The sequence below is a fragment of the Platichthys flesus genome, chromosome 21, assembly GCF_949316205.1.
Source record: "Platichthys flesus chromosome 21, fPlaFle2.1, whole genome shotgun sequence".
NCBI classification, from domain to species: Eukaryota; Metazoa; Chordata; class Actinopteri; order Pleuronectiformes; family Pleuronectidae; genus Platichthys; species Platichthys flesus.
In genome coordinates, this window is record NC_084965.1 from 9,832,604 (window position 1) to 9,954,976 (window position 122,373).

A 122,373-nucleotide genomic window follows, 5' to 3' on the forward strand; every position below is an offset into this window, starting at 1 on the left:
TAGAAACATTCGTGCATGGATATGGCAGTATATGTGTTAGAGAGATATGTCCAAGAAAAAAATGTGTGTTTTTGTCCTCTTGCTAAATTGTCTTCACTGCCACGTTATACATGTCAATTGAATATGGGGTCAAATTAAATATTGTAAAATAAATATTCAGAATTTGTACCAGAGTATTTTTTCCAATGCCCCAGAGCTTATGTGTGTGTTACAGGTAAATTACTGCGTTCAAATTTGTCAAATTTGCTGATATAGATAAATATGAAAAAATGATTCTAGAATGAACCACTTCATAGAATAATAATTTATTCTATGCTATTGTAATTTTTTTATATAAATATGTAATATTCTAAATTGTTTGCCTCTGGTAAATATGTCACTTGATTTCAATAATTTTTTCTTCAGACAAACAAGCATTTGAATTTATCAGATTGAATTACTTAACGTACAGTTGAAGAGTTAAAAATTATAACGAAACATCACATTTTATTTGTTGCACGTGTTTTGCGTTTAAAAACAAATCTGCAAACAAATGTTTGCAGTTGAGTTAAAAGGAACATCTCCAGCCTCTGTTACTTGGTGGAAAAAGCAGGATCAAGTGGCGCGGCACTAAAAGTATAGAGCTCTAGTAAATGTTCTCGATTACTTTTTGCCACTGTACTGTGTGTGGGTCTGTGTGTGTCTGTGTGTGTAGTGAAAGAACACACAGGCCCCTGACTCAAGTCCAAACTAAGTTCCACGAATAAAAAAGTTGAGCAAACCTTGTTCAGGGGGTTTAATCTGCACAAGTTTCCTGCATATAAATTAAAAGTTGCAAGTAGACACACACACTGTCCTGCATGTTGTCGCTCTTTGTCTCTCACTTTCTGTCTCTCACACACACATACACACACACACACACACACACACACACACACTCTGCTAACACAGGAGACAGTTGTTGCTGGCCGCCCCAATGCCTGTCATGGCTGTCAGGCCAAATCCCATGAATTATGGCTCTTCCAGATGTAAGAGATTTCTAAGCTGCCTCCAACGGCCTGCGGTCTGTGGTGAGAGAGAGATAGAAAGAGAGAAAGAGAAAGAGAGAAGAACACAGAAAGAGGTGGAGAGAAAGAGAGATTTGGGTTTATGCAGTGTCATCCAAAAAATCCACCTTTCTTTCTTTCTCCCTCATCTTGTATTATCTTTCCGTGCTCTATCAGTAAATAACAAACTTTTCTTCAAACTTTCTTCCAATTACACGTAGACTACACTATTATTTCAGGTATGAAACATTTGAAATTTCTCATCAACGTGTGTCTGAGAAAGAGGGACTACCTAACACACTCACTGTCCTTTTATTTTTTCCAAAGAAAGGGAACTGGGAATTGGATACTTCTGTGTGAAAATTTTGTGGGGGGGGGGGGGGGGGGAATGAAATCGGGACACGCTCCACATTTCTTTGATTACCTGTTGGTGTTTTTGGAAGTCATGGATCCAAGTGGAAAAGTGAATATATCAATCGTTAATTGATTATCACCCAAAAAAATGGATCACGCATTTCTCAAAAAACAACCAGTTGCTGGTGGACTATCGACACATCCTGTCTCACCGATGCATTACTTTAATTTTCCCCATTCGCCCGTCAGCACTTAAAATTCACCCCCCATCGTTCTTTTACTTTGTTCGTCCCGCTCTCACTTTTTCTCTCATTAGTACTTCGTAACCAGACAGTTTATTTGAAATTATGAAAGCATTACACCCTCTGATGTAGCCGTTTAAAAATCAATAGCTGAAACCCGAGCCGCCTCACTTAAGCCCTCTCCTATGGCAAAGGGGATGTCTCTTTCTCCCTCTCTCTTAAATGGTAATTTCATTTGCAGTCACTAAGACCTCGCCGATAATTACCGATGCCCTGAGAGAGAGAGAGAGAGAGAGAGAGAGAGAGAGGGGAGCGACGGAAGACAGGAGAGGGGGGGAAGAGGAGAGATGGATCAAGTAAGGAGAGTGGATGCCAGTCATTAGAAAAGCTTTCCCCTCTCCCGGCTTTGATCAGAGTTAAGAACACATTGCCTTCGCTCTATCGCTCCCTGACACCGAACCCCTGAAAAGAAAGGATGGAGCGCAGGTGGGGGGGGGGGGGGGGGGGCAAAAAAAAAGAAAAAGTGAGTGAGTAAGAGATCGACAAAAAAAAAAAAGAAAAAAGCAATCCCTGAAGTCTTAAATAACAGGCCTTAATTTTGACATTGAACCCTCTCTATTCTTGGGTTACACCGGGGCCGTCCATTTTCAGAGCGCTCCCATCATCCATTTCTCCCCCCCCCCCCTTCCACTTCTTCATCTCTGAAATGAACTAATCAGAAAAAGGAATAAGAAGTGTCCTGTAGGATCCATTTCTCTAGAAGCATATGGCAATGATTGATGGGGGACAACTTTGACTTTCCCGGGTCATCCTCCCCGCACACATCTGGGAGCACGCAATAATTTTCTTAATTTTAGACCCCCGTCCTTTTTTCTCCTGCTTCTTCTTTTCTCTCTCTCTCACTCAGAGATCTCACTTTGGTAAGCAAAGAGAGCACATCCCTCCTCTTTCTCTCTCAAGGCTAACACAACCAGTCATTTCTGGCTGGAATAAAGGTAGCTTAGTGGTTGCCAGATGTTTATAAGGACTGTTGGGGCAATCCCCTTGTTTTTTTTTTAAGTTTTTTTTTTTACGGCTCCCATGATTTTTGTGTCTTGCTTAAAACAGCCTTAAGAAGTACTTCTGTCACATAGCCCCGGTAACCGGATTTACCATATGTGTAATGCTGGTTGATATTTCATCATGACAAATACTGTAAAAGAGCCACAAGGAATATGAGTTACCTGCGTTTATCGCTTTCTGAATGGAGTTCAGTCTGAAGGCTGCTTCTTTCTCACAGAAAAAGCAGCACTTCCTGGAATCTATGCATCCGACAAATTCAAGTTCAGACGATAAAAAACCAACATATTTTGGCTCACATGTTTTTCTGTTGTCTTTTTGTTATTGTTTATTGCGCCAATAATTCAAAGCTGAATGACATAAAGTATAATTCAGAAGTTATAATTTTTTCGGTGTGTTACGAGAGACTGGGGTGGGGTGGGGGGGGAAGACAGTCGTCTCCTCCGCAGCAACTGGACCTTGTTAGCTGTGCATCGGAACCGTCTCTCCGACTTCGGGTTTACAATAACAGAGAGGAACTTCGACCACTAAACGCTTTCGGGAAAACCCGCCCGCACGACCCCCCCCCCCCCTCCGCCCTCCCGCCCTCCCGCACGCCCTCCCTCTGCCATGCGATGATCCCACCTCTGAAATATTCAGCACCATTAACATTCCGATGGGTATCATCCCCCCTTTCAGACACAATTCGCTGTGCTCCCCAGACCTGTGGGCCAGAGCAGGGAGAGGCCCGGAGCAGATGCTATCTGTTCCCATTCTTCACGAGACGTCTCCTCCTGCAAACCCACACCTATAGGCGTCATGTTTGGTGCAGAGGAAACTGTGTGCTGATCGGTGACAGGATGCTTTTTTTTTTTAAACTGAGACAAATCAATATGATTCGTTTTTAATGTAAAGCATAATCGCTGGAGAATGAAGCTGTTGAGATATCTGAATTTGGTTCCATTGAAAAACCTTCCGAACACTCAATCGCATTGCATTTGGTTCTAATTGTATTTTTCCCTTTAATTTTTCTGCTCAGAAAACCCAACGACTTAAATGAGCATTAAGAACTTCCATCAGTGTTTGATCGTAATTGCTAATGATGCGACAACGTGGCTAAATTGTTTTGCCAATCAAACCCTGTGTTCTCTCCCACACTTACAGCTGCTTTCATGTTGTCGAGCCTCGCAGTTGTAATGCCTATGATTAGCTAGGTGTCTGCTGCGTGTGTTTGTGTGTGTGTGTGTGAGTGAGAGAGAACACTACACTTTGAGTACAATTAGCCAGGCATTTAGGCATCTTAATTGGCGACATTCGATCCCGGGCACTCGCTGATGAACCACTTAGCAGCAGACTTATGGATTAGCACCTGACACAGCTCTCTCTTCTCAGATGTAAGGAACAGGTCAGGAATTAGTGCTCTTAACGCCGCCTTACAAATGAAGACAGCGGTATCGACCGGGACGGAGAGAACTACTTTTCTCTCACTCTTCGCTTTGGCTGAGTTCTCCCCTCGCCGCCTCGCTCGCCCCGTATCGTCTCACTTCACGTGCTCTCTCTCCTCTTATCGAATGAAACAGGCTTTTTTTTTTTTTTTTTTTTCGACAAACGCTGCTCCGCTCTCTCTCTCGCGGACAATTTCAAGCCGCCATGTTGGCAGCGGGCCACTCACATTTGGCCGTGACAGTTTTTGGCGTTTTGTTGTCATGGCGCTGGAGCTGTCTCAGTTGTCTGGGTAACATGGGCCGGGGGGTCGGGGGGGGGGCCTCGTTGATGTCATGTGAAGGCGGGACCGCTCGGGAGAGCAGGAAGTCCTTGCCAAAAAGAAGATAGATAGAGCGCCACCGGTGTTGGGGATGCCATGTTGCATTCAATCAGGTTTTGCGCACTCCGACGCAGACGCACACACTTTGTGCGGATGTGCGTGCAGTCGTGCGTTCAAAGACACAATCGTGCTTGTGAACAGGTCGCCCTGCATGCAGTGATCGTCAACAAAACAGATGCAACGCGAGTGCACCCACTCGTCTTCCTCTATCTTCGTCTCTTTTCCGCTCCTCTTCATACTGGCCCCTGTTCAAGTAGCCGGTTCAGCAGCACCCGCCCCACCCTGTGTAGGTGTGTCACATCGAAGCCACAATCTCCCCTCCCCGGGTCACTGTCATGTGCCCAGACCTACTGAGCAGAGGACCTTTAAACAGGAGAGACAGCACATGTCCCTTAGATTAACGTGTCCCCGACGTCACATGCCTGTGCCGGCACACGTCACTTCTTGTCTGGAGGAGCCTGTCGAGGTTCATTAGAAAACGCCAAGATTTTTAACAAACACAGATATATCTTTTTTCCAAAGGTAGGCGAAAGTCTCTGGCATGCATGAAATGTGTTTTCAATGAATACGGGGGAAATATATTTGATCTCATGTCGTATATGGTGTCAAGTAAAAAGCTGGTAGTGTTTTTTTTTAAGTAATAAAAGTAGGCCTACCTTTATGATATTATTTTCTTCCTCAGATCAGAAATACATATTCTCGGCCTTGCGTCATTATTATTCAACACAAAACACATATTCTAACCAACAAAGCAACTCCGGGCCGAGGCAAGGGCCAGTCGGTATTTCAAACACCCCTGAGATTCCAGATATTCTAATACCGTGGGACCTCCTCTCATATTTATTGTGGGAATCAGAATTTATGATGAGTAAATTGGGCTTCTTCATCTGTGTGCCGGGGGGTTGCAACATGCGGCCGAGATGGCTTGACTTATTGATTACAGGGAGCAGTATGCCCCATTTCAAAGGGAAGGAGAGCCCCCGCCACGCAACTTCTGAGAATTAATTTGCCCGGCATGGGCCTTCATGAGAAACACATGTCTGTGCACACACGCACACACACACACACACACACACACACACACACACACACACAAATGCAGGCATAGACACAAACACGCACACAAAAAAAACCAAAGCCTGCAGGTAAAAAAACAAAATCACACAAAAAACAGCTACATAGGCATGCAGCCCCCTCCAACCAAACAACCCTCTGTCCCCCCCCCCACACACACACACACAAATATATATGTTGGTCTTATAAATGTATATAAATAACAAGACTCGGCCGTCTATTAATATTATATTATCGTACCGATGATTTCATGGCATATGCTGGCATAGTTCATGAACACACACACACACACACTGAGGCTTTTCAAACTGTCTCCTTCTAACTGCCAATAAATTACACGTAAAGTATATGTCTTTGTTATTTTTATTTTCTCAATTCTATTTTCATGAAAACAATAGATTTTGTGTAGCTTATGCGTAATATTCAACTTTAAAGCTACATTAGTACTTTGTCTTAAAAAGTATTCTTTTTTTATCGTAACATATTTTAGTTTTTGGCAATTTTTTTGGGTGAAATAGAAAATAGAGAAGGGAAAAAGAAGAACGCCAAGTCCTGTGCTTTAAATTGATATTGGAAATCTGTTTTTTTGGTGACCCCTGTACTGTAACTGCACTGGAAACAAATATGAGTCAGACACAGGCCCGTCCAAAGTGCTTTTTCAGGCCACTGATAGTTCAACCACAGCTGAACTATCAGTGGCTCATCCCTGGCATTGTCCACTGGATCGCCCTCTGTACTCAGACACCGGCTCCTATTTCACCAGCAGCACCCGCGCTAATTTATCATCATAGTCCTGACAGACTACACATCTGTGTGTGAACGGATTGGGCGAGCGAGGAGGGAGGTGAAAATGGGACAACAGGGAGGAGGGGCGGGGGGGGGGGGGGGGGGTATGGTAGCAAGGTAGATGTGGATGGCTCTCTCGGCGAGGCTGTTTAAGGGTCACATTTTGTTTGAAGGGCCCCGTCCTACCCCTTCGCTCGACCTGTCTCTATCCCCCCGACGCCCCCTGCCGTAACACACACTGTCAGCTAACCCCCCCCCCCCCCCCCCCTCGGCAACTGGGCAGCTCATTGTCTTGGACTATCTTATGTTACAGGCCATATACTGCAGGTGTGATATAGGAAAGCGTTGGAGAGCTCAGGGAGTGAATTGAGAGGGTGAACCGGTGGAGGTTCACGTTGCCACGTAGAGCTGCAGCCTCACGGGCTGCGACACTTCTCTTTTCTTTTTCTTAATATTTATAAGTTGTCTGACACCGCTTGGTTTTATGAGCGTGGCCGAGCTGGAGTTCTCCTGATGAGCTGGATGGGCAGATAGGTGATTATAAGGACTCAGAGCAGATGGGGAAACACACACACACGCACACATACACGCGTCCTGTGTTCACATATGCTCATATTCATACAGTATTTGTGTGTGGCTGTGCATACATGCATGCATACGCGTCGAGACAGCAGGTGTGCGCATACACTCGTCTTCATGTGTGTGTTCAAGCAAGCATATCTGTTTACTTTCCCTCTCCAAAAACCCACTCACATTAGAATGCAGGAGACAGGACACATCTCCCTGCTCTGTGAGCCGCTAGACAGCTCAGTCAGAATATTTTAGAGTACACACATAATACACGCCCCCGTACACACACACACACACACACACACACACACACACACAAACACACACACACACACACACACACACACACACACGCCTCCCTGGGGTACCCCATATGTGGCACCTGGGGAGTGCAAAATGGAACTTTTTAAAAGCCAAAAACACTTCTCCTGAACAAACTAGTCTCACTTAATAATACCACACCCGTGTTTCTCTCTCCTCTCTGGCGACAGGCCATCATTATCTACAAGGGCTGGGCGGATGCTTTTTAGGGATAAGGGTTGCGGCGGTTGTTTCGTGTATCTGAAAGCCTCGCTACGTGACAGACGGCAAACGCACAATAAACTATTTGGGATCCGCGCATCATACAAATTTCGGTATGGAAATGAAAAAAGGAAGGAGTTGGAGAATTGTGGATTGGGCGTGAAGGCGCTCGGCAGACGCTCCTCCCGAGGTGTTTGATTGACTGCGTTGCTTATTTTGTGACCTGGAGTACATGCTGCAATACTTTGATGTGCGTTACATTTGGGTATCAAGAAAATCGATGTTGTCGAGCTTCTTTTTTTCTGTCTTTCTTTTTTTTTTTACTGCAGGAGAACAGCTAGGACCTTTTTTTTTTTTCTTCTTTTGGTGAGGTAAATTAAGTAATGCACGCACACACGCAAACACACACACACACACACACACACACACACACACACACACACACACACACAAGGATTCCAGGCACACAAGCAATGTGTATAATGACAAACACGCATGCACCTTCTGCTCTTATGAAGATAAATATAGCAAGGGCTAGATTTTCACCCGCATTCACTGAACGGGACATGCACATTCATCTTGGCTGGATTTGGTGTTTTTGTGTGTGTGTGTGTGTGTGTGTGTTTGTGTGTGTGTGTGTGTGTGTGCGTGTGTGACGAGGGGACGCATATTGGGGATACAGCAGCAAGGAGGGTGCTTTTCAATGTATGGAAATGTATGTGCATTTTTAAAGTAGGGGGGCTAAATTTATTTCTCTTCCCCCTCATGCACCCCTCGCCCCTTCCTCTCTCCCTCTCTCTCTCTCTCTCTCCACACCTCATTCCCAAAGCTGATAGACCTATGGATGCATGATAGATGGAGAGAGAGGGAGAGAGAGGGAGAGATGAAGGGGGGGGGTCTCTGCATGGATGCTTACATGCATGCATGGATGTAGCTATACCCACTCCCGCTATCCTCTCAAACACATGCTAAAAAGTCACACACACCCACACAAACACACACACACATGCATACAGACACACACCTCTGAATGCAGGATTCATGCGCATACCAAACGTAATCCATAGTTTTACATAATGGGGAGGAGGAACGAGGGGACGCGAGCCGGCTCCTGTAGCCGGGTGATAAAGATAATATGAATCATCTGACTCTTTCTCTTTCTCTCTGTATGTATACACATTCACCTAGGGAGATGCTGATATGCTATAGGGGAAGATAATGAGATATGGAGAAGGTCTGCCCTGATCGGCAAGAACACATGTGGGTCATATGTGTGCTTTGTGCAATTTTCACAATGCATAAGTATTATGGTTCACGGTGGATGCGGAGATTTAAGGAAATTGCTCCAAGTGCAAGTCATATGTGCCGGAGAATGGTAAAAGCTACTGCACCATTTGCACACATTGCGTAAAAAGGCAATTTTGTTGGCAATGCACAAATTGAGCGCATTGTTTTGATGTGCGACTGATGGATTTTCTGCACATTTGTATAATCGTGTGTAGTGTATATACTGGGGAGTTTGTTTGTCACTGGAATTCAGTAAGCTGGGAAAAAAGAAAAAGAAAGTACTGCGATGCACTCTACATACAAACAAAAAAAGAAGAGTTACTGTTAATTATTCAGGGGAAGTTAATTTTTTGGAATATAATTAAAGGCATTTAACCATCAGGGACAGCGTGAGATCAAAGATGTATATTTGATGTCATGCAGATAGCATTTTTAAATTAGCAAACCCTCTTAACTTTCATAATTATCTTTGGTGCGAGAACTGAGGCAAGAAGTTCTTTTGTGTTAATTCTGGGCCTGAAATAGTCTCTCAAGAATTAGATGAAAATTAATTAGGAATAATTGCAGAGAGACATGCAGATTGCATTTACAATGCAAATAAATCTTAGCGGAGCAGAACTAAAGTTTCTTCTTTTCCAGTGTTATTCAGTAAAAATATATCCAGGGATTTTTATTTTTTTCTTATACAAATACATAAACTTTACATGTCATTTTAAGGCTATTTTTACAATTTGAACGCAGACTCTGGCAGGAAGCTGTGTTGACTGAGGGTCTGCTTGAACTACACAAACGTATTGCTTCGTCCTTATTTCATTGCACAACATGACAATATTTTCCTTTCTTATTTCTGTAAAAGGGTTCATGTTTGTGGATATGTCTGTCACAACCAGTGCCCCCCCCCCCCCACCCCCCTTCTCCCCATGTTTCTGCTGAAGCTGACACACACGCAGTAATGTCCAGATATATCAAGAAAGAAAAATAGAAAGAGGGAGTGATGTAGGGTGTGTGTGTGTGTGAGTGTGTGTGTTTGTGTGTGTTTGTGTGTGTGTGTGTGTGTACGTGTGTTTGTGTGTGTTTGTGTGTGTGTGTGTGTGTGTGTGTGTGTGTGTGTGTGTGTGTGTGTGTGTGTGTGTGTGTGTGTGTGTGTGTGTGTGTGTTTGTGTGTGTGTGTGTGTGTGTGTGTGTGTGTGTGTGTGTGAGAGAGAGAGAAGAGGGAGGGAGGGAGGGAGGAAAGGAGGGACAGAGGTTGAATTTTATCTCTCAGTATCAGCCGCCCCAACGAAAAAAATAGAATTGTTTCCTCCATATTAGGAATCAAAGCTAAGCCCGGTGTTATTGTGGCCACCATTTTGACTGCGGCTGACAGACCTTGAAGGAGCAGGTGCACCAGGACGAGTGCGTAGGTGTCATTTCATTTTATTTATCCTTTGTTTTTTACACGTCAAAACGCGCGTCCCTGAATTCTTCTCCTCCAAAAGTGTTTTTGCATATGTGTGTGTTTGCGGTATACGCTCATTTATGTATGCGTGTCTCTCCAAGTGAGAAGCACGTGCGTGTCCGTGTGTGTGGCCGGTGCACGAGTGTGGACGCCTGCAGGTGTCCGTGCCTCGTGCATTTATAGACCCAGGGAACTGTTGACCTCACCCAGAAGCCACAACCACCCCGTGTGTTTGTAGGGGACCCTTGAACCTGACCACGGAGGGAGTGGGGTGATGGAACTGGAGCTGATGCCTAAAGCGAAACCTTGTGATGGACAACTTATAGTGTGTGTGTGTGTCAGTGTGCTTCTGTCAGAGTGTGTGTGTGTTTGTGTTTTTTAGGGGGTGTGAAAGGTTTAGATTTTACAGGGGAAGGTCCCCTGTGTGCCTATGGGCTTGTGTTGATGTGTCTTACAGATCTGTTCTTTTATTGGTTTTATTTTTGAAGAAAAAAAACACCTTCATTAAACGAGACAAAGAAAATGCTCTTAATTGTAAATTTAATTGAAGTTTAATTAAATTTGATCTGCTAGTTGTTTTAAGTTGGTTGAATGTTGTCACAACAAAACAGTATACTGTGGTTTAAAATGCTGGGTTCACATCAGCAACATGTGTGTGTTAAGATATGCAGAATGTGTGTCCATGCATACACAACGTGTGTGTGCATTACAGTTCATGTTTATATGATTTTTGCATGTAGCCCTGGAGGGTCCTTTAAATATGCACTGATTTGATACAGAAAATAAACAAACACTTTAAAAACATAATTGATAGTTTGAACCCCAGGTTAATTAAATAAACGACTAAACTCCTAAAAACCGCTGCGAAGTACGACACAAACATAAAATGAATATGTGCTATTGTGTGTGTGTGTGTTTTTGATCAAAATAAATAACTATTTAAAGGGCCACGTCAAATGAGATGGGGAAAGATTGAGAGGAAAGAAAAGGGAAAGTTTAAGAGAAGTCAACATACTGGGAAGGAGGAAGAAAAAAGAGTGGAAGATGGAGAGGAGAAAAGTTAATGTAAAGAGAGAGAGAGGGGAGAGGGAAGAGGAGTTGGAAAAAACAGGTTTGGGAGGAGGTGAAGAAGAAGAGGAACAGACGGAGATGGGAGGGAGAAGAGGTGGGGGTGTGAGGGGGTTGGAAGAGGTCAGGGAGCGTTGCGTCTTTCTGCGAGAAAAAAATGGATGTGTGAGTGTGTGTGAGTGTGTGTGCGTGTGTGTGTGTGTGTGTGTGTGTGTGTGTGTGTGTGTGTGTGTGTGTGTGTGTCCTAATTGTGAGTAGAAGGTGAGGGGTGAGGTCCAGGCATGCTTCTCGCAAAAACAGCAGATAGAGATGGACAGTCAGAGGCGGTGCTGCTCTGTGTGTGTGTGTGTGTGTGTGTGTGTACATGTGCAAACGAATATGAATGTGTGTCTCTGCTCCCCCTCCATGTGTGTGTGTGTGTATGTGCGTGTGTGTGTGCGTGTGTGTTTTAATAGCCACAGTCAGAGAGCCTCTGTCAGACGGTCAGCTAATTGGCCATCTTACAAGTACAGCGGAGGCTGCTCGCAAATTGGCAAAAAGGGCAACCGGCTTCAATCTGATACCAAACTCCTTTCTGTCACGATGCTGTCCATTAGACAACAGCTTAAGTCAGGGAAATGGAACAAAAAATAAAGAAAAACAGAATACAAAACAGGGGGGAGATAGTGGCGTAATTGTGCTTCAGAGACCCGCGTTGTTGTGCTCGACCTGTGTGTAGTGAGACAGCGGGAATCATGCCAGATTAAGTGTAAATTTTGGTGGAAGCGTTGCCAACTCATTGGGCTTGTGTGGTTTATTTTTTGGGGGGGTATTGTTTTGTGTGCTTGCGTATGCCTGTGTGTTCCCCTGCTGCAGCAGCCTCATGTATTTTAATCCCATGTAAAGTCCCAACTGGGTTCCAATTAGGAACAGGTTTCCTAACGCCCTGAGGGGAAACTGATAATTATGCTGTTGACTGTGGTTGTGACTTAAAGTGTTTATGTGTGTGCGGTTTCGGGGGGGAGGGGGGGGGCGGGGGGACCGGAGTATGATATTCTTTCTGTATCGTTTACAGTGCTGACGTCGTTAGCTGTTATGAAATGATTCTCCATAATTAGACACAACACAAGAGTTTCAAATCCTCTTATCTGGGTTGTTTATCATGAGCGCTGACTTTAAAAACACACACACTTGTATATCATGTTGCACGCCGAGGCCAAGCTTGGAGGCACAACAGCCTAATTTAGATGAGTGTAATGGTTCCTGAGCCGTTTTTGGGGCCTTGTCCATTAAGCATAGGTTGAAGTGTGTGTGTGGCTGTGTGTGTGTGTGTATGTCTGTGTGTTTGTGTGTGTGTGGACTGTACAGTGCTAGCTCCAATTTGTTCACCTTTCCCCAATGTCGGCACTGCTCTACCAGTTGATTCTTCATAATTGGTCGTGATGCGTCGATTCAAATCCTCTTATCTCACTTGTTTACTCTGTTTTCTCTGTTTTTAAAATCAAAGCAGGAAGCGGCAGCAGCCATTTTCATACAAATGCTCGGATAATGAGTCGCACGTGTAAGTAAGTGTAAGTGCTGGCTGCGGCCTGATGCTCTCAGAAAACTCCCCTGTCTGCCGTCTCACCTTGAAAACCGAGCGTGACGCTGCCGCGGCCGACGGCGCACCTCTCACATCTGAAACCTAAATGTTGAAAAATGTCCCCTCGGGTAAAATGGATGACCCGCCATCAGACCCCCCCCTCCCCCCCCCCCCCCCCACCAGTGTAAACACACAGGTTTTTTATATTTTTGCAAGGCTGAGCCGACAAGACGGCTAAGACAATGTTGAGATTTCTGCGTGTGGTACATTCAGCAAATTGCCATCGCAGCGGAAAAAAGAAAAAAAAAGCAGCCCCCCCCCCGCGTTTATTTTCAGCACTCCAGTGGTTTGGGAATGTCGGGGCCCTCCTCACTGTGTATTCATGAACTCTTATTGTGGTTGCCACCATATTTCCATATCATGTTGGCCCCGAAGAACGCCTCACCGAAGGGGAACAGAGCACCAGATATTTACAGCGTTTTTCTTAATCCGTGCAGATGGCCATGCTGGGGTATGCATACTGTAAACTGTTGTAGACGTATTCATATCGGACAAGATTCTAGGACGGGGGGGGGGACATGGTGTTTAAAATCCAACTCCAATTTACAAATCGCAGATAATTCCACAGTCCCCTCTGAAGATTTTTGCATAGGGAGTGCAGGGTTGAGAGGGGCACAAGGAATCTTTTGAGACTGCAAAACAGCATAATTGTTTTGCTATCCAATCGGGTGTTATACTACACATAATATATGGTTATTTCATACAGCCTCCAGACTGCCAAGATGTTTTCAATTTGGCACAGCCCTGCGATCATGATATCACAGAGGGAAAAGAGAGAGAGAGCGAGAGAGAGAGCTTCCAGTCTGGGATGGCCAGAGCAGTGAGAGGGCGATCATTTCACTAAACTCAAAGGCTTTTTTTTTTTTCTCCCCCTCTCTCCCTCTCTCTCCCTCTCTGGGACGAATAATTCCACAGTTGCTGAGGCACTGAAAAAGCAATCTGCGGAATACCCCAGGGTCATGTCTGTGGCCGGATGATTTGTGTGAAATGTCATACATTAAATATAAGTTTAACATTCAGCCCGGTGCACTGTAAAACTGCCCTGTCGTTGCCACAGTCCGCCATTTCCCTCCGCGAGGGGAGGGTTCGGGTTCAGGAAAGCGGTCACAAAGGAGTTGGACACACAAATACGCACGCAGACGCCAGCACACACACACTCGCACACACTCACACACACACACACACATGCACACCACCCCCTGTGTCTGCCCAATCTTAGTGGGAGTAGGAGGGAGGGGGGCACGGACGGCAGAGAGTTGAGGCCATTCGATCCACAGCTGCATTTCATTTACGAATGCATAAGCACTAACTTTTTTCAAAATATATATATATATATATATATATTCTTTTTTTCTTCTTTTTTTTCAACCTCATCTTATATTTTTTTCCCAGGGTGCTTTTGGGCCAGAGAGGCATTGAGAAAAAAAGTGCTAGAGGAGGGGGGAGACAGACAGACAGACAGACAGACAGACGGACGGACAGAGAGACGGACAGTTTGTCTAGAGGCAGGTGTTGGATCCGCGTCCGGGCTGAGATGAGAAAGTAAGGGAGGAGGTGAGGAAGGAAAAAAGGCTTGTAACTAATTCATAAAGTTTCCGGAAAATAGCAGCCACTGAGAGAGAGAGAGAGACAGAGAGACAGAGACGCAAGAGAGACAGAGGGAAAAAGGTGTCTCCAGGGACTTCAGTGAAGCAGTCATCCCAGAGAGAGAGAGAGACAGAGATTCTGTCCATCCTAGCAGATGAGAAAGAAATGACAGAGAGGGTACAAAGGATGTCATCCCGCAGATGGACAATTGATGAGTTTTCTCCCTTTTCTCTTTGTCTTCCTCTGTTTACCTTCTTTTTTTTTTATCCTCCTCGTGGCTTGTTTGTTTGCGCCGAGTCTGTGCCTCTGGAAAGTTTTTGTTTGAATGACTACAATAAGATCATGTGTTTGATGTGCAAAAGTGTGTGTGTGTGTGTGGGGGGGGGGGGGGGGGGGGGACGTTGTGGATATTTCAGAAATTCATTGAAGATGGCCAACTTTGGTGGTGATCAAAGGGCAAACAGGGATGTCTCGAGTACAGAAAGTCTAAAACACGTTATCGGGCCGTGATTAAGCCGTGCCAGACTCAGGTGGATATTGTTCATGAATGTAATTATGTTCCTCTTTGCGTTTGCAAAAACAGCTCTTATCTGCCCGGCACAGTTCAATTTGGTTTTCGCCCCGGTGGTGTTTGACAACATTTGCATCTAAAAAAAAAAAAAAAATCCATGCCCCCTTTTTCTACAAATTCTTCTTCTTATTGCCATGAAAGGGCTTACCACCAGATTTATCAATTTCACCTTGAAGGTGTTGTACTCGCCGGTGCATTTGTAAGCAAGTCGGGACTCTTTGAAGACAAACAAGCTATCGTACAATCTGCAGCCCCCCCCCCCTTTTCCTTTACTCTTCACCTCCCTTTCCACTCCCCACTTCAAAGCGGAGGGGCTGAGATGAAGGTTTGGAAAGAAATGGAAAACAAATTGTTCATTTGTATCTGGGAGGAGACCAGACACTTGAGCAAATTCTCTCCGCAGCAAAGTTCTTAAGGTGGAGTGAGAAAAGAGCCCGAAAGAGTCGAGGCCCGGGCAATTTGCCGTTTTTAAAAAATTCTCACCCAGACAATCAAATGTGTAGATGAGAGTGCGGCTGGTCAACGATCCCCTTCAAGAAAAACCTACCCACTTATTATACGCGTCGGACTGGAGCTGAAATTCGAATACCCGCGTCTGCAGGTAAAATGTGAATTGATGTGTTAAGAAATGTCAATATAATGAAGGTTACTTTCAAGTCAAGTTTATTAAATCAACATGTAAACTATAGTGAAATAAAAACTGAACCAGCGAATGGCCAACAAAAGTAAACTGGAGAATCGTTTTAACGCTCAAATCTCATCCCGTGAAAAAACTTTCTTTGCGTTCGGTCTGAACACACCACAAGTCACGATGTTTATCGAGTGTTCATGGACCCGAGTGCTACACAATGATTTATTATCATCAGATTGTAGTAATCACCAACAAGGTGCACTTGTACATGCATTAATCACCAAACTGTAAACCCTCTTCTCACATTCATCTCCATATTTTATATAGAAGAAAATGGGCATGTAGCTTTGATCGTGAAGAATAAAATCATGGTGCTTGATTGGAAAAAATAGAGAAGCTTTGATGGACCGTATGGAATCAAGTAGCGTCCGTATATTAAATAACACGAGAGAAATTGAGATAACATGCAAATATCTCTGCTCTGCTCCCAGAGGTGACTCTGGAACCCACAATTCAAACGATGAAGAAGAAACTGCTGCACACTTTGAGTTACCTCTGCACCAGTCTATCACGTCAGGGTTTGACTGATGAGATGAAGGTTTTGCGTGGCCCAACAAAACCATAACCGCCACTTCATAGTTTTCCCAGCCTCCATTCAAGCCCCAGTGCACGGTACCTGGGGAATTAATACCAAGATCCTTTGGTGTTGTTGAAGCAGGGATGGAAGACCTGCGTCAGTGCCATACTTCACGCGGAGCTGTATTTAGTATGACGGTGTCTGTACATACATTACACCCAAGTCCATATAGTGGCTAGGGATGAAGAAGGGCCGCCATACCTTGAGGGTACATCACTGTAATTCATATAGGTGAGAAAATGGGTTGATGGTAGAAGGCCAGACTGGGGCTTCTTGGCCATTATCCATAGGCAGGCAAATCAAGCCAGCAAATCAGGAACAATGGAGCCCTCAAAGAGCAGAGTGGGGATCAAAGCAGCGCTAACTGGCCATTGCAATCCAATTGAAATGTTCACTTTGCATCTCTCCAAAGGTAATGGATGTGTAGAGTGGGAGGTGAAAAGAAAAGGGACTGCCCGCTCACATTTGACGTAGAATTATGGAAGGTAGGACGAGAAGAAAGGGGGGGGAAATGCGTGTGACAGGCCTGGCCGTCTCAAGTCATCTACTGTAGAAGCTTCATAATGTCCCTTGGTTATTTTGACTTTGAATTTGCGAAGTCCCATTTCCCCCCCCCCCCCCCCCCCACTCCCTTTCTTCCCTTCCTTTGAACCTTCCAATGGTAACATTATGATGATATATGAGATGCTGTACTGCGGCCCTTGTGCATGTGGAGTAGGATTGAGGCAGGCTATTTCTTAAAGTGTCCTCTCTCTCTCTCTCATTCCCCCTGTGTCTCTCACTCCGTCTCTACCCCCCCCCCTCTCCCCCCTCGTTGTCTCCCCCATCACTTTCTCTCCCTCCGTCTCTCCATCTCTCCATTTGAATGTGTTGATCACCTGGGGAGATGCTGCATTAATGCTGACGCCCAGTAAAAAGCACAATCTCCTCTCTTTATTTATCTGCACTAAAATTCCTCCCGATCTTTCCAGCACATTTCACTCAATCACGCAACTCAGGCCATTCCATTAGCCACACAGGGGCGTTTTACCCCATTGAGCACAACATGCCCCACACTTCTATGAATATAGATTCCCCTAAATTATGTATAATGGGAGTGCTCGGATTTTAGCATTTTTGCTAAGAGGGTCTGAGGGTGTATGAGTTGTTTCGGCTGCTTTTTAAGTGCATCTTAAAATTCACATGTCTGTGCGAGGAATCTGGGTTTGTTGTGCACGTGCGTGATCATCTGAAGTTATTAATAGGTCAGGGCAGAGTTCATTATGCGGAGGTATGTCACGATGGGGTTCTTCTGCAGCTTAGTCCCTGGACCTTCGGAAGAAAATCTGCATTTTGAAAACAATTCCTGTCGGGACATAGACACAGGGGATGGTGTGATGATTGTTTATTGTTTGTTTTTTGGTTAATTTTAATGCAATGTCTGTTCTAGACCTGCCTGTTTGGAATGGACTCTTTTCTTGCCCTTTGTTAATGCTCTGCAGCTATTTCTGAATTATTCCTCGTCATTAGTGAGTTCTCCTCAAACAGCTCTACTCTCACTTATTTATTGTGTGCAGAGCTTTTCATAAACAGTCTATGGTGCAAAGGGAAGTTTGAAAACATTGTGTTCCCACCTGGTTAATCTGCAATGAAGATTTTATAGTCAATGTGTTTCATCACAGGAAAATGTATTTGCTCTATTACTGTCCACATGTGTTTCTCATGTATTTACTATACATATAACTTTGAATGATTTACTTTTTTCATACATTTTTTCTCGGCTATTTGTAACCGACCCAATCTTCAGACCTTAACTTTTCAAAATAAAAGCTCTGAAATTCCGTCCGATATAAAGAATTGCAGCGACAAGCAATCACTGGGCCTTTTCTTTGAAGACAAACTGCTAAATGGTGTTACCGTGACGGAGATCGGCACCCCGGACTCCCGTGGATGTCTGTGTCAGTCCGATAAAATTATCGAAATGATCAAAAATGGCCACTGCTGTAGTTTATCTAAGGAGGTAGAGGAAGACACAGTCAACTCGGCCCACAGACTGAGGACACACTGCCCCATCCCCACTGACTTGAAGGTGCTGTTTGCCTGTTTACTCACATTTTATTAAAAAATGTATTGCGTGTCCAAACCAAACCAAATCCAACACTCCACTTCCGTGGGCCTTTTATAAACAATACAGACGCCAAGTTTGAAGCCGTTGAGAAATATGCGTTTCACAGACAGACAGACAGACAGAAAGACAGACAGACGTTTGTATCCCAAGTAAGCAGCAGAATCGGGGTTAGTCCAAGAATCCTGAATTTGATCTCTTGCTGTGCTGAACATTTTCTGCTCAGAGTGTGAGCCGGGTGACTAATTGCATGGTGAGTAATTTTAATTCACATTTTGGCAGTTGGTGTCCATGCTGCTCGGCGGGGGGTGGTGGGGGGGGGGACACACACAGACGAGCGATATCAACAAACAGGCCAGCAGTTCTATAATCAGAACAAAATCAACATCCTCATTACTGACTCCGAGCTGCTGCCGACATCAAACCCGGCTTCAAAACTCTTTCCCCTTGTTTCCGGGGAGAGATTATGTTTAGTGTCAGGCTCGACACATCAACTTTTTTTTTTTTTTTTTAATAGTATGCTCACCAGAATGCTAACAAGCTATGCGGGGGGGGATAGAGTTATAGACGTTTTATATTTTGGCTGATCTTTTTATGTAGCACTGTAATAATGTCGTAACATCTCACTTAAGTCAGAAACCTTAGGGAGTTTTGTAAGTAAAAACATGCCAGGGTGTAGTAATTATTTCATGGTATGTGGACAGGAAACTGTAAGCATGTAATATTGTATATTCCAAATAAAAAGACCACAGAGTTTTTTTAACTCTGTGTTCTTAAACTTTGCTGAACAATGTTTCTCTTTTTTCTTATATGAGTATATCTGCAAAATTTGTATCAGCTGTTTTCAGTTGCTTATGCATCTTCTTCAAAGTAACGGTTGTATATTTTGGACAAAGACACTTTTTTTCTCCTGGCAATGATTGTTTTAGAGATTAGGACCTTTGTTGGACGGAAGTATTAACCATACATTTTCCGTAGGAGTGGAAATAGCCTCAAATTATACAAATAAAATGAGTTATTTCTCGGCACATGACGCATTCCCTCCTCAAAGTTTTTTTGAAATCTCAGGTTTTTTATTTTTTTCCGTAATACTACCTACCAACAAACCTACAAACAAACAAACACACAAACAGATGGCAGGAGGAGAAATCATAACCTCCTTGGCGGGGCGAACAATAAGTAGCCCATGTTTGTGTTGTCCTCTTCTGTTGGCTGCAGCACTGCTGGTTTTCGCGTTTGCTTGCTTGCCAAACTGTGATTACATAGCAGTGGCAGCTATGTCGTACACTGTGTGCCTTTTGACCCGCACCGAGATACAGTGTTTGAAGCTTTTAGGTGTATGTGCCTGTGGTTTTTGCTGCTGCAGGGCATCTGTTACAGCTTCACTATAGTGGTAGACAACCCTCAAAAGTGTATTTGGTGTATTTCATGGCTCTTCTACTGTAAACACTGGAGAGGTGCGAAAGCTCCTCATCCATCCGTCCCTACTGCCAGAAGCACTGATTAAGCTGAGCACCAATCAGAATGCCCGAACCAACCGATAAGAAGCATCGGAAATGGACATCAACCACTCAGCTGTCATGTTTAATCATGGCAGAACGCTCCATAACATGTTCTATAATATCACATGGGCGTGCCTTTTATTTGCCTGTGGCGTAGCTTGGCAGCAGAACATAAAGGCCAATAGGTTGAAGGTTTTCAGGGCCTTCTGCATGTTTCATGAACTTCGCACCCATGACACCCATTAGGAATTATGCGGGCGGAAATTCAAGCATATCCGTCTCAAAAAGATTTGGGGCCGCTAACGGGAGCAGTGGCAGAACCAAGACAGGAGCCAGAGAGGCTGTGGGAGCCTGATTTAGGTTGAGCTGGGTCCCTGATGCTCGCTGTCCCCGATGTTAGGAGGTAATGGAGGTTTTGCCCCCCGGAGGAAAGACGACTGGTCGGGTCACCGTGCCCTTCAGCTCATGACACGTCACGGATGTAACAGAAACATGCAAAGAGCCTACACACACCATGGCAACTGAATCTGTGTACTGCATGTGTTTGTGTGTGTGTGTGTGTGTGTGTGTGTGTGTCTGCACGTGTGCGTGTATTGATCCGACATATTGTCTGAACTGCGTTATTGACATAACTGTTTTCTCGAACATCTAATCGCTTCTATCTCAGCTGTACTATTATAACGAATTTAGAAACACTTGTTAGTTTCACTTAAGAAATTGTCGGCTGAGGGAAATTTATTGCCGCGATTCAGATGGATTGCTTTCATAAAACCTGATGCTGCATGGAGGGAGCCAAATATAGTAAGTGTTCCAGTAACTGTATGATGCCTCAGCACACACAAACAAACACACACACACACACACACACATGCACACCCCTACCCAGAGCAACCCACCCGCGCTCGCAAATAAACATACGACACAATACTTTCACATACAGACGCGAGCGCACCTACCAGCACTTGTTATCGATCTACAGCTTAGCTCATGCCAGCAGGTAGTCCAAGTCAGTGGTTATTCTGAGGAATTACTTTCAGGAGCCGCACACATGCACACGCACACAGTACATGATTGTTTCCAGTGGCTAAATCTACACAATTTGTGCACAGCCAACTCTTAAGACACCATCACCACCTCTTCACAGATCAAGCGCTGCGTTTGTCAATATCATGCACACACACACACACGCACACACGCACAAACACACACACACGCACAAACACTCACAAACACTTGCAGCCTTATAACTGAGCCGTGTTTAATGTCACAAGAGGGTCAGGTTGAGTACTGTTGGATAGTTAGAACAGAAATCCTTTCATTCCTCCTCGTCCGTCCCTCCTGTCTCCAAATATTGCTTTTCTTCCTCTGCCCTGTCATCGTCATGCTTTTTGAATTCTCTTTACAGTCGATAACACAGTTTGGAGTGTAAAGGGAAAGGGATTAGAGGCATTGTGTGTCATTGCGTGTAAGCGTGTATGAATGACTTGTGTGCTCGTGGGCACGTGTCGTGTTTTTGTTGTGATCCCAAATGGCCCGGGCCCTGAGCCCCCCCCCCCCCCCCCCCTCCGTTTCGTTGGATCTAATTTGAAAACAAGTAAGAGGAACACAAAGTTCACTCTGTAAAAACCAATGTTTGCTACAATGGAATGTTTCTCATTAAAGTCAATCAGCCAGTAGACAACAAAAGAACCTTTCACTGACGAATATGAAGTGAAAATAAAAAACAGGGCACCGCTTTCTGCTGGCACCGCTCGCCCCGTAATATGTTATGTGTGCAGCCTCCTTCTCCTCTCCCAAAATCCGCCTCTCTCTCTCTCTCCCTCTCTCCCTCTCTCTCTCTCTCTCTCTCCCTCTCTCCCTCTCTCTCTCTCTCTCCCTCTCCTTCTCCCTCTCCCGCTCTCATTTGAAACAGATCGAATTAAGATGTTCAAGGAATTTACTTTTTTCTGGTCTTCTGAAGGGTCATAAGTCTAATGTAATTATAGCACATAGCTGTGGCAAAGGGGAACACATGCCAGGAGATGATATGAACATACAAGCTGTAAACTGTTGCTGTTTTACGACTGAATCAATATCCTTAACTAAGGCTTGTAAAGTTTCCCAGTTCGAGACTTTATTTAGGCTTACCTCTGCCTGACCTCCGTAGGCTCCGCTCCGACTTGCCCGGCATGAGAGCAGCGGGAGGCCTTGCATAAGAACTGGCATTACGCACTGTATACTGCAGATGAAGTTGCCCCGATGTGCTGAATTTAATTGTTATGTTTATCCTGATTTTGTTTCTTGATATGTTTAGAGAGTTATAAATATACGTGTGTGTCTAAAATATAAAACAGCAAGTAAGTCAGGCATTTGGGATTTATCAGGCTACAAATTGGCTTCGCGCAAAAGAATGAAATGAAATGGATTCAGAATAAAACAAGTAATCTGATTTGTGAGGCGGTTTTTTCATGCTGTCCCCTACGAGTCTATAAAAAGCCTCCTTAAAGTAAATAGACTGAATGTATAACCAGTTTTTAATTTGTGTATTTCACAAAACTGAGTGGACCAAGATGGCATACTGGCCGATGAGTCTGGTAGCCTTGTTAGTGAGCTAATCTGTTAGCATGTTTACTGCTAGATGAACACTACTCGCCATGTGTGATGCCATCTACAGAACTATCCTATAGACCAGTGGTTCCCAATTTGAGAGATGGCCGAAGATTTCCGGCAAAACCCAAGAGCCATTGTGTTCCTTTGAATCCGAACCAGACCCAAGCCACAGTTTTTCCCTGAAAACAGGCGAGTGCAGTGTAAGAGGTCACGCAGACAGACCAACAAATGTGACCCGACCTGACCTGAAACTGAATGTAATTTCAAAAATGCTGTCTGACAGGTCCGGACAGGCCTGGATCGGGCAGCCCCACTCAAGTTGGGACCCACCACCCAGCGGAAGGGTTGTAAGATGATTTCCAGAAATCAAATAAAAAAATAAATAAAAAAAAACCCGCTTTCCCATTTTTCTTTGTCTCCACTTGACCCCTTGAGGTGAGTGCTACAGACTAGCGTAATCTGAAGGTCGATTAACATCACCACAGGAAACAGTGACCGATGCCTTTGATTCGATTCCAAGATGCCGCTCGAGTTCTGGATCTCAGTCGAGAGGGAATATAAACACAGTCGTCTCAGTCTCCCATGGCTGCTAAGTGAAAAATAAATAAAAACAGGTTATGACTAAACTTGTAAAGTGATTTTGTCCAAAGTTAAAGCTAGAACTCCGAACAAAGTACCAAAACTTTTCATTACGTTAGTCATGAATTTTAGCCAGTTGTAGTAGTAGCCAATGAAAGAGTGGGCTGCTAATTACACAAACACACAACATGTAAGAGCAGGAGACTCACATCATCTGTGAGTCTGCTGCTCCTACATGTTGTGTGTTTACTCAGTACTACAGTTTGTACACTAAGGATACTTTTACTATATTAATTTGTTCTCAGATTTATTACATTACAATAAAAAAAAAAGATATAATGTCTGGCTTTTGTGTTGGATATCGGGGGTTGTGAGTTCCCAGCATTGGTTATTTGGAGTTAGATGCCTGAAAACTTCAGGGACCTCATGTTATAGACCACGGTTTACTTTTTATTTTTTTAAACTGTTACAAACGGAGACATTTCAGTTGGAAGTCATTATCGAAAATGATGTTTGTCTGTTGTGCTGTAACCTCTGTGTTATTTGATATTCCTCCTCACAGACAGTATGAGACCCACAACACTGAAGAAGTTTTGGAGGGGGAAAGCTGTGCTATCTAATTTGTCATTAAAAGATTAAGTTTATATTGAAGGGATTCCTTTGCGTGGGTAAGGTTTGGTTGTATGAATCTTTTGATGAGATGTTGCTTGCTACAAATCTTAAATTAGCTCCTCTCATGATGTTAATATTGCAAATACATTGTTTGAATCAGAGGTATTGTATTAAATGGGGTTTGCATCTCTCGGGCTTTGCTTACGCACGGCTGAAAAAAGGGACGGACCTCCCTGTGTACGTCGCCATGTTTCTTCTCCAAGTTTACTACGGTCTCTCTCTCTCTCTCTCTCTCTCTCTCTCTTTCTCTCTCCCCCCCCCCCCTTTCCCTTACCCCATCCCTCACTCTGTCACATCTTTCCTTCTGCGGCTCTGGCCTCATCCGTCACCCCTGCGGCTAAACAACACTGACAAAACACGGCAACGCGCCTCTCAGTGATCTCAAAGAAATCTAACTTTTTTTTGGTTAAATACTCAGATTATAGTTCGAACGGTGGCTTTTGTTCTATAATCATTTTGCCCTTCTCCACCTCCCACTTCCTATAGCCCACTTGACTCCGGTGTTACCTGCCCAACTGAGCAATTTTGTGCCTTGAGATCTCGTTCTGATATTTAGCGCCTGCTGAGGCCAGCTGCAAGTCTTTCTCCAGCCAAGACAAAAAAAAACATAGAGCAAAACAAAAAAGGGAAAAAATTTACAATAATTATAATAATCAGCACATTGACTAACCAACGAAACGTGTGCGTGTGTGTGCGTGATTGTGTGTGTGTGTGTAGGAGGATGGATGTGGCAGTGTGAGCACGCTCGCTGTGGTATTTGCTCGATTGGTAATCAGCCAAACACGCTACAAGCCTCCTGCTGTGATTTGCCCCCCGGTGTGTCGTCAGTCTAAACGCCTGTGAGTAAGTCAGTGTTTCTCTTTGCAAATGTGTGCATGTATTTATTTTGTGCATATCCAGTATGTAAGTGTGCTTGTGTCAATGTGTGTGCATGGGACTGTGTCTGTGCATCAGTGTACTGTATGTCCATATTTGTGTGTGTGTGTGTGTGTCTGAGGATTTATTTTTTGTTTCCTGATCCTTCCTGCTTTTCGGTGGTATAGTCAGACTGAGGTTTGCACCTTGTGTGTGTTTATGTGTGTGTGTGTGTATGTGGGGAGGGGGGGGGGTCTTACATGCTGTGAGACAGTGTTTTCGCCGGATGGGAATACAACTCCTAGGACATTTAATCTAGGGGGAATTTCACGCTAGTTACTGCTTGTCATCAAATGTTTCTAGCGTAAAGTACTGCAGCGATCTTTATTGGCGGATGTTCGGGACAAATTCACTGTCAGACCCCCGAGTGCCCCGCTGCCCTCCAGACAGACGGAAAGTGTGTGTGTGTGCAAGTGTGTGCGCGCGAAGGAGAGAGAGAGAGAGACAGAACAAGAGAGAGAGAGGAAGACACTAACCATTTAGAAGAAGTTTGTTGCATCAGTTATGATGCTTTATAGTTGAGACAAATTATCCCGAATTGTGTGTATTTAAGTGTGTGAGAGTTTAAGGGCAATTCCAAACTTTATAATTCAAAGACTCGGAGACATGGAAGCTTATTCTCCACAGACACACACACACACACACATACACACACACACACGGATCTGATCCCTAGCTTAGGGAGAGGCCGATCCAGTATATCTACAGTCGTATGTGTTCACTTAGCAAGCCACAGCTGCTAGCACCATTACTATGGTTTCCTGTGTGTGAACGTCTCGCTGTCTATCTGCCCCCTCAACACACACTCACACACACACACACACACACACACAAACACATCTGAGGGCCCTGTCCAAATGGGTTTTAGCAGGACACATATTTTACACCCGTCTGAGTCGCTCTGATGTTCAGGTGCTTCGCTGTAAATGCATATCACAGCCTGAAAAAGAAAAAAGGAAAGCCGCGTTCCCCTGCCCCCCTTCTCAAAAAAACAAAAGGAGGAACTCCTGACCTCAACTTTAGACGTTCCGAACAAAGAAAGGTGCTTTTTTGCGTGTCTGCATTAAAGGAAGCGCTCAGCGAAAAAACAAAGGACACATTTGTTTAATAGAATAATCATTTCACATCGGAGCCTTAATGTTTCGACAGGCTGCTCAATCAGTTGTTTTTTGAGGACATCGCAAATGGCAGGCTGTCTCTGAAATGCGTTTGCTTGTTTTACCTGACCCACTTTTCCTTTACTGTGTGCGTGCATGTGTGTGACTGTGTGTGTGTGTGTGTGTCTGTGTGCCTGCTCTGTCCCTCTTTGCTCAGAAGGTTGTAAATGTAATCTTAGACACATGTTACTTCAGCTGATGTTTTTCAGATTGATGTCAGTTGCGATTAGCATATCTCCTGCCAAGACACAGGAGTGCTCTTTAGAGTCTGGCCTAACACACATGCATACACACACACACACACACACACACACACACACGTACACATACATAAACCGTTGGGTAAACATAGCTCAGCTGCCATTTTGAATGATTGCACGATGATTATTTGATCCAGTGATTTATTTTGAACCCGGCCTGTAAGTAAACTGAGGTAAGAAAGGGTAAGAAATCTGACTGACAAGCCTCAAAACAAAATTCTACCCCAGGACTAGTCTCCTGACACTCCTTTCCCAGCAGCATATTATTACATCCTGCCCCCCTCCCCCCCCCCACACACACACACAAAAAAAAAGCAACACAAATTCGAAGACTCCCTTGCTTCCAACTTTAATGTCACCCCCGTCTGTTTCTTGAAAATTCCGTCTGCAAAGTGCAGCGGCGTAAATGCAGCTGTGACCAACACGCACTCCACGCCGAACGCGCCGTTTCATTCACATTCATCTTGGGCCTGGGAGCCGGGGAGAATTCCTCCTCCGATGTTAAAGGCAGTGGGGGGAACATGTGCAAAAAACGAATTTCTCATCCATCTCCGGGGAGAGCGAGCGATACAGGGATTCAGAACACACCCTTCAGACAATGAAGGGGGGGGGGGGGGGGGGGGTCTCATTTTCTCTTCTCCTCTCTGTCTCTCTCTTTCTCTCCCCTCTGGCCCGTGTCTCTCTCCACACCTCCCTGACCCCGCATCCCCTCCACCTGAGAGCATAAGTGTGGCACCAACACGGGGGGTGGGGGTGAGGAGACGGAGGGAGAGTCGGATAAAAGTAGTTAAAAGAAGGGGCGAGAGGGTGCGGAGGGTGGGGCGGGGGGGTTGGGATGGGGGGGGGGGGGTGAAGAAATAACAGGAGAGTGGAGACTGACCAAATACTCGGCGACAGGGCGAGGGAGGAAGACGGATGCGGGGAGAGGAGGTGGGGAGAGGGCCGATGAGAATATATATGCGGTGGCCAGTGTTGTGAGACAAGGCAGGTTGCTGTCACTTTAAAAATGACTGTAATAAAAGTGACCGTCGGAAGATGGATCTGGTGATTTTGGCTTGCTAATCAGTCATCTGTGAAGAGGACCACAGCCCAGATTCAGCGGCAGCCATGACACCTCCTGATTGATGCCTGTGCCTGCTAAAAAAAAAATACGAAAATGGGGCCCATTAACCGTCCTCCTATTAAACTGGGTGAAATGGCAAAAAAAAAAAAAAAAAAAAGGTGATCTTTCCTCTCCCTCTGCTGTTCTTTTCTTTCTTTTATTTTAAAACCACCTATTCTTACTTTTCAAATCTACAGGTATAGGTAGCCTGCTGGTTGGCATCACCGCCATGGAAGGGATGTTAATGAGCGAGGCCTACTGGTCGTGTGCCTGCGCCTACTTCACCTGGACGAGTGCAGTCTTCACACTCAAACCAGTGGATCGATAGAACCAATAGATCCTTAAACTCACACAGTGGTCGATGCCTCGGCTGCAGCCTGCACCACCACGTCTTGTTAACTATGCAAATGGGGCCCGCACCGCGCCTGGTATCTGAAAAGAAATGTACGACTTCCGAGCACCTCTGTTCGCCTCATGACATCCGTCAGGGGAAAAAAAATAATAATAATGACCCCGCAGCTGAATCTCATATCTCCTCATCTCTCCTTCTCTCTCTTACACACATGCACGCACGCACACACACACACACACACACACACACACACACAAAGATTGCCTGCAATAATAATAACCCCACAGACGACAGCTTCAGCCCCCTCCCTCCCCTCTCCCCTCACCTCACCACCGCCATCCCCCCCCCCACATACAATCAAACAAAGCCTCTCTCTTACCTTGCGCATGACCAATCCTTCCATCTCTCCCTCTTTCTTTTTTCTCCCTCTCTCTCTCTCTCTCTCTCTCTCTCTCTCTCTCTCTGTTTCCTCCACCATCCTAACTGTGCATACTCTGTGCAGAAACCCAACCACACACTAACAGCAACACCTTGCACTCTCCCCCGTCCATCCCACAGCCCTACAGCGCGGCACTCGCACCCCCCCCCCCCAATAAATTCATCCCAGGTCTGCCGTTTTCCCATCTATCCCTTTTTCCTTTGCCCTGGTCTTCTCCTTTTCTATCTCCCCCTTCTCTCTCTCTCTCTCTCTCTCTCTCTCTCTCTCTGCCTCTCTCTCTCTCTCCCTCTCTCTCTGCCTCTCTGTCTTTCCCTCTCCCCTCGCTCCTGGCTGGTGCTGGTGAAATATCAGGGCAAACGGATTCCAGCTTTTTTCTCTGGCTCAGAGGGGTTGTTCTGTGCGATTTGGCCCTGGGGTGCATTTCAGCGCTTCTGATGTGAGAGAGGGGCGAGAGAGAGAGGGAGAGGGAAGAGAGACAGACAGACAGAGAGAGAGAGAGAGAGAGAGAGAGAGAGAGCGAGAGAGAGAGAGAGAGAGAGAGAGAGAGAGAGAGAGAGAGAGAGAGGGCAATGGAGGGAAAGAGAAAGGATGTGTGTGAGGGGGAGAGAGAGAGAGAGAGAGAGGAGACACTGCAAGGGTTTATCCCTTCTTTCTTAGGGGCAGTCAGCGGTTTTGACAGGCTTTTGAACCAGCAACTCAAGGTGTGTATGTGCGCTTCGTAACTTACGAGGGCCTCGAGGTGATCTCCATACATAATCAGGACAATCCACCTCCATGACAGGTGCGCGGCCATCTTGGAATCTCACAGAGCCGGTGGACTTGAGCTCAGTGTCCGTGTGCTGATTTACACACAGAAGAGACGGAACAACTGCAGACCAACCCAACTGTTTCATTGCTTAAAATACATTTACGAGACGCCAACTAGAAAAATAACATATTTTCTCCCCCCCACTTAATATATTGATATAAACAATACTGCCTGTTTTTATTTTATTTAATTAAAAAATTCCACTAAGCTCTTACAGGACACCTATATACAAATATATCTGCATTATAGAATCAAAGAGTTATCATCACCTTTGCTGGACAAAAATAATTGCATATTCACCGGGGAATAATTGACAGAATATTTTATTTTTCCGTTTTTTATTTCAAAAATCTGAAAATGTGTAAGGTAATTTTCATCTCGCTCATAGATCAAAAATATATATTTTTTTCTAAGCACTAAATTTAGCAGTATAATTTATTTCCAGCACTCAGTTACCTTCTCTTTTGTTTGTCCATGCACGTGTGTCATTTGCACAACTTCATCCGCATATGTGTTTATGTTTCATAATCTCACATCTCACTGTGGGGCCTTCTAAAAGGATTTGTCATTCTCAGCTCAGCTGGGCTGATTGTGAATTAAATGTATTTTTAGGCACCTTTTTTTTTTTTCCTCCATCCCTTTGTGAACTCGGTTAGAATTGAGGTCAGGACTCACAAACACACACACAGACACACACGCACACGCACACACCATCTCAGAAAGAGACACATAGCTTTCAGAACAAATCACTGTTGAACTACCCTGTGTGGAATGATTCTGACATTTTGTTTGGGAGAAATAGCATTTAATTGAAGGGAGGGGCGATACGGCTGGCAGTTATGCAACCAAGGGAGAATGTCTACATTTCAACCCAAATTGAAAACATAACAGAGTTTTTGTTTGTGTGTGTGTGTGTGTGTGTGTGTGTGTGTGTGTGTGTGTGTGTGTGTGTGTGTGTGTGTGTGTGTGTGTGTGTGTGTGTGTTTAGAGGGCTTGCTTGCACCATTTCCCTGTTATCCACAGTTTGCTTGCTCGTTTGATTGTGAATTAGCTCAAGTTATGTGGTTTATTCCATAAAAACAATATTGACTTGGCGTTACAACACAATGTCATTTCTGTCTTACTCAAATCTGAAATCTGTTCTGTGTGATCAGACTAAATTTGCAGAGGAAAATATTCATGTTCATATTTATTAAAAGTCAAGCTCTTTCTTCACATAATCACATTTTTGTTATTTCATTTTCTTATATAAAAAAAAAGTAACAGAATCTGATGCATGGTTAATGATGAAAAACTGCTAATTAATTAATTTCAACGTTTAATGTCAAGAGAATAGAAAGGATTCAATAATTTAAACTCTGAGCTTATTTTCCCTGTAATAATAATAAATACAAATTTTAAATCAGATCTATTTTGTAAAGACACAGTCAGGTCAGAGGTCACACTCACCTTTAAAACACAGAAGTCTGGACGTGTGAGAGATGCTGTGGTTTGCTCAATGACACTTCGGCGCGGTTGACGCTCGCAATGGCTGCTTGAACTCCGGTCATCCGGTGTATTAATGGTCACTCGGAAAGGAGGTTGAAGAGCCCTCGTAAGGACTCTTCTAATGCAGTGATGAAGCCAACAAGCATCTTTCAGGGTCACCGCACACCTCAGAAAATGACGCCTCTCCCTCTCTCCCTCTCTGCCCTTCTCTTTCTTTATTCCCTCTTTCGCTCCGAGCATTGCCAATTTGTCTGGGCCCCGTCCGCTAATCCGTGCGCATTTGCGCATTGGTCATTGCACCTCCGGTTGACTTGGCCGGCTTGATAGATGACGGCGTCCAAGCAGGAGACAGACTGACTGTACAAGCACCCAGCTGACAGCAGTGTGGGGTGGTCACTCTTTGCTTTGTAAAGAGCTGCAACACACATAATGTGCAGCTGCAGAGAAACGAATTTCCATATCTCCTTTTTTTGTCTGAATGTTAAACAATTACTTAGTAAAACAATAAGCCATTCATTTTTTTACCAAGCCAAAGGAGTTGAATTATTCAAAATGATTTTGTAGCCTAATTTAAAGTAGAACATTTAGCACTAGTGTGGATTGAAATGAGGAGGAATTATTTAAAATGTCCCCATTTTTTGCAGAGGGAAAAGACACTTATCTGTGAGAATTTAGCAGCAGCATCACAAAGGCCTTCTAACAGAGGAGTGGACAATGGTGATTTTACTGTTAAATAACAAGAAACATATTAGTTTTTGAGCAGAAGCCCAACATCGACTACCAAATCCTCCTCCCCCCCCCTTGATGTCGAGATGTCAATCTGTTGCCATTGAACTGACCGCGCTCGTCGCTGACCGCATTATTGGCCGTGTTGGGATGGCCCACTGAGTATCAGAGGGGAAGGAAAGAGGGGAATGAGGGGGGGCATGGATGGATGGATGATGGGGTGGGAAGGTGGAGGGGCGACGGCCCCCTAGAGAGAGGAGGAGTGGGGGGCTCCTGGAGATCTAAAAGGACCTCTCGGACCACTAAATTGACATGTTGGAGCTGCGGGTTTGTCATGAGGAAAGCACTTAACTAAGCCATGTGACAACATATGGAGTAGCAGTCTTACTTTCATGAGGCCATTAAAGAGCCGGCCTTGTCTAATTTCAAATCACTTTTTCATTGATTTTAATTTGACTTATATAACGCTGTCGAATAACAGATAGTTATTATTATCATTACTATTGATTCTCGGCAATTTTGCATTTCAAATTTCAAAATGAAAACCGTAAAGTAAATGCTATTTTCTCTCCTGCACCTCTCAATATTTCAACATGCAAATTGTAGGTACATTTCTAAATTGGAATGAGTGAAATGATCTGGATTTTGTCATGAATATGTCTCCTCCTCTTCACCAGTGAGCACACAGGTGCCAGTGTTGCTCTGAGCAGCTTTACAGGTCTATAAGTGCATGTGTATCTAAGTGGTAATCAATAGAATTTGGCGTTGAGGCCCGGCCTGTGTGGATGTGTGTTGGTGCGCGTCACTCCGAGGCGTTTTGGGACTTCTTTTATATCCCAGCGTCCATATAGGGAGACACACAGTGGACGCGTGTCTATTAAAGAGGGATCAACAATGGAGGGGGAAAAAAAGGAGAGATCGGGAGGAGCACAGGGCCAAGTGGAGGAGGGCAGGAGGGCGAGGGGACACTGAATGGAGACAGCGGTGGTGTTGGCAGTGCAGTGTGCATGGGGAGCAAGGGCTATGTGTGTGTGTGTGCGTGCGTGCGTTGGTGCCCGAGTGTGTGCATGCACTTGTGGTCGGGTCGCCCCCCCCCCCCCCCCCTCACTCCTTCTGCTTGTTGTCCCACATGCTTCCCACAACACTTGTTCTTCCTCGGGAGTAGATGTGGCGCCGGGTCTGCGCCCTATCCGCCCTCGTGTGCATGGGGAGAAGACTTTAGGGGGTGGCGTGGAACGCTCTTTATCAAATAAACCGAGTGGCACCGGCGGCTGCAAGGACCCCACCGCCCTGCCCACCCACCCCTCCGTCCATCCCATGTCTCCTAATCCCCCCCCACCACCCACACACACACACACACACACACACACAATTCCACCCCACCTCTTCTTCCCCATGCATGCGGCTCGAGAGCCCGAGCAGCTGTGGTTCCATGTAAATTTTACATGATTGGCACCTCCTTATTTTACCTCTACTCCCCCCCACCCCCTTCCATTCCCCTTATTTCTTACCCCCCCTCCCCAAACCCACACACATACACAGAAACACAGACACACACACACACACACACACCGCCTCCTCCTCCTCTTCCTCCCCCCTTCCATATCATGTTGCATATAATGCACGGTTTATGTAATTGTTCCATCTCGACAGTGCGCACTGGCTATCATGTCCTTCCTTTCCGAATTTGCATACCTGATTATATGGTGTCCCCTGCAAGTGCTTGATTGTTGCAGTGGGCTGGTGGTGGTGGTGGTGGTGGTGGTGAGGGAAGTGAGGGGCTGCTGGTTATGTGAGGCTGAAACGTGATATTCGGAGGCGGAGGGAGGGAGGGAGGGCGTCGGAGGGGGGGGGGGGGGGGGGGTCGCTGAAGCGGTTCCCCTTGACCCTTGAAAGGCAACGTAATCCCGTGTGGCCCCGTTTGATTAGGGGCTCCCTTTTTTTTTTTCCTTCTTCTTCTAACCCCCCCCCCCCCCCCCCACACACACCCCCTGTCTTAATTGTTGTCATCGGGAGCTGCACTATCACCGTGCATCTGGAAGCACTTTGACATCTGAAGTCAGTGGGGTTCTCCAAAAAGTAAAGAGGAGGTCGGAGTGGGTCGGGGTTTGGGAGGGGGGGGTTGGGGGGGGGGGGCTCAGGAATCCTCATAGGTCCGTAGAGGCCACGCAGGGGGTCCCCACCACCACCACCAACACTACCCACCCCTCAACAAAGACGAGGAGTTCTTGTTTCATTAGCCTTTCATTAAAATACATGTAAGTCTTTCACCTGGTGCCACACTCAGCCTGGATTTGTAATACATGTATAAATCATTTATTAATAACAACAATAATACAGCTTATACTGGGGGGGTCTAACATGCAAATAAAGGGAGGGGGGGGGGCTTATTGGCACAAGGTGTGTCTGTTTGGGGTCCTTGATATGAAAATGTTGGAGCAGCCCTGATCTAAGTGACTGAGGCAAAGAGCTGCATTGACAGTCTTAGTTTTTTTTTTTATCCCAAGCACTACATGCACTCCTTTTTTTTCTTTCTCTCTCTCTCTCTCTCTCTTTCTCTTCTGACACCCCCTCCCCACATCCCCCTCCCTCGCTTTCTCTTTAAAAGGGAGCGGAAGAGTAGGCTGATACCGGTCTCATGTTTCCTATGGATTTTCGTTTATATAATCGATCGAAATGTCCCAATACATCGATTTCGGGTTCAGTGTTTTACAGACAAGCGTTTATGGCTCTCGATTTTACGTTAGGGATGATTCCAGTCGCGGGGGGGGGGGGGGGCATCGACGCGCCAGGGGAAGTCAGCTGTTGATTTGTAAATAAACGGGCGTAAACAAACAAATACGTACCAGATGTTTCATGTATATACAAAATATATATACATATATGAATGTGAAAAAGCCTTGTTGGGGAGGGAGGGGGAGCCTAAGAAAGAGGGAAGAGGGGGGGGGGCAAAAAAGACAATACTGTGCCGCTTCTCCCCTTAATCAAATAAAGTGGTGTAAAAAACACACACACACACAAAAACATTTCCTTCCCTCTGAATTTCTCCTTGAATTATATGCCATCACCAGTGTGTGTGATTGCGGAATATTAAATTAAAGTGGGATAAGTCCGCACCGAGGCGGGCTGCGTCCAATCCGCAACTCATTTCCCCTGTTGTAGCACCGCATCACTGCGCTCCTCTCTTTTCAATGACAATGTGCCAAATCTGGGCATTTTGAAAAACACTTTCCATATGCTATTATCGGATCGCTACTGAGCAAGAGAAAGACAGAAAAGAAGAAAAACGGAATGCTTTATACCAAAGGTACCGACTCTCCATTTTTATCTCTCTTCTCCTCCATTGGCTTTGTGCACTTTATGCTTTTTTTTCGGTGGGATTTAAAAGAGATAAGAGGAGGTGAATTTGAAGTTTTTATAACGATTGCATATTTATGGAGCGTTGCTGGGGCGCTTTAGGGCTGAGTGTGAAAACGTCGATAGAGTTTATGTGGAGCATCTACATGTAAAAAAATGTTAGTTCTTTATTTTTGCTTCATTTTCTCCTTTGATGGTTTGAGAGTAAAATGTGTCTGTGTTGTATTTTCTGCCAGCAAATATGTGGAAGGGACGTTTTTTAGACGTTAATTTCGCTGGAATCACCGACATAATTCTGCCTTGATTTTTTAAATGCATTTAATTGATTTTTACAACTCTGCACTTTAATTTAACACAAGTGACAGCTTGCAAGTTGTTTTACGTTCCGAGATTTTATTTGTCAGAATTTGACTTTGAGTTTCTTCTGCTACAAATACACGTTTTAAATACTGGGCATATTTGGAAGAAATATTTTAACGTGCGTTTATTTCTATTTGGCTTAATTATTCTGCAAAGAATCCTTGTGTATGTGGAGCTGCGCTTACAGCTGGTTATTGGATGTTTTAATGGGCCTTTATGGAGCTTGTTTGTGTGTCTGTGTCGGTGTGTGTTCGCTGTAGCAGAGTTGGCCAGTGGGTCACTGTGGCAGGTTGCGGGTCAGAGCTGTGTGCTTTTTCTTTTTTTGGCGTGTTTCTGTGCGTCTCCCGATGGGGCACAGGGGTCAGCCAAGCAACCCCATGAGGGCGCCGGCGCGTCGGACAAACAAGGTGGAAGTCTGTGCGCACGTCCAGGTGACCGCTTGTAGTAAACACCGGGACGGGCTGCACGACCGACAAGATCACTCCTTTAAGAATATACACAGCACAGAGAATCTAACGGACCCATCAAGTCAGCTTTCCAGTTCGACTTCATCGAATATATAGACGCACCAACAATGGTGGCATCCCCTGGTGTGTCACGCCAATATGGTAATCTCTCCAGACGATTCCAAGTTATTGATCTACTGAAGTGACACAAGATCACTATGAGTGTTCAGCACCTTTCATACTGTCAATAGACGCATTGGAAAAATAACACAAACACGTATAATGTTCGATAATTGCTCTGTTGTTTTTAAGAGTTTTAATTTGTGCCAGCCCCTCCTGGACTGGTGCCACCGTGAAATATAGTCCTATTTGCATTAGATCACACAAATACTCGCACACTCGAACGCACACGCACAGACATATAGACAACACAAGCAGGACACACACACACGCACGCACACACATACACACACACACACACACAGTCAGACACACACAGACAGCGGAGTTTACAGATAAAAATCTATAATTAATTGAGGATGCCGCTGATATGGAAATGGGACGAAATGTTAGTTAACGCGGTCCATTGTGGAGCGGCTCTCCGGAGAAAGAGCATCGTCTGCGGGGAAGGAGGGAGGGTGGAGACCGGGGGAGGGGGGGGGGGGGGGATTTACAAAACGCAGGAGGTTACGATAAGACGCATCCTGTATCACTTCTCTAAATCCGCTTTAGTCTTGAGCGTTTTCACTGAAATCGAATAAAATCACAAACGAAAGTTTGCAGAAAAATAGTCGCCGGCGCGCACAATTTGGACCGTTAGAATAAAGTGGGAATAAGTACATCCTTTCAAAGACAGGGAAACGCTCGAGTAAAAAAATAGAGTGAAAAGGCACGATGGGCTGTGTCTATAAAAGTCCTCCGTTTGGCTGTCTTAAGAGAAATAGGTCCACTTCCGCGCAGCTGGGAGAAGCCTCGACGCAAGCCACGGTGCGACTTATGGTTATTTTGCGCGTCCGCCTCAGCACCGGACAGAGTGGACTCTCAAAGCCGTCTGTGCGCGACGCCTCCCAAGGCTGACAGGCTAGGAAAACCCCCCTGGAGGACAGGGAGGCAGCTGCAGCAGTAGCGGCAGCAGCAGGAGCCCTGGATCCGGGTGAAAAGTGACGCCTCTGCTGCTCACCCCGACCCACCCACCCCCTTGTGTCAGAGACCTCTCTAAACCCAGAATAAACAGCCGCGGGTCGGGTCGGGCTCGGATCTCTTGGCTTCTTAAGGATCCAGTGGGTACGGGGCGCAGTCCAGTCAATGTGGCTGCAGAAGTAGACCTAGTAGTTCACTTGCCAGCAGCAGCCTTATAATCACATCCCAAGCCCCGGCTCATGCAGTTCAATTCACCCCCAGCTTCGATTTTTTTCCATGAAGGCGAACAAGATCTCTTGATTTTCTCCCCCGATTGAGACTGTGCAAAGTCTTCCTCTTGTCCAAAAGCCACTATTCAAAAAAAAAAAAAACACAACACAAGGGGGGGAAACACACACTGCTTTGAGAGGGTATAGGGCCAACACAACGATGCACTTCCTAAAAGGACACTAAATGTAAACGCCACTGAATGGAGCTTTGAATAGAGTGGGGGGATTTTTTTTGATGTGACCTTGTATTGGATTTTTGCAGTTTGGCTCTATTGAACCCACACGGGGCCTCGGCGGTCCCGAAAGGGCACTGATGGCTTTCCAACATGTGGCGGATTATACTCTGATGTTTCGTGGCTCTGATTTTTTTTTTTTGGGGGGGGGGGCTTGGATGTTTACATTGACCATATGTGCCAGCAGAGCAGTGTCCTCACCTGCATCAAGAGCAAGGAAGGGCAATATAGACAGGCAGAGACAGTCCGACCCGTGCGTAAATTCATCACGTTTGTGAATGCGCAATTACGCTTTTTCTACGTAAATATTGTTATTCCTATAAAATATATTCTACATAATGCTTGCAGGCCCGTGTTTGTCGTGGCACATCACAGTATTGTATTTTTTTACGCACATCTTTGATATATAAAAAGTTCCTCATTGATCCATTCATGAATACTTCCACACCTCACACAGAAAGTCACACAAGTATTTTATTTTATAGTCCAACATATCCCCAAATCCACAAACACCGCTCATTTGGCGCATCTGCGGGAAAAGCTAAATTCACCTACAATGTCACGATCAATAAAATCAAATAGACGCATCAGAAGCAGGATCTGTAAATATGAGAAAATATTTATTTCATATTTGTCAGATCCAAGATAAATGAAAAGTGTGTTAACTCGGTGCCTTCCAAGCTGCGGCTCAAAAATATCCCCGTGCAAAAACTTGTTCATTTTTATTTTTTTATTATTATTATTATTATAGAGAAATATGACTTCCAAGCACTTGAGAGTAATCTTCGCTGCAGCCTGTTCGCTGTGCAGGAAGCGCTCGTCCATTGTTCTACATGTGATTTGGCCTCTGCAGAGAGAAACCGAACAAAAAGGTCTCTCTCCGCTGCGCGCACGGACCCATGCCTCCGCCAGGCCTGCGTGTGCGCGTCATTTGCAATGTGGAGACTGTTGATCAACTCACTAATTACACTTCTCTCCTCTCTCTCTCTCTCTCCCCCCTCTCTCTCTTTCTCTCCCTCCCTCTCCGTCTCTCTTTTGCTCCCTCCCTCTCTCTCTCTCTCTCTCCTATTCGCCCTCTCTCTCTCTCTGTGTCTCTCTACCCATTCCCAGAGTGCATATCGGGAAATAGACACACAAAGACATGCGCACTCAACTTAATCAGCCATTTTTTTTAAACAGGGGCTAAAACGATAATAATTAGCAGAATAAAGACATATCGGATTTTCATTTCCTTTCCTCCGTTTCCCCGACCCCTCGTCCACAAGAGAAACTGCGAGGCAGCCGGTCGACACGTCGCTCCGCCGCCGCCGGATCCAAACCAAAATAAGGGATAGCTCTGAGACCGCTTGACATCTGTGGTTTTTACCCCCTCTTCCCAATACAAAGTTGGAGGATTATTGTAATTTTACCTGTTTTCTTCCACGTTTTTGATTGCCCGATCACGCAAGCCGCTGGATGTGACTGTTTTGTAAAACCCCGAGAGCAGAGACGAGAAGCGGAGGTGACGGCTTTGGAGAGAGAGAGAGAGAGGGGGGAAGAAAGTAAGTTTTTTTTTCCCGTTCCTTTTCCTTTAACTTTTATTGAGTGACTTTGGGCTGTGTGTGTTAAATTCAGGGGGCTCGGGTATCGATTGTCTATCCCGCCCCGTGGATCTCCCGACACCGGGGCTGCTCGGATAACAGGTGCTGGCCGCTTTTAGTCCCAGAATAAAGGCGGATATCGTGATGTTGGAGTGCAACTCCGGCGCTTCGGTAAAACAAGGGGGCTCTGACAGGATCGGAGGCGTTCTCCCTCACGCGCACTGTCCGCGGGATCCCACGTCCAGACCTGCCGCTTCCCGGAGAACTTTCCACCGCTGGCACTGAGGTCGAGCCGCGGCCACCTCGCACCCGATCGCTCGCGGTAGACACACCGAGGCGTGGAGCGTTTCCTCCCCCCGTTTGGTGGCTTTGCGGTGCGGATATGGTCTCTCTTTCGCAGGAGCCCGATCCCTCGGACATGTCCGCTTCCGAGCTTCCACGCTCGGGGCTGGACGTCCGCCCCCCGTGCCAGACCCCCGCAACCGCCACACCATTGATTTCGAAGCGATCTTATGGACGCACCGCAGCGATCCGAGCCAGTGTTTTTAACCCATGTGGTTTCGCGCACCTTCCAGGCATTCACGGTCCAAAGTGGCACGATCAGTCCTCCGCCACGATCCCCCCCCTTCCCTTCCGCCTGGGATCCTTCGCCTTCTGTCTTTTCAAAACCACTCTCTGTTTACCACGTTTTATTAGAGGATCGCGACCAAAAGAGAAACAGACACTCGCCGATCCCCGGTCCCACACGTCTTTACCTGCTGCGCTCATTTAGAAAGAAAGTAGTCGCACTTTTACCGAGGCGTGGGTGGCTGCGTCGTCCGGAAGGGAGAGCGATCGCTGGGGCTACCGATAGCATGGCGAGTCCCTGTAGAGCCAAACAACTCCCTGAGTTACTTCCCCCCCCCCCCATGTTTCATCCTCTGCACCGGCATCCGAAGCACCAGAGTGTGTCTTAAAACAAAACTCACACTTTCATCATTTCATCAGTTCACTGGTGTTCGACGCGTTTTGAAATCCCTTCCATCCACATAGTCTACAACTTCCATTTCCATCCTCGGTCCCCCATGCATCCGAGCGTCGGCTCACCGGGTTCTAATTCCCTGGTATAAAATGTTTCTTAAATCCCAGAGATCTGTGGTGGAGACATCTCCTCTAAGTGGCCGGTGGCTCTTGTTTTTGGGTCATTTGTTGGAACCGGAGCGCAGACACGGGGGCTCTCCGGTGGGGTTTTTTACGCACTGTATTGTGGCTGTGTTTTTTGTTTTGTTTTTTTGTGAGGAAGGTAGACTTGGCTCGGTTTGGGACGCGACAGTGACAGGGGGTGGGGGGGGACATCGATCGCACGGGAGGAAAAAAAAACATCAGGGCCAAGGGGCCAGTCTGTCTCCAGCTCGGGGACAGGCTCTGTATAGTGAGTGTGTGTGCCTGGAGGGACACTATACGCTCCCGATGAACGGTGCGCCAATATAGGATCGAGCTTTTTATAGGACTGTCTCCATTTGTACGCGGCTCTCGGGCTTTTTACGTGGATTTCGGAACGTGTTTACCAGCGAGAAAAGACGCTTTTAAAGCAGCCTTTCCCCCCCAATGTGTCCCCATTTTAAATGTTTGTGGATTATGGAATGCGTTCACGATTTTTAAATATGACACAGAATGCACATTTATTTTTGAATCCAAAAAACGGGATTTTCTGTATTATAACACCGAGCAATGACAATAACACCTTTAATAACATGATTGGTTTTTATTCGAATAATAATGAGAATACATATCTTATTGTTTTTGTTTTTATTATTGTTGTTTTGCGAGAACACGTTAGATTGATGTTTCAAATTTCAAATTTCCTAAATTAAATACAAACACACTTTTATTTTTCAGCAAATTAAATGTTAGATTAAATCAGATAATTTTTATAGTTTCACAAACTGGTGTATTTTTGGACTGCATGGATCTCATCTCTGGTCCGAGGAATTTAATTACATTTGCATAGAATCCCTCATTTCATTTAAAAAATACAGCTGAGGCCTAATAATAATTATAATAAAAAAAATGAAATTAATAAAAAAAAAAATCATAAATGTGAAATAACGAGAGGAGATGATCCGGTGTATTTGCAGTCTATTTCATCAGTTAATGATGGTATTGTCTCACTCTGCAAATGAGGGAATTTTTTTGAGGTTTACGTTTGCAGAAGCCCAGGCCCCTCTTGTTTTTGTTTTTCTGCTCGCTTTGTGTCTTTAGCTCTTTCAAAGGCTGTGTGTGTGTATCTGCATGTTAGTTAAGCAGCTTGCAACATTAATTTCTATCCGTGGCGGTCGAGGGGAGGAATACAAAAAAAACATATATAGTGTGAGAGATGGGTGAGATAGCCCTGGGAGGACAATAGCTGTTGGCTTGAAAATGCCTCTTGATTATTAAAAGCTAATGCATTTTCAGCATTGCAGCCTTCATTAAGGGTGCGGATGGAGGGGGGGGGGGGGGGGATATGAGAGGGATGAGAGGCTACTGGGAGGAGGAGAGGATGGGAGAGGGAGAGAGGGAGAAAGAGAGAGAGAGAGAGGGAGACAGGGGCTGAGTCTGTCCTATAACTCCTGGGCCCAAGACACATGCAGCCAGAAGATTGGCTCGGGCCTCTCCTAGGGGTCGACAATGTGTCATTTCCACCCGGCTAGATTGCCCTCTGCCTATCTGATATTAATGTGCAAATCAATATTTCAAGGATTAAATTTCCCTTCTTCATTTTTTATGGTTTCTACCTCAATAAGTCTCCCGTCTAATAGAGGAGGCTGGATGATTTAGAAGCCTTTGCTGCAGAAAGAGAGCGGGAGACAGAAAGAAATAGAGAGGAGCTTTGCAACAAGGCTATCGCTGCATTTTAATGTTCTTCCTCGTGGATTCCCCCCCCATAGGCCCTCGGTAAGGAGGCCTATATCGCTGCCTTACAGTGTAAAGACAGCCAATTTGGCTAAAAAGGCAGAAAGGGAAAATATGAGTCCGGTTGAATACTTAAGACGCTGTGGTAATCCGAGTAGCAGGTATTAGAGAACAGGAGCCCCCCTCCTCCCCTTCCTCCAAGACACACACACTCATCCCGAGCTACATCCAAACCTGCATTACCAGCCGTCATGCTCGAGCGAACAGTGTAGCTTACCGCACGCTGGACTGCTATAACAATATATTTTTTCCCTTCCTCCTTTTTTCTCCTCCGCTTTTCTGCCTTTTCTGCATAGAAGCCCGTTTGACGTCCACCGAGGAGATTTACTCTCAGGCGCAATAACATCTGGCGTATGTGTGTTATAGAAATGAATCACTCTGACACAATGACCTGTGTATGATTATTGGGGAGCGTATTACCATAGTCATAATGCTGCATCTCATTGAAAGTCAACTAAATGAGCTTGGACCCTTTGACTCCCCATAGACCTTCATTAAGGGACATTGCGCACACACGCGCGGGCGTCTGTCTGCCAGTAGGTGTGTGTCTGTGGGCCTGTGTGTTTATTTAATCCTCCTTCCTGTACCATCTGGTGCGTGTGTGTGCGTATGCGTGTGTGCGTATGCGTGTCCAGCAGCAGCACGGTGTGAACCCCCCACCCCCCCCCCACCCCCCTCGCCAGTCAGCCACCAATTTTTTTCATTCCCCATTCAGGCCGTGCAGCAGAACTGAGTAGACTGTTTTAACATGCTCTTGATAGGGACAGTGTCAGCGAGTGAAAACAAGACGACAGAGGGAGAGAGAGACAGAGGAAGAGGCACAAAAGATCTGTAATTGTAGCACGACCGCTTGGCTTCCTCCCTGATTCACGGCCATTACAATGTGAAAAGCACAACCGCCTGTCCTCCATTATTAAAACGGCAGGCCTACACACACTCTCACATCCAAACACGCATACTCACTGGGGGGAACCGTGTAGATCTTTTTTTTTTTGTCTCTTATTTGCGGCTCAAAAATAACTGCTATCATTCCGGTCACGGGATTTAAGGAGATTCAATATTAAAGCTAATATCCAGCGTTTTTTTTCCCAGCGTTGTAAAATCATAAATTCTTCATTTTGACGATTCCAAGCTGTGCCATGTGTAGATACAATCCCAGCCACCGTTTGTGTTTGACTCTGACGGACCGAGTTGTCTTTCTCCTTCGCACTTCTTCTCAAGATTTTTCATAGATGGTGTTTTATGCAACATGTATTATGCAACCGTTCGAAGCATGTCGTTTTTTGATGCAAAGAGCTACCTAACAGCTGGATTTTCAGGAGATCAAGGTTCGATATTCTCTTGGTTATGAAGTGTGTGTGTGTGTGTGTGTGTGTGTGTGTGTGTGTGTGTGTGTGTGTGTGTGTGTGTGTGTGTGTGTGTGTGTGTGTGTGTGTGTGTGTGTGTGTGTGTGTGTGTGTGTGTGTGTGTGTGTGTGTGTGTGTGTGGTGTCTGCGAGACAGAGCGAGGGGTGACAGCCAGCAGTAGTAGTAGTGTCAGGGTCTTCTGGCTCAGGGAGGCCTGTAGGGGGAGAAGCTAAGAAGTCCACAGCAGCTCGGCATTATGTCTCAAAGAGGGGGGGGGCTTCCTGTGTCAGCCCTGGGGCACCACCGCTAACACACACTTTCTCTCCATCACACACACACTGTGCGAGAGGCGGAGGAGGGTTAAAGACTTGGAACGAGATCAAGCCCCTCCGCAGCTCCCGGGGTGGGAGCTTGTGAATATGCGAGTTTTAGTGTAATTAGCACTTAATTATATTAACATATGCAAATTGTCAGGCGGAGAGCTTGTACCGCCGGTGGGTATCGGCTGAGATACAAGTGACTCTATTGTACCGCCACGGCAGAACAGAGAATAATGGGTGTGTGTAAGGCAACCAGCCAGCCTGCCAGCCAGCCAGTCCACCCCCCTTGCGAGCACATAACCAGCTAAGTCGCGGTCCGGCCGCTTTGCCAAATTTCATTAGTCGCCATGACGACTTGGCTAATTGTGCTGACTAATGTCCCCTGATCTGTTGTCAGTCAAGATGGGTGTGTGTCCCCGTGCCCCCGAAACAAGAGAGGGGGCAGAGAGCGAGAGAGAGAGAGAGAGAGAGAGAGAGAGAGAGAGGCGCGACTTTCCTGAACCCAACTCCTACAAACACACGTTCTGCTTCTACAAGCATTTGCATATTCAAAAACACCCTGCCGTCTTTCCTCGTCCGTCTCGGCGTGCGTTTGCATGTGCACACCTGCACCGGCAAGGTCATGCGCATGTGGCGGCAACATGTCAGAGGGCAGGGCGAGGGTCCAGTTTTCGTGTCGAGTCTCGGTGTGTGTGTGTGTGTGTCACATGTGCACCACACTGCTGCCTGTGAAGCATGACTAGGACTGCGAGGCTGCTATGGCCCCTGTGTCGCGACATGGCTGAATTTGTTTTTGATTATTGTACATGAACCGGGACTCTGGCAATGAAAAGCCCGGGCCTGAACAACAGGGACAAGGAGTTCCACCCTTTGAAAAGCGGCAACCCTTTTCAAACCGTCCCAAAATTATGTAATTTCAACACATCTTTAGAGTTACCCCCGACCAAGCAGTAGGACTTCTTTTTGTCTGGGGGGGGGGGGGGGGGGGGGATCTATTAGATGTTGTGTGCCTCCCGCTAGCCAAAGGTGGATAGACATTGGGCCTAGTTGGTGCTACTAGTACTTGCATGCTAATCCTGTTTTTTGACAGGAACGTAAACTGATATAATTGCTTTTCAGTGGCAGGAATGGCGGTTTATACAAGTGTGAAAGCACGGGGAAGGGGATTAGCATTATTTTGCATAATGCTGGGCAGGCGCTGAATGGGGCATTGAACGCTTGACTGGGTGACAGAGATGAAAGAGAGATGAAATGCTTCACCCCTCTTCTTCTTTTTCTTTTTTTTTCCTGCCTCCCTCCCTCTCCATCTCTCCCCTCTGTCTCCGGCCGCTGTGGCTGCCGGAGAGGGACTGTGTTTTCCGGAGAGCAGCCCCGGAAACGGCAGGGCCCCCGTGTTTCTCGCTGTTTGTTCTGGTGCCAGCAGATGGAAGGTGTCATGTGAGGCAATATGTATGATAATAGAGTAACCGCGGTAAACTCCGGGCTTCCTAAGCCTCCATGTATATACTAAACTGCATCCCTAAAGCACTGGAGTGTGCAATTATGTCGTGGATGGATGTGGCTCAGGTAGCTTTTACATGGAAGGAAGGGAGCGGCTTTCGTGGATCAAATCAAACTACACTGTTCTTACATTTTCCTTTATTGAGATGTTTACCCAGGATTTGGTCGGATATCGTCGGCAGGTGTGTTTTATGTGGATGCCTGGGTGTGTGTGTGTGTATGTGTGTGTGTTTGTGCGTGTGCGGGCTGTGGTAGTCATAGGCGGGGGCACGCGGGTGGTGACGCAGCTTAAAAACGCCGCTGTGACTTCCATATGACCCAAATCGACTTTGTGCGTAATTTATGATCAACCGTCATTATTGCTATTGCATCTGGTGTATGGAAATGATCCCGGGTTGAGGGAGGGACGTGAGGTTGGGTGGTGGAGAACACGAACGCCACAAAGGCTGCTGTGGCCTGTTTTTGTTGTCTCTCATTGGACAGGATCCTCTTTCTTTGACCTTTTGCACGCCTTCCCTTCCCTTTCATATGCTAATGCCGGGCCAGGGCCGAGGAGGAAACACGCCGGAGCTGAGTGCAGGAGGACAAAGACTCCTCTCTCTTTCTCTGCCTCCTTTCCACGCCATATCTCCTCTTTTCTTGCCTCTTCCCCTCTCAAGCAAACTTGACAGACTTTGGCGTGAAAGGAAGTGAGTGCTCAGTGGATAGGAAAGGTGGGGACGGCATTGTGGCCGTGACCCGGCGCCACCTGTGAGGATCAAGTGCACTGCAGCGATCCCCGGCCATGTTTATGTGGACACATTTTTTGAGTGGCCCTTGTAGTGGGTATTGCGGATCGGTAATCGTTTGAGCCGCGCCGCCGGTAGTGCTGTAGCTCAGGCCAAGTCAGTTGAGGAGTGATTTGTTGCTTTTCCAGTGGCGCTAGTCGAGTTGTCATAGCCGGGTCTATATTTCTCCTCGGCCTGCCTACTCTATCTTCTAACAACCAGTAAAGCGCTGTCTCTGGTGGGGTAAAAGGATCCTAATATAGTTACTACAAGTCTCCCCCAGCATAATGCTCCAGCGCTCCACTGAGGAGCATGACGTGGTTTTGAGGCTCTTTTGGCTCTGTTATGGGAAGGGGGCATGTTATCTGTAGGAAATGTAATTTTTGTCCTCATTGAAATCATTCATTATTGAGCTTGGTTATCTAAATGTTTTTGTTGCTGTTGGTCCAGCGCCAGTTAGGATTGCGTTACCCCCTCACTCTCTCTCTCTCTTTCTCTCTCTCTCTCTCTCTCATGTCTATGTCTGTCTCTTTCTCTCTCTCTCTCTCTCTCCCTCTCATCTTGCCAGGCCTTCATCGGTCTCTTAAGGGAAAATAGAAAAGAGGGGGATTTTTCTCTTCCCTCTGTGCTCTGTCCCGTTCTCAGGCTCTCGTGCCTATTTTGCATCAGCCGCCTCGTACAGGATATTAGCCGCAGAAGAAAAAAAAAAAAAAAAAAACACGGGGTCAGGGTATTTCATTTAGAATAATATGTTTATTCTTTTCAATTTCAAAGTGGAAATGGAGGGAAAGAGCGGGGGGGGGGGGGTTCTGTCGGGAGGGGAAAGAACAGTCAGGGCCGTGTGTTAGGGGACTCTGTCTGTTTGATCCGAGGTCCTGTTGGTTCTGGGGGTGGCTGAGATTCCCAGGTTCAGGTCAGATTAAACAAAAACCCGAGGCCCTCCCTACTTCACTCAGACTGTCTCACGGATTTGCTCGATGTGCGTGTGTGGATGTTGTTTTTTCCTTTTGACAGACATGGCAGACAGGGGAGTTAATAGTGAGCAGCGGTAGGGGAATTTGAATGCAACGCTCACCCTCCTCCTCCTCCTCCTCCTCCTCCTCCTCCTCCTCCTCGCTGATATCTCTGCACCTTTGCTTCATTACTGTACATTTCCGCCACTGCTCATTTCACCCCCCCGCGAATCAGTTTAGACTCGACAGCGCCGTTACCTTTCAGACTGTGACATTTGTTTGTCCTCTGTGTTTCTCGATTCACTCGCTGTGAAGGACACCATGCTCGGCCCTGCAGCTCCGTGCGATTGCCTCAAAGTCCTCATCTTACATATTCAACAAAGAATTCAGCAGCCTTCTGTCTCAGGAAAAAGGTTTGTCCCTCCTGTACTTACCAAGTAGCAGAGGAAAAAAAACGGCCCTTACTAAAGGTTATATGCCACATTTTTATCGATTGCTCTCCGGGGTATTTTCATAGCTGTAAAAGCTGGTGAGGCTAAAAACAAAAAGCGGCAATGAAATAACAACTTCCCGGCTACCTGATGCAAACAGAAGTTAAAAAAGACGAGCTCAGGCTAAACAAGGGGGAGGGGGGAGTTAATGAATGACTAAGATTCTCCAGGTTTGAGAAAAGATACACCACAATAGCACAAGACGTCTCATGACAAATGATGCATTCTCTCCCTTGTTGGCCAAAGACAAAGGCGGGGATTGAAAAGGCTGAGAACCCAGTCATAGGACATATGCCCATAGAGAGAGCTCAAGGGAAAAAAATGGAGAAATAATAGATTGATTCTGTGTACGTGCAGAAATGATCGAATAAAATGTTCCGTCTGCATCCGATCACCTTTACCTCTACTCCCCGGCTCATTCACATTATTCTGTATGTGTGTCGACGTCTGCGAGCGCCTCTGTATGCATGCATATCGCATGTGTGCGACATGATTGGCGTGTGGTATTCCTGAAGGCAATAGCATGTGGATATCAAGGCCATTGGCAGGGTTCGTTAGGGAATAAGTGGATAATTAATTATGCATGAGTTGTGGGCATAAGCAAACAGTGTAATGAGAGATGAGACGGATTTACCAAAGAATTTAACTCCAGTTGCACGAAGAGACCTTCTCAATTGTTTTTTATATTATTATTTTTATTATTATTATTATTTTTATGAACTATATTCATTTGACCTAATGGACGGCATGTGTCTCAAACAGAAATACAGATATTACTATAGTTGCAGGTAACATATACGTGTACGGTATTACCAAACAAAATACTCCCTATTTTTCCGACGTAGTTCCCAGTCTGATCTAATATAGTCAAAAAGAAAAGTATGTGTTCCCTCAACTCCCCTGAGGAGACTCCAGCTAACACTATCCCTCTCCAACCCTGCCTTCTTCTGGCCTGGCACCAGTCGTGGAATAATCTTTAATTATTTGCTTTTTTAAAAGAAGAAAAAACGAAAATAAGACTACTTTTTTTTCTTCTTTTCCCGTGACAGTGAAGAAGAAGAGCAGAGCAGGCGCAGGAATGTTCTTGTATATGAAATTGTAGGTATTAACAGGGCTGGTTTGTCAGTGGTTTTTCGCTGATGTATCAGCTCCCTGCCCCTAGACTAAATAAAGAAGGGGAGTTTCTGCTGTGTTTCATCCCCGCTGAGATGAGCAGATATAGGGAGGCTATGGAGGGAATTGTTAAAAAAGCAAAGTATGGCGGAGGAACGGAGCTCTGCCCTAACGCAGTGCTTAAACAAGTGTCACGATGTGGTGATGGATGGTTCACTGGCCTTTGTGGCTTATTGGAGAGACACTCACTCTCATACCAGGTTTTTATTAAAATAGAACACAGTGCATTAGCTTTGCCCTTTCCCGGCTATATATTACACATAATTAAAGAGAAATATACATATGTCTTTTTGAGCGTGACTTTGCTTCACGGTAAGCAGAAACAGTGTGTGCATGTGTGTGTGTGTGTGAGAGATACTGCTGACTCTGGTCTTCAGCTGCCTCGTCACTGACCCCCCCACGGTCCCTCGGTTGCCCCATTAAATGCATTGTAACAAACACACACACACTGAAAGAAGCTTGAATTTTATTTTTGGGGATCAGTTTTTTATGCTTCACATTCGATTTCAGTATTTATTTAAAAGTCATAGCGTTTTTTTCTAACAGTAATGGTTCCATTTCATCCCGGTTCCCTCTTTGCAGCCTGCCTGGCCCCGGATTTCCATGACATGTCTTTCTTTCCCCTTTTTCGATAAAGGAATATTGTGGTGCTAATCTAAAACCACACTAATTACATCTGACAGTTGTTTGTTTGTAGTGAAATCCAATTAAAATGTACACTTTTCAACTCCATTGCTCGTTTTTCTTCTCCCTCTCCCCCCACAGCCCTGCCGCCATTCTCTCTTTTCTTTTTTTTTTTGGGTCTCCCCCTTCCCTCCCACGGTAACCAGAAAAGAGCCTATGATGGCATAAATAACAACTGTGCTTTCCTTGTGGTTTTTGTGAGAAGAGGGCAAACTCACAACAGCTGTCAGAAAAGGGGGTTTGTTTGAAAAGCAAAGGGCTTTGGTCTAAAGTTCATTTGGAGACCTCTCTAATTAAATAGAGAGCCAAAAGCTTAAGTTAATTAGTAATTCCCTGGGTCCAGAAATTAGACCTGTCACGAGTGTTCGAGCTCTCGGGGAAAAAAGCCCACAAAAGGTATGTGTGCATTCGTGTTTTCGTATGTTGTATTTTTTCTCCGCAAAACTCTCATGCCCTCCCATCTCTGTAAACAAGTGTTTCCCGAAATGTGTGTTTTTATCCGCACTTTGTCTTACGCAAGGCCCCGCACATTCCCCCCCCACCCCTCGAAAACACCCGAGACATTAATGGCCTGTTTGTGGCGTGTCACAGAAGTGCTCGGGAGATGTTTAAGCGAGAGGCACATAGCTTGTGGCGTCAGTCAGGATACCTGCCCTATGATTATGTTTATGAAGATAATGACAGGGCTGGGGTCGCGCTGAGTACTGTCTTTAGAAAACAGTTGGGGTTTGAACTTTAAACTTTATTGTTACCCCTGGAAAAAAGAACGGGAAGGTTCCACTCGCCATGTCCGAGAAAACGTCTTCGCGATTAACAAGGTGTCTCTGTCTTCTCTGACTTGACTCACTGTAAAAGCAGATGTTCTGTTCTCTTCTCTTCTCTTCTCTTCTCTTCTCTTCTCTTCTCTTCTCTTCTCTTCTCTTCTAAGAACAGGTTACGCAAAGCTGACATTGACACAATTGAGAGACACGATGTCCCTACTTGTTCAGACCACGTTACAGCAATAATAAGCAGTTGAAGACGCTGCTGTGAAACGAGGCATCGACTCTTCACTTTGAAAAGCACTATCCACTCGCTGCGCCGCGGGCCGGTTTTTCGGTCAACTGATACTGATAGGCGTCTTTCACCAAATAGGGCAGCATTTGTGACATTTTTCCCCCACTCTCCTAAAAAGGAATGAACTTTTGGCAGAACGTAGCGGGAGTTGCTACATTAGTTTGCAATGCCTCATATTAGGTTCCCAAATATCATCGGGACTTAACTGCTCTTGCAAAACTGATTTCAAGCGCTGGAAAAGTGCTTCATGTTAATAATTTCAGGCCGCTGAGCCCGTGACCAGGAAAAGTATTTTAGGGCTCTGTCGTTGCTGTTTAGTTTTTTTGGGAGTCTTAAAATAAGTCACACGTACAAGTTGTTTCACAAGCAGCAGTGTTATCTTAACATAAAATAAGCAAAGGATCCAAGGCTGGATGTGGTTGATACAGCATAACCAGCCGTTTATATTTGCCAGGTGGATGTGAAACGTCTGCGTCAGAGACTGCTCCCTGTGTCTGTCTGTTGAGTGTGTGCTATCCTTGACTGACGTGGACAGTGTTTGCTTAACCTCTTCTGCGCTGCACTACCACGGCCTTGTCAATTTAAGTGTGTGTGTGTGTGTGTGTGTGTGTGTGTGTGTGTGTGTGAGAGGGGGAGAGAGAGGGTGAAGGAGAGAGTCCAGCAATGGTAGCTTTCATTTTTCACTTCCCCAGCAGATTTTTTTGCCAAACAAACCTGCTGAGAGGCAGAGTGAGAGATATCGAGGGGTCTGAATCAACACAAGCCAGAGATATTTATCATGTCGTTTTCTTGGACTGGTCTATGATGGTGGGCATCTGCACACTCAATAGAGAAAACATACATTTTTGAGTTTTCAAATCAGCAAGGAATCCTGGCTCTAACCGAGCTACTACCTTTCTACCTTTTGTACAGTGTGGAATAAAAGGCACGACATTCCCGTTTTAACAGGCTGTGTGAAAGGGGCTTATAGTATTGCGGATATTCGGTTGTGTGTGTATGTGTGTGTGTGTGTGTGCACAGTCCCATGCTTTTTGCCCCATCCGACAGATAAGGTTGTGGTTTATGTAACAGCTAAGCCCTTTCATATTGTGTATGTTGTACCTTACAAGAGCATGATGCGCAGGCTAGATTAATATTTATTTAGCGCAGGCAAATCAAGGATTAAGCAGTCATCATTTTAGCACTAATCCACGTCTCCGGTGAGATGCAGAGACAAAGAGAGGCAGATTACTAAACACATAACACCGCAAAACCACAATTAGTTGGTGACTCGCTCTCCCCAACCGGGCAGAAAAAGGGACCGACAGGAGATTGGCAAATGTGCACAAACACGCAAAGTTGCATTTAAATTTACTTGCTCTCACAACCCATTGTCGTCGCTGTTTGTCGACCTCTCTCCGACTTTTCACCAGCCGTTCTCACCCTCCTTCCTTCAAAAGAATCCCTCTTTGAAATTAGCGGTGGTTTGTCTGATTCACTCATCTGACGTAAATGTGTCTCATGATCTTTCCACTGTCCGAACACACATGCGCACACACGCACACACACACTCACAGACACACACAGGCTGACTGACACACATGCATGAGCAATGAATACTTCTTTCTTAGCTCCAACCACGTGGGAGAGGGACAGTTTGCTTATACTGTATGAGTCTATGTCTGTGTGCGTGTGTGTGTGTGTGTGTCTGTGTGTTTGTGTGTGTGTGTTATGAGAGTTACTTGGGAGTCTGTAAATAAAATTACATTCTTTGCTAATTGAGTTAAACTGCTTTGCTGGAGATGTGGCAAAAAAAAAAGATGAAAGCTCCCAGTGTATGTTTTGTGTTTGTGTGCCGCAAGTGTGTGTGTGTGTGTGTGTGTGTGAAGTTGAGTGCGTAGGGTGGTAATCCAGTTAGCTCTTAGCGCTCTAAAGTGGTAACCGAGGATACCGTGTGTGCATCGCCGTAGTAAGGTATAACGTTAAGCATAGGCAGAACCAAATTTGGAAAAACAATGAACAAAGAGATGAAGCTGAAACAAAGAAAAAAGAGTGTGAGTGTGTGTGTGTTTGAGTGTGTGTGTGACTTTGTTCGTCGGAGTGTGTGTGGTGTGTAGGAGGGCACCCCTCACATGGGGAGCAACAACAAGGAAACAGCAAAGGGGCCAAATAGAGCACTGGAGGAACTGTTGCAGTGTAGCAAGAGGGGGTGGGGGGGCTGATATGAGAAAGGGAGGGTGGTGGTGGTGGTGGGGAAGGGGGGGGGGGGGGGGTCCAAAACCAGATGTGAGGGCGATTGAGAGAGAATAAAAAAGAGAGATAAATAAAAATAAAATAATGAACAGACGTGTCATGCTGCGATAGAGAAAGACAGGCAGAAGCTCAGAGAGAGAGAGAGAATGCCATCCTCAGTTCCCCTTTGCCCTCCTTCCTCTCTCTCTCACCCGGCCACTGAATGCTAATGGCTTTTTCTGCTTCACCCCCCTCCACACACACACACACACACACAAATAGGCGCACATATACCCCCCCCCCCCCTCCCCCCCCCTCCAATCCCCCCCCTCCAATCCCTCCCCATGGACACTGCGGCATTGTTTGTGGCAGTGCTTCTATTCTTTCAAACTTAATTACCTTCTTGCCTTTTGTGGCGTCAGGGGCTGGAAGTTTTGCTCCGTGGCGCTGGAGGTCGTCACACATTCTTTTGGCGGTGCATTCCCTTAATCTTGAGGGTGGAGGTGGAGGTGGAGGGCGAGGGGGTGGGGGGGGGGGGGTAAAGAGACAGAGGAGAAGAGTCTGGAGACTAGAGCTTTTACCAGGGCGTGCTTCGAAGGTGGTTATAGTACACCGCCACCACCGCCCGCGCCCCCCCCCTGTGCACGTGTGCACGGTCATAATAGTCGGGGCATAGGCTGCCCTTTGTTTGTGCGGTTCATTTCCAATCAACCCTAATTAACTAGAGAGTGTTTCCAGATTGCCGGCAAAAGAAAAATCCCCCTTTTTTTTCACTCCCATTGGTCTTTGCTGTTTTGAGTTCGAGGAAGCGGAGGAAGGAAAAAAAAAAAACTGGAGGCATTAGCTATGTAGATTGGCTTTGCCTTTGATGCTGGAAAAATCTTTAGCAGGGGCAGTAAGTGGTGACTACGACCCGGCAGTGTCTGACTGTTTATTTTCATGTTTCAGTTTGAGTTTAGTTTGAAATATTGCCTCTTCAGAGGCGTGAGACTTGTGCATATATTTAGACTGGACTGTGTAAGCACAAAGTCCATTTGTAAAAACGTTAAATCCAGTCAAAGTTGTCTTTAATCCATTAAACTTTGTCTCCATGAAGCCATACAAGCAGTGGATAAACACTGGCATTGACTTTGGACCCACATCCAAAGAATCATAATGAAAAGCTGCTTAATGGAAATAGATGTAACTTGTGCTCTGTATATGCTTAATAGGATATTTTTTAGTGGACTATCGCTCATGAGAGATTTTTTCCCCCCAACAGCCTGGTTGAAGTTAGGCTACGGTGAAATCTGATCCTAAATCAGATTTCAGGACTCATCAGTGGAGTGATACGACACCGACAGAGAGGGGGAAAAAGACAAACATGACCTGTGGGTCCACAATTCACTCATGCGGTCAACAAGTTTGTTTGTGTTTGCTTGACTAGCTTTGCTTCCCATTACACTGTCATCTCACATTTTGCTGCTTATATAGTCTATGTTACTGAGATATATATAATTTTTTCAAACAATGGACTATCAGCTATGGGACCTTGGGGCGGTTGGGTGTAATGTTACCTGAGCAACCAATGAGACCAATTAACTTGTCATCAACTTGAGGGATAGAACCTGCATACCTGCACCAGGAGAGGAGAAAAAGGCCACTTCCATCCTCTACATTTCTGCTCATTATCCTCGTTCCCCCTCTTCCTCTAAATCCCTCCATTCTTCTGCCTCCTTCCCTGCAAACCAAGATCATTGCTCATGTAGGCGTAATTTTGATTTTGATTCGCTAAAAGGCATTTTTTTCCGAGACGGTAATTTGTCGAACAAGATTCCTGTGCTAAATGGAGTGGCGCTTGCTTTAGGTGTCTGGGCTGCACCTTGCAATAATGATAAGGTGTCTCTGTGGTAATGAAGGCCTGTGCTCGCGAGGGAGAGGACAGGCGGACAGGAAAGGGTGTGGGGACATGTGGAAGATCTCCTACATATAAAGTCTAATATTACACCTCCGGGCAAGAAAAAACAAGGGCTGCGTGAAAACTTATGGTGAGGTACAGAAGACACAGAAACAGTTGATCATGCACCTATCCTCTCTTGCCTTCTCCTTTCTGCCATTTTCCTCCTGTCCTCTCTTTTAAGACTTTAAACCGAACGCATTAGGCCCTATTCTTTAATTCTGTGCATGTGCCTGTGCACGCATGCATCAGCGCTCCTTGCTCCTCCATCGCCCGCTCGCATTGTGAAGAGGGAGATAGTTCCCTCTTCCTCCATCCACTTTGTTTTTCTCATCCCTCCATTTCTGCATGGCAACAAATAAACAGGTCTAATTAGACCGGAGTAGGCCTATTCATGGCCCTGACAGTGGGAGATGGATGCAGGGGCTTTCACAGCGTCCTTCGCCTTTGTCTTTGGCTAACGCTTGGTGACATTTTGATAGAAGATTTGGTGTAAGACTGAGGGGCCACATGCAGAGAGAGGGATGACCTTCGAGGAGACCTCGAGGGGTGGACATATAGCCCTGTCTTCTGACTTTGTTGTTTGACTTTGCCAAGCTCTACGGGTCACCTTTAAGATTCAGCCTGGATTTAATTTCCCCGCCTATTACATACGCTCACATGTGTGTGTGAGGGAACATCTCAGAACTCAAGATGACCACGTCCCAAAGCACAGATCTGCCTAATTCCAGTGTTTACAGATGTTATAAATATTCACAGCGGCATTAACGGCGCTGTCTGCCCTTGCGTTAAAATGTCGGACAGTTAGCAACGGCGAATTGGAACTCAGCAGATTCCCCGTGTAAACAAAGACGACAGTGTGGCGACATTGCAATTACAGGTTTGGCATTTAACAGGCTGCGACTCTGGGTAATGTGCGATAGTCTTGACAGGAGGACAAAAGCAGGACGAAGACTAACTCACATTCGTGGGAGCTCAGCAGCACAGGCCTGCACTGTGGACACTTTTTTATGCCTCACGAGCACATTTGTTTGGAGTCATCCGGCTTCGAAACATTGACATGGCGCTCCTGACAAATGTAGTTTTAACCTGTGTGGTGGTTTTCCCGCAACACATTTGTCCACACTCTGACTTTTTATAGGATGCAACAACTTCTACCTGCGTGCTTTGAGAGAGAGAGAGAGAGAGGAAAAGTGGAAAGACGAGAAAAAAAAAGAAGGAGAAAAGCGGAGAAATCCCCTGCTTTTGACTGCCTCTCTGTCTCTGGGGGAGCTATGGAAAAGCAGATGGAGGGATATGGAAGAGAGAGAGAGAGTTGAGGGAAGAGAAGAGGAGGAGGGGGGGGGGGCAACAGGCCAAGGAGTCTCTCAGCCCCTCTCTCTCCCATCAGAACTTGCAGTGTCCAAAGCAGGCATTCCTGGGCTATTATTTGCCTCTCACTGAATCTGAGCTGCCACTTTAATTACCTTAGTGTGTGTTTGTGTGTGTGTGTCTGTCTGTGTGTGTGTTTGTGTGTCTGTGAGAGAGATTGAGAGAGCCTGTGTGCATGTGCATGCGTGTGAAAGCAAAGGGGACATGCTTAATTAAAAAACAGAGGTGGGAGCGGCTCTGGCCATTTCTTTTGTTCTTCTGTTACAAGAAGGGGAACTGTTTCCGCGGTGTGGAGAAACCGGGGCTTTATTCTTAGTTTCTCACTCTCCCTTTATGTATCCGTCCATCTATCGCTCTCTCTCCGGTGGAAGTAGCCTGGTTGGTTAGCAGAGCAAAGGAAACCAGTGGGGGACACAGAGAGCGAGAGGGAGAGCGAGAGAGGTTTCTGAGCGAGCGGTAACATGATCCGCCTTAAAAGAAGCAATAGTGGGCACCGCTGCTGTGAAAGGTGCGAAGCCCGGGGAACAGAGCAAAATGAAAAAGAAGCAAGCCGTATAATCTTTCCACCCATTTACTCTCGAGACGAAAATGTCACGTAATCAGCTTTCACAGAGCTCATTACAAGTTTATTATTTAGATCTGCGCAAATCTAACAATCTCGCTCCCTCCGAGCTCAGGAAGGCAGACGAGGGAAAAAATCCACTTGATTGCAAGACCAGACATCGTATTGTAATACTCCTCCGGACGGCCATGCTAAATTGACACATGCTGAATGGATCAGGATTGCAAATGCGAAGAACTTTGGGAAACATTAAGCACAGGTCACATGTTGTTACCCACTTTGTGTGCCAGTGTTCTGTCGGTGTAGCAGCAGAATTACTGGGTTGAATAAGAACCAGAGGTAACAAATTAATGGACGCGTTATTGCGTTATCGTTGGCAGGCGGCGCCGCGTGTAAACAGCTGCTAACCTGTTAGCATTAGGGGCGATATATCAGTGCCAAGTGCTTAACACGTTGGCTTATCCATAAGACATAATTCCATACTTAAGGTGTTCGGAGATGCATAATTCATAAAGTGCGGTGTTTTATGTCCGAGCCACAATTCAAAGGGGTTGCTCCCCAAATGAAATAAGCAGTCGAGTGACACCACTGACAAGTAGTAAATCCTGTCGTATGCATCGCATTAGCTCTAAAAACCGCTGCTTCTGAACAGTTTTACACTCAATCACGTTTAACACAAGCCACGGTGAGAGGGACGCCGGTGGTAAAATAAAAACTAAATGTATATGTTTCGTCGGCAGGGGCAGGCCCCGCCGTGTTGTTTTGGTGCAGAGCGTAATGAATGAATTATGGTGGAAGAAAAGGAACTGAGAGAGTGGTAATTTGAGTGGAGCCCTTTATTTTATCTTCTTTTTTCTCCCCCCCGCGCAGCCAAATTAATCTTGTTTTATTCTGCTGCCATATAACAGCAGTGCAGCTAAAGATGAAGATATACGTTTATGGAGAATCTGTGTCTGTTTATGCCGTGCGTTCCTATGGCGTGACGCACGCTTGGCCTGCTTCCGCCCCTCGCCTGCTCAGAATGCAGAGCTAATTGCCATTAATGTCTTTGCGAGTGTGACTCAACATGCAGACAGGTGTGCAGCGTGGGCCCCTATAGGTGTCTTCATGTTTTAAGTGTAGGCCCTATAGGTATCTATGTGTGTCAGGTGGTGTTTACTGCATTTACAGACAGGTATATTAGTATATTAAACACAAAAATGTAACGATTTTCAAGATAGAATACGTTTTGACAGACAATTTACACTCCAAGTAGTAAACACCATTGATTTAAATACTTTTGAAATGTTGAATATTTTACTAATGTTTAAACTAGATCAATGTTTTACCCCCAACTTTCCAAAGTTATGCTCAGATGACTATTTTGTATTGATACACACAGGCTGCAAAGATAAGCAGAAAAATTCATTTTCTGCTCCTTCTGAATTTTTCTTTAATCTCGCAGATAGAGACACAGAAGCGGAGTGAGACACGGAAAGGAGGGTGGGGGAGGGAAGCATAATTTCTCTCTTTTAATCTATCACTAGTCCCCATGGAATCATCTCCGGGATATGTCAGATTAGACCTGATTATAGCGCGTGCACACACACACATGCACCCACAAACATACTCACACACATTTGATTTCCTACCTCACGCTTTTATTGTCCCTCCCACTGGCTTTGTTTAGCCCCTGGATTGATGCGGATTAATCCTCTAATTGCTTTGTAGCTTGGTTGTGATGGCGAGGGAGTGTAGGAAGAGAGAGAGAGAATTAAGCAGCAGGTGGATTGGGTTAAAGGTTAACATGGCTCTTTAAAGCTTTCTTTTAATGCCAGCTCATTTACACGCAAGTATCTGAAAGGCGCTGGTACTGTATCAAGTGGAGAGACCCTGCCACGCACAACTCGGTTTCATTTGTGGCGTTTCGCTGAGTAAGAAGGCGTTATCCTCCGAGTAGTAATGAAGATTCCATTCTCAATCTTTTAGTCTCTTTATCTTTATATCCAGATGTGGTTGTGTCGCTGTTGTTTCTACTTGCTCTCATGATGAGAAATTAAGCCTGAGATTACAAAATGACATGATTTCGGGGTGCCCTGTGTTTGTGGGTTTAGGAGACTCCTGCTCTACGTTCTGCGCGAAAGTGTGTTTGTGTGCGCCTTTCCATTTGTGCCTTGTTGTGAAAAGCCAGGAGATTGGAGTAGTGAGGGGTTGAGAGATGGGCAGCCGCCCAGGATTGATAACATCTCACTGGTATTCCAAACATCATTCCTCATGGAAGCTTGTTCTCTCTCTCTCTCTCTCTCTCTCTCTCTCTCTCTCTCTCTCTCTCTCTCTCTCTCTCTCTCTCTCTCTCTCTCTCTCTCTCTCTCTCTTTCCTGTTATGCTCCTGCATGAAGAAAAACATATGGATGAAATATTCTTTAATTTCCCGATGTATTCCTGTGTGAGATCCTCCCCTCCGATATTTCCCCAGCGGGCAGCATTCTGCATTTCCACATGTTCAAGCGCAGTCGTGCACTTAGCAGAATGGCAATATTCAGTCTCGTACTTCCCTTTGTCCGCACAGAGACAGTCATACCTTCGGGGCATTAATAGGTTAATAGGTGCTGCCTAATTAGCAACTCCTGACTGGTAAGAACATGCCAAGACCGATTTAGCCAGTGATTGAGGACTCCTCAAACTCTACTCTCCTCTTAAAGGCAGACACTAACCTTTCTGCCTATGTGGTTTTTTGATGGACTAATCTGCGTTATTCTTGTCAAAACTGTCCCTTTGATGGTCTGCAGAGCCAGTATGTTCCAGCCTGAAATCAGCATCTTATATCAGAGCATACCTGAGACACAAAAGATGCAAATCTGCCATCAGAATAGCTTTCAGTGATATGACGATCAAAGAGTCTGTTTAACAGAAAATTGGGTTATTCCTATAAACGTAACTACTGCCAGCTGCCATGGGAGCTGCTTCATTCATTTATACCTTATTTCCCTTGTGTCCAAGCCCTGGTTCATAAGGTCAATAGAAGACCAAACCTCTTTTTTAAGAATGGGATTTTTTTTGGAAGTGGTTGTTACAAACTATCTCAATCTGTCACGTGTAAGACATATATTCAATTGGGAACATTTTGGTTCTCCACTTTTGCTCCTGGTGCTAGGTTATTGTATTTACAGTGGTAAGCAGTGTAGAGGTAGACATCTGTCGTGTTTTGTTCCATCTAACCTCCAACTGAGGAGCTTTTGGTGTGTACGATCCAGAGTGGATTGGATTAGTATTGAAGGAGGAAGTGTCTTCCAAAACATTTGCCACGATCGTTCCCGACAGCATTCAAGACACTGCCAAATTACTGGAGTTGATTTGTGTGGATATTCTGCAGGGGGAACAAATTCATGTGGCCCTGATAAACATTCTCTCAGTGGGATAATAACTCATACTTGAGGAAAACACAAACATATGCTCTTTGGACTGGTTAAACTAACCAATGATGACTGCTTCCAGTGTTAAAATCAGCACCCTCTGCTTTAAGAATCAATCTTATCTGAATGAGACCATGAATGTAATTGAAACTGAGAATGAACGATGTGTGAGTTGGAATTAAATACAATAAAGTAGTTGGTGTTTTAGATGTAGCCTAAGATATATGATGTTAAACCACATTAACTAAATCTGTCGTCCTTTCTCTATTTCTGTTTTCCCCCGACTCAGGTCCCTGTTAGGCTGGATGAGATGAGATCCCTATGTAGTGGTCGTCATGGCAACTTGTGACTCTCCCCCTATGGTGTCGTCACGGCAGCAGGAACATGGTGGCCAGAGGTTGGACGCTGCTGCCGAGGACAACTCCCTCATGGCCATGGAGACCAGTGACAGCAACAACGCCAACAACAACAACCAATCATCACCTGCTGCCATTAGAGAGCCGGAGAATGGCCTTGGACAGCCTGTGGTGACCCCGCTGTCCACTGCTACCCCCACCACTGTCAGTGCAACCACCGACCCTCTAACTGAACAGAGTCGGAGAGAAAGCTTTACTACCAGTAACAAAGGGAGTGTTGCTGGGACTTTACCAGGAGTAGGAGGAGGAGCAGTTTTGGGTTCGGACTGTTCTGCCCCAGCCACATCTCCCGTGGCGCCGGCAAAGGAGATCCCCTGCAACGAATGTTCTAATTCCTTCTCCAGTTTACAAAAATACATGGAGCACCACTGCCCCAATGCCCGTCTGCCTACCCTCGGAGGTCACGAGGAGGGTGAGGAAGTTGAAGAGATGGTAGGGGATGAGAGTGAAGATGAAGGAGAGCGTGAGGTGGGTGGTGCAGAAATGGGGGAAATGAACAGTGAGGTGGAAATGGAAGAGGATAGCGATGTGGAGAATCTGTGTGGTGATATCATCTACCAGCCCGATGGCTCTGCCTTCATCCTGGAGGACTCCAAAGAGCAGTGTGGCAACCAGGGGGGACTCTCTGGGTCTCTCCAATTCAGGGGCCTGCTGTCCCCCCAAACCTTCCCCAGTGTCCAGGCCTGCAGTGGCCAGAGTGGCCTGAGCCCAGGGGGGGAGCGGTTGGAGCAGCCCGCTGCACCCATGTCCTTCTACCCCCAGATCATAAACACCTTCCACATCGCCTCATCCCTGGGGCCTAAATCCCTAGTCGCTGACCACCCCTCCTTCCCAAATACCTCAGCTGGAGGGCTGGTGGGCGCTGGTCCCATGTTGCACAGTTTCCGTGTCTATGACCTCCGCCACAAGAATGACAAAGACTATCTTACAGCGGATGGTGCAGCCAAAAACTCCTGTGTGTCCAAAGATGTCCCTAACAATGTGGACTTGTCCAAGTTTGAGGGCTGCGTTGCTGATGGGCGGCGGAAGCCTGTGCTGATGTGTTTCCTGTGCAAGCTGTCTTTTGGCTACAGCCGTTCCTTCGTGACACACGCTGTCCATGACCACCGTATGACCCTGAATGATCAGGAGCAGAAACTGCTGAGCAACAAGCATGTCTCTGCCATCATCCAGGGCATCGGCAAGGACAAAGAACCTCTTATAAGCTTTCTGGAACCAAAAAAATCCCCCAACTCTGTGCTACCCCACTTTCCTACACCTGCCAACTTCCTAGGGCCAGACACGGGGCTCCGTGGATTGTGGAATGCTTTCCACAGTAGTGGGGAGAATGCAGATTCCCTTCAGGCAGGATTTGCCTTCCTGAAGGGCAGTGCCAGCAGCTCCTCCAATGACCAAATCCCCCGAACCCAAACCATGCCAAAGGCTGAGACCAACCCAAACCTCGGGGGAGGGGCTGGTGCCCACAGAACCTCCAGCGGGAGTTCTGCTGCTGCTGCCACTGCTGGTAACCTGGAAGGTCGGAACTCTGATAGTGACTGCAAAGGCCACGTAAGGGACACATGCACTTTGCAACCCAATGGGCCGGACCTGAGCCAGTACTCGCTTATCAAGCGGGAGCCCGGTGTAGTTGGAGGAGACAGCTCAGAGCAGGATGAGGATGCTTACTCCAATGGTGGTGGAGTAGATATGGAGGCAGATGAGGAGGAGGAGCAGGCCATGAACATGGCCATGACAGGCCAGCGGGCCGACAGCACCAGTAGCAAAGATTTCCCTCTCTTAAACCAAAGTATTTCCCCCCTTTCCAACAGTGTGCTAAAGTATAATAGTGACAGCAAAGGCCCTGCCTCAACCTCCTCTTCCTCCCTGCCTGTGTGTGAGAAGCTAGAGATGGAGAAGAGCCGCCTATCCACTGCCCTGGCAGCTGCCAGAGAGCGGGAGAGCAGCAACGATTCAACCAGTGAAACCCTGGCAGGACGTGATGGATCATCGCCGTCCTCCCACCCCCTTGACATGATGATGTTGCGCAGAGATGATGAGAGTCCAGGGCCTCTGTATCAACACACAGGAAATCCAAGTACGCCTGGAACTCCAGGGACGCCTGGTACCCCTGGTCCAGGTGAAGGATCACCTGGTAGTGGGGTGGAGTGCCCAAAGTGTGACACAGTCTTGGGATCTTCACGGTCACTGGGAGGGCATATGACGATGATGCATTCACGCAACTCCTGCAAGACGCTGAAGTGTCCCAAGTGTAACTGGCACTACAAGTACCAGCAGACGCTGGACGCTCACATGAAGGAGAAACATCCAGAGTCCGGTGGATCGTGTGCGTACTGCCGCACAGGACAGCCTCATCCTCGTTTAGCTCGGGGAGAAAGCTATACCTGTGGATACAAGCCTTTCCGCTGCGAGGTCTGTCCATCAAGTTTTTTTATCTTTATGGATTTTTGTATTCCCTTTACATTTTATTTTCCTAATATTTTTTTTAGGTTTGATTTTATAAGCTACCTTGTATTTGATGTTACCTAAGGTTTTGTTCGACATGTTAATAGAAAATATGTATTGTAATCTTAGCAAAACAATGCCATTTGTTTTTGGAGCCAATTTGAGTCACAGGCACCTGGCCAGTAATGGTAATCACTTCAACAGGACATCTTTGCTTGATTGGAAATTTGATGTCAAGTCAGAAAAGGAGAAATTCAATATGTTTGTCTTTCTCTTTGTGTCAACAGCTTTCCGGTCAAAAATCTGAATTGTGATACTTAGTCATGTATGGTATTTGTTCAAAATGCACATCACATTTATCATGCATCACTGTATTAATTCTTACCCTCTAGGTATGCAACTACTCAACCACCACCAAAGGCAACCTTAGCATCCACATGCAGTCGGACAAGCATCTGAACAATGTCCAAACGCTCCAGAATGGTGGCACTGAGACTCCATACACCCACAGCCATCCCAACCCTGTGCCCAGTGCCAGCCTTGGCGGAGGCTGCGGTGTACCCTCGCCATCCAAACCCAAACAGAAGCCCACTTGGCGCTGCGAGGTAATGAAACAAACAGAGAATGTGACAGCAACATACCAGTTTGCTTGTTGCACTGTCCACACAATGAGCCAGTTATACCACTCTGTGTCACTGGGTCTATTATTTTTCTTGGTCATTATGAAACGGATTTTCTCACACATTCTAGCATTATCCACAAGTATTGCAGAAACCCGAAGAAATTTCACGATTATGGATGCATTACTTAAATGCCTACATTAGTGTTATTTTGTGGACTAGATATTAAGATTTTGTTGATCTCCGCTGTTATTTGTAGTATTATATGAAAGTATATTATAGATTAACTATAGTTTTAATATAATTGTAGTTATTCCTTATATTTGAATTTTAAGTTAAATATAATGCTGTGATGTTGATAATAAACTAGTTCAGATGATCTTCAACAATTAATTCACGCCACCTTGTTCCGATAGGTGTGCGACTATGAGACCAATGTGGCCAGGAACCTGCGGATCCATATGACCAGTGAGAAACACATGCACAACATGATGCTGCTGCAGCAGAACATGAAGCAGATCCAGCACAGCCTCCATCTGGGCCTGGCCCCGGCCGAGGCAGAGCTCTACCAGTACTACCTGGCTCAGAACATGGGCCTGGCAGGAGTGAAGCTGGAGAGCCCAGCCGGCAGCAGTGGCCCAGATGCCCAGATGATGATTAACCCATTCCAGCTAGACCCGGCGACCGCGGCTGCTCTTGGATCAGGTCTCGGTAAGTGACACTGTGGCTTGAATGAAACACAAGGATGCATATGTCAGACACGTTTTACATACCCAAGGTGTGACAAAGAACTAAATAGGGTCCTTTAAAACATTTTTTGCCCTCAAGCTTTTTTCTTTTTTTTTCTTTTCTTGTGCTCATCTTTCACTTAGTCTCTTTTATCTCTTTCATCTCATGTATCTGGGTATTGTTTTTTATCTTTTTGCCTTTTCTTCATCGCTCTCCATTTTTCTCCCTGCCCTCTCACCTTCTCCTTCCCGGTGCCCATCCTTTTTGCCTTGCCTCCCCCCGCTGCACCCTCGCTGTCTCTTTCTCTTTCCCTCTTATCTCCTCTCTCATATTGTCCCTCTGTCATTGTCTCCTTTCTTTGACCCCTCTCACTGATTAAAAAATGATTATGAGACGCCACATGAGAATTATTCTTAATCTTTCAATTGTAATTTTCTTAAGTCAGCTTAATCCCCCCTCCCCCCCTCCATACACACCCCACCCTACCTTCACTCACCCTGGAGAGAGCACACACGTACACACACACACACACACACACTCTCTCTCACACACAGCAGGAAGCGGATTCCCGTAGGAGTAAGGGAGATTTAACAATGACCCTGCAGTGTTACACACCCACTCCCTCCTCTAGTGTGGAGGTCACAGCCCAGCCAGCAGATGTACTCGCAGTGAATTACACTCATAACACACAGCTCCCCATAGTGAGTGCAGTTGTACATAGGTTTAGATGGTGTGAGCAGAATATTTACACAGTGTATTCAAATACTCACACACACACGCACAAAATGCATGCATGGATTAAGTTTACATACGTATATGCAAAGACACTATGTCAGATGTGCATCACATTTGGTGGACACGATTTGCATTCATGTTCTGGACCCAAAATACAAACATAGAAATTGTTGTTACTAGCTGCGTTCAAAATAAAAAAAATAAAAAAAATGAATATGTAGCTGTTAAATCCTCTGTTCTCCAAACACTGACATTTTATCCAGAAAAAAAGACATGACGAGCTCCTGGTGACTTGCACACAGAGACAATGAAGGGATCAAACGAAAGAGTTAATTACACTTGTATGAATAGCAGATCCGGTGGGTGGGTGGGGAGGAGAAAAGAGAGAAAACGTGTGTAATGCATTGATCAGCTTTCTCAAATCTGCGCGTCAATGGGAGAAAAGCCTGGAGCCCTGAAACCGATGTCCCAGCATCGCTGAGAGCAGTAATTAAAGCTACCTGATGAGCGAGTTAGCAAGTTGAAAAGGATGATTGTAATTGATCCCGATTCAATCCTATTAGGGTTTTTTATAGACAAGACTTTGTAAGGAGCGCTAGCCCTCTGTGCGGCTTTATTTTATCAAATCCTTTTGTGTGAGGGAGGCCTGCATGGAAGACTCACTTTTCTCTCCACACTTAATTTCATTTAATAAAAAGAGCCTTTTCTCTTTCTCTCCGTCCTTTATCCCTCCACATGCATGTGAGCCTCTCATTTTCACCAGAGCTTTGTCTTTCTGTCATAGCTCTTTGTTTTTATGTACCACTCGTCCTGCTGTGCATACCGTCGGCTTTTCTGGGTGACATGTTATCCCTCTGTGCTTCCATGTGTGTAACTCTACTTGAGGCTCTACCATTTAAACTCCTCTCTGTCTCCCTTTTTCCTTCCACTGTCTAACATGATTTTTTATTTTCTCCGCAGTGAATAGCGACCTGTCAGCTGAGCTGCGTCTTGCCAGTGGTCAACTGATGGCAGACGACCTGTCCCTGGTGTCCTCAGGCGGATTGGGGGGCATGTCCTCGTCGGACCCCTCCCTGTCCTCGCTGTCGCCGCCCATCAACGACCCCTCGCTGCGCCTCTACCAGTGCGCCGTGTGCAACTGCTACTCCACGGACAGCCTGGAGGGCCTGAACGCCCACGTCAGCGCCGAGCGCTCCTTGCCCGAAGAGGAGTGGCGCTGCGTGGTGGGCGACGTCTACCAGTGCAAGCTCTGCAGCTACAACACGCAGCTCAAGGCCAACTTTCAGCTCCACTGCAAGACAGACAAGCACATGCAGAAGCACCAGCTGGTGGCCCACATCAAGGAGGGAGGCAAAGCCAACCAGTGGAGATTAAAGTGTGTGGCCATTGGCAACCCGGTGCACCTCAAGTGCAACGCCTGTGACTACTACAGCAACAGCGTGGATAAACTGAGGCTACATGCCACCAACCAGAGGCATGAGGCAGCCATCCGCCTCTACAAGGTAAAGAAAAACACGTATACCGTTTGTGAGTGTTCTGCAGAAACATTACTCCTCTCGATTGTTGATAAAAAAAACTACATGGGAGGAAGAAAATCTCAAGATTTCCTGAGGTTAAATAGTTTTTGCAGGACACTGACATCATATTGATACCACACAATGAAGTTCTTCCAGTTGTATACATCTGATGGGAGCACCACTCATATTTCGTTCGGATCCAGAAAGATGATACGTGTTTGTGTTTACAAAGAATTTGCCCCCAACCTCTTAACCACAGCCTCACATGGATTAACAACAAAAAAGTTCCCATGAAAATGGAACGAAAGAGATGGGGGGGGGGGGGGAGGTCACCGTACCCAGGATGGTGATTTCATCAGCTATGGGTAAATTATCTGCCTGTGACCGGCCGGCAGTACTGTCACCATTAATTATACAGAAGTCACGTAGTGTCAGACAGATTCAGATGTTTCGCAGTTTTGATTTTCTTCAGCTGCTTGTTATTCAAGCTGTAAATAATTCTGGAATAATTCAAGAATTTGTTTTCAGGATAAGGGTGCGGACGCGTATTAACAACTTTTGTGTGGGAACGGTTGTACAATGAAAGTCGATCCTACCACATTCTATACATATAACTTTTGATATGTCATGCTGAGGTGAGGCACAGATGCACACAGGCAATATTCTTTAAAACGGATGTTTCCACACACCCGCACATTCTTTACATTATCAGTCATGTACACAGAGGTACAGCACTCCTTGTTTTTTAGGCCGCTAGCTCAACATATTCTTTTCCCTTGGTCGTGAATGGGGCAAGGTTTCCACACCAGTTGCCCATCGGAGCGGCGAACCAACACACGTGTCTCTCACTTAACTAATTAAACTCTTCACACTCGGAGAAATATACCGTTTCCTGCGGAGAAATCCCAACACAGCCGATATTTGGCATCTCCCTTTCCTCCCATATATTGAAGGTGATTTAGTTTGTCAGACGTCTCCTTCAGCTTAATAGGATGCTGTTACATTTCCGAGGCCTTGACCTACAGGACAGGATCAAGTGCATTACATTAATGAGGATTTCTTTACTACTGTATGCAACATTTGGCTGTGGTAGGTGTTTGTGACTGTGTGTGTGTGTGTGTGTGTGTGTGTCTGTATGCCTCAGACGTAGAAAGACAGGAAATAGAAAAGATACGCTGAAACTATATTCAATTTAAAATATATATTGATATATTAAATGTGTATTATATTAAAGATATTCAGCTGTATTTGACAAAAGGCTGACGCAAGACAGGATGAGATGCAACAAAGATTCTGGACGGAATGTGAATCAGCTAAATTTAATTTACCAAAAGATTCTTATTCTTTACAGTTCCACTAGACTTTATTCAATTATTTGTGGGGCCTGCGTTGCACACTAACATTTGAGGAACTGGATTTATTTGGAAATCTGTGACTGATTCTTATGGTTCCAAGGCTTGCCTGGATTAAGCATGCTGGCATTCTTAGGGTTATTTAAAACAGTCGTAGTTGACTTAAACAGGATGTACATATTGACACAGGATTGGCCGACGGTCTGGCAGAGGCTGAACTTGGCATCGGATGAGTTGGAGATGTCTGTCCTAAGGGATTGTTTGCTAATTGCATTGAAATGTGGTACATCTCTAAATTCTTAACAAAAAAAGTGTATACATCCTCGACTTTGGCCGACATTAGCTGAACCCTAAACCATAGGACTAACTCGATTAGTAGGACCTTCTCAGGGGTGTGTGTGTGTGTGTGTGTGTGTTTGTGTGTGTGATGCTTTTCAGAGTTTTGAGACACTCCTGGCAGTTGTTTAAGTTGATTTAACATGACGCCATAGCCAAATAGGTTACCACGGCTGCGCTGCACATCGGACGTCATGCAAAGGAGGCTATTTATATCAGCCGCGATTCTGTGTGCAAACCCGAGAAGCACAATCAACAGTGCAGAAATGAAAGAGAGCGGTTTGTACAAGAAAAGAAGGGAGTGTCCTCCGCAAGCACCAGTTTAGACAAGGCAAGCAAGGGTCATCCCAGTGCCCCCTCTGTGCACCCGTACACCCCTGTACGTCATCTACCCACCCACCTACCCCACGGGCCTCAACAAATCTGTTCCACAGATGACGCTTTTAATGCCTCTGGCAGAAATCCCACTATTTTACCCTTGGACATGTGGTAGTAAAGCAAGACAGAGAGGGGGGGGGGGGGAAAGCGTTGAGCAGCGGAGCGTCGAGCAAGAGGAAAAAAAAAGTAATTTCTTTATTTGACCAGAAAAACACCTCTCCTTTTATGTATTGGCAGAGGTGAAAAGCACATGGGGATGGAGGTAGCTTGGCGAGGGCGCATAAAAGATCCAAGTGTTGACGACTTTACCATCTGGTTTTTTGGAAACACAGAATATCTTTATGGCATGGGAAACCATTTGAAGATACAAACAAAAAGCATATTCAGGAGATTTTATGGCTGCTTTGTAGCAGCACTGCAGTACTTCTGAGGGGAATTGAGAGTTTAAAAGAGAGGGTTTTTTTTCTTTTCCAGACTTTGAAACAGCACAAGGAAAAATGACATTAGCAGCACATGCACATCAAGTCATATGGTGTCCAGGGCACAACAGGTGGCACAGGAAGTTGAGCCCTTATATGGAATAAGCGGACATCAGCGATTTGTGGGGTTTTGGAGAGGAGCGGCAGGGGATCTGATTGGTCCCTTGTTTGGTTTTAATGAGAATACTTCCACACAGGGTGCTTTTCCAGTTAGTTGCGAGTGAAACGTCTGTATCGAGCCTCGCTTTAGTATTATCACAGCTGTCAAACGCTGTAAATGACATGATGGAATATGTCTCAGCGTTTGTCTGCGAGCGGCCTGCGAAAGTTAAGTCTGCGTTAAATGGCGTCGAGGAACGGCGTGTCCGTAGCTGGCCGAGCTCGTGTTTAGCTTAGCATCGAACGTGATGATGTATGGCTTCGTTATGATTTTTAATAACAAACACTGGCCTTAATACACATGGAGACGGGAGTAAATCTGTCAGTGCCATTCTGTCAGTGCTGCGGGGCTAAGTAGGGGGTTGAGTTTGTAGCGAGCATGTGTGTGTGTGTGCGTGTGTGTCCACTGAGCTTTGAGGTTGAGAACTGGGCTGTGCTTGCCCCTGGGTCATTAGGAGTTGAGAATGTTCATGGTCAATGTGGCATGGTCAAGGACCACACACACACACACACACACAAACACACACGTATACACAGTGTGTCTCACAGGCGCACCTGTTTCTCAGATGGCTGTCCGAATAAATCTTAAACTGTCTCCAGCCACATCCACCCCACCCATGTCTGTCTGTTCCGCTTTCCATCATAATTCAAGCAGAAATGGACGTCCGGGGTCCACTGGACATTTCCATATCTCTGTTTTTCTTTCCCTTTTTTTGTATTAGTATTATTTTCCCCCTTCCTTCCCTTCCCCTCCCCTCCCCACGCCTCTTTGAACTCCTAGTCTCATAAAATGCTAAACTTTTTATGATAGCGATGGAGCAGAGATGACATTTAGATGGAGGCTTTTTGTTAGTGGGACACACAAAGAAAAGGAACAGAGTGTTTCATTCCCCCTGTGTCTTCCCGATGATGTCTCACACTCTTTCACTCCGTCTGTCCTATACCCACTGTCTTTGTTTAGTCTCCGACTCTCTCTTTCTCTTATCCTCTCTCTCAGTCTCTCTCTCTCTCTCGCTCTCTTTCTGCCATTTCCCCTGGGGAGCCACAGATAGGCCATCTCATTACCCATGATCCTCGTGGTAACACCGTGGCAGAGAGTCGAGGGGTGGGTGGGTGTGGTGGTGGTGGGGTTAAAGTGACGGGAAGAGGGAGGGATGGAAGTAAAAGAAGAAAAGAAGGAGAGGAGGAGAGGAGACTGGATTTCTTGATGCTTCAGAGGAAGTCCTCTCTTTTCTTATTTTCATCGCCTCCTTTGTATTTTTCTTTCTATCTTTTTTTCTCTCCATCATCCAAGAGACATTGTGTTTTTTTTCTTCCAATCTTCTACCCCCCCGCCCCCTCCCTCGCTCCCTCACATTTTATTCTCCTCCATCTCCTGCAGATGGAGATGGCTGTGCTTATGCATCTGTGATATTAAGTCTGCCGCTGTGCCTTGGCTATTAGCAAGGGTCAACCCTGCCCACTCTCATTTGAAAATCAAATGGCCCTATATATATGCAGCCCAAATTATTGGACTGTCATTTGGACTCGTGTGATGGGAAAATGGACAGGAGATTGACTCCAATAGATTTGCATAAAAAGCCATTGTGCTGGTCGCCCGGAATAGAAAAATAAGAGAGTGGATCTGCTTCGAATGCACGGCGCCATTTATGAGGCGCTCGCATTGAAATGCATATGTGCGCACGGAGGGTGTAGCATCACATACATTCACCGGCGACATGCACACGCACGATCTCACCCTCTCGCCGACAGTAACTGCCCATGTGATCAGGTTACCGTTTTCCACTTCAGCCTGTGTCCGCTCGTTTGCGACCCGCGTCTTTCTCACGTATTCTTCGGAGAGGGATGTCCGGAAACACTTCGCACCAGATGCTACCTGACTGCGAGATACAGATTTTCATGTTCCCGTCATGGAGACGAATGATGCCGCCAAGAGTTCACTTCCATGTTTTTCCCAGCGAGGGTTGTCAGTCGGTCTCTCTTTTCATTTTTCACTTCTACAAGTTGCTCACATTCTCATTCTCATTCTCTCTCTCTCTCTCTCTCTCTTTCTCTCTCTCTCTCTCTCTTTCCACTCTTTCTCTTTCTCTCTCTCTTTCTTTCTAGGAGGCAAAAAGACGGCAGTTAGTAGATTATTCAAATCGTCTCCTCTTTCACCTGCGTGCAGATTACAATGGAAATCTTTCAGAGGTCTGGGGAAACGGGGGGGCGGAGGGTAGCGACTAATGAAAGCATAAAAGCAACTGTGTGTTTCTGTGTGTGTGTGTGTGTGTGTGTGTGTGTGTGTGTGTGTGTTTGTGTCTTGCTGTTGCTTTGTGTGTGTGTGACAGAGAATGGACAGACTTCCCCACCCTCCCCTTTCTTCCTAATAATCCTCATAGATATTAATAAGAGTTTCGCCCATTCTTCCTCCAACGCCTTAACCAGATGGTCGGCATAGCATTAGCGTATGTGTGTGTGTGAGTGTCCAGCTTTGGTCCAACTCCTGACTGACACTCATATGTGATGTTTAATTACCCTAGCCAGCCTCCCCCCTCTCCCCCTCTCCATATACCTCTCGACTGTCCGGTGAATTAGTTAAGGGACTGAAACAGACTGTCGCTCCCTTTTTCTCCCCCCAAGGTGTATTTTTTTTCTTTTTTACTGTGTTTAAGAAATAGACACAAGGACAGTGCTGGTTTTCTCATATTAATAGCCAGATGTGATCCTCTTCATAATCACCTCCCACCCCTTTTCTGGACTGTGGGTTATTTGGGCCGGGCCTGGGCCAAGCCATTTGTCCATGTGCAGGGGACTGTGAAGCAGATCGGGCCTGACAGGTATGGGAACGATAGCAGAAAGGAGGGGAGTGGAGGAGGGGGTCAGTGTCTTCCAGACCCCCACAAGGAAGGGGAACATCCCTGGGAAGTGGGAACAAAGGAACAAACAGGAGTTTGTCTTTTTTTTGGTCTTTTTCTCCCCCCTCGGCTCACGTGAACCCTCCACTCACACTTGTTATATTTCTATACCTTCCCAAATACACGCTTCTCTCCTCCTCCTCCCATACTTACGCCCCAACCCCCCCCCCCCCACACACACACTCCTCCTCCTCCCCGGCCCCTTATTTCCTCTCGCTCCTTGATCATCTCGTCGAGACGAAGATACAAAGAGTTTTCAAACCCACCAAAAACAAAGTAATAATCAAGAAGGCGCGTGATCTCAGATATGATCTCTGTGGGCGCGTCGCCTCCACTTTTGATGCCTTGATTTGATCAGAGCCACCTCAGACGGATCACATGGCGGCAGAATCAGATAAATCTCATCATGTAAGTTCATTAGCTTTACTTTTGAAATCACCTGACATTAAAACGCCTAATTCGTACAAAGGCTGTCAAAAATCTTTCGTAGCCCGCGCTTGTGTCAGTTAGGGACAAAGTTATAAGTAGGTTCTCTTTTATCTTGAAATAGTGAAATGTTACGTCAGCGCTCGGAAGGTATTTAGATAGCACGATCACACTTTCCCCCCCTCTCATGAATCTATCAGGATATTGATATGGACAAAGTTGAGCTGAAATACTCCTCAACGCCTTTCCAAATCAATAATCAATCGATTGGAGGTAATTGTGCCTTCCTTGGAACAGTCCCAAGTCTCTCTCTTTCTCTCTCTCTCTCTCTTCCTCACACTCTCTCTGTCATTATCAGCATGTGGCTCAGTATTCGGCATTTCAGCATTCCAGCTGTAATTGATTTTAACCATTAGGTGCTCAGTGAATAGATAAGTAGTGGGAGATATTCGATTATACGGTGAACGAGAGAGAGAGAGAGAGAGAGAGAGAGAGAGAGGAGGGAAGGACGGAGGGAGAGGGATGGAGGGATGTTGTTGGAGGGCTGGGAGACGGAGGAGCTGACCTGTCCCGCTGTCTATCCGTCTCTACCACTGGCCTTCCAACCTCGCAGCGGCACAATACTGCTGACCTCCTGCGAGTTCAAGCAGCTTAGTTTCTGTGAGGTAATCCTTAATGCTTTGAAATAGACCTGATAGAAAGCCCACTTACTTGTTCGGGATTAATGTGGGTTGGGTTGGGAGGGGATCGGGGGGGGGGGGATCCCGGAGTTTTCGGCACATTTAGTTAAATTAACCCGTTGGGAAACGGCGCGATTCAACGTTAATCGTGGACTTAGAACCCGCTGCGGGGGACGAGGACGGGGCTGTTTTATATTTTCAAAGCGTGCTCCGGTGCCATCGGCAGATAGACGGAAGACTTGCGTCGAACATCCCCGGTTTAAAAGCCGCCGACGCCAAGCATTAACACCGCCTCCCCCTTTTGTTTATGTGTAGATTTACTTTGCTGGTGGCCGAAAGCAGGATTATTCCTTTCAGCGGTTGCCCATCCCCTACAGAGGAGGCCATTTTGAATGTTAGTGCGGGGGGGGGGGGGGGGGGGGGGTATTGCCGTCCCACTGTTTCCTAAAGATATAAGTCTGATTTTCTCTCTTTTCTTTAACTCAGTGCTTTTTTCGTCTTTTTCCTTTTTCTGCCAGGAGTGTAGCTTCGGACTAGGGGTAGATGGGAGGGAGCGAGAGGGAGGGGGTGTGGTGGGGGGGGAACAAAGGCAAACATTTGAGTAATCTTCAAAGAGCTCATTGGTATGTTGAGTGGACGCTGGTATGCGGACCGCGGCTGAGGCTTTTTCAGAGGAAAACAATGTTCTTCCTTTAGACGGCCTGCGCAAACACTACCAGCCGAGGCAACTCTGCACCGGAGCTGCCACCGCTATCAGCTAAACCCCCCCCACCCCCCACCCCCCACCCCACCTACCCATGTCTCATGCAGAAAATGTTGGGGTCCTGCGTGTTGCCGGAACTGAACAGTCCCGGGTTGTTTTTTCGTTTGACACCAAGACTTAACGTGACGTGTCCGAAAACTGTTATCTGTGTGTGTGTGTGTGTGTGTGTGTGATACAGAACCAACTGTTTGAGTTGTGATATGGAGAGATGAGAGCAGACAGAAAGACAGGCGCACAAACCCAAAAACCTTCTACCCCTCTATCAAGAAAATAGGGAGGGGATTAAGTGTGCCATCTTGTAGGTCAACTGAGAGGCATTTGATTTGATGCAAAACGGCGCAGCTGAAGAGGCGCTTGCATTATGCACTGCCTGGCCGAGGTACCACTCCAGCGTACACACAAACACTTACGCACACAACAAGCCACATTGTTCGATCGCTTCCTGAGTATAAGGCCTCCACCTCACCTTTTGTTCCATCGAGTGTGGGTTCTGTAACGCTGGACAGTCATATATATCGTGATTAAAGTGAGGTCTAGATAAACGTATGCGCCACTGAAGACAAACGGCAGTGGGATACAGCTCTTGAGAGAAAGAAGCAGTCTGCCATTTTGTGACAGTTTCAAAATGAACTCCCTTTGTCCAGTAATCACCAGCCATTTTCTCACGAGGATCCACCCCAGGGATAATTTCTCCCATTTCACTGTCATTAGCAGGGCCTGGTATTAGGCTTGTGTTTTGTTCCCTGTACCTTTTGTTTTGCTCTAAGTGAAACCATGCGACAGGGTAGGGGCTAACTGGAAAACAATACTCCCCTTCACAGGCTCAGGAATGTGTAATTAGTGATTTGAACCCGACTATGCTTGTCTAGCTTCTTCCCTATCATTCTCTCCCTCTCTTTCTGTCTCTTGTTCTTTTGTTCTCTCTTGTCAGAGTCTCTTCTTCGCCTCTCCAGCTATCAGTTAGTTCCTCTCACTCTAAGTTTCCGTCGTTCCTTTTGTCTAACTCTCGCTAATAGACATTTTCTTCATTACGAACAGAGGAAGGAAGAAAAACCAACTTGGCAAAAATTTGCTTCTCCTTCCAGGCACCAAAATTATTTTCCCTTTCAGTTTTAGTTCAGTATAACAACATCGCTGCAGTGCAAACCTCTTTGATGGCACCAGCCAACAAGCTCCAGCCCGCTTTTTTATTTCTGTTTTTCTCTTTCTCTCCTGTCGATTAGGCCTTGCCTTCATTTCCCCAAAAGCATCTTTGCATATTGGGAAAAAAATGGGAAATGACGAGATACCCAAAAGCATGCTATTCGCATTTCGGTGATCTTGAGCAAAGCATTTTATGATTTGTCTCATGGTGAGTCGATGGTAAAGATAACCTCAGCGGCAAGATGTTCTAAGGAAATAGGGAGGTCTGGTCAGTCTCACCTGGCGGCAATGGAGACAAGCGGGGGCTTTTAGCCCCTAATGGGCTAAGGTCAGGATGGCTAATAGGGAGTAAGTGGCTGAGCCATGCTGTCTAAATCTAATGCTAATGTAAATACTGATCCATTTTCATGGGGGGTGGAGGTGAACTGGCTTTCAAGACAGCTAACACACAAAAACACATGCACTGATAAGTCAGTAAGATCTGTTCTGGTGTCTCTGTCTCCTTGTATCTGTTATTCCCTGCTTCTGGGTCAGTAAATAATATATTTGATGACCGTTCCAAGAAACGCAAGAAAGGTAGTCCTCCGTGTTCATTGGCTAAAACCAGGAGGAATACATCATGTTGTAAATCAGCAGGGTTGTTTTCTTCCTTGTTTCTTTGCACTTGTATGCATAAGTCATCATTGTGTGTGTTTGTGTGTGTGTGTGTGTGTGTGTGTGTGTGTATGTATGTGTGTGTGTGTGTGGGGGGGGGGGGGTGGGGGTGTTTGTGAGTGGAGTGTGTTCCTCGGCAAGATAGAGAGTAAGAGCGAGAGACCAAACTGATTTTTTCCAAGAGGGGGGCCACAGGTCAGGAAGCTGTGAACTTCAGGTTGACCTTTGCCCCATACGTCAGACAAACTTACGTCAGTGGTACAAATGTGTGTGTGTGTGTGTTTGCACATTTTTGTGTCTGTGTGTAGGAGTCAGGGAAATGGAAGGCAGGACTATTACTGTAACTGGACTTTATTAAAATGATTTTCCAAGCTCTCACAAAGCCCCATCACTATTACCTCCTTTTCTTTTTAGACTGCTGACAAATAAAAAAAGAGGAATAGAGAAGAAACAGGGAGAAAAAAAGAGGGAAAGAACAAGTTGACGGGAGAAAGAGAGAAAGGAGAGAGAGGCGGCAGAACGCTAGTATAAAAGACTCATTGTGATAATTCATTTATTTGGCTTGGCAGCCATTATGCGATGGATGCTTATTATTATTGGGTGACCTGAGCTAAGTTCGCCAACAGGCCCTGCACCTCATGGACAGGCCCCAGAGCAGTGATCACATGTGACTGGCAGCAGGCAGGGCCGAGAGAAACGGGATAGGTAATTTATCTCGAGGAAATATTTGTCTTTGCATTTATGAAACCGAGAGCCTTGTAAAGAGAGGAAAGACGATCACTTGCGATGGATTTCGGGGGGGATTTCTTCTTTTCTGGGGTGGTTTTGTGTCTCCAGCATCTTTAGATCACACACATCGTGGCCTTGAGAAGGGTACGGTTATTTTTCCCCCAGCAGACATTTTGACTTGTCATGGTAGGAAAAGCACAGGTGTTACTGCGGTTCAAGTGTCCCAGTTAGACAATAAGACAGTGTGACAGCGAGCCAGCATGCAAAATACCAGGGCCCTGTACCTGAAGCAGCTAAATGGAACTCAGCCATCATTCATTTTTATAATTTACACCTGTGCTTTTCCTACTGTGACATGTCAAAATGTCTGCCGCGGAAATAAAATAAAACCCCGTCCTCCTCTGTGTGTCTGTTTGTGCCGTGTGCACTCAGCAGTTTTTCTATGTCTATTTGCATACTTGGTTCTGTGCATGTGCAGCACCGACTCCGCTCCGTGCACACTATGCATCCGTCGCTCTCTTCATCTGTGGCAGCACATCCTATACCTGGGCCCCTCAGCATCTCTCCCTTTCGACGGTGCACTCTGCCAGAGCAATCCATTGGCAGTGATCTTGCGTTACATCTATGTCTTGAGGGCTGAGCGGCGGTTAGCAGTAACATGTGTTAGGGAGGTGGTAGCACCGATGGAATTCTACACTTGGCAGCCTTCCAGCGATGGTATGTGTTTAAAATACTTTCAAGGAACAAAACACGCTTTTGTTGCTCACCGGGCCAAGTGGGGCTGGTTTTGTCTCCGATGGCACCCAGGGGCCCGGGGGACAGCACCGGAAGCGGGTGACGCTCCAAAACAAAAAAGAAGAAGGTATTCCCGACAACAATGCTCTCTGCTTCCGCTAACAAAAACACTGATGAAAGCAGATAAAGAGTTTTTTTTTTCCATTCTGCGGTGTGTGGGGTGCACATTTGTATGTATGCACATACTCTCAGTGGACACAAACAGGAACATACTGATTCTTTAAGTGTATAAAACGAGTACACACACAAACCAGACACACACATACTGGTTGTTAAAGGCATAGCTGCAGTGGCGGAGGGGTTCTTATTTTCAGTACATGTTCATTAGCTGCCTGGTTTTTTCGCTTAATGACAGGAAAGAGTCATGTTTACACCAAATACCCTAATTTGTCATTTGGTTTATGGAGGAAAACACGACCCCGCTGCTGTGCTGCTGCTCTCGAAATATTTGTGTCCTTTTACCACAGGCACAGTCTCAGTCGCAAGAATGATTGAAATTATAGACAGACACGAAAGCACACTTGTGAGGGAAGATGAACAAAAATTGGGAGTCAAAATTACCGATGCAAAAACACACACGTATGCAGTAAGAAGAATAAAACATTGAAATTATACCCACACCCACCCCTGCATACACACACACACACACACACACACACACACACACACACACACTCCAGGCTTGCTTTCACGTTCATGTACATGCGGCGAAAGATAAAAGAAGTTTTGAGAAGATGTCTTTCGCCTCGCCTTATTAAGAATTCAGTTAATGAGGCAGCTTTGTCACCACAGATAGAACAAATGAATGTGAGACAGCAGTGCTGCTTTATTCCCCACAAACCCGGGGAGCGAGCGGAGGGGAGGATGTGCGCGTTTGTGTTTATGGGTGAGTGAGAAAGGTGTTTTGTAAACATCTCATTCTGCATAATGAATGCAGTCCTCTGTCATCCTCACCCCCAAACACACACACAAACACACACACACACACACATTCATGCCCACAAACACAACAACAGCAGCAGCAGCAGGAAACAGCTACACAAGGGAGCCCCCCCTTACCTGTCAAATTGACTCTCCTCCCCTCTCCTCGGTTCAAGTCCCAGTGTGTGTGTGTGTGTGTGTGTGTGTGTTTGACAGGTAAACAGGAAGTCCTCACTGTCGTGATTTGCATGCCATGTGTTGGGGTGGGTGTGTATGCACCTCCCACACCATCCAGGGACGTCTGTGCCATGTTTAGGTCTACCCAGGGAGCGCTCTTTAGTTGATTTTGATTGGCCCACAGGGAGCGTTAGCTTATTTGGTTGTTTGCCAAACACTAATCCCTAACAATTAACCACCAGGCACTCTGGAGAGGTGCCATATTGACAGGGATGTGCCCCCCCCCCAACCCTCATTCTGCAAGCAGGCAGACACTCGTATGACACGAACGTATGTGCGGCGCATATACACGCACACAAATCAGCAGAGGCATAAATTACATGCACATTTCGAGCAGACACACACAGGCGCAAACCCAGGAGCAGGAACAGTGTGTTTGTGTGTTTGAATATGCATTACACAGCCCACGCCTGGCAGGAGTCAAAGTGCTCCTTTAAAAGTTCATAAATCATGGATGTTCTGGCCTGTGATCACCAGACCGCCTGCATTTCAGGCCTGCGGAGTGCCAGAGAGCGACAGACAGCCTCTAGTTTAGGTCTTAAACAAACCCTCTGGAATGTGCTGATGGGGGGAGAATTAATATTAGGTCTAAACCTATCTGGCAGCCCGTTTCAACCCCAAGTATATCATTCAGGCTGCTCTTAGCTGAAGCCTCATATCATAAAAACAAATAGAAGCCCCTAAGTTGGGACATTAAAGGATGTGTGTTTTAGTCCACCAGTGATTAAGATGATTTTTTAAAGATTTTGATCCAACATAATTACCTTTAATGTCCATTAGGATTCACTGGAAACTATGTGTGATGGTGTTTGGTTACGAAAACATGTTTTTGCCACATTTCCAGTGAGCTTTTCTGAAGGTTGTAGCTGAAGAGGAGAAAGGCCTTGTTTGAATACTAGTTTTTCATTCATTTCTAAGCACTCTTAGAAGTCTTAGGGAGTCCAGACACATATGATTCGAGTGGAAAAAAAACAAATCCCATACACCAGAGAAAAATAGACTTGTTTTTTACATTATATGATTGATAGCCGAACAAATGACTCTGGGGATGTTTATAAGTTTGGTATAGGGGATTTTGTGTTTGGTGTATACAGCATATGGCATCTTTACTGAAGGCCATTGTGAAAGATTATTGGAAACATTTCAAAACCCTATTGTATGAAAAGTATCAAGGAAACTCTCAATTCACAAAAGTTTACATTTGAATGAAAAGTCGCAACCTCAAGCCGTATTGTGTTAACATGTTTGCGTGCACGGAGCGCATGTTTGCTTCCACGAGGACACGTGTGTGGTTTCCACAGTAAGGGAAGGAGAGGAAGAAAGAAAAGCAGCAAAGAGAGAGAGGGAGAAGGAGCGAGGGAGGCCTCCTTTCACAGAGAAACAAAGATAGCTGTAATTAATGGCCCTGAGCCCCGGCCTAGGCAAGCTTTCTTCTGACAACTCTGACTTAATTAAAACTTAAGACTTCTGAAAGGGCCTCTGACTGTGAGGGGACGTCCCACCGTCTCGTGAGAAAAAGCTCGTAAGGTTTCCGACAAAAGAAGGAGAGAGGGAGAGACGGGGGAGAAAAGATGTGTTAGCGGCTGTAGCTATGTTGCTAATCCCTGTTTGTCAAAGGAGGAAGAGGGAGAGGGGGGGAATAAGAACTCACACACCTGCAGCTAACTGTGCACCCCCCCCCAGCACACACACTTTTGCGACCCCTCTCTTCCTGCTCCATATAACATGATGCAACAATGCTCAGGAGAAAATATCCCCTTGCTCAATTTTATGTGCTTCAGGAATGAAACATCTTCCTATAGGGGCCATGAGAGACCTTGTAGGGTTAGCACGCACAAACACAAACACACACACACACACACACACACGCAAGCACCCATGCATGCACACCATTTTGTATATTACTTCATGCTCGGAACCCTGCACCTGTTTCTCACATGGCCGTATGAATAAATCTTAACAAAGCATAAACTAACCTCGGTGAGCCACCTCTGTGTCTCTGTCCTTTTGCCTCGCTCGCTTTTTCCTCCCTGTGTCTTTCTCTCTCCCCCCCCCCCCTCCCTCCCTCCATCCCTCCCTCTTCTCCCTTCACAGAGGATCAGATAATAAAAGCTTGGCCTGGTCTTTTGTTTTTGTGCATTGTTCATTAGCCCGGCAGCAACAACAGAGGCACACTTGATATGCTTGGCTTGACTGGGTGTATGGGAGTAGGGCAAGGTGGGATGAGGGGAGGGGGGGGGGGGTGGCGGTGTGGGTGCGCGTGTGTGTGCGCGCACACGCACGGGGCAGGGCGAGAGGTAGGGGGTAGCTTTGCATGGCTGCAATGCCATTAAAGAGGCAACTGGAAATTAAGGGCTTGCAACTGACAGCACACCATTGAATGAAAAATCCCCGCAGCTGCCAACAAAGAGGCGGGGGGGATGGGGCTGGGGGGGGGGGGTTGGAAGCCGGACAATGTGCACGTTAAAGACAAAAAAAAAAAAGGAAAAAAAAGTGCTCCGAGCTCAACCCCTCGTCTGACTTTTTGTGTGTTTTTAATCCTCACGTCACCTTAAACGTATCCAGTTAATTTGCGGTGTGCGGCGTGTAGGGCCGAAACCAAACGCCACTACTTAAAGCTGCATCTGTTGCTGAGCTAGTCGAGTTCCTTCTGTTTGAAATCCACAAGTTGGTCCAGAGGATCTGTGCTTTACGTCCGGCTGTTAGTGTTTCAGGAACCTGTCCTTCCTTTTCTAGGAAACACATCTTATAGAACATATGGGCCGAATGTTGCTGGCTTGTTTGAAGGTGGAGAATTTACATTTTTTTGGGGGGGGGAGGGCATTGTATTTTGGGAACCAAGGTGGAGTTGAAGTAAGGACTTTACAGCCACGAAACACAAAGACTACCAACAGGATTCTCGGACAAGCCTCACTTGTTATATTGAAGATTGAGGTTCAGATATTTAACGGCTTCACCATCTTCTTCGAGTGACCACCGTGTAACATCTGCTCTCTCCTCTGCTCCACAGCACTTGCAGAAGCTGGACGGCGCCTACAGCCCCGAGCTGTGCCTCTACTACTGCGCGCTGTGCGACTACTCCACCAAGGCCCGCCTCAACCTGGTGCAGCACAGCCGCTCGGCTCGCCACCAGCAGAACGAAGGACTGAGGAAACTCCAGCTGCACCAGCAAGGCCTGGGCGGGGACGACGATGGACTAAGCCTGCACGAGGTGTTCCATGTCAAGGAGTGCCTCTCCAGCCAAGGTCGGTGTTTCTTTAATCGGATCTGTCTGTTTGCTCGAGCTGTTGTGACTTGAGCTATTTTTGGGGGGGGCCTGTGTTAATGCTCCACATGTCCTTTACTCTTTTTTTTTTATTTTTTTGTCATCTGACTTTATTTTGCTTGTGTTTCTGTTTTAAAAAAATGTCTGATCTCCGCTAAACGTTGTTGTCAGTTATATAGCGGTCACTTTTTTCTTGATTTGAAGTCAGATCCGTCTTTTCCCTTCACTCCTCCCATCTCTTCCCCCTGTTTTTCTTGCACCACTCCCTCGTCACTCTGTCAAACCTCACTCCCTCCCACCCTATCTCTCCCTCCCTCTCTCCCTGCCTCCCTCCTTTGGCCTTCACATCCAGATCACGTCTTTCGATACAGGCCCGTCCGTTCCTCCTAATCTCTCCAAAATGAGCATACTGTTCCTATTAGGCTGCCGCGTTTATATCTGCAACACACACACACACACACACACACACACACACACACACACACACACACTGTCCCGTGCACAGGAACATCCAAGGCAGGCAGTCAGCTTATGAAATTTCACCTTGGGAGGATCTCATAGTCAAAAGGCCTGTACACACATGTTACTCTCTCTCTCCCTCTCGCACACACACACACACACACACACACACACATGCACTTACACACACGTATGCTACGGCTACACAGTCTCTCCCTGGAGTGAGCTTTCATTTCCTTTCTCATGACCAAAGCAATTTGGCTTTCATTTAAGAGTCTCCGTCCTGCCAGCAGCTAATAAGTGTAACAGAACTGTAAAACATTCAGAAAAAAAAAAGGAAAAAAGATTAATCGTTTTTCTTTGAGTGGGGGGTGCACGGTTGGTGGAGGGGGGTTGCAGGGCGTTAGGGGAGGGGGCCGCTCTGTAATTTAAACCAGAAGACGGGGAGAGAGAGAGAGAGAGAGAGAGAGAGTCAGGGTCCATTATTTAGTCATCCCTATGTTAATGCTGCCGGGAGAAAATGAGTGCTTAACTTGTTTTTGCTTTGCTTGACCTGGAGGAGCGGGTGGTGGGGTTGGGAGCGGTGGGAGGGTAACACATTTTGATTAGCATTCCGGCATAGCATTAGTCCATGCATCCATCTGTGTGTGTGTGTGTGTGTGTGTGTGTTTGTGTGTGTGTGTGTTTCTGCATGAATCCCTGCTCCCTAAAGTGTCCTGTTTATACTGTACATGTACTCCCAGAGCAGATGGGGGCCCGGCGCTCAGAAGCACATGTGATTCCAAAAGCACATGCACACACACGCACACACACACCCACACACACACACACGAGCAGGAGACACACTCCCAGTCCTGAAATGGAGACTGTTGCCGGTGTGCGTTTGGTTTTAATTACACATGGATCAAAGTTTCGGTGAGAATTGGGGTGCAGCAGAAGCAGAAGAAAAGCATGCTTAGATAAATCATTACCCACACACCCCCTCACCCCCAGCCACACACACACACACACCGACACCCACACACACTTTCCTCTCCTTCTCTTGCTCTCTTTTTGTGTCATCCCCTCTTCTTTTTGCTCCACTTATTCCATCTCCACCTCGATGCTGCTCCGGTCCGAGACACAAACCCAGCTCCTACCCTCTTTTATTTTTCGTTCTTCTCTCTCGAACCAGTGGGCGAAAAACCAGGTTTTAAAACTGTCAAAACCAATACACACCCGCCGCACCTATTCCAAATGTTCCACTCTTTAAAAAACACACCACGTTTGTTGCTCGGCCTCGTTTTTTTAAACCTCAGCTTTGATGCCACACGGGTGAGTTTCCATGAGGAAGCGAGCGCACGGCTAAAGTGGGCGACGTCCGAAATGTTAATCCACTTTTTTTCTTTTTGGATGCCCTCCTTTTGCCCACGCTGTATAAAACCAGTATTCTTTCACAAGGTACGCGGTGAGAGGGTTCAAAGCCGTGTCCTTTGCGGACCGTGCGCGTTTGGCAGGTGGAGACGGAGAAACTCTGAAAGTCAACGTCGTAAATACAGGTTGCAGTCCAGGTCTGTGGTCGGCACTCAGAGAGAACATGTTTTTTGTGTTTCAGAACGCACAACAACGCGCTATCGTTGCGTGCTAGGTTGCGTTATTCAGAAGAAAGGCTGTATTAAAGCTGTTTTGGCCCCTATGTAGTGATAGATGATGGGAATGTTTTCACCGATGGAAAAAGGCTCCATAGTAGGCAACATTTGCAAGGCGGCGTCGGGTTTAAGGAGCCTCTGTTTGTGTGTGTGTGTGTGTGTGTGCGTGCATGTATGCGTGTGCTGTTAGTTTTCTGGGGCTGCAACTCCTGACTCGAGCACTTTCTGTTCATTAGAGACCGGTATGAAAAAGATTAATTTAAGTGCTGACCGGTATCTTTCTCTTAAAGCCTGGGACCTGGCGCCGGGCCAGATAATTATAGGCCCATTTGGGAATAAGAGTTCTAATGCTCTGGACTTTATGTACATGTGAATGGCTTTCATTAAACAATTCTGATGCTGATTTTTATGGCCTAATTAAGGATATGGTGTTGCATAGACACACCGCGAGGGTATAGGTGTTTTTGAACAAAGACAGGGGTACACAAACAACACTTCCTCTGGACTGCGTTGTGTGCGTGTTGACGTGTGTGTGTGAACAGCAGAAACTTGTAACCATGATCTTTCTGCGGCGTCTCGCGTAGACAAAAAGCCCTCTGTGCACACACGGCTCAGATGAACCGTCTCCCTCTCTGTGTACAATTAGAAGTGTTGAAGAAAATTGAGTTGTGTTTTTTTTCTTCCGTTTCTCGAGTTTGCGTCAGAAGAGCACACATAAATGAATTGCCTCTCAACATGGAGGACTCGGAGGCCATTTTGCTTTGAGGGTCATCCAAAAGTTGTTAGAGGAATTAGACTTTTGCTTTTCTGTTTTTTTTCGTGTGCCCTTCTCTGCTCCGTAATGAAGTTACACCCTGAGTAGAGCTGCTTTGTACAATTCAAGCAGCAAATAGAAGAAAAAAATAACAAGTTTGTGCGTCATCGATTGTATAATTTGAAAAATTTGTTTGGCAGGAATTTTTGAAGACATTAACAGTCTGAAGTTTAGTTGTTGGAGTGATTTATCTCTCTCTCTCTGTCTCTCTCTCTCTGTATCTCTCTCTGTATCTCTCTCTCTCTCTCTCTCTCTCTCTCTCTCTCTCTCTCTCTCTCTCTGTTGCTGCTTGTGTCTCAAGCATTTGACCGTTTGTTTAGCCCTGCGAGGAGGTGTGTGTGTGTGTGTGTTTGTGCCTGAGTGCATTTTTTTCTCTGTGCCCATTAGCCCCTGTGCTCCATCATGTGTAAAGCTCCTCATAAGCCAGACCAGGCAGAAACACTAGGGCCTTTTCTGCATACTTTACTTTCTGTCATTTTTTTTTTTTTTTTTTTCCTCTCTCCCTCTTTCATTCCCTCCGTCCCTCACAAAAAGGAAAAGGGAGATGGGATCTTATGGAGGTAATTATTTCTGAGAGCCCAGCCTGTCATCCATCCCTCCAGCCCCCTCCACCACCACCACCACCACCACCCACACATCTCCATCCCTCTGAACACCCCCACCGCTACCAACGAACATGCATTAAAGAGGGCGGGAGAAGACCCTCTTTGTCTGAGTCCCCCTTTTAAACAAAAGACCTCTTCTGACTTAGAGAGACCAATAACACTTTTATCATGTGCATATGTGTATGTGTATGTGTGTGTGTGTGTGTGTGAGTGTGTGAGTGTGTGTGTGTGTGTGTGTGTGTGTGTGTGCGTGTGTGTGTGTGTGTGTGTGTGCATCCAGAGCCTTTTGTTTTCTCTGAGTGATAAGGCTCTGGGACATTTTTTCCCTGGTCCTGGTCGAATTAGTGTAGCAGTGCTAACCATTTACATAGCAGCTTAAGGCTAAAAACTGAGACTAATGGGCACTTATCATCCCTATATATGCTTGTGTATGCGCGTGTGCGTGTCCAACAGGAAGTAATGGAAGAAATGGACAGAAAGCAAGTGTGCCATCTTGTTTCAAGGTCCACTGACATTCCTTGTTTCCAAATTTACCCGACCCCAAAACCCTGAGACGCATAAAGACAAGCGTTCGGTTCCCCATGTGGGAACGGGCTTCGCTTTTCATCCAAAAAGAGAATTTTGATGTGATGACACCATGGCCTCTTTTATGAGGCATTAGGTTCTCCCTCCTCCCTCACTTTTACTCCTTCATCTCTCTCTCCGTTTCTCTTCATCATTTTTTTTATCCTCTGGGTGGTGGCGATGGTTTTCTGCCATTCCAGCGGTTCTCCTCTCCTCCTCCTCCATTTTTTTTTTTTCCCGGAGAAGGTCCCTCCTCAGACAGAAGTCTATTTCCAGGGTTTGTCTCAGTAATTTGTGGCCATTACATAAACATTCACGGATGGCCGGAGGAGTGAGGGAAAGGATGCGTGTTGCACAAAGAGTTGATAACAGAGTTAGGACAGTGGCGGTCATTTTCAATACAGGATGCAGTAGGTGAGAGCAGCTGACTGGCTCATCAAAAGACAGCATTGTCCGTCTTTAGATAAGATTTCTGAGCTTTAATAGGGTAACATACAGTTAACAAATAATTTCTGAACTTTTCCTTCCTCATGATCCTGTGAACCAGGAAGTCCCTGAAACCCATTGCTCGCGTTATAAAAACTTGGGAATGTCATTTTATGTGCCGAGCATGAGTGAGAGGCAGTTCCTGGAGGAAAAGAAACTATTCTTACGAGAGTGATGTGATCTTTATCCGAGAGGAGTTTTCCTGAACTATGTCATTCTTTTTATTGCTCTGCAATTAGTTGGAGACAATACGCTGCATTTTAAATCATTTGTCAAATCAAAATAAGACACATGCATATATGTGTATTATTATATTTTCGGCAAGTAGCAATTTACCCCCAAATTTCCCAAAACCATATTCTCTATGGCTGAGCGTAAAAGATGTGGTCATTTTTTGAATAATTCCATCCAAGCAAATTATAATTACTTTGCGGTCTGTGTGTGCACATAGAAAAAAAGAGGGCAGCCGGCTGACTTGTGCCTCTGAGAAAGAAAAAAAAAAGAGAGCCTTGTTCACCATAAACTATTTTTGAAATGGTGTGTCGGGGCGGTATATGGGCTCAGGCCGATTGTTTTTCTTTGAGTTGAGCAGCTCTTCGGTGGAGGGGTATTACCCGGGCTAAATTGTTCCCTCATGTTTTCCGCCAAGGTTCTGTGCCCACCGCACTGACAGTTATAATTTGCAGAAATTGCGCTGATTATCTGAATTAGCATACCTGACCAATGCCACGTTAGTCTTATTTACAATACAAAGCCTCGGGGCTCTGAGGACGCATAGCAAATATGACTCTGGCCCTTTGAAGCGGGGAGCTGGCGTCTCGGGGCCAGGACGTCTCTCACAATCGGTGATATCACAAAGCGCTCCGGGCCCCGCGCCATATGGAAAGTCCTGCAGAGGGAAGTGGTGAATGCGAAGGGCCATATTGAAATCGCAGCATTATCCCATGTTTTACCTTCCCCTCTTTCTATGTCCATATACATTTTTTTCACCTCTCAGCTCTTGTCCCCCTATCTTGTTTCTTTCCTTTTTTTTTTGTTTCTCTCCTGCCTCGCCCCCCCCCCTCCTTCCCCCCTGCCTTCTTTATTTTTCCTCCTCTCCCTCACCTCCATTCTTTTCTCCCCCTCGATACCCCCATACACCCAGTGTCCATTGACTCTTAACCACAGATGGACGAAACAAAGGGTCATGTCACATAGCATTAAGACAAACAATCCGCTGATGGGAGGAGGGTGGTGTGGAGCCGGAGCCGCGGTAACCAGGCAATGTGCTCGCCGGGCCCAAGCAGCCGCTAATCTCGGGACTGCGATGATACAATTCACAGATGGACATTTAAGGCAGCCTGTATGCACAAGCACACACACACACACACACACACACACATACACACACACACACACACACACACACACAAAGAGGAGGTTAAAAAAAAGCCGAAACATTACGCCAGGATATATTCAGGTAGAGTTGTTCCCTCCATTTCCTCCACTTCTTCCTCTCTCTCCTCTCCGTTTCCTTTACTTCATCTATCAATAGGAGGTTTGCAATTGATAGCAGCTATTGATTACCTATAGCTAAGGCTAATCGTCACTGCCCGGAGGAAGCTTTGCAGCTCCAGCAGCTGTCAGTGGCTTGTTCTCCGTGTGTGTGTGTGTGTGTGTGTGTGTGTGCGACCCACCAGCAGTTCTGTGACGACAAATTGCCAAAAAAAAAAACAAGACAGCAAGTGTACAGAAAATTGAATTAATGCTGTTTCTGGCTTCTCCTTCCAGAATGAGGGAAACGTATGTTTTGTCAGCACAGAGAGACATGCGAAGTTTTCACCTCTCCACCTTTAGTGAACAAGACCCATCTCCCTCTCTCGTTCTCTCTCACTCTCTCTCCCCTTTTTCTTCATCTCCCTAATAGGAAATTTGAGCACACTGTGCGAGATTAAAGCAGAGAATCAGTGCCTTGTGAGCAATCATTTCCAGACAAATCTCTTTCATCCCCCCCCCCGCCCTCCACTCCTCTCCTCACCCCCGAAACCCCCTACATACCCCTCCTTCCCCCTCGTTCTGCTCTCGTTCGTTCCCTCTCTCTCTCTCTCTCTCTCTCTCTCTCTCTCTCTCTCTCTCCAACCTCCTAATGCTAACAGGGGGTCCCGTGTCATGACATCCCCCCCCTTTTATTTTTTTGCTTTTATCATGTCCTAATAACGTTCTGAAAATAGAGAGAGAGAGAAAGAAAGAGGAATGTGACAGAGAGAGGGAAAGAGGATGTTGGGAGGGTGGTGGGGGGGGGGGGGGTGCCACAAGAAATGGATAGACTGATAAAAATCCATTGAATGAGCTCGGGTCTTGATTTGTGCTTTGATGTGGATGTCTTTGTGCAAATTATACAAATATGCCTGCTGCTTTAGTCATCACCAAGCACTTCACAAGATGCCATCTGCCTTTGACATTTCTTTGGGAGAAAAAAAAAATTGGTTGACAAGTTCATTCAGGTGCATAAAGACATGCATTTTGTGACATTTTGGACGGATATATATATATATATATATAAATCGTGTAGCCTGCACCGAGCCAGTAAGTACAACAGAAAACAAAGACAATTTCTGCTGTTTCTGCTTGGTCGGGTCCACAAGCGGCTTTACCCATGATGCCGCATATAGAGGGCTAATGGGCAAGGATACACACACACACACACACACACACACACACACACACACACACACACACACACACACACACACACACACACACACCTTGGCCAGGCCTTTGTTTCAAAAGCAGGTTAATGGAGAGTGAGGAAGAGGAGCGTTGCAATTTTCTGCTCTTTAGGCGGCAGAGATTTCTCTCCAGTGTAAGAGAGACCAGACTCTCAGCGTAATAGCCATTTTACACCCTCATCACCCCTTTGCACACAAAAACACACTCAAACTCTCTCACACACACACACACACACACACACACACACACCCACACGTGCGCACAAAACATGAACTCACACTCGCCAGGAACATGTGGGAGTGTAATAGGCATTCTATGGTGTGTATTGCCGGTCCCCAGAGTGCCAGTAAGTGTTAGACATGCATGGAGTCGGCAATGAGACAATCAGCATGCTGAAATTGAAACCTTGTCTGGAGTCGCACAGGAGAGAGGGGGTAGGTCGGTTGGTGGTGGGGTGTTTAGGAGAGGAGAGGAGCATGGAGGAGATTAAATAAAAAAATAAAAGAAAAGAGCAGAGGAGCGGCACAGATGGCAGGAGAGAAGAGGATGAGGAAGTGGAATACGGAGAGATGGAGGGAGAGGAAATAGGAAGTGATGTTTGTTTAATTGCCTCATAAGCGATGACACAGATAATTATGTCTCAAAAAGAGATGTTCCTCTCAGGCAGGGCCGATGAGCAGCTGTATCTGTCCGTGTGTGTTTGTGTGTCTGTCGCCCCGTCTCTCCCTCTATCCTCCCCATCAACTGTCCCCTCCAGCCGCATCAAGTACAGGACACCATTAAAGCATTGCGGTTTGTGTCATATCAGATCATTCAGCTTAATTAACAGAAACACACGCAAAAAACACACACACACACTCACAAACACAGGCACGCTCGTCATTTGGAATCATTTTAATTACTCTGTAGCATCCTTATTTTTAATATCTCCGCTTCACATACCTGGGGATATGAAGACGAGGGCGCGTTCACCTATATATCCCCGCGCCGTGCGTTTTCTTGCAGGCGTGTGTGTCCATGTGTGTGTAAGCGATGCTCCCTTGACTTCATATCTAATTGTCTTTTTTAATGACAATGCTCCGCTGTGCGCCGGCTGTATGTAATGAGTCAGGGTGTGTCAAAGTGCAGGCCTGAGCTGTCTGCTTGAGTTAAGCTCCCTCCGTCTACTGTAGGAGCCTCCAGCGGGCGCCGACACACACTCGCGCACGCACATGTTGCACACACACACCCGGAGAGACAGTATCAATGTGGGAGTTCCTGTATCTGACACGAGATTAAGAGGGGCAAGTGGAGGAGCACCGAACGACTGCCCTGTTGCATTTGCAAGAAGGGAGAAAGGACCATCCTGTCACACACACACCCGTGTACGCACACACAGACACACACACACACACACACACACACACACACACACACACATGCAGGCATCCTGTGCTGTAAGTGAGCAGTAGCCTCCCTTGCATTATTCACAGTGGCCGAGTGATCGAAGCCTGGTTCAATAGCACTAAAGCGGCGCATGCTGGAGAGATTTGTCTTACAAAACCTTGACACACACACACACACACACACACACAGGCGCACATATGCTCTCACACACATTGATTTTTGGTGGTGGGAATCTCCCAGGCTTTGGACGAAAGGCAGCGACGTGAGAGGGGTTTCTCCCCCCGTCAGAGCAACCCCCAGACAGATGTACACATGCACACCAGCTCTCTGGTTCTTAACCTTTTCTTTCTCTCTCTCTCTCTCTCTCTCTCAATCTCATTCACACACACACACACACACAGAAGTACCCAGTGCGTAAGCAAATAGTGTAAGTACATCTTTAATTCTCTCAAAATGAGATTCGATGATGATGATGAGGTCAGGAGATAGCGCGAATAAGAAAATGAAAGAAAAACTTGGAGACGGGAGATGAAGGATCTGCCTCTTAGATCTGATGGGGTTTCATTTACAGTAAGATGAGCTGATGGGAAAATTAAAAGCAAGAGACAGAAAAAAGTCTGACTGATATTTCCTTTTTTGCTGACTGATCTTTTCCTGCATTTTACCATGAGGGCGCTTTTTGCAAGCAAAGCAGTAAAAAATCTCACATTGCCTAATATATCATATCTTTCCACTGTAGTGTGTGTGTGTGTGTGTGTGTGTGTTTTTCACACGGGCATGTTCAATTTGAAGCCTTCACTTGATTTGAATGGCGATTTTTCTTACACATCCGTCACTTCATCGAGTTTTTCCTATTTTCTTCGGAGCGGCACAAGCAGCCTAACACACACTACCCCCTCTGGCATTTTTGACATATTAACGTGTATCGACAAGCCGGCACTCAGCTGCCTGTAAACACTGACGCAAACATTCACACACCTCTGTCCCCCGAAGACATGTGATCAACCAGACCCAATCCCTTGTAATCATCTGGAACCCGCACACACATAGAGCCCCCTTTCAATCCCGGGTAATGGTTTGGGGCAGGGGGCTGAAGCGGGGGGCTTCTTTCCCTTAGCCCCAGTGTCTTAAGCTGCCATTGATTAAATGTTAACTGATATACTCAGCCCTGGCAATCTTGTTAGAGCTGGAGCAGGCAGGCAGCTAGACAGACAGTTTAGGACCCGCGTCCTCCTGATCAATAGCACAGATAAAGATTTCATCCATCAATGAGCTCCCAAAACAAAAGGTATCTGATACCTGATTGGGCCCGTGGGGAACACACAAACACCCACACCCACGTGTACACATATGTATTTGAACAGGAACACAAATTACCACATGGGGCTGAGGTTCATGAAGAGATGACAAACACACAAACAACACCAATCACAAGTAAATGCAGTGGGATATAAAAATAAGTAATAATAGCTTAAATAAACACACACACACACATATATATGAATTTGGACTTGAACACACACAGGGAACCATATGGGCTGAGGCAGAGGTGGAGATGAAAAACACACAAATAGCAAGTAAATAGAATGGGATATAAAAATGTTAGCTTTAATAATCTAACACCCACACACACAAATGTTTCTGTCCAGAATGATATCTCCAACAACCGTCAATCAGTTCCACACCTAATGGTGGAATAACAACACACACACACACACACACACACACATTCTGTATTCAGTGTCAAGAATGCAGATAAGGCACCCCCCCCCCCCCCCCCCCCCCGCTCTTAACACATCCTGTGTTAGTTCACTTACATATGCGTTTGTGTGCATGCAAGTGTAAGTGCGTCTTTCCTCACTGGCATGCGTGCGCTTCCTCACACACACGTGCACTGAGAATCCTCGGAACGCGCCAAACAGCACCGCAAACAACCGGCCTGGATCAATGTCTTGGTGACCACCACTGTTAAAGTGCATCAATAACGTGTCCCTGTCTCCGTCCCGGGGTATTGTCACAGGGCAGTTTGAAAGTCCGAGCCTCGCCGCAATTAAGACCTAATTATAAATCAATGGGAGAAGTCATTTGAATATAGATTTTTCCTCCTTTCCTCAAATTGTTAACATATTCCCCCCCCACCATGTCGATGCTTTTCTCCTTTTTGTTACAACTTTAAGTCGAATCAATACTTCCCTTTACAGTCGTCGGAGAAGTGCTTTGGCATAATTGGGGCTAAAAAACCCACAAAGGAATATCTTGATGGAGATCGATGCTCGGAGGGTAAAAAAATGTCACAGCCCCTTAAATTCTGATAGCTTTTCAGATACACTTGACGCTGCGCCGCTCTTAAAACAGTCGTCACATTGTCTTTTCTTGGATTTGGGCGACATTTGTCATCACAATCCCCCGAAAAAGCATTTCCGCATCATTCCGCACTCCCCTCCTCAAACAAAAAAACATCAATGCAGCCCGGTAACATGCATCTCATTCGATTAAGCGATATCCTCGCTGGTTTATTTTTCCCGCTCGGCCATTTTTAGGGGCTGTGAGATTTCCAAGTGGCGTGTCAGGGGCCGGGAGTCTAATGCATGGAAACATGGAGCTTTCTGTTTTCTGACGGCTAGCAGAGATAAGGTAGAGATATGGCTCTTGCACCGGCTCAAATCTAAAACAGATCCTGCTGGGAGGGTTGGAGGGGGAGAGTTAAGAAAGTGAGGGGAAGGAGACGGAGGAGGAGGGAGGAGGAGGAGGAGGCGGGAGGGCAGGAGGTAGCAAGAAAAGGGAAAATGGTCAATCCTCTAAGTGTCTGGCGGTGTCTCTCTTTCTTTCCCTCTTTCTCTCACTTGTTCTCTCCCCCACTCTCCCCCAGTAATCTGATTTATTCGAAGCATATGTGTGCTGCTCTGTCTTTGTCTGCTTCTATTAGGGCCAGTGGGGGCCCATATGACATTGTTTAGCCAGTAATGAAATGGACATTTTTTGCATGTTTTTGAGAAAGTCAGAGGAAAGCCAACACTCCTTATTTGTAACCGCCTGCGAATACCGTCTCCACGGCAGTTGCCCCCCCCCCCCGATCCGTGCAGTCATGTGTGCGCCTGTTGCACGTGAGCACACGCGCCTGGGTGTTGCAGGTTCCATGTGGCGTCTCATTTTCTCTATGATTCTGAGCAACCTAATGAATATTTGGGTCTTGAAGATATTTCTTGTCGTCTTCCGTGACTCCGTTCTAAGAGTCCCCCACCTCAGCACACAATGAGGCCCCGGTGATGCGCAGATTTTTTTTAGTTTTCTCCTCTATAACAAAAAGACCAGCCACATGGACTCATTGTCAGTATATGAAATTGTTCTGTGCTAATGGCAGCGATGTGGTGCTGCGGGCTAAACTGTAGCCCCCATCAATAAGGAATGCAGACATAGAAAAAGCATTGAATTGAATGAATGGAAACCTGGAGTAATTTTTTCACCGCCATATTTCTTTATGTGTAATTCACACAAACAAGCCATTATCCGAGCGAAGAGGAACACACTGAGTGAAGCTTGCATGAAAAACATGTCAAAATGAAAACCCTTACTGGTGAAGTTACTGCTTTGCTGAATTCCTCACTTTTATGAGTAAATGAATCGCAACGTGACTTTCTTATGACTGTCCTTTCCATCTTCTCCCCCCTCGCTTTGATTCCCGTCCAGGATTACCGTCTTGTTTTCGGTGGCGCTGAAAGCAGATGGTTTTTATGCGGCTGAAAACGGGACAGTAGCCCAATAGGATAAAGATCTGTTTAAGCATTATCCATTTGGCCACAGCCCATCACAGGCCTATTTTAAGCATAGAGACGCGCGCACACACACACATCCCGCTTTTATCTTAAACCATGGCAGCCATTTTATTAGATTCCCCGTTTTCAGGCCTTGTATTAGTTCCCGAAAAATAGATAAACCTTGAATACATGACAAGGACCGGCCTGGTCAATTGGAAACTATATCTTCCCTGCTGGTATCTTTGTTTACCAGTGTAGTGATGGGTGGACAGATAGGGGGGATAAATGGAGGCAAAGAGGAGCAGATAGGAGAGGTATATGGATGGATATCTGCGCGAAAAAAGATATAAAAATAGATTGACAGATGGATAGATAGATAGACAGATGAATGCATCTGGGAGATCTTGTTGGGCTGATAGAGTCGAGCAGGTATGCCGAGAAACAGCTGCTTTCTTCATTAGGTTCATCTATCGATCTCAGACCCTCGCTGTGCAAGTGTGTGTGTGTGTGTGTGTTTTTGAGCGAGAGAGAGAGAGAGAGAGAGAGAGAGAGAGAGAGAGAGAGAGGGGAAAGACAACAGCCTCTGTAGGTAAGTGCTGGTAATAGAACAGAATGAATTCTTATCACAGAGATGGGAAGGCCATTAAACCTCAGCTCCTAGTTCTTCCTCCGTCTCTGTCTTGTCCGACTCTCTCTCTCTCTCTCTCTCTCTCTCTCTCTCTCTCTCTCTCTCTCTCTCTCTCTCTCTCTCCCCTCCCACCTCCTTCATCCTGGACCTGACAGGGTCACGTTGGTGAGCGTGTGCGATATTTCCACTATGTGTGCGAACCAAGAGTGTGTGTGTGTGTTTTAGCTGCCGCTGTGCACGCTGCCCCACAGGCCAGATGTTTATAATCAGGGGCTGGATAAATATTGGACAGAGGAATCATAAAAAAGGCCGGGAAGAACTGAATAAAGAGCAAGAGACGGGAGGGAGATGAAACAGAGGAGAGGAATCTTCGTTTCAAATTATTCCTAAATCCCTCAGTAAGCTTGCCGTGCCGCCTCCTCAATTCACCCACTCGGCCTAAGGTGTTTCAAACAGAGGAAAAGCAATATGGCTGTTGTGTAAGATGCAGGTGTGTGTGTTTGTGTGTGTGTGTGTACGCCTGTTGAGGTGTACAGTAGGTGTGTGAGCCCATTGTATGAGGCCAGGTGCAGCAATTTCTTTCTCCCAGCACTGAACCTTTTGAAGCAATACTTTTGTCCCGTGAAAAACCTTTTGTATTTGCTATTAAAGAATCATTAGCATCACCCCCCCCCCCACCCAGTGCTCACAGCGCCCGAAAACGAAACCCCTCTTAACACGAAACAACAGTTTCTGTCTACGCAGCAAGCAAGACACACAAGCCTTTAATCTTGGCTATGTTTATTCATATGATTCTTCTTTTTCTTTTTCTCTTTTTTTTTTTTTTTCAAAAGAGCTGTTTTGTCAGTCGCCTGCGAGACAGCGAAGCGGGTAATTTGAGCGAACTGGAAAAATACAATGAAGTGTCTCAGGAAGTTGTAATTGACAACAACAAAGCGAATTTGGAGCTGCTGATACAAGCGTTTTTTCCACATAAGTCGTTTTATTTATTTTTTCAGCTTATTCTGTCAGTTCAAGTTATTGACATTCACACCAGGAGCGTGTATTAAAAGTGACAATCCCATTGTCTGGCTTTCGGAGTCAACCTGAAAACAATGGATCCTTTTTATTTCTCTCTTTCGCCGGTGTAATAAGTTCTTGTGTTTTAGGCAGTAAACGGGTGGGTGTGGGTGGACTGGAGCGTGTGCACGGAAACATGTGTGTTTGCTTGGACTGGTGTGTGTGTGTATTTACATGTTAGCATGTGGGCCGTGGACCTCTGTGCATGAAATCCATCGAGCGCTGCGTGGGAGTATATGTGTGTTACGCGCCGAGGTTTTCATGTGTAGGTGTGTGTGTGTGTGTGTGTGAGCCTGTACGGGTGTGTGTGTGTGTCAGTTATTCCCAGGCCCTGTGCAGGAGCTGTAGCCCCTCTCCGCTGGGTTGATGTTTAGTATTTTAGACATGCTACATTAACAACATCTGGTTAGGATCTAAATGCTTGTTAAACGCGCTGTAATTCGGGGGGGAAAGGTACGGGGAGAGCAAGGGGAGAGAGCGGGTGGGGGGGGGGGGTAAAGAGAGAGAGCAGGGTAAATAAAGATTTGAGGGTGAGAGAACGGGAGGGAGGGAGATCAGTAAGTCTGTAAGGTTATTACTCTGGCAGTATTACCACTGGCCCTTGACTGTGTGTGTGTGTGTGTGTATTTGTGCATGTGTGTGTCTGTGTGCACATGGCTGCGACTGTGCGGGACGGTGTAGCGTTTCAAAGCTTTCCCCCTTTAAAACCTAGAGGCCAAACTAGAGCCACGCGCGGGGCGCAGGAATGTGACATCACAGGGCCCCCATTGCTCGTACGCACATGCACACATGCAAACACGGTCTCACAGGGGACATGACCAGAGTTGTACCAAGGAATCATCGTCAACATCACGGCTAAGTGCCGGAGACATGGCCGTCATGGGTGTTACGCAGAAAAACATTAAGGCCGCATTGCTCCAACGGCCGAATAAAGAAATGCGTCTTTATTATTGTTTTTAAATACACACAACACAACAGTGCTGCTTATAATACGGCATATAGAGTCATAACAGCCATAAAGTGACTTTCTCATTCTATAGTTGTCGGAGCATTTCGCATATATTCCTTCTGTTGTTTTTCTTTGGCGGCAATTATGGCGGCAGTTGATGTTCCGCTTTCACAGCGCGAATGATTTAAGATAAACAATAATGTAATGTTTTTTTACCCCTTTAATGAGCACCATCCTCGCCCTGAGGAAGCAAATTAGAGGCAGCTCGTCCCCGGCTAATGAATTCAGCCATTTTGGAGCCCCCGTGTCCAGTTTCCCCGGCGTGGCATCCCTCTACGGTTGTGTGCTGGCCTACTGAGTCCTCCACCGGGCACATAATGACCCGGCGTGGTGGTTATGGGCCCTTAGGGGGAGACGGGAGAGAGAGAGAGAGTGATCTCAGAGCAGGTCATTATACAGCTAGAGGGCACACACACACACACACACAAACACACTGCGCTGACACTTTCAATACATCCTCCATTGCCTCCGTCTCCCATATGTCTGTTCCTCCATTTATCCGTTCCAACATCTCTTTCTGCGCGTCTCTCTCTCTCTCTCTCTCTCTCTATATCCGCCTGCACGTGTCTGTCCTGACCGTTTCATTTGATTTTCTGACTTTGATGATTTGAAGTAACGTGGAGTAGCTGGAGTATTTCTCCTGAAATCATACATATCATCCTATTTCCTCTCAGATCAGGTTTTAAATCAGATTGTGTTGTTTGCCGGATAAAAAAGAAAAGATCCTCGTCCTGGGAAGGAAAGCGGTCACATTGGCCACTAGTTGAATCTTAAACCGGACTGATTTGCTTGTGTCCCTGATCAGGACTCACTTAATTATTCTTCCTCTCTAACAGTTAAATATAGGCTGGTGTTGGTTGCAGGGTAATCAGACCCATGGGCTGTGGTTAGCTCGAGCTCACCGGCCAGCTTTAATGTTCCGACCGGCCCACATCAAAGAGAGTCCCACCAGGCTGCCAAAATCACACACCCTGCACAGCCTGACCCACTCCCTGTGTGTATGTGTGTGTGCGTGCGGGTGTGTGTCTGTGCGCGTGCATGGATATGCAGAGAGGCAGTGGAAGGTGACTGCGAAAGTTGTTGCTCTCTGCGTCCTCTGGTAGCGATTAAGTTGATGGTTAAGAGTCCCTGCCGCAGAACCCTCTCTCTCTCTCTCTCTCTCTCTCCCTCTCTCTCTCTCTCTCTCTCCCTCTCTCTCTCCCCCTCTCTCTCGCACATGAACACACGCTTGCACATGACAACTCACATGCAAACACATGCAGTGACTGTCTCACTCACTTGATCAATGGCGCACAACCACACAACACATACGCACACAAACATGTGCGCAACACCCAGTTGCACGCGCACTCGCGTACACACTCTCGGGTGTGTAACTGTCAGGGTCAGTCAGAGGGCAGACGCTGTGCTGATGTATTGAGAGAGCTCGTCTGGGAATGTCCTCAGTGTGGAAACACATTCCCTGTATGCACACATGCACGCACGTACACACACACACACACACACACCACAGATCTAACCGACGAGAAGGGGAAAGGAGTGAGAAAAAAAAAACACTGATGAGGCCCAGATGATCACCCCCTCCTCTTCCTCTCCCCCCTCAATTTTTCTCTTTCTTCACCCACTCTCTAGGCTCATTCCTTCCTCTCTTTACTTCTCTCTGTTCATTGTCTCTCTTTTCTCTTGGGTCCTATCTGGCCACAGGTAGAGTGCCCCCTAGAGGTTACATTTAGACAGTGGTTTAGTCCTTTTTATGATCGGGCACCGGGTGCAGCTATGATCACTTTCACACACGACCCTCATCCGCCGCTCCCTCACTATCCTCCTTAAGAGAAGAGTGTTTCACGTGCACTTTATCCACTGCAGATGTCGAATCATTTCATGCACGTATCATGTCAAGTCACGAAAATTAATCTTTCAGAATCTAATAAAGATGAGTTGATGCAATAAGCTTGATTATTGTCAGGATTTGCAGTGGCTGCATATATGATAATGTTAATAATCATAAATTTGTCATGTAGTTTACATTTTTTCGATCAGGGTACATAGTATGAAATAAAATGTGTGCATATTTTTATAATATTAATATTGTATAACAATAGTGATAATATGGTGAATAAGTAATAAATACATAACCGTACATAACCGTAACCTGTAGCCTGTTATCTGAAAACGTTTTAAATAGAAGTAATGGAATAGGATTTGACATTCAAGAAAACAATCTCTTTATTGAGATATTCAAATTGAGACCTTTGGGAGCTCTGCAACCCCCCCCCCCCCCCCCCCGCTTATGTTTTGACCCTTCTCCCTTCCTGTCTCTTCCCACTCTTCCGCAAAACACACGCTGTTCAATTTGGGTCATTTGTGTTTTTTTTTTACCTTGGCACCGGACAAAAGTCAAAAAAACAGACAAACCAGCGTTGAAGGACTTTCTCAGACCCATTTACATTCATGCACGCACACACACAGACACAGACACAGACACACACTGTCCTACCACTTCCCTTCAGTATATATGGAGGTGGGGTGAATTAAAATACAAAGATAGACGCCGCCACAGCACCAGCAGTGAAAACTGCAATTTCTGCAGTCCGGGCTCTCGTGGCTGACAGGAGATATTTCATCCCCGTTGTCACCGACGTATTAATAAAACATCAGGAGCAGAGTGCAGCCCCAGTCTCTCCCTATTTCACACACAAACACACACACACACACACACACACACACGCACACACGCACACACGTACAAGAAAGATGGATACTTACACCTTGACATTGACTGCGTATACATATGTGAAAAATATGTGCGGCACTAAAGCGTGTGCAAAAATAAAAAAAAAACGTGGTCCTGAATGCAAACACACACACAACCGCAATTTTTCAATCACATGCCAGTTTCTGCCATGAAAATTTCATGCTGGATATAATGTCCACTTAATGTGTTGGCGCTTAAAGTAACGGCGCCAGGGCTTAGTCTGTGTGTCTGTCTGTGTCTTTGTGTGTTTTTAGTATGTGTGTGTGTGTGTCTGTGTGCACCTCTCTGTACGGGAAGGGGTTAATCATATCATGTTTCCGTCGGGGGTTTTTACAGACCGCTTGTGCTCGTCATACAATGGCCAAAGTGATTGTATGCAAATGCCAGCTGACCTCAATGCACCCTTTGCCTGATTTCTATGAATATGACTGTGAGTGTGTGCGTGTGTGTGTGCGCGTGTGTGTGTGTGTGTGCACGCGCATTGTAAAATAAGGTTATTAAGGCAGAGCAGGATTGATGAGCGCAGCTCTTTTACACACACACACACTCACTCAAACACACATGCACACAGACACACACTCCCCTTTCATTCTCCTGCAGAGTGAGGGGTTTGTGGTGAGAGAGACCACCCCCCCTTCCTCCCCTCCCCCGTTTAGAAGACATGAAATTTTTAACGGTTTTGGTCTCTGTGTGTGTGCGTGTGGGTGTGAGTGAATATTACTCTGTGTGTGTCTGGGACTAGACACCTATGTGCAAGTTTTTCTGTTTGATTTTACATTTGTATGTGCTAGCCACGAGATGGAGGAGGGTAGAATATGTGTGTATATATATATTTGTGCACGTGTTAGTGTGTGTGTATGTGTGTGTGTGTGTGTGTGTGTGCATGCCTGGTTATCTGGCCTCTCTCAGACTGCTCAAAATTCATTACAAAGTGACATCAGCCCAGCCGGAGACAAATGATGGCTGGATGAAAGGGATCGCTGGGGCTCGGCTTGGATTAGTGTTAGCTTGTGCTGGCGACACATATACACACATACACATACTCGTGCCTACACACACACTCACTTGCGCTCACACACACTCACACATGCACGCATACGCACACTTTAATCCACTGGCAGAACACTGCAGATACACAGAATTATCAAACAAGGGGCTGAACTCTGCGAGATGGGCAAGCTAATCTGCTAATAGTACAGAGCTGCACGTGTGTGTTGGGTTTGTGTGTGTGTATGCATGTACACTTTCTACAGAGAAATACACAAACACAACGATAGACACACTTATTATATTTGACATTTAATGTCTATTTACTTTATAGAATACACATTATGTGGCTCTCCATGATAATGTTTGTAGAAGGAGGTTTTCATATCGTTTTTAGTGACAAATAAAACATTTGCATCCAAACATAATACAAAGAATTCATATAAAAAGCAAACTCATTTTATAATTTGTGTCCTGTTAGTTGTCATACAAACATTTGTCCATCATGAAATAATTATTCGACTGATTTAAAGAAAGAACAGGAGAATTCCTGACATTTGTGTTGGAGAGAAAACATAGAAAAGTTAAACATCACCATGCCTTGTCTTTAAATAGAAGTTTCTGAAAAGTCCCCCCTGAAGAAACACCCAAAAATGACTAAAATACTTCCCCCAGTCGGACATATTTTCTCCTCGCACCACTGCCCTGCTGCCATGGAAGCATTATGTACGGATGTATTATGTTTCACCCTCCAGAAGTGGCACGGCAAAGCTATTTTCAACACAACATTTGTCCAAGTCACTGGGAGCATTATTCGCCGGTGCGAGACACTGTCCAGCAGAGAACACTTGACATTTGTGGAGGAGAAAAAAAAAAGGGGGGTTTATGAGGATTAACTGAACATGTACAAACAGGAATATTTTCAAACTGGCTTTAATGTGATACAGCGATATCAGACAAAACATCTGCTCCATTTCTCAACTTCAGCATCATGGGAGGTTTGTTTTTCAGCCGCCCCGGCCTGGGCCAGCAAAGTGCTGTACTTTGGAGAGCATTGTGGGTAATGTAGTTGTTGTTTTTTTTTCTGTGTCTTTTCAGAAGAGACCGCTGAGGATGGTGAGAGACCTCCTCGCTCGTCCTCCAGGCACGGACTCAACCTCACTGAGAGAGAGATGACTGACAGCAGGAGAGCTGACCGTGAGTCCACATGCACAAAGACACACACAACCACACACACACACACACACACACACACACACACATATAAAAACACATATGACCATTAGTGTCCCTTCTTTTCCGAGTTAGCATTCATCTCCTGCTCCCTCACTCCCTCAGAAAAGGTTCTAACATGTGTGTGTAACATGTGAACGCTGCTGACTAGCCTCCATGTGACCCGCTTTAATCGTTTCCATCTGACAGAAAGAGAAAAAGGGAATGAGAGAGACAGGGGAAGAGACAGTGGGAAAGAAGGAAAAGAGGAGGGGGAAGAAAAAGCGGAGAGAAAGAGAGAGGGATAAGTTGAGTGTTGTGGATATTACCAGGCTATGTCCAGGCCCCAGATTATTTTTTAATCAAATCAGTTTGCGTGCTTGTAATTTATAAGCGCCTTGCATTAATCTTTTCTCGTTCTTGTGCCCTCTCCGATGACATATTAATTTTTCATAAGCACGGGATTAGATGGGGGGGCCTGTGTATATGTTTTTCTAATATTGCACCACATCCCAGCAACCCTTAAATTAGTTTTTTTTTCTCTCTCTCTCTCTCTCTCGCTCTCTCTCTCGCTCCTGTTCCCCCCCTTAATTTTTCTTTCTCTCCTATTTTTCTCCGGCTCTGTCTATCCCTTAATTGTTGTCCAATCTGTGACCCTATCACCAGGCATTACCTCGGATAGAGAAGGAGCACGAGGGAGAAAAGAGGAGGGGGAGGAAAAATTGTTTTATTTGTTTGTAAGAATGGCGATGTTGTAAGCGGGGAGGGGCAACAATCAGTACAAGGTGGCTCAGTGTTTTTGTTATTTTGGGCGAGGTAGCAAGCACATAATGCCTCCGCTGCCAGGCTGTGGTCGGGATAGCCCTGGCTTTGTTAGATTTGATTTACCCAAATAAGAATTCATATGATCTTTTTATGTATGAGATGGAAATCCATGGCTGGGGATGAATATTGCATGGGGTCTCTCTCTCTCTCTCTCTCTCTCTCTGTCTCTCGCTCTCTCTCTTTCTCTCTCTCTCTCTCTCTCTCTCTCTCTCTCTCTCTCTCTCTCTCCTCCACTTTTTTCTGTCATTGCATGGGCCTCTCTCCCTCTCTTTCTCTCTCTTTCTCTCTCTCATTCGTCCTCCACTACTAATATCTCTCCACCTTTTTCTCTTTTGCGCCCCTGCCACCACACTCATTCTCCCCCCCAACTCACACACACACACACACACACACACACACACACACCTTCCAACTCCCACCCCTCTATCCATCTCGAGCTCCCACCCCACCTCCCCTTTCCCTAGCATGCCATACCTAGCTCCATAATGTGAGGCTCAATGAGGCAGAAGGAGAGCTGAGTGAGGCTGGGGCCTATTAGTTTGGCTAGTCATCTATCTTTCAGCTCTATCTCTCTGACAGGCCTGTCTGACGGACTGGCGGGGGAACCACCATCCATGCATTTACTCCCGCATATTACCGCCAGCGTCATTTAACACCACCGCACACATGCCCGAAAAAAAAAGCCAAGTGTCCATGTCCCTCCTACTTTAAAGTGTATGTGTTCCCGAGTGTAGTTCATCAGATGTCAGAAACCTTTTTGTTAAAGCAGCATTGTATGCATTTTTATTTTTGTGAATAATTTGTTTCGGGGGAATCGCCTTGTTCGGCGAGGGAATCCAGATATGATAATATTGCTGGTGGGTTATTTTTGCCTTTGGATTAAAGGGAGGTTTCAGAAAGTCTAATAGCAGAGGTTCGGATGTGTCAGAAGTGTGTTGTTATGCTCGGGTTATCATCAGAGACAGGGCTCTTGTTTTTCTCTTTTTCCAGCTTAGGGTAGTAAGATTTAGCATCTCCTTCCTCAGCCCCAAATCTCTGGCAGGCTTGAAATGTTCCGATGTGTGTGAATTTATGTGTGTGTGTGTGTGTGTGTTTGTGGAGATCTCCAGGGAAGGGATTACAGTGTGACCAAGTGAGCAGTGTGTTTGCGCACTTCATCTCCAAGACCAAGATCCTTTAAACAAAGAGGGGCAGATAGATAGAGAAGGGAATAGAGAGAGAGAGAGAGAGAGAGAGAGAGACAGAGAGAGAGAGATGGGGGGAAGGGCAAGGAACGACCGGCCCAGAGAGCCTTTTCCCCTTGCTTCATTTACAATGTCTTTTTTAATCCCATGTCACTTTAGATTAATTATAATCCATGTTACATTCTCCATGCAAATGTCCCCTATGTGGATTACTTCCAGATAGCTTTGTGCTATCTGTGTACTGTAGATGGCGCATGTTGCCATCATGGCTCAGGGGCCCACTTCTTTGTCCGGCTAAACAAAGACCCTGGCATGGAAATGATCTTGTGCGGCAATCCCACTGATCTCTACCTGCTCACAAATGTTGTGTATTCATGTTTGACTTGTTCAGGTGGGGCTGTACCAAAATGGCATCTCACGCAAACAAGATGAGATGTTAAATATTCCATATTAGCTTGTTCACATTCGTAATATCTCCAGTCTCTCTTTTTTTTTATATTTGCATGCATCTTGCAAATTTGCCCAATTTGAGATGAGAGCTTTGCTCTTTTTCTGTCTCTCAATGATGAGATTAAAATATATTAAATATATTAGCATGTTTAATTACGAGCCTGCAGCAATTCCTTTGTGCGTGTGTGTGTGTGTGTGTGTGTGTGTTTTCTGTGTAATGACAGCTTGTTGAATGTCTCAGACGATTTGTCAAATGTGACAAGGCCACGCTCATATTTATCTCTCATGAGCGTACAAGCTGGAGATGGAACAGAAAGGAAGGGTAGTCATTAAAAATCACAAACTACAAGGCAGCTGTTGTTTAACCATCTCTCTCGTCCTCTCTCCCTCTCCATCCCTCTCTCTCTCTGGGCCTTTGTCATATTGGACACACTTCACTCCGTCACAGAGGGTGACTGTGTTTGTTGTCACACTCACAGCTGAATGACGCACCCCTCTTGAAGGTGTAGGGTATAAATAAAGCAGAAAGCTTTACGGTGAACTTCCCTCTCCTCAGCGGAAACAGGAACTGTTTCATAACCATGGTTCCTCCTAAATTAAACATGCTCCCAACATCTCATTTTTAGATCCGCTGAATGTTTTCGGCTAAAGTCCCTGTTATTATCACCTGTTTGACAATATTAAATCTCTGTCTTAGTTTGAGCAGTTTCTGATTGTGCGGCTAGTCGAACAGAAGTCGTATGGAGTGTGTTGTGCGTCGGTTTTTTTTTTATAACCCACTTCCATTCCCCACTAATTGGTTTGGGATGGCACTTAATGTGGTGGACCCTTCCCATGAATGCACAGACGGAGTGGAAGTGGGTGTAGAGAGGGTGCAGGGGGGGGGTCGGTTCGAGAGAGAGAGGGCCTCTATCTCTCCGTCTCTATCTCTCTCGGCCTCGCTCTCTCCTCCTCCCCTCCGGCTAGATCTGGACCTGCTGAGTGCATCAGTGGGAGTTTGGGGTTCAGAGTGTGTTGCTGTAATGTTATCAGGTGACCGGGGGTCAGCCTAATGCGTAACCTCGGAGCACCAGGCCAGTAAATCATGCCGGCCGGCCCACCCTGGCCTGTTTTGGCCGGCTCTCCTCCCTAGATTTACTGCTCCGTAACCTTAGCCAGTCTGCCAGGGCTCAGGACAGCTAAATTGAATACTAAATCCAAGCTGCCGCCACCCAGCCTGCTCCTTCTTAATTGACAGCCCCCTCCACCACCAGCCTCAACCACCACTCTCCTCTCTATGTTTCTGTTTTTTTTTTTTATTTTCATGAAATCAAATGTCAGGAATGGAATCTGCTCGTTCGGCGGCTTGTAAACGAAAAGGAGGAGGGCGAAAAAGAAGATTGCACTGGGTGCGCGGCGGTTATTTTTGAAAAGCCCGTGGCGAGACGCGGCCCTGATGATGCCTTGGGTTTCACCTGAAGTCATAGTTTGAGAGATATAAGGATTCAATTACGCGCTTGTTTGTGCGAAAATCTCATTTGCTTGGTTCAGTTTGCACAAAATGTCTTACCCTTTCCAACACAAAAGGGCAGATTCTAAAATAGATCCACGGGGGAAAGCATTAGCTGCGATGGCATTGTTGCTCGTCCTGCGTTTTGAGGAACAATTTGAGACAGAAATATCCGGAGGTGTTTAGAGCTTTGGGCTTCTGTGTCCGTCTCCACCATTTTAATTTTTTTTTTCTTTCATGTTCTTCCCTCTTTTTCCTCCGCACCTCTCCCCCCGTTGCGCCTCTCCATTTGAGAGCGCCCGCATGCGTGTGTACAAGTGCCTGTGTGCGCCGCTCCCTAAACATCATTGACAGTCGCAAATAAAGATGGGTGGCGAGTGTGCCGCTCTCTTCCCCCCGCGATGCAAAAGGGGGGTTGAGTGTCATAAATCACCTTTTGATTTATCTAATCAAGCAAGGTCCTGCCGCGTGCAGACATTTGTCATTGGCAGAGTGGGGCTGGTGGTGTCAGGTTTATTCTGCCCCTCCGCTTCACTGGGCTGCAGCTGGTGGAGCCCAACGTCGGGATGAAGGGATTGGGGGGGGGGGGGGGGGGGGGGACATAGAGGAGGAGAAGAAGAAGAAAAAAAGGACACAGTCATTAAGTGTAGGGTGCAGACTTTGAGACAAAGGAAAATGAGAGGATAGTCCCCTGATCCTGTCTTTTTCTCCGTCCCGCTCTCTCCCATTGTTTCCCACTAAGTATTTTAGCCATTGAGGGCAGGGATATGGATCCATCTGCAGACGGAGGGATATTTAGATTTTCTCTTGTGAATTTACAGATTGGGTTTGAATTCTATTGGCCATTGTATTTATTTGTGTTGCAAATGATTGTATCTTTTTGAACACAATTACATTCCTCAAAATAAGTATTATCCACTCACAGGACTTTCCATTCAAAGTTCCCGAGTGTCTACGCAGAGAGCGTTCAGGGTTAACCAAATGTTTTTCACTCTAAAGTGATGACGAAAACACGACTTTGCACTGGAAGGACAGATCTTCAGTTTGCACACATACACACAGGCTACACAAATACATTTACATTCAAAATGACAGTAATCAATGGTGATGTGCTGGCTCTCTCCCCCCCGCCGCATTGTAAATGTATTTGCAGTCTCTTGTCCGACAATCGTCTCATCTCCTTTATTTTGGCGAGGATGTAATTTAGTTGCAAATTGACTGCAGGACGGAGGCAAAAATTGAAAGTTGAAATTAGAAATGGTTATAATAAATACGGGAGGCGGGTGCAGGCTTTGGAAAAGGTCAGGTGATATGATAGGTGCTTGCAGCCTGGACCAATCGGACCAATGGGATGTCAGCGGCTTGTCATGAAGTACACAATATACACGCACATGTGCACACCCACACCCACACAGGCCCTGCAGGGGCCATCGCAGGCAGTGGAAGACAAGATTACCTCGCTTTTCTGAGCTGCAGAGCAATTCTCGGATGCTCTTGGAAATTCACATTGTGACCATGTGCTTTTTTTTTTTTTTCTGCCCCACGCCCCCCCCTCTCGCTCGCTCGCTCTCTTTCTTCCTTTCTTCCCTTCCTCGCTCTCTCTTGTCACTTTCCTTGACAGGCCAATATTTCAGGCTCCAGATATAGGGGATTACAAATAAAATAAGTGGAACGCCTACTTAATGCAACAGAATTAAAATGCATGAACGGGCCAGAGGAATTGATATGCGCCCAATACAAACACGAGCCACGAAATAATATGAAATACAAAATGTTTTTTCTTCAACCCCCCTCTCCATGTATCAGTGCTTTGATTTCCCTTTTTTTCTATTTGTGCATCTAGCGTGAAGCGTTGACTCGCAAGAGTGAGGCTCACATATTGCCTTGAGTGACCAGACGGGGGGGTGGGGGGGCAGGAAAGGGGGGTGATGGCTTAGGGAGAGAGGGAGTAGGAGAGCAGGGAGGGAGACTTGCTGTTGTTGTGTCTTTGTGTTTGTGCGGGTAAATTGCAGTGGCAGGAGTAAAGCAGAGCCTGCATGGCTTGTATCTTAGGATGAGGCTAATGAAAGATTTATCAGCGGCTGCAGCATTTATACAACCAGAGGCTGATCTCTCCACATTGAGCCCCGCTGTTAACGTCACACACGCTTACACGTGCGCACACAAACAGACACACACACAAGCGCCGTTGCTACTGTACCACCAGCCGTGACCGAGCCCCCTGAAAATTTAGCATCTTTTACAGACAGAGTTGTTGAGGCAGCTGGGGAAATGTATATGAACTAATGAAGTGTATAATATTACCATAACATTTAATGTATGTCGTGCTGTGATAATGAGCTTGCCGGAGTTTTCTCCATTTCACATTTCCTCGGGGCAGAAACACATCAGTGTACATGAATGTGAATAACACAGTCCACGCTTGTCTCCGTGCTTATGTTGTCTTGTTGTCAGATCATTTTTTAAATCATCGTCCATGTCCCACTGAATATTAACTTTGTACTCGTGCAATTTACTCTATTACGTGTGCATCAGTCGTCTATTGACCATTTTGTGATCTAACATGGCCCCAAAATGTTTAAATGCATTCATTAGATTGCCAGTTTTATTTACTTGGTATATTTTAAACTCTCCTACTCCACTAAATGTGTGATATATGGGATACTTTACATCAATGTTCTTAATACAATCAATAATAATGATTCCAAAAAGCTCAATAAAAACACCTCCATTGTACTTTTGCAGCTTCTAAACTGTTATAAAAGTAAATATATCTCAGCATACATTACACAAATGCCCACACACGTAATAATAACTGTTTAATTCATGAAAGGCATACAATTTTAACGCTTTACAATCTCTGTCTGTCTCTCCCTTGACCTGCCAGGAGTGATCGCCATGTCCAAAGAGGTTACTGGACCGAATGCTCCGGTTAAACATTCCCTCCCGCCGGATCGACAAATTGAGAGCCCACCAAAGAGGCCAAAGTCTGCTGAGGGGAAGACCTCTGTCAATGAGCAGGTAAAAGTTTGTGAGAAACCGCCGCGCAAGAGTCTTGTTCCTAGTAATTCAAGACGAGTGTGTTCTCCCAGATCCTGAGAGCATTTGAGGTGCACTGTGGGTAATCTTTTCACCTCGCTGAAGAAGATGCACGTAGGATTTAGTGCTTAGTGTGCGAATATTTCAAGTGAACATCTGGCAATTCATATTCCAAATACATGTTGCAGTTCAATATTGGATGCACATAAGGCTAATGGCTAATGAGGCAAGTTCTTCATAAGTGCTAATTAAATCTAACCTTCACCGTGGCTGTGGGATGAGCTAATGGGAAGATACTTACGAACTCTAAGAAGCAAAAATGCTAAGCTAAGCATTAAGCAACTGCTGAAGCCAGCTTTCTGCGCAAGGGTTAAACGCAGCCCAACATTCCCTCCCTGACAGAGCTTTTTAGCATCAAGCACAGAGGGCCAGTCTTTGTGTGCTTAAGTGGAATACCTGCACTTGCCTTAAGCCTCCCTCCCTTTGCTTCTTTCCCCCTTTTGCATCTCTTTAAATTATATGTGTTTTTAAATTAGATTATGAAGTATTAGCTTGTCTGGTTCTGGGCCCTGCAAGGAGGGAGGACTTAGTCATTTCAGAAATGGATTCTATTAAGACAGGTGGTGGGGAGGCAGCTATGCTCAGAGTACTCCCTGTAATGAGGGCAAGGCGTAGCTGGGGAGAGTACACACCTTTGTCATCTGTAATCTCCTGATTAGAAATTCTGGGCAATCGTGTTTTCTGTTAATAAAATTGTATGAGTTGAGACTTAAGTGAATTACATGAAGCATGGCTGATCTACATTTTCGGTTTGAAAGTGGGCGTGTGTGTGTGTGGGGGGGGGGTGGTGGGATGAGGTGAGTGGGCAGTGAACAATAGAAAAGCTCTGTATAGATCCCCTTTGAATTTTTCAAATAATTGTTGATTGTCAACAATTATTGACTGTCAGGGGGGAGGATTATTGCATGTCTCCATCAAACCCTTGATCGCTTTTAAATATAAAGTAACAAAGTTATAAAATTATTAAGTGATGTCTCGCAATTACTCTAGGGAGGTAGACAGGGGAAAGCAGGCTGGGCAAGATAAGAGACCTCATTCCTGCTCTTAAATACATTTTTAGACTGCAAAAGTTGTAATTTTCTTGAAAACCATCTCATAATATCTCCACTCTCTTCTTTTAGGTTCAGCAGTGTCCGTATTGCAACTACAGCAGTAAAGACGCCAACCGTATGCAGCTCCATGTGATGTCCCAGCATTCCATGCAGCCGGTTATCCGCTGCCCTTTGTGCCAGGATGTCCTGAGCAACAAGATTCACCTGCAGCTGCATCTCACCCACCTTCACAGTGTGGCTCCTGACTGCGTTGAAAAACTTATTATGACGGTATGTGGTAATAGTGATTATTATTACAATGTTTTATGTGTGTGCCTTTGTGCAACATGCCTTTTGTATCCTGGTGGGGACTTTAGCTAAATATAGATATAATAATTAAGAAATTGTTTTGGTCTTGTTAGGTTTGTGGACCTGACACAGCAGCACCAAATAATGCTATGCATCCCCAAACTGGACAAGACAAAAGTCTATCTCTGATGGATTCCTCTACCTCCCTGACTGATGGGTGTGGAAAATCTCAAGGTGAGCAGAGTATGATACTTTGTCATGTATCAGGAACAAAATTAAACAATACAGAGCATTGTACTTCAAATTGTATTTCTACTTTTAGGAAACATCTCAAAGGATGAGCTGACCAGTCAAGAAAAGACTGAATTGGACCCTCAGGGTGAGGAAGTCAAGCCCCCAAAGGAGGCCTCAGAGGCTCCAGACTGGAAGAGAGCCAGCGGGTTAGGACTAGATAGCAAGTCCCCTGATTCCCTTCAAGACCATCTCAGTGAGCTCCAAAGACTCCAGCAGCAACAGCAGCAGCTCTCGGTATCTGATCGTCATGTCTACAAGTATCGTTGCAACCACTGCAGCCTGGCCTTCAAGACAATGCAGAAGCTTCAGATACATTCCCAGTACCATGCCATCAGAGCAGCCACTATGTGCAGCCTTTGCCAGCGCAGCTTCAGGACATTCCTGGCCCTCAGGAAGCATTTGGAGAATGGACATCCTGAACTTAGTGAAGCTGAAGTGCAGCAACTAATAGGAAATCTCCCCACGAATGGAGATATCACTGAGAGTGAGGCCAGGGCCTTAGAGGAAGCTCAGGCCTTTGAACATGACTTAGACAAAGATGATGACATGGACCAGGAAGAGAAGCCCAGTCCTACAGGAAGTGACAGTAGCTCTCTGCTTGATGACATGGGGGCAGAACCAAAACGAACCCTACCATTTAGAAAAGGGCCCAACTTTACGATGGAGAAATTTTTGGACCCCTCTCGTCCTTACAAGTGCACAGTATGTAAGGAGTCCTTTACCCAAAAGAACATCTTACTAGTCCACTATAATTCAGTTTCCCATCTGCATAAGTTGAAGAAAGTCCTTCAAGAAGCATCAAGTCCAGTCCCACCGGAGACTAGCAACAGCACTGATAACAAACCATTTAAATGCAATATTTGTAATGTTGCCTATAGCCAAAGTTCTACACTTGAAATCCACATGAGGTCAGTACTCCATCAGACCAAAGCAAGAACAGCCAAAACTGAAATGAGCAGCAGCAGCAGCATCTCTGGTACAAGTGGTCCAGTCCCTGCAAAGAGTCCAGCACCAAGCACACAAGGAAATGGCAGCAACTCAGATGCTGCTAGAAGTGGTACGCCCTCTGCTAACAAAGAAAACACTGCGGATCCCAAAGAAGCTAACAGCAGCAACAGTAATAAACAAATAACTACTGACCATATTTCCGCACAGGCAAGTCACCAGTCAGCGCAGGCCTCAGCCCAACTGCAAATGCAGCTTCAGCATGAGCTCCAGCAACAAGCTGCTTTCTTCCAGCCTCAGTTTCTTAATCCAGCCTTTTTCCCCCATTTCCCAATGACCCCAGAAGCACTTCTACAATTCCAACAACCACAGTTTCTTTTCCCCTTCTACATCCCAGGAGCAGAATTCAACCTGAGCCCAGAACTTGCGCTGCACTCAGCCGCAGCTTTTGGAATGCCTGGCCTTACTGGATCATTCCTCGAGGACCTGAAGCAGCAGATGCAACAGCAGCACCAGCTGCAGCAGGCTCAGGCACAGCAGCAGGCTCAGCAGCAGCACCAGCAGCAGCAGCAGCAGCAGCAAGCCTCTCAGAAACAGTCTGAATTGCATCGACAGAAAAACCATCAACTGCAGAACCACAAAACCAAAATGGAGTCCAGCAGTGTTTTGATTTCAGAAATTCAAATGTCAAGAGAGGCAGAAGACCACTTAGAGAAACAAGAAAACAGAGCAAAAATGGAAAATGGAGGCGATTCATTAGGTGATGTTGGAAAAGACAACAAAGATTCTAAAAGGTCAAAGTTCTCAGAGCCAATGATTCCCCCTCCACGTATTGTGTCAGGAGCAAGGGGCAACGCAGCCAAAGCACTTCTAGAGAACTTTGGATTTGAGTTAGTCATCCAGTACAATGAAAACAGACAAAGAAACCAAAAGAAAAACAAAGAAGGAGGTGAAAATGCAGAACTGAACAACGATAAGCTTGAGTGTGGAATGTGTGGAAAGCTCTTCTCCAATATGCTTATTCTTAAAAGTCACCAGGAACATGTGCACAGTCAATTCTTCCCATATGTGGAGCTTGAAAAGTTTGCCCAGCAGTACAGAGAGGCTTATGACAAACTCTATCCAATAAACCCTGCTTCCCCTGAGACTCCACCTCCGCCGCCTCCACCACCTCCTCCTCCTTCGGCCCCTCCTGCTCCAGCCCCAGTGACAGCTCCACAGCCTCCATCTACATCGATGACCAAGCCCCAAACCCCAGTACCGTCACCGGCTCCTGTTTCCAGCCAGACCCAGCACCAACCCTCTCACCAGGCACCACCATCCCAGCCACCAGCCCCTCCTCCAACACCCTCTGCCCCAGCTGCACCACCCCAAGTACAGCTTCCCGTTTCCATGGATATGCCCCTTTTCTCACCTCTAATGATGCAGTCTGTCCAGCACCAAAACCTGTCCCATCAGCTGGCCCTCCAAATGCCCTCAATGGACTCCCTTTCCTCTGACCTTACACAGCTTTGCCAGCAACAATTGGGTCTTGATCCAAACTTTCTTCGTCAGTCTCAGTTTAAGAGGCCTCGCACTCGTATTACTGATGACCAGCTTAAGATCTTGCGTGCCAACTTTGACATCAACAATTCTCCTAATGAAGAGCAAATCCAGGAGATGTCAGATAAATCTGGCTTGCCCCAAAAAGTCATAAAGCACTGGTTCCGTAACACCCTCTTTAAAGAAAGACAGAGGAGTAAAGACTCTCCTTACAATTTTAGTATTCCCCCCATTACTACATTGGAAGATATTCGAATGGAGCCCCCGCTCAGTGCCCACGAATATTACAGAACGGAGTCATCCCTCAACAAGAGGTCCTCTAGGACCCGATTCACTGATTACCAGTTGAGGGTACTTCAGGATTTCTTTGACACTAATGCCTATCCAAAGGATGATGAGATTGAGCAGCTCTCCACCGTGCTCAACCTACCAACCAGAGTCATTGTTGTGTGGTTCCAGAACGCCCGCCAGAAAGCTCGCAAGACATATGAGAACCAGGCAGATTCTAAAGACAGTGAGAAAAAAGAGCTGACCAATGAGCGATACATCAGAACCAGTAACATGCAGTACCAGTGCAAAAAGTGCAACATAGTGTTCCCACGCATCTTTGATCTTATCACTCACCAGAAGAAACTGTGTTACAAAGATGAAGATGAAGAAGGCTATGAGGACCAGTCTTTTGAAGAATACACAGATTCTATGGAGCAAGGTCCAGTTCGGATTACCCAAGGACCTTTAGAGCCACCTAAACAATCCCAAACAGGAACTGCCACCAGTTCTGGCTCAAGCTCCCCTGTGATGGCCTCTCCTCGTGCCAGTTTGGGGAAAATGTCCCCAAAGCCAGAGATTGGCCCTGAGCCTGAACTTAAACAAACTGAGTCTGCCCAGTCACCGGTGATCAAGTCACTACCAGAGCCCAGACCATCTAAGGCTTCCACTCCTCAGCCACCTCCTCCAAAAGCTCCCCAGCCACAAATATCAAGACCCCATTCCCAGCCCCAGGCAGCAGCAGTGCCCTCAAGTCCACTGTCTCTGGCCCTTTCCTCGCTCACAAACAGTCTACCCCACCAAATGCTTCAGTACCAGTGTGACCAGTGCAAGATTGCATTCCCCACTGTTGAGCTATGGCAAGAGCACCAGCACATGCATTTCTTGGCTGCCCAAAACCAATTCCTTCATTCTCAGTTCCTTGAAAGACCAATTGATATGCCCTATATGATTTTTGATCCCAACAACCCCCTAATGGCTAGTCAGCTGTTATCTGGAGGCCTTTCCCAAATCCCATCTCAGGGTAGCTCTGGGTTGGCCTCTGCAGCAGGCTCTGGATCACTGAAAAGGAAACTGGATGACAAAGACGAAAGTGGTAATGACAAAGATGGAGGAAATAGTAGTGAAGAGCAACACAGAGATAAACGTTTGAGAACCACCATTACACCAGAACAACTGGAGGTTCTCTATGACAAATACCTACTTGACTCTAACCCAACAAGGAAGATGTTGGACCATATCGCACGAGAGGTTGGCCTGAAAAAGAGGGTTGTGCAAGTTTGGTTCCAAAATACACGTGCAAGAGAGAGAAAGGGGCAGTTTAGAGCTATAGGGCCCTCCCAGTCCCACAAGAAGTGTCCCTTCTGCAGAGCACTGTTCAAGGCTAAATCTGCTCTAGATAGTCACATACGATCCAGACACTGGCACGAGGCTAAGCAGGCAGGCTTTAGCTTGCCACCAAGCCCAATGATGAATCAAGACAATGAAAGAGGAGAAAGCCCAAATAAATATAGTTTCTTTGACTTCTCACAGCTGCCTACCAAGACTGAGCCAAGTGAGTATGAGCTGCCTGCTGCATCCTCAACTCCACTCAAACCATCTGAAGCCCAGGTAAAAAACTTCTTAAGCCCTTCATCCTTAAAAGCTGAAAACTGTGATGAAACTGAAGGGCCTAATTTTAATTCAGCAGAAGCTTCAACTTATGATCTCATGAAGATGGACTTTGATGAGACATCATCAATTAATACAGCCATAAGTGATGCAACAACTGGAGACGAGGGTAATAACAATGAGATTGAGAGCCTCACTGCCAATGGAGGAGACAAGCTGAGTGACACCAAGAGTGGCTTAGGGTCAAATTCAGATGTTGGCAATGAAAGGTTCCAATTCAGTATGGTTAGCCCTTCCCTGAGCTATTCTGAAAGAGACTGCGACTCTTATTATAGCTACAGGGATTATGAAATGGATGAAAGCAATGACAGGAGTGAGTCATCAAGCCTAGCTGATCCCAGTTCCCCCAGTCCGTTCGGGACAGGTAACCCTTTCAGCAAGTCTGGCAAAGGCAGCAATTCTGGGGACAGGCCTGGCCACAAACGCTTCAGAACCCAGATGAGTAACCTGCAACTTAAAGTCCTTAAGGCCTGTTTCAGTGACTACCGAACTCCCACAATGCAAGAGTGTGAGATGCTGGGCAATGAGATTGGACTCCCAAAGCGGGTTGTCCAGGTGTGGTTCCAGAATGCCCGTGCTAAAGAAAAGAAGTTCAAGATTAACATTGGAAAGCCATTCATGATAAGTCAAGGCTCAGCGGAGGGGCCCAGGCCGGAGTGTACCTTGTGTTGTATAAAGTACACTGCCAGGACGTCTGTCCGAGACCACATTTTCTCCAGACAGCACATCGCCAAAGTGCAAGAAACCCTGGTAAACCAGGTGGATAGAGAAAAGGACTACCTAGCACCAACCACTGTTCGTCAGCTGATGGCCCAGCAAGAGATGGACCGCATGAAGAAAGTTGGTGATGGACTTGGCCTGCCTGGCCAGCACCAACTGACTTCATTGGACAACAATAATGCACTTCATGGCCTCAGTCTACCCTCAGGCTACCCAGGGTTATCTGGCCTACCACCCGTGCTACTTCCTGGGGTCAATGGGCCATCGTCACTTCCTGTTTTCCCACCGAACACACCTGGTGAGTTAGTATGACGAAGAGAAAAAAAAATGTAATAGACACCAAGCTTTATCATGCACTATTTTATTCTACTGTACTACTGTTTATTCTGTATCACAGTGGTGTTTGTCAAAAAGTCTTATTTTTTAAACTATTTTAAAATGAAAAAGGGTGGGACTTGCATGCATATTGTCAGCATCAGAGTTGACCTGCTAATTGATAATTCAGAGATTTTTTTTTTTTTACAACATGTATCTATATCATAACTTTTGCTCATGTTTGTTTTTCCCCTTATTGTATTGGTTTGGTATATTTATATTGTAATATATTGGCAGATTGAAATTATCATAAAGCGCATGGGAACAGTTTTGATCCATAACAAAATCTTAATGAGCCAGTGACAAATTTAACAACTTTATCTTAAACAATTTCCATTGGGATTGATTATTCAAATATTGAACATTTCCATATTTATATACCACTGTATTTCAGCTTTAGCGTCTCCTGGTGCTGGCATGCTTGGGTTCCCTACACCAGCCACCCCCTCTCCTGCCATGTCTCTCAGCACTACCCCAACCAAGACTCTTCTGCAGACTCCTCCTCCTCCTCCACCTCCTCCTCCTCCTCCTCCTCCTGTTCCCTCCACACCTTTGGCAGCAGCAAATCATACAGAGCAGCAAGGCAAAGACACAGAGAGAGACCGCAGCAAGAAATCAGGAGACAAGTCACTGCAGATGAAGGTGAAGGACCAAGAGAACGAGAGCGGCTCACGCCCTGAGACCCCCAGCATGGCTAAGAAAAGGGAGAAACCACGTTCTGCTGCAGGGAAACCAGGAAATGAGACTGCATTGGACGCGACACAGCTTCAGGCACTTCAGAATGCTCTTGCGGCAAGTGATCCCACCTCCTTCTTGGGGGGGCAGTTCTTGCCCTATTTTCTCCCTGGATTTCCCAACTGCTTCTCTCCCCAGCTTACTAGAGGGGTCCAAACAGGGGGCTACTTCCCACCAATGTGTGGAATGGAAAGCCTGTTTCCATATGGCCCGGCAGCAGTCCCACAAGCTGCCATGGCAACTGGTCTCTCCCAGACCGCTCTCCTGCAGCAGTACCAGCAGTACCAGCAGTCCCTTCAGGATTCACTGCAGAAGCAACAGCAGCAGCAGCAGAAACAACTAGAGCAACAGCAGAGACAGCAGAAGAAGCAGCAGCAGCAGCAGCAGCAGCAACACAAACCAACCCCTGTGAAGACACCCCAGAGCATACAGAGCACCACCACTAACTCTCTCAAACCAAAAGATGCGATAGATGCTAAGGATGAAACCAACAAAGGCTCTTCAAAAGAAAGCACAAAAGAAGATCCCAAAACAGATACCAAAATTACCGTGGATTTTTCAGACGCTTTTATTGTACCGTCCGTCAAGCATGAGTTTATATGCAGGAAGTGCCAGATGATTTTTGCTGATGAAGATTCAGTGGTGCGTCATCAGAAATCCTTCTGTTACTTCGGACATCCTTTTACTGACCCGCAAGAGACAGTGCTTCGAAAGGCAGTGAGCAACTACACTTGTGTTGCCTGCAATGTGGTTGTTAACGGGAATGAAGCACTTGGCCAACATCTTCAGTCGAGCTTGCACAAAGAGAAAACAATCAAACAAGCAATGAGAAATGCCAAAGAGCATACTAGATTATTACCTCACTCTGTCTGCTCCCCTACTCCTAACACCACATCTACCTCGCAGTCTGCAGCTTCTTCTAATAACACCTTTCCTCATCTCTCTCGCTTGTCCATGAAGTCCTGGCCAAATGTCCTGTTCCAGGCCACCACAGCCCGGAAAGCTGCTTCCTCCTCCCCGTCTGCCTCTCCTCCTCCCCCCCTCTCCTCACCTTCAACGGTTACCTCAACTTCCTGCAGCACCTCAGGGGTTCCAACCTCACTACCCATCGAGAGTTGTTCAGATGAGTCTGACAATGAGCTAAACCAGAAGCTGGATGATTTAGAGAACGCGTTGGAAGTCAAGGCTAAGCCGGCCTCTGGCCTAGACGCGAGCTTCAGTAGTATCAGAATGGATATGTTCAGTGTGTAGGAGTGACACAAGGATCCCTTGCTTAAAGAAAAAAATAAGACTTTTTAAACTGCAGTTCCAAAGTCTCTCTTAACCCAAAAAATTACAGTACCAAATGATTGACTCAGGATTGTTTTTCCCATATTGATATGCTGGCAAGATATTGATTGATTTTTGTTATGGACAGAACTGTTGCAGATGCTTGACTGAGCTTATATTGTATACAAAAACAAGGAGTAGGAAAAAATCCCACAGGCTCCCTTGGGGAGCTTGTTTCAAGCCAAAAACTCTCACGATAGCAAATTGCACCTCAGCTGGATTGTTTTCCAAATGCTAGCATGTACTGTATGGGATGACGATCCAGAACCCTCAAAGAGAATCTCTCTTAGTTTAGATAGGTGTAATTCAGTAGCTTTAAATTCTCAGGTCAGAACATAACATTTCTCATTTGTTAAAGCAGCAACAAGCCTGGGTACACTTGGCTTATAACCAAAACATGTCAAGCTTTATCGGACGCATTTCCTTGATGTGTATAGAGTACCAAGAGACAATATTACTGTTACAATGGACGATGTGCATATCCTTTTAGTTTTGCCCTACAAAGACAGTATGGTTTTGCCACTGAGGGAATATAGAATGGTGAAGTAAATGTGTATGATGCCCCTGTGTTTGCCAGTTTGTATTTCAACAAGCTGTATCTATTTCCCACCCCATTTTTTCCTTTTTTTCTTGTAGTATATACTAATCTGTGCCAACTCTTACCTTCTCACTTTACCTCTGCTCACACCCTTTTCTGAAGAGGTAATAACTCTAGTTTTGATAGACTCTCTCGGATTATGTGAATATAACATTTTTCATTTGTGAATTGCTGTACTGTTACGGTACCTGCTTGTGTCTGGACTATAGTGCACTTACTTTGTTTTTGTTTGACTTTTTATTATTTGAGTAGGCCATTTGTTAATTTAATAGATTTTTTTTCCATCTGTATGTATGTATGTTTGTATTTTAATTATTATTTGTGTCTATTGCAGCAGCATATTGGTCCATATTTGTTACAGGATTGATGCCTAACAATCTAGAGACCTATTTAATAATTGGTGCATCCATGAAAGCAGTACTGTATACTTGAAACTGTTAAGGTACAAGTTGGTCACAATGTTAAAAAAAGGTATGAACATTTACGTTTGAAAATATGCTGCTTTAAAAGGGGGACAACAGCATTTGTGTTGTATATTAAAAAACCTTTTCCTGTACTTGTAGGACTTAAAACAGTGTTACACGTATACACAGACATTTATCGCATAGGTTGACGTCCTCCCATCGATTCTCTGGGCACTTCTGATGATCTACAGTTAAAGTCAACATTTTCATTTTTCCACATTTAGTGATTTCAACATTGCAAAGTATTACCTTACAAAGTTTGCTGCTACTGTGTAATGTTATTTTGCTTGCCATACATTCTCTCAACTTTCTACCAGACAAGATACTGAATCCATTAATTGCTTTGCTTTGCTACCTTTTATTATTTTATGTTATTTTGTTATTTTGCTGTGGAACTAAGAATGTGAAAGCTGTCAAAGGGTGTTAAATTTTTTACGAATCACTTTCTAGTTTGGTAATTGAAACCAATGTGATTCATTCCAAAGTAACAGAAGGCTATTTGTATGAAAGAAAAAGGCTTGTGAACAAAGAAAGCTAAGCTGTTGTACATATTCGTAGTTGGCTGTGCATGGTACAAATTTATTAATATGAAGAAATGCAAAAATGTATTGCTTTTGGTATTTCCTATTCTGAGATGAGCAAGTAGCATGTAATGCAACTGTTTGACAGGTTAAATCAAATCATGCTTAGTTATTGTTTCAAACAATGAAATCAAGTAACATTTCCTTTTATGTTCTATTATTGTAAAGGTGTTTTTTTCAAAGTTTTAAAGCAAAATGTCAGACTTTCATTTTCTGCGTGAGCTTTTTAAATGTCATTTTTTGGATTTTTAGTATTTTAACATTTACTTTAATCCTGAAGACACTTTTCGATTGTGTTTCATAAGAGACATCCTGGCCTCCCAAGGTGCAATTCTGCCATTGTACAAACATGAGCGACTGTCCGGATTCCAAAGGCTTTCACAACTCTGGCTTTTTGCCTTTCCCCACTCTGTGGCTCAGCATTAAAAGACTGAACTGTCAGCTAGCATCATGTGCTAAGATGTTAGCCTCAGACAGGACGCTTTCCACACCAAGGACTGGTAAAAGCTAACAAACCAACAAAAAGGATGGTCCAACAATATAACTGTACATAGATATTGCAACTGCACAGCAGCCAAAAAGAAAAAAAAAAAGAACTTTTTAAAAACAAAAACGGATGGATTGTGTCATGTTTATGGGGACAGCCTTCAAAAGGCTGAAATTGGAATTGTTCTTCTGGATGTCAAAGGGATTTTCATGGCGCAATCATATCCTACACAATATGTACTCTACAACATCTGGGTTACATAGGAAATGCACCCTGAGGTTTTAATAAGAAGAAGCCCCTATGGCTAAAACTTTAAATAAACTAAACCAAAAATGTTATTGATGTTTTATATATAGAGAGTAGTCGCATTAGTTTTTGTTACTGTACTGTTTGAGGTCTCAACTGTACCGTATCACGGTAATAACATGGTTTTGAAACCGTTTTTTTATTTTGTCACAGACCTGTTGTCATAGTTGAAATGACGTTTATTGTAGATGGTATTTGAACAACTTCTGGAAATAGTTCATCAAGTATGTTTGTTGCTCATTGTTGTGATACATTAAAAACTGTATCTGCAAACCAGCCTGGTCCCATCAAATATTCTTTATTTCATTTTCAGTTGGTTCCACACACATCACTCATGACATTTTTTGCAACACAAAAAATAAGAATTGCATCTGGCTGCCGATCACGTCTGGCAATGCTTAAAATTACCATTTCCATGAATGCTCTCTTTATCTCATTATATTTATGGCAGTTTAGTAACAGTGTATTGTTTGGTTAGCCAGTTAAAATTCAAACAGTTTACATTTATATTTTGATTTTAATATAGGTTTGTGAAGCGGTACACTTACAATGAAGTTTTTATTTATGATAACTTTTCAAAGCAGCTCTAGATGAGCGCAACATTTTAGATCGAAGCTGACAATTTATACATTTTTATATTACATTTTGGATAACGGCAAATTTTATGTATCGTGTCAACATCCCTTTCATAATTGTCATGTCAGTCACAGACAAACATTCTAAATCACAAAATGGTTTTTTTCCCATCATTATGCTTTTTGTGGTAATCTGACTCTAAGCAGATGCAGGGATTAGGTTTTGAAGTGTCTGCTAATCTGGATCTGATCAGGTGCCACTCTGCAGCGCTGCCATCATCGGGGAAACATCCACAACAACAAATCAAACACATAGATAAACAAGTGTATGATCACATGAGAGGGCAAAGAACATCTGCTGTTTCCTACAACTCCACTAGTGGAACTTCTTGTCATTGTACGGCCCGTGTTGAAAAGGGTGAAAATCACTAAATGAAGCAAAGCATCGAAAGGCCAAAGCATTTTTTAACATAAACTCCCCAGTCAATAAATATATAAACAGGAAATTGAGTTTTGTGGTGCCGATTATAAACCGCCTTTATTCTCGAGAAGCAGAATTGACGCCAAGTCGAGACGGCAGGGTGACTTTTAAAAGCTGAGGTCGACAGATGCTGTCACATTAAAAACTGCACCTCAGGAAGACCTCAACACAATACATCACGGCCTGCCTGTGCCACGCGTCGCCACCGGTGTCAGGGTCACGGAGAAAGCCGACATTCGCAAGTCGTTAAATCCACCTAATGAAATTTCACAAGGACATCAAGAAATGAAGGGGAAGATGAGGATCTTTTCACTCGGGCACAGTCGGCTGTGGCCTTTATTGTTTCGCTCGAACACTGAAACGGCCGCAACATGTAAAAGCTTCAAACCCCCCCACCCCCCCCACCCCCCACCTACCTTCTTCTGACTTCACCCCTCGCCCTTGACTAATGCGCTGCTGAATGGTCCTTTCCCGTTGCTCACCCTTAAAGTGCAGCCGCTTGCCGAGATAGCCCCCCCCCCCTCATACTATGGAATTTAATTGTGTTTGACCTTTGTGGAGAAAAATGGCTGAAGGCCTTTCATTTTTCTGGCCTTCTCTGTGCCTGGAGGGAAGGACCACTTTACATTGTGTTTTCACTGTGGTCGGTCCTATATTCAATGGGTGAATGAACTGTGCACAGCGAATACGCTCTCAGTATCCGTTTATTGTATATTGTTTCATAAGTTCTGACTCTTTGTCGGTCCAAGAAAATATAAAATCTTTCAAAGAAGAGCTATTTAAATATAACTGGATTTTAGGGGGCCACCCAATTCCACCGCCTAACTGCACTGTCCTAGAATAAAAGTGCCCTCTGAAGAGAAGAGTAGTTCAGACACAGCTTTGCTAAAGAGGCCACAGCAGTGAGCGGTCTTGCCCTGAATACACGATAAAAGGTTTACTGTAAATTCTAAATGGCGTTTTCTGCAACCCATACATCACTCATGACCATTAGGTTCCACCCTCACTGCACAGTGTACCCTTCGAGCCACGGCTCTCCAGATGATACAGTGCAGAGGCTGCAGAGGAGGCAGATCTGGCTTTGAATAGCCTGCAGCCAATGGATTTTCTCTGGATAATACAATGTTTGGGACAGAGAGGCAGGGATTAGTCCAGACATACATCCACCACCCCCCACATGCCCAATCTAATTAGACTGGAATCAGTTTAAGATGAAAGCAAGCCCCGGCATCACCGCACTAAATACTGGAATTAGTATTCCCCGCATGGGAATTTAATGACGGAGACCGAAAATCCAATCACATTCACTCCCAGTTTAGACCCTCATGCATCGGGGGCCTGGACAATGACGAAACGAAAGAACAACAACAATGATTTGTCTGTCAATAGATATTGACCAGCTTCACATTTGAGGCCTCTCGCGTATCGGCGTTACCATGTTGTCATCGTTTAACGAGGATAAACAGCTCATAATCAGATATTTAGACAGTCTGTCTCTGATGTAAACCTCTGTCACACTCTGACTCTTCCAGAAGCTGCAACGCAAATGACTGCAAACAGGAGAGAGCTTGTTTTGGAGCAAACACACTCCCATGTTTTCTTGTCTTTATTTACTGCTCATTGACATCACAGTCATGTAGGGCTTCATCTATGGAACTCAAATCAACAGTGCAACAATACACACGCCGCTTTGTTGTTTATTTTGGCCCGACAAAAAAAAGTTTTGAGATAAAAAGAAGGGACTTGTTCTCGCTCGTTTGTTCTCTTTCACTTAGAATGCTGCATGTGCACATAAAATCCTGGAAACGGAGGGGGGGGGGGGGGGGGGGGGGGATTG

At 45.7% G+C, this 122,373-nt stretch overlaps 1 protein-coding gene across 1 annotated transcript; it reads left to right on the forward strand.

The window, feature by feature from the left end:
• The first annotated feature begins 37,902 nt into the window (after positions 1 to 37,902).
• zfhx4 (zinc finger homeobox 4) lies at positions 37,903 to 119,756 on the forward strand. Its single transcript, XM_062379075.1, has 12 exons — positions 37,903 to 38,315; positions 59,340 to 61,875; positions 62,301 to 62,513; positions 62,945 to 63,239; positions 64,953 to 65,494; positions 80,469 to 80,703; positions 100,666 to 100,764; positions 107,615 to 107,748; positions 108,948 to 109,148; positions 109,280 to 109,400; positions 109,489 to 114,903; positions 115,375 to 119,756. The coding sequence occupies exons 2-12, from the start codon at positions 59,386 to 59,388 to the stop codon at positions 116,964 to 116,966; spliced, it is 11,337 nt and encodes a 3,778-aa protein (XP_062235059.1). The 5' UTR covers positions 37,903 to 38,315; positions 59,340 to 59,385; the 3' UTR covers positions 116,967 to 119,756.
• Positions 119,757 to 122,373: the final 2,617 nt, after the last annotated feature.

Bases quoted from the DNA above. Each gene is read 5' to 3' on its own strand.
- zfhx4 (XM_062379075.1), top strand. From the start codon at position 59,386: ATGGCAACTTGTGACTCTCCCCCTATGGTGTCGTCACGGCAGCAGGAA. The intron at 65,495-80,468 runs GTAAAGAAAAAC...TCTGCTCCACAG, and splicing joins CAGCCATCCGCCTCTACAAG to CACTTGCAGAAGCTGGACGG. The intron at 109,149-109,279 runs GTATGTGGTAAT...TGGTCTTGTTAG, and splicing joins TTGAAAAACTTATTATGACG to GTTTGTGGACCTGACACAGC.